The sequence below is a fragment of the Podarcis liolepis genome (genome assembly GCF_965112155.1).
Source record: "Podarcis liolepis genome assembly, chromosome: 4".
Classification (NCBI taxonomy): Eukaryota; Metazoa; Chordata; class Lepidosauria; order Squamata; family Lacertidae; genus Podarcis; species Podarcis liolepis.
The window spans coordinates 86,730,923-86,852,818 of record NC_139558.1 but is presented as its reverse complement, the minus strand read 5'-3'; the positions used below and the strand labels follow the sequence as shown (position 1 = coordinate 86,852,818).

General features: G+C 44.2%; 3 protein-coding genes across 3 annotated transcripts; all 3 read right to left on the bottom strand.

Moving 5' to 3' along the window:
- Positions 1 to 6,096: 6,096 nt before the first annotated feature.
- LOC310705811 (uncharacterized protein) lies at positions 6,097 to 31,578 on the bottom strand. The gene is made up of 11 exons (XM_083500634.1): positions 31,389 to 31,578; positions 29,581 to 29,801; positions 29,083 to 29,228; positions 27,283 to 27,408; positions 26,454 to 26,615; positions 15,296 to 15,480; positions 13,741 to 13,961; positions 13,508 to 13,653; positions 9,872 to 9,997; positions 8,590 to 8,751; positions 6,097 to 6,783 (listed from the first exon to the last, which is right to left on the bottom strand). The coding sequence occupies exons 1-11, from the start codon at positions 31,494 to 31,496 to the stop codon at positions 6,770 to 6,772; spliced, it is 1,617 nt and encodes a 538-aa protein (XP_083356760.1). The 5' UTR covers positions 31,497 to 31,578; the 3' UTR covers positions 6,097 to 6,769.
- Positions 31,579 to 47,380: 15,802 nt separating this feature from the next.
- On the bottom strand, positions 47,381 to 66,776 carry LOC310705204 (matrix metalloproteinase-20-like). Its single transcript, XM_083499765.1, has 10 exons — positions 66,640 to 66,776; positions 65,552 to 65,796; positions 60,950 to 61,098; positions 59,300 to 59,425; positions 58,985 to 59,146; positions 56,642 to 56,792; positions 53,904 to 54,040; positions 52,659 to 52,815; positions 50,804 to 50,907; positions 47,381 to 48,760 (listed from the first exon to the last, which is right to left on the bottom strand). The coding sequence occupies exons 1-10, from the start codon at positions 66,763 to 66,765 to the stop codon at positions 48,660 to 48,662; spliced, it is 1,458 nt and encodes a 485-aa protein (XP_083355891.1). The 5' UTR covers positions 66,766 to 66,776; the 3' UTR covers positions 47,381 to 48,659.
- Positions 66,777 to 80,215: 13,439 nt separating this feature from the next.
- Positions 80,216 to 112,853, bottom strand: LOC310705809 (uncharacterized protein). Its single transcript, XM_083500630.1, has 21 exons — positions 112,671 to 112,853; positions 111,297 to 111,541; positions 109,919 to 110,067; positions 109,704 to 109,832; positions 108,144 to 108,305; positions 106,467 to 106,578; positions 105,796 to 105,926; positions 104,057 to 104,216; positions 101,673 to 101,776; positions 100,854 to 100,952; positions 94,884 to 94,940; positions 92,544 to 92,773; positions 89,865 to 90,103; positions 87,728 to 87,876; positions 87,519 to 87,647; positions 86,538 to 86,699; positions 84,440 to 84,560; positions 83,372 to 83,502; positions 81,998 to 82,157; positions 81,568 to 81,671; positions 80,216 to 80,673 (listed from the first exon to the last, which is right to left on the bottom strand). The coding sequence occupies exons 1-21, from the start codon at positions 112,788 to 112,790 to the stop codon at positions 80,573 to 80,575; spliced, it is 2,994 nt and encodes a 997-aa protein (XP_083356756.1). The 5' UTR covers positions 112,791 to 112,853; the 3' UTR covers positions 80,216 to 80,572.
- Positions 112,854 to 121,896: the final 9,043 nt, after the last annotated feature.

Below are 121,896 nucleotides of genomic sequence, written 5' to 3'. Positions count from 1 at the left end.
CTGTTTTGTCTTATACACCCAGTAGATTGCTTCAACCTGTGTTATAGTTTTTCCTGTAAGTTCCAAAGATCTTCAGGGAGGTCCTCTCCACAGTAACTCGGAGCAGGGTTTTTAATGTGGCTGTCCCTGATCTCTGGAATACCTGTCAAGATGCAACAGGCATCACTTTCTGGAAACAACTGAAGACATTTTTGTTCTAGCAGGCTCCCCCCCCTGGAAACCAGGTCTTTACAAGAAGGGTCCATATATTAGGGTATTAGTTTGTTTTATATGGGTTTGCTGTTTTTGTGTTTTAGCTGTTTTTAATTATCTCGTGCAAATCACCTTGAGATAGTGGTTCAGAAGGTAATTCAATAATAATAATAATAATAATAATAATAATAATAATAATAATAATAATAATATAATAATAATAATAATAATACAGGATTTTTAAAGACTGAAAGACCTGAGAAAATACAATGATTCTCACAATGCTTTTTTTCTGGAAAAAAGGTGGTGGGGACTCATCACAAAGTTGTTGTTGTTGGCCCTGTCACAGTGCCCCTCCTCCCCACCTCAGGCAAAGTCTGAATGTAAGATGTGATTAATAAACTCAAGCAGACCACTACCACCTGCAACAGAAGGCTCACTTTTCATTTTTTAACCACACACACCCATTTTACAGCTATCACCCCTGTAGGGGCTCAGGGACTGAATGTCTAGATGTCCTCTTTGCTTTTGTTGTATGTCTTCTGTATTTCCTGTTACTTAAGTGCAGTGTGTGTGTGTGTGTGTGTGTGTGTGTGTGAAGTGACAAGCCTAATTTCATCTTGGTACACCAAGTTTCTTTTGCACAAATAGTATTCTCAGTTTTTCCCCCTGAGGCAGTGGTGCAAGGGGAATGTGCCTTGATTTACTTGTTGTTGTCATTTAGTCGTTTAGTCGTGTCCGACTCTTCGTGACTCCATGGACCAGAGCACGCCAGGCACTCCTGTCTTCCACTGCCTCTGTGGCATTTATATACCTTCCTTCATAGTATTTATCCCAGGATGTTTTAAGTACCAATGAGAACAAAGCAATAAGAAGATATACAGCAACACAATTCAAAGCAGACAACCCCCAAGCCAAATTCTGAACTTGTTCATCCGGGGGGGGGGGGGGGAACCTTTGCCCATGAATTCTGCTGATTTGTATAAAATGGCCTTCGGGTAAACGAAATGTTTTAGTCATGTAAGTAATTGGATTTGATGTAAACATCAGCTTTGCTGCCACCTAGTGCAATAGTGTTTTTATCTTTTTTTATTCTAGGGATAGATTCCAAGCATAACATTCCATCCCACTCGGTTCTTGTGGAACAGACAGACAGTTTTTATGGTGCAATTCTCCCTCCATGTAATGTGTACAAAAATGATATACTGGAGAAAAGTGTGCATATAAATGCATATATTAGTGGCGGGGGGGGGGGAGGGGAACATACAACAAGAATAAAGTTTAGGAAAGTGTAAATTAAAAAAGTTTACCTTTAAATGCAAAGTGAATTAAATTTCTTCCCAACCCCTAAGTTCAGCTGAACCCCAGATTCTTCCTTGTTTGTTTGTTCTTTGAACAAGAAGCTCCCTGCTTCAGGGCTGTGTTTTAGAACAAGGCCACTGAGCTGTATATAACCTTGAAAATAAGACAGTTTTGTTATCACCATCTGTGTGAAGGCTGAATCCAATACTGTAGTCAAGGTTTAACAGACAACACATACTATTTATGAACACAACGGTCTTAATACAAGAAATGAGGAATCATGTTCTGGTAGAAAAGGAGGTCTTTAAAGTAGTTATTGTTAAGTTGTGGGTGAACATATCAGACGACACAGCGATTCTTCAAACAGCTCCATAGGCGCCGACTCCATGGGGCCTGAGGGGGCCCGAGCCCCCTCAAAAATTCATTTGGGGGGCTCTGCCCCCCAACAATTTAAGAAAATTATTAGGCACCTTCCCAAAAACTGCACAGGGGACTCCGGCGCGCGCCTCCCCAAGTGACCGGGAGCTCCTGAGAAGGGGCGGCCAGGTCGGTCAGTCAGAGGAAGACCCCCAGCGGCGGGACTTTAGAAAGGAATGGAGCCGTGGGGCCGAGGAATGGCGTATTCGTCGCCGGCGAGGGACCGGGGTGAGGGGAGAATGGAGGGGACGGGAGTTCCCGCCGCCGGAGCGGGGCTTTTTTTCTGGGTTTGGCTAAGGTGACGTTGGTAGGAGGGGGTGGCCGCCTCCTGGCGCGAAGCCTGGGGAGGGCAGGCCGGTTCTTGCATGCAAAAGCACCACTGCCATCCTGCCGCCAGTATGGACCCCGGTATGGGCCCCCCCAATATTTTTTATAAGTCGGCGCCCCTGAACAGCTCTTGTTTATTCACAGGCCAGGACAGAACTGAACTGAAGGGTTCAGTCAGCCTGCTTATATAGAGCTCCAGTACAACGTAACTGTGACAGTTTTCTAAAACTATCCAATCACTGAACGTCACTTTAAATCCCTTATTTGCATAACTATCTACAGTATCCCCTGCTGACCCAGGGTGAGAACTTCAGTACATAACAGTTATGTCTGGTGTCTCTCAGAAATTCTCAATGGATGTGAACCACTGGTGTATTTGGTGAGAAAAAGCCCACTTAGGTGGTCCATAGAAAGGTTGTGGAGCAGCTGAGTATATCTGCATTTGGTTGATTGATTCGGACGACAAATTTTGCAGAACTTTGCTCACCCAAAGCAGGGGGATTCACTACATTAAAAATGGAAGATGTCAGAAATTAAAATATGAATTATGCACTTTGATTTGAAGAACCAAAAAGGTCTAATACGTGGTTCACAATTTTCAGGCTGTCATTGAAGAAAACGAAAGCTTGAGACTCTAGGTAAAATGCTTATGAGACAAGAACTGCATTGTCCATCAGATGGCAGACTGAGACTAAGAAATCTCTATAGTAGATTGCATAGTAGATTGCTGTTTTTCTATGTCCAGGAGGGCAGTTTTTTCCCTATGGCTTGCAGTTCAGGGCAACTATTTATGGCTCCATCTGCACTATACACTTAAAGCAGTATCATATCACTTTCCCCAAAGTATTCTGGGAACTGTGGTTTGTTAAGGGTGCTGAGAGCTGTTAGGAGATCGCTATTCCCCTTGGAGTGTTACAGTTTGCCAGAGTTCCCTGGGAAAAGCAATTGATTGTTAAACCTGTATGGGAATTGTAGTTCCGTGAGGGAACGAGGTCTCCTAACAACTCTCAACACCCTAATAAACTACAGTTCTCAGGCAAGTAAAAGAATTGGAGCTGGGGGTTATAGCAGATAGCTCAATGAAGATGTTGACTGAGCATGCGGCAGCAATGAAAAATGCAAATTTCTTGCTTAGGATCATTAGGAAAGGACTTGAAAATAAAACTGAGAATATAATGCCATTATACAAATCTTTACAAAGTGAGCAGTACCTTTCTCAGGACCAAAATTGAGCATGCAAGCTTTCGAGTCCTCCAGAATGCTTCATCAGGCAAGGTGTTTCAGGAAGGAAGAGTTTAGGGGGTGGGAGGAGGACGGGGGTAAAAATAAATAAGGCTGGATTTTGAAGGCGTGAGATTTGTGTTAGACTCAGTCTGAAGATGAAAATTACAGACTAATACTCAGACTAATAATAATAATAATAATAATAATAATAATATATTTATACCCCTCCCATCTGGCTGTGTTTCCCCAGTCACTCTGGGCGGGTCCCAACAGAGTATTAAAAACATGATAAAACATCAAACATTAAAACTTCCCTAAACAGGGCTGTCTTCAGATGTCTTCTAAATGTCAGATAGTTGTTTATTTCCTTGACATCTGATGGGAGGGCGTTCCACAGGGCGGGCGCCACTACCGAGAAGGCCCTCTGCCTGGTTCCCTGTAACTTTGCTTCTCACAGTGAAGGAACTGCCAGGAGGCCCTCAGCGCTGGACCTCAGTGTCCGGGTAGAACGGTGGGGGTGGAGACGCTCCTTCAGATATACTGGACCAAGGGCATGGCAATGCTGCCACTTGTCAGGACTAGGATGGAGCAGAGCGGTGGAGAGGGCCAAATAAGTGAGCAATGGGAATGCTCACCTTCCCCTCCCCTTGCTGCCACCCCATGCCCCACCCCATTCCAGGAAGCAGCAGGACCACCACAAATTTGCTCACCTTTCCAAGGTCAGGCCATGTTGTGGGGCGGCACCTCCTCCCAGCTGTATCTGGCAAGGGTGCAATTGTTTTGGAGTTTTCCCTGGTTGTCATGATTCCCTAGAGCAGGCATGGCCAAACTTGGCCCTCCAGATGTTTTGGGACTACAACTCCCATCGTCCCTAGCTAACAGGACCAGTGGGCCCAGGCCATTTAGGGCTTTAAAGGTCAGCACCAACACTTTGAATTGTGCCCGGAAATGTACTGGGAGCCAATGCAGGTGGCAGGTTGCATCTGGGATTCTGCAGTGGAAGAATAATGATATGGATGTGGGAAACATTTCATAGAATTATAGAGCTGGAAGGGAGTCTGAGGGTCATTGATCTAGTTCTCATTTAAAGGAAGCTCTATCTAATTCATACCTTCTGAAATAATAGGTGAATCGAAACACAGCTGATGGGAAATTCACGCCTCTGAAATTTGCACTTCTCCAGGTTTTGCAATTCAGCCAAGTAAGGTGTGCATAAAATGTATATACCAAAGTAAAGTATGCATAAAAGTGCATATATTAATGAAAATAAATCACAAACTGATGTTGAAATATAGCAGAACTGTAAGAGTTGAAAAATGAGAAACTGAAGGAAACTGAAATGGACAGATTCACTCATCCCTAATGGCTGGTTTCCATTTTTGAAAACGTAAAGCGTGGCTGCTACCTAGAATTCTATTGTTCCTGGTTCCTGGTAAGACAGACATAAAGAGAAGCAGGGCCATCTAGCCTGTGGCTATCTGAACTCCTGCATTGCATCACAGTACTGGCTTGTGAAATCCCATGATGTACAGACATGCATTGTCCTATTAGATAGTACGCCTTATGTAACAGTTTCCCATCCTGCACAAAGCAGTACAGTGCAGCAGCTTGACAAATAGAGGGAGAGACCTGCTGCCAAATGCTTAAATCCTAAAGCTCTATGTGGATCTACTAATTTCCTGGTATTTTCTGTTTGTCAGTACTGGAAGGCATCACACCAGTCCTTCCAGATGACTGAGACATTTGTAGTGGAAGCTGGGGATGTACGAGGCAGGATGTGGGAACAATGGGGAAATTTGCTGGGCATTTTCTGTTGATGCTGCTGCTGCTGTTATTCAGACCTGTTAGTTGCTTGTCATCTGAAGGTCTGCAAGTATATATAGCAATACATGCATACTATATGTATATATATGCATTGTATCATAGAAACAAAACAAACCCCCAAAGTCATGACTTCCCCCAAAGAATCTTGGGAACTATAGTTTATTACAGAATTGAATGCACTCATTGAGAGCCAGTGTGGTGTAGTGGTTAAGAGTGGTGGACTCATAATCTGGTGAACTGGGTTCGCTTCCCCGCTCCTCCACATGCAGCTGCTGGGTGACCTTGGGCCAGTCACACTTCTCTGAAGTCTCTCAGCCCCACTCACCTCACAGAGTGTTTGTTGTGGGGGAGGAAGGGAAAGGAGATTGTTAGCCGCTTTGAGACTCTTTAGGGTAGTGATAAAGCGGAGTATCAAATCCAAACTGCAACTCCTCCTTGCTGTGCTCCTTAGGCCTGTCACTCCTGAGCTGTCTTTGTGTCTTCTAATAAAGAGTTAACTTCACTTACACAGTGTGATTTATTGCTGGTCACTCCTGGCAGTAGGCAAGTCCTAGTTTGGACTGTGTGTATGTATGAGGGAAGGGCTGTAGTTCAGGGGCAGGGCACCTGTTTTGCATGCAGAAGATCTCAGGTTCAATTCCTAGCATTTTTTGGTAGGGCTAAAATCCTGGAGAGCTGCTGACATTCAGTGTAGACAATACTGACCTAGGTAGACTAATGGTCTAACTCAATATAAGGCAGTTTCCTGTTCCCCAAACATCCGGCTCCTGTGCCAGATAACAAACTAACCCTTAAAAATGCTTACAGACATTTTTTTATAAATTAAATTGCTTTATTTGAAGCTTTTTTCCGATCCCAAAAGAGCAATACATTAACCGACAGTTCCTTAGCCACTCCTTTGAAACATAACAGCAAAATTTCACTTGCACATTCTCTTTTCAGAGTTACAAGTGATTAAATTTGTTGAAAGAATCACGTAACATTCACACGTAACATTTGCATAATTTCCACCTATTTCCTTAATTTATTAAAAGAGCAAGGATGTCGATGCCAGAATCACAAGACACTGTAAATATGAAGTTGTCTATAGTTGTCTACTCAACACAGACCTACTGAAATTGTCGGGCGTGAGTAACTTAGGCACGTTCATGTCAACAAGTCTACTCTGAGTACAATTTAGTTAATCGGTTGGATTAAGTCTAGCAGAAGTCATTGGCCTTTTAGGGTAATCAGAAGCAGGAACCAATTCCCTTAGAACTTATCTTTCAAATTAGGGTAGAAAAAGGTCTGCAAATTTGCATAAATATTCTGTCTGCTGTAAGCAGTATACATACTTAACTTACAAAGCTTAAGTGATTTTTTAAAAAAGATTTCACACTTCCCCATTTTGCAGTTTTGCTTCATTAAAATAACAATTAAAAAAAAGAAATGTAAGAGCAAAATATGGACATTTTGTTTCTTCTGGAACATGTTGTGAGGGGATTCATTTTCTTTTCCCTGTGTGGAAGCAATATAAACGAAATTAAATAGAAATTCAGAAAGAGGTATTTTTAAAAATCCATATAGATCACAATGGACAAGATACTCTCAAAGGCATACATTGTGTACATTACAAAAAAGGAAGGAAATTGTTATCGTAGTTAACCAGACGTTAACCTAATAGGGTATTCATAAAAATACACAATATCTCCCCCCCCCCCCCGTTATGTTTTCTACATGGGTACTATTTCTTGTTTCTTCTTTTCTGTGTCTTATCTTACGCTGTGCACTTGCAATTTTGCACTTTTTACGGTATTTTTCAATAAAGATTATAGAATAAAAAAGGTAATCTCAAATGTAAGACGATTGATGTAATCTTACTCAGTGCTCAAAAGGAAATCTCAGTGAGTTCAGTGGGGCTTGCTCTCAGCTGAGTGGGTATAAGATTGCAGACCCTTATTCTTTTGCAAGAGCATTTCTCCCCCAATCCTAGCACTCTTGCAGCAGGACTTTCCTAGAGCAACTTTGGACAGACAAACAAACAAACAAACAAACAAATAACACAATAGAATTTATATCCTGCCCTTCTCCTCCAAGGAGCCTGTATAGGGTGCAGGCTGCCTTTAAAATCTGTCCAGAAATTTCAGTTAGTCCAGGACAGACCTGTGAGATTGCTAACTGGGAATGGGCGATATAAACACAGTGGACAGCATGTTGGGGTGGTGTCACTGACCTGACCTCCCAACAGCTGAGTTGCTACGGTTTTTGGGGAAGGAGAGGGGAAGGTTGCAGGAAGTTTGGTGCAGTTCAAGATCATTGCTGGTGTGTTTGCGCTGCGCTGACCTGCCTACCGCCTTGCTCAGCTCCCTCCTTCCTGGTAAGCAGCAGTGACTAACCCGTCGGGAGGTCAGGCGAGCACAGCTGCCCCACCATACAATCCGTTACTGACCAGTGTTTGGTCTTCTTTACTAGTTTCCAAGTCCATTTCTCCTGGAAGGTTTTTGTTCCACCAAGCCATTAGTCAAATGAACTGCTATGCGTTTTATGTATTTTGAAATTTGCAGGAAGGGTTCACATGTGCAATTTGGATGGATATTGATTGTTATATTGATGTTATTGTTCCTTTATCATTTTGGTAGCACCCCTGATTGCTGCACAGACCCACATTTGAATGAAATAAAATGCAAGCCTAATCACCAGTGTGTTCAGCTGGAAAAACTGGCTATAAATGAGTTTTTGAGCCCTCCAGGTATCATTTCACGAAACGTAGATTTCGTTTGAGTATTTCTGAACTCGGGGAGATTGGTTATTTTTTGTCCCAGGTTGTTAATTCATTTTACTGCTAGAGTGAGTAAGAACAAGTCATGAACTTCCAAAGTAAGGCCTGTTCCTGAAATAACTGCATTTCGCAAACATTCAACACTTGTGTTTGGGATCCTTCCATTTCTTTCTTTTTTAATATAATATTTGTTAATTTTTTATTTTTTATTGTAACAATATTGTAACAATATTTCTTCATCACATATATCTTTGCTCAAATTGAGCTTTGACTTCTTCCTGTCTGATCCTTCCATTTCTTGAGCAGTTCCTGTGCTCATCAATAGTTGCATTTTTTCAATGTCACATAATTAATTCATATATATATATATGTGTGTGTGTGTGTGTGTGTGTGTGTGTGTGTGTATCTATCTATCTATCTATCTATCTATCTATCTATCTATCTATCTATATATCAGGCTTCAATTTCTCTATGAAACCACACTAATTGCAGACTTCGTTATAACTAATTTAACATAGGGAAGGAACTTTAGACAGTGAATTTACCGTATAAACTCTGGATTCCGTCCCTGTCGTCATCTGGGAGACGGAAGTTATTTGGGTTCACATAGGAATAGGTAGGATACATCAAAGCGCCATAGACATTCGAATGAGCAAGCCCCAAAGAATGGCCAAATTCATGTGCAGCCACAAGGAACAGGTTGACTTCTAAAACACAGAAAACAACTCAGATGAGCAGTGTGTATTTGCAGGGCCGGTCCTATCATTAGTCAAAGTGAGGCAACTGCCTTGGGCATCTTATGCTGGGAGAGGCAGCATTCCCCTAGACTAGGGCTGTGTACACACCATACATTTAAAGCAGCCTCCCCCAAAAGAATCGTGGAAGCTGTAGTTTACCCTTCACAGAGCTACAAATCCCAGCACTCTGAACCTACTGCAATTCTCAGGACTTTTGGGGGATGGGGAAGGGATGTGCTTTAAATGTATGGCGTGACATTCCACAGAGCATTTTATAAGCACAGTGCTACTGAAGGAGACCCACGTGTGTCAAAGTTGCTGTCGGGGATTCTTTAGATGTGATTCCTGCATTGCGGGGGTGGGACTAGATGACCCCTGAGCTCACCCTGCTCCCTACAGTTGCTAGCAAGTGCTTCTGGAAAGCATACAGATAGGGAGTGTAGTCAATAAAACCCCCTTTTCCTGTTGCTCCCTGCCAACTGCTATCCAGTGATTTCTGAATCATGTCTAGAAGCCATTGATAGACTGATCCTCCATGAATTTGCCCAGTTCTCCTTTAGCTGTCTATAATAAGTGCTGTTCTAGGGATGCGGGTGGCGCTATGGGTTAAACCACAGAGCCTAGGACTTGCTGATCAGAAGGTCGGCGGTTCAAATCCCTGCGGTGGGGTGAGCTCCCGTTGCTCGGTCCCTGCTCCTGCCAACCTAACAGTTCAAAAGCATGTCAAAGTGCAAGTAGATAAATAGGTATCGCTCTGGCAGGAAGGTAAACGGCGTTTCTGTGCGCTGCTCTGGTTCGCCAGAAGCGGCTTAGTGGTGCTGGCCACATGACCTGGAAGCTGTACACCGGCTCTCTCTGCCAATAAAGCGAGATGAATGCCACAACCCCAGAGTCGGTCATGACTGGACCTAATGGTTAAGGGCCCATTTACCTATAGGTGCTGTTACCTGCGCGTGACAGCGAATTCCATGCATGAATTGTATATAAAACAGTGCAGAGTTGTTGTTTTTGAGGGGTCGTATTTGCGCACAACACATTGATGCCCCAACGGGACCCGGCTCACACATTTTGAATATATATATATATTTACCTCTGTTGGTTTCTGACCAGCGTTCGGCCTCATCGAAGTGGGCATCTCCACCAAGGCCTGGCCCAGGGGCAAAAGCATGAGCCAGAACTCCGCTCCTCCCATCGAAAGGGACGTTGTCACCATGCTCTGAGTTGGGAAGGGAAAACGAGGTATTACCAGCAGTTCAGTCTCATCCATTAGTCTTGAAGTACACAGGTTGCAAGGACAGCCTCCCCCAACAAACTCTTCCTGGCTCTGAATTCTCAGCCTTATTCCTTAGCTCAGACTCATTCAACTATGGCAACTTCCGAGTTTGTTGTTACTTCAAGATCTGTCTGCGCTATTTGTGTTCAGTTGCCCTGCCATGATGAGTTTTATAATGTAATTGTATTATTATTATTATTATTATTATTATTATTATTATTATTATTATTGTATTTTAATACTGCTTAGGTATGCTGCTCAGAGTTATTACATTAAATTGCAGTTAAGAAACAGTAAAAAGAACAACAGCAACAGCAGCAGCAGCAGCAGCAACAACAACAACTTAGACTTAGTTTTTTGGTTTTTGGGATTGCTGTGTGTGGCTTATTTGCTTGTGGAGTTATAGATGTTAAAAGCACAGCTCGTCCAGTTGGAATTTACATGATTATTATTATTTTTTAAAAAATGAAATGGAACAATAGTCCACATAGTCACAGTTTATCATGCCCATTAAGCAACTAAGCATGGGTAAAATCAGCTAGCCCCTACTATAGACTTGCCTTTCTAATAGATTACCATAGAAAAGTTGTTACTGATGGCAATTTAAACTTGGATCATATATAATGGGGGGAAGGGAAGGGTTGACATCATGTGAAGATTGGCATAAATCTATAGAAGCCGTTTTCCAAAATGGCCACCTGCCATAACCCTGCAGTTCTTTGTACTCCATTTTTGTTCCTAATACCACCCTGTATAATTTGGATACATCAGTAACCCAGGCTGCCTTATAGCTTAACCCTACCTCCAAGTCATTTATGAACAAGTTCGAAAACACCTGTCCTGTCCAGATCCTGGGATCCATTTTTTTAATATATCCAACCACTGTCCATTTACTCTTAGCCTCTACTTCCTGCCCCTGCACCAATTACTGATTTAGAAGAGGATGTGCCCTTTTATTCCACGACTGCTATGCTTGTCGGAGGTTTCGGCAAAAGCTTTTCGAAAGTCCAAGTACACGGTGTCTACAGGATCATCCCTATCCACAAGCTTGTTGACACTCTCAGGTAATTTAGAAAGCTTAGTCATGCTGTATCAACATCACGGCAGCCACTTCCCCATGCCCTTGTCCTATGTCACTCCAGTAGTGTTGACAGAGGAGAAGTGTGGGGAGAAAGAATCACATGGCTGCTTCCACTGTGAATGTCAGCAGATGGTTACATACGACCTCATCCTGCAGTCGGGAAATTGGTATGAATGAGTCTGGTGCAACTCAGTACAAAGAAGAATTGTGGCTGGCAGGTCCAGCGTTTGGGGGCAGTTGTCACGGGTGGAGTTTAGATGCCACAAGCTTTGGAGTGCCCCAGGATCTGTTACTTAGGTAGCAGCAGAGAATGGTAGTGTACAGGACCGGATTTAGGTTTGATGAGGCCCTAAGCTGCTGAAGGTAATGGGGCCCTTTATAAGTCCAGCTTATATTTTGTCAACAGCAAATCGTCGCTGTTTTTTGTGTTGAATATATGCAGGGACGCGGGTGTCGCTGTGGGTAAAACCTCAGCGCCTAGGACCTGCCGATCGCTTGGTCAGCGGTTCGAATCCCCGCGGCGGGGTGCGCTCCCGTCTTTCGGTCCCAGCGCCTGCCAACCTAGCAGTTCGAAAGCACCCCTAAGTGCAAGTAGATAAATAGGGACCGCTTACCAGCGGGAAGGTAAATGGCGTTCCGTGTGCTGCGCTGGCTCGCCAGATGCAGCTTGTCACGCTGGCCACGTGACCCGGAAGTGTCTGCGGACAGCGCTGGCTCCCGGCCTATAGAGTGAGATGAGCGCACAACCCTAGAGTCTGGCAAGACTGGCCCGTACGGGCAGGGGTACCTTTACCTTTACCTTTATATGCTATATGGTAATGTACGGACCTAATAGGTATCTAAAGCCATTTGCACATAACAAAGTATGTACATCACAGGAGCCTACACAACACAAAACACTGTTGCTGTATGTAGGTTTTATTTTATTTGTTTTTTATCTTATACAGTCAAACCTCCGTTTATGTAACCCTCTGGTTATATAAACTTCGGGATGCGTGTGCAGCAAACCTGGAAGTATTTTACCGCTTGTGCAGAAGCAGTCTGCACATTAGGGCGGTTCATAAAAAACCTTTTTTTGGAAAATGCCTGCTCCAAAGGTCTAGGAATTATATAGCTATATCTGAAATTCCATGCATATCGGTTAATATCTTGACCCTGCTCCATGAAAATAGCTGTTTACTTGGCCGTTTTCCTATGTCGGGAAGGCTGAAATTTCAATTCAGTGGAGCAGGGTCAAGGTATGCATGAAATTTCAGATATAGCTATACAATCCCTATTGTAGTAAGACAAGACCTTTGGAGCAGGCATTCCCCCCCCCCAAGTTTTTTATGAACCGCCCTACTGTGCATGCGCAGAAGTGGTCCTCAGGTTGCAGAAACCTCAGGATCTGACCGGACCTCCGGAATGGATGCCATCTTCAACCAGAGGTACCACTGTATTTTGGAAATGTACATCCAGTTTTTCCCCTTTAATTTTTTGGGGGGTCCCCAAGAGAATGGGGCCCTAAGCTATAGCTTGTTTAGCTTATATGTAAATCCGGCACTGGTAGTGTAGCTATAGGGCATCAAACAGGTGTGAATGGCTATACAATTGACCCTACCCATGTGGCTCTTCTTCGTTCATGCACCCCCCGCCCCAGCGCTGTAGGATTGCATCATGGGGGAGTGGCCTCGACCATCTTGAGGACAGATTCCTGCAATGATCCCAGGATGGGCTGTCCTTGGAGATTGTTTGGAGACTGACACCATGCTCCTTTAGGGCATGCTTCTTTGTCCCATAAAAGGCTTTAAAAGGTGAAGACTGCATAAACAAGGCATTGCCTCCTATCCATCATGGTCACTGCAATCTGCAGAGGCTTCTTGGCAGTGCTATACACAGTGCTATACACTGAAGAAGTGTGCATACATACGAAAGCTTATACCAAGAACAAACTTAGTTGGTCTCTAAGATGCTACTGCACAATTTTAAAATATATTTTGACTGTGTCAGACCAACACGGCTACCTACCTGATTCTAGTGCTTTGTGTATAGTAATGCAGAAAGGTGTTATATGAACTAAAAGTGACATGAAATTAAATGAAAGATAAATAGTGTGAACGTATATAAAGGCAAAGCTGACGGCGGCTACTTAGCTACGAAACACCTTCCTCTGAAGGTCCTTCATACCAAATTTCAGATATTTCCCCAATACATACATACATACATACATACATACATACATACATACATAGTTTCAAAGGCTTGAGCAGTTTTTAACGGTTGGGGATATTTTTTTAATTGCATTTCCGCTGTAAAAATAAATAAATATCAGGTTCTCTGAAGAGGTATGAGACATGGACATGAACAAAACACATAAGCCAAGGCAGCCTTACCATTATATGCAAAAGAAATTTCAATATCAGCAGGTCCTGTTGTTTTACTGAACTGCAGGGGGGTCACATCGCTCCACACCTTAAATGCCTTTGCTATGGCCGCGTCTACCTGGCTTCGAGTCATATCGGGGGTGTAGTTATTAATCCTTTGAGCAGTGGAGGAAAATACGATATTAGTACTTAGCCAATTTATTTATTTTTTGCATTTTTCAGAAAGGTGAAGCTCAGCTAACCTGTAAGTCAGTAAGTTTTTATTCCATCTCTCAGTTCCGAAAGTACGATACTCCAAGACATCTGGCACGCCACATCTGGGCTGATCCATTACCTGCACAGTCTCTGTGTCGATCTTTCCTGTTACCTTCAAGTGAAAGAATTCCTGCATTTGTCTGATTTGTTCTTCCAGGGTATGCTTCAATACTTTTTTCACGGCTGGGAAAAACCTGTTCAGGTAAGCCTGGAATAAAAAAGGGAGAGGGGGACCATTTAGTTTGGATCTTTAAGAACATGTGAAGAGCCTGGACTCACAGCGGCCAGCTAGATGCCTATGGGAAGCAGGCAAACAGCATTCTCCCAACTTCTCCCCATTCTGGCTCATTGCTTGCTCATTGTTTATCCTCTGAACATGCCAGTTCTCTCGCTGGCATTTATTTTTAAGTCTAATCTGCATTCCAATCACCCTCCTCCATCTATTGCCTAAAAAAAGCACCTGCAGTGATTTTCGAAAAAAGCACAGAACAGAGAGAAACCATTTGTTGCATTCTGTGTACAGAAGCCATAGAAAGAAGTCCAGTAATGAAAACGTTCCTCAAAATTAGGGATGGAAGAGAAATTCAATTCACTTTGCATTTAAAGGCGAATCTACCTAATTCACAGTTTCCCAAACAATATGCGACCCAAAACCCAGCTATGAGAGCCAGTGTAGTATAGTGGCTAGAAAGGGTGGACTAAGACATGGGAGGTTAGGGTTCAAATCTCCCCCTCGGCCATGTAGATAACTGGGTGACCTTGGTTAGTCGCTGCCTCTCAGCCTAACCAACCTCACAGGGTTGTTGTGGGGATTAAATGAGGAGGGGGAGAACAATGTATGCCACTTTGAGCTCTTTGGAGAAAAAGGTGGGATATAAATGTGATAGATTAGATGACAGGAGAGAGAGAGAGAGAGAAGATACAATTTGCTATTCTCTGAATTTTGCAATGCAGTTCTTCAGTCAAATGCAAAAATGTGTATATTAGTAAAAAGACTATGCAAAAAGACATTAAATTAGGAAAAAATTCTTTACAAATTCATGTCTAGCATGCAATACTATTACAGTGGTACCTCAGGTTAAGTACTTAATTCATTCCAAAGGTCCGTTCTTAACTTGAAACTGTTCTTAACTTGAAGCACCACTTTAGCTAATGGGGCTTCCTGCTGCCGTTGCACCGTCGGAGCACGATTTCTGTTCTCATCCTGAAGCAAAGTTCTTAACCTGAGGTACTATTTCTGGGTTAGCAGAGTCTGTAACCTGAAGCGTCTGTAACCTGAAGCGTCTGTAACCCGAGGTACCACTGTATTATTATTTTTAATGTATACATTAGGAGAAATCAGCAATAACATGCTGATGAATCTCTGTGAAGACTTGAAAATTTGCAAACCTATGTGGAAATGTGGAGAACTAGATTTAAGATAGGAAAAATGAGAAACCTAAATTGACAGATTTGCCCATCTCCCTACTCCACATAACAGTAGCAGGGCCCTTTCTCTATTGTTCTATGGCATTATCTGTTAACGCTGCGATGGCTACATACCTCAATGAATTTCAGATCCCTGATTTTCAATGCTGGATTCTGAACTGGAAAGGTGGAGCTGCAAGGCAGAAGCATCACAGCCCACAGGAGCATCACATGCCTCATAGTGGAGGTTGCTGAAAGGTTGCCTGCACCAAAAGAAGAAAGCCTTTGGTGTATCGCATCTTGGAGCCCAAATGGGCAAGCTTATATATGCCTGACCAGTGTGGCATGTTGTAAAAATCCAGGTGACTCACTTTATGGCGCTCGCCTGCTTTTTGTGTGTGAATGGCTCTGGATGGTCAAATGTCACAACTCCAAAATGATTATGAGGAAACATTAAAGCCATGTCTTTCCTCCCCTCCTCCTCATTGTTGACATTTCCACTGATGTCATTTCGCTTTGTCCCCATCCCATCTTTCCTTTCACTCTCTAAAACCACAGGACACAGGGAAGTTGGCTCTTCCAAATCCACCTAAAGCATCTACTGTACGACCCCACCCTCTTTGGCTTGCCCAATCTTCTTTGTTTGCCGCTGAGACGCGTTGCGACATTGTCTTCTGCCTTGTCTAGCTTTCCAGGTGGAGCACTGCAAAGCAGGTGACTCGTCCACAGCTTAGGCTGTGTGGTTAGAATTCTGCGCTTTCGGAAAGGTTTCTGTCGAAGGGGTTCCGTCTGAGGATCCGCTGTCAGTCGAACCGCTGGAAATCTAGAAGAGGCTGGCTGAAATGGTTGTTGTAACGTGCTTCCTCCCAGAGCACAAGAACAGGCCAAAGGCCTGTCCACTATTCTGTTCTCACAGTGGCCAGCTAGATGCCTTTGGGATGTTCACAAGAAGGACATGAGCTCAATGACACAAATTAATTAATTAATTAATTATACCCAGCCCATCTGGCTGGGTTTCCCTAGTCACTCTGGGCGTCTCCCAACAGAACATTAAAAACACGCTAAAACATTACGATCAAACATCAAAACATTAAAAACTTCTCTAAACAGGGCTGCCTTCAGATGTCTTCTAAAAGTCAGGTAGTTGTTTATTTCGTTGACATCTGGTGGGAGGGCGTTCCACAAGGCAGGCACCACTACCGAGAAGGCCCTCTGCCTGGTTCCCTGTAACCTCACTTCTCGCAGTGAGGGAACCGCCAGAAAGCCCTCGGCGCGGGACCTCGGTATCCAGGCAAAATGATGGGGGTGAAGATGCTCTTTCAGGTATACAGTGGTACCTCGGGTTAAGAACTTAATTCGTTCTGGGGGTCCGTTCTTAACCTGAAACTGTTCTTAACCTGAGGTACCACTTCAGCTAATGGGACCTCCCACTGCCACCACACAATTTCTGTTCTCATCCTGAAGCAAAGTTCTTAACCCGAGGTACTATTTCTGGGTTAGCGGAGTCTGTAACCTGAAGCGTCTGTAACCCGTAGTACCACTGTACTCTCTCCTCCTGTGGTTTTCAGAGGCCCATTGCCTCCGACAGTGGAGCCCTCATAGCTAGCAACCACTGGTAGCCTTACTGTATATGTCAGCTTTAGTGCCAAGGAGAGGGGTGTCCCTTGAGTTGTGCTACTTCCTTTTTTTGGGGGGGGGGCAAACAATTTCTATTAGTTTTCCAAATGAGTTGTGCCACTATCCATTGCACTTTCCATGCAGTGCTCACAATTAAATTGGATGCTTGTATTCTTATTGCTGCCTTTGTATCTGGGACACACTCACCGTGAAAATGGCTACATCTTCTTCTTACTATTATTGCTGCTTCTTTCATATTTGGGACGTGCTCGTCTTCTTTTCCACAACACCCCCTTTAAATATTCTTTGAGAGGGACCCAAAAGCACTGGACTTAAAGCACACAAGAGCCTCAGAAGATCCCTACTAGATCAGATCAACGATTGATCTAGCATCATGATTTCTGCAAAGACCAAGTTGATGCCTTAGTACTTCTTATGATACCTCTGGAACAGAAAAAGACAGAGAGAGCTCTTCTTATGTTCTTAATTATACATTAGAGGGGTCAATGGTTTGTCTCTATCTTCATCATTTGTCTTTCTGGAAATTAAACACAGATGCTACTGATTTCCTAATATTTTCCATGTAGACGATTTACCTTCAGCTGGTGGTTGTGAATGGTGGAATGCGCCAGTGCCACAGCCGCCATTTTTATTTTTTAAAAAAGTGAAAGAAAGAGAATTATGGAGAGCATAATGAGGCTTAATTTAGCAGAGACTTAACTTATCCCCTTGATTTCAAGGGCTCTTAAGCATTTTGAATTTTCTGGGGCCACTATAAGTTGTTCCAATGTTGCAGTTTCCCTAGTCTCAGTGGTGGACTATAGGCCTTAAAGGGTTGAAGGCAAGTGATAGAGATTAGACATTTCAGGGTTTCGTTTGGTCTGCTTCGGTGGCATTCTGACTCAAGGTAAGCTCATAATTTAGATAAAGCCAAATGGTGAGTGTCTGTATCTGGTGTCTAAACAATCTCTGAACCATCTTGTGGGAACCAGACTGTTTTAATTACCTACCGTCTGAATGAGACTTGGAAAATCCTTTCCTCACAAGGAAGTGCTGGGGATTAAGTTAGGTACTTCAAAAAGAACAACAATGTGCCCTTCAGCTTTATTTGTTTTGGGAAAGTTAAATGTTCATGCTTAAACTTTAAATTATTAACTGTTGCATTGTTTCATCCATTGATTTGTATGCTGTGGAATACCTTTCAACAATGCGAAGAAATTGACTTTTTAATTAATTTGTTTAAAAATACCACAATGACTAATTATTCTGGCATTTCATTCTAAGCAGTGATGTGATGTGCTTATGATCACTTTGGAAACGACAAGTCTGATTTACAAAGAACGCTTCTGTGTAGGAATGAGAGTAGGCAGGAACGTGTAGGTTTTCATCTTAGGGTGGTTGTAGAAGTATGCAGTTCACTCTGGGAAACAACAAGTGATCACAGGTTTACAGCTGAGTTATATATGGAGTGAATATTCATTCCTTCATTCATTCATTTATATTTTTTTTTTTTTTATAAAATTTTTATTGGTTTTACAGCATTTTTAAGAAAAACAAACAAACATTAAAAATGACAAACATACACGTATAGTTTCAAACATATTTTCATAAACCTCTTTTCTTGGACTTCCCCGTACCCCCCCTCTCTGCATCCCAATGTCCGTAGTTCAACTAGCAACTCCCAATTGTTACTTTCCAATCTCTATCCTCTTAGTCCTCTTTTATAATCTAACCTTATATCCCTGTACCCCTTTGTTTCTGGTAACCACGGCATTTTAGCATTCATTAAGTTTATAGTAGTCCTTAAGATAACTTTTAAATTTTCTCCATTCTTCTTCCACCGTCTCTTTTCGTTGGTCACGGATTCTGCCTGTCATCTCGGCCAGTGTCATATAGTCCATCACTTTCATCTGCCATTCTTCCAAAGTGGGTAAATCTTGTGTCTTCCAATATTTTGCGATAAGTATTCTTGCTGCTGTTGTGGCATACATGAAAAAAGCTCTATCTTTCTTTGTCACCAATTGGCCGACAATGCCCAAGAGAAAGGCCTCTGGTTTTTTAGAGAAGGTACATTTAAGTACCTTTTTCATTTCATTATAGATCATCTCCCAGAAGGCCTTAATCTTCGGGCATGTCCACCAAAGGTGATAAAAGGTACCTTCAGTCTCTTTACACTTCCAACATTTGTTATCAGGCAAATGATAGATTTTTGCCAGCTTGACTGGGGTCATGTACCACCTGTATACCATTTTCATAATGTTTTCCTTTAAGGCATTACATGCCGTAAATTTTATACCGGTGTTCCATAACCAATCCCAGTCAGCTGACATAATATTATGTCCAACATCCTGAGCCCACTTAATCATTGCCGATTTAACTGTTTCATCCTGTGTATTCCATTTCAACAACAAGTTGTACATTCTAGATAAATTCTTAGTATTGGGTTCTAACAGTTCAGTTTCTAATTTTGATTTTTCCACCTGGAAACCGACTTTCCTGTCCTGTTTAAAAAATTCCATTATTTGGCGGTATTGAAACCAATTTTCTACTTTATGCTTCAATTTCTCCTGACTTTGTAGTTTGAACTTATCTCCATCCTGTTCTAGGATTTCCCAATACTTCGGCCATCCGACCTCCATATTGAGTTTCTTCACTGCTTTAGCCTCCACTGGCGACACCCATCTAGGGGTTTTGTTTTCTAGTAGATCTTTATATCTTATCCAAACATTAAACAATGCTTTTCTGACAATGTGATTTTTAAAGGCACTGTTAACTTTACCATACCAAAGATATGCATGCCAACCAAAGGTGTTATTGAAACCTTCCAGATCCAAGATGTCCGTGTTCTCGAGGAGCATCCATTCTTTGAGCCAGCAAAAAGCTGCTGCCTCATAGTACAATTTTAGGTCCGGCAGGGCAAAACCCCCTCTTTCCTTAACATCTGTCAATATTTTAAATTTAATTCGGGGCTTTTTGCCCTGCCAGACAAATTTCGAGATATCTTTATGCCACCTCTTAAAACATTCCATCTTATCAATAATCTGCAAGGTCTGAAACAAAAATAACATTCTAGGCAATACATTCATTTTAATTACTGCAATTCGGCCTAACATTGACAGTTTCAAATTTGACCATATTTCTAAATCTTTTTTAATTTCTGACCAGCATTTTTCATAGTTGTCCTTATACAAATTCTGATTCTTAGATGTTAAATAAACCCCTAGGTATTTAACCTTCTTGACCACAGTCAAACCTGTTTCCTCTTGAAATTTCTCCTTTTCCATATCTGTTAGGTTTTTCCCTAAAACTTTGGTTTTTTGCTTGTTCAACTTAAATCCAGCTACCTGGCCACATTCATTCATTTATATTGTGCCTTTTTCTAAATGGCCTAGAGGCATTAGTACAGCATTAAAATGCTATAAAAAGAACAATAAGCCTAACTAAGAATGGCAGGCAAAACGGTTGCGCCAGCAAATAGCTAGGGTTGCCATATTTCAAAACAAAAAGTGAAGATCCGTACACAAGTTGTTGAGCTTTTTTGGGGGGAAATCTCAAAAGGAAGAAGTTTTTGAGCTTTTCTTAAAATGAAATTTGCCAAAATCTTCACTTCCGACATGGGTTGCCATACGTCTGGATGGCTGAATCCTGGCTATGTCTAGGAAATTCCGGATGTTTGGCAACCCTAAAATAACACACACACACACACACACACACACACACAGAGAGAGAGAGAGAGAGAGAGAGAGAGAGAGAGAACCAGCACAGTGAGAAACTAAAAGGCATTTCAAATATTAGGACAAGCATGAGAGAACAAGATGGCTACTAAAATTAGCTAAGAAAGCTAAGAAAGCATAACAAATTCTGAAGGGCAACACGTCAGTTACCTCTGTGTTTAGGCCTGGGGAACAGCATTTTGGTGAGCATGCTGAAAAACCTCTCTTCAAGATGGCTAGCACCCCCTCACCTCACAGAACAAATGTTATCAGAAACAGTTCTGGTTGCCTTACCTCGGAAAGGATATTGTAGTGATGGAAAAGATTTAGAGAAGGTGACATGACAGAAGTTTATAAAACCATGCATGTCTTGGAGAAAGTGGATAGAGAAAGGTTTTCTCACTCTCTCATAACACTGGACCTCGTGGACATCCAGCTAAGCTGATTGTTGGAAGACTCAGGACAGATTGAAAAAAGTATTCCTCCATGCAGAGCATTGTTAAATTATAGAACTTGCTCCCTCAGGAGGCAGTGATGGTCACCAACTTGATGGCTTTAAAAGTCGATTAGACAAATTCTTGGAGGATAGGGCTATTGATGGCTACTAGACATGATATCTATGTTTTGCCTCCATGGTCAGAGGCAGCAATGCTTCTGAATACAGTGGTACCTCGGGTTAAGTACTTAATTCGTTCCGGAGGTCCGTTCTTAACCTGAAACTGTTCTTAACCTGAAGCACCACTTTAGCTAATGGGACCTCCCACTGCTGCCGCACCGCCAGAGCATGATTTCTGTTCTCATCCTGAAGCAAACTTCTTAACCTGAAGCACTATTTCTGGGTTAGCGGAGTCTGTAACCTGAAGCATATGTAACCTGAAGCGTATGTAACCCGAGGTACCACTGTACCAGTTACTGGAAACTGCAGGAAGGCAGAGTGATCCAGCAGACTCTCCTTATGTTCTTGTATCATGCAGTGGTCCAGTTAGATCCTTGACAGTGATCTTAGAGGACCATGTGCATTTTATCAGTAGTGTGATTTGTGAGGAGAGGTAGGTCCTGAAAGACCTACATTGGCTCCCAGCACATTTCTGAGCACAATTCCAAGTGTTGGTGCTGACCTTTAAAGACTTAAATGACCTCGGCCCAGAATACCTGAAGGAATGTCTCCACCTCCATCGTTCAGCCCGGACACTGAGGTCCAGCGCCGAGGGCCTTCTGGTGGTTCCCTCACTGCGAGAAGTGAAGTTACAGGGAACCAGGCAGAGGGCCTTCTCGATAGTGGCACTCACCACTGTGGAACGCCCTCCCATCAGATGTCAAGGAAATAAAGAACTACCTGACTTTTAGAAGACATCTGAAGGCAGTCCTGTTTAGGGAAGCTTTTAATGTCTGATGTTTTATCATGTTTTTAATTTTCTTTTGGGACCCTCCTAGAGTGGCTGGGGAAACCCAGCCAGATGGGTGGGTTTTAAATAAATTAATTCTTCTTCTTCTTCTTCTTCTTCTTCTTCTTCTTCTTCTTCTTCTTCTTCTTCTTCTTCTTCTTCTTCTTCTGGGCCAGTGACATCCTCCTGGTCACAATGTGCTTGCCAGGACACAGATGAGGCAAGGCAGCAAGGTTCGGAGAATTCTGGACTGGTGCCACCAAAACAGGCCTTTCCTCATTGCTACCTATCAGGAGAACACCGCCGCCTCTTCTTCTGCCCCATCTCCAACCATGAGCCACTGTAGGCACCATCTTGACCCCAATCACAGCACCATCTTGACCCGAAAATTGATTGTGCTTCTGTTGCCCACATTGATTTGAGATAAAGCACCACCTTCTGATAGAAAATGATTTTATATTATCTAAGCTAAGATAATAAAGTGAGCACCTGCAACTATGAACACACCTAGCTGGCTGCCACCTGAACATAACATTTGTTTTTAAAAGAAGGATGTTGCGGCAACCAGCATTGGTGTATCTGGGTGCTGGCATGCCCAGGCTGACTCTGGTGATGATTTCTGACCTCTTTGTTGCTTCCTCCATCATTTGCTACTCTCTGGATGGTCATTCGGGATAGCTCAGTCGGCAGAGCATGAGACTCTTAATCTCAAGGGTCAATACCCACATTGGGCAAAAAGACTCCAGGATTGCAGGGGGTTGGATTAGATGACCCTCGTGGTCCCTTCCAACTCTAGAATTCTATGATTTGGGGGGAGGCCCTAGGCTATACTGCACTGGACTCTGATGCCTAGCCCCTAGTGGGATGCCCTGTGTAAATACTGATGAATCAGAAATAATAATAATAATAATGGGTCCTGCCTTGCCCTTCCTGTTTATAACCAGCACAGTCTGTATCCACCATATTTGCTCTTGCATTAACTATTAGGCATTAGCACATTTCCTTGATCTCAGATGAAAATGATCCGCACTCTTATTTCGTGCTTAATGCTTCACACCAGATCTTGGTGGCGGCCCATTGTTCTGTCTGCAAGCAAACATAAGGCTTTGAGGTTTATCCAGGAAGTTGTGGTGCCTTGCCTGAAGGAAAGAAGATGTTTGTTCTTGGTCTTGGCTGGCTCTCAGATGACCCCTTCTCTCTGGACATTGCACAACGTTACGGCAGGCGGCTATATAAGAACACAGGAAGATCTCTGCTAGCTCAGGCCAAAGGTTCTGGCCATTTAGTCCATTGGCCAACTAGATGCCCTAACCTAATGGAAAGTTCACAAGCAGTACCCACGTGCAACAAGCACTGTCCCTATTGGTCAATCTCAGCAGCGGCATGTTGCCTTTGAGGCTGGAAGTATTTGTAGTCATTGTATAATCTGTCTTTCAAAAGTAGTAAACAGGTGAAATAGAGGTGTAGGTATATTGCAATTTTCTTGCATGGATAGAAATATTCCCTGGGTGACTTTATGATCAGAATGCAGTAACAGCTCATTAATTTCATTGCATCTGAGGGTTTTGTTTTTCCAAAAAAGCAGCAGGAACCACATTAACCTTTATAACTTATAATTTAGCAGAAGTGCTAAATCATGTTTTGCGCATGCGCAGAAGGCCAAATCGCAACCTGCGCATGCGCAGACTCGCAGACGTGGGTTGTGAACGCTGCGGGTTGCGAACGAGTAACCCGCACAGATCACGTTTGCAACCCGAGCGTCCACTGTATAAAGACAAGGAAAAGTTTTTTACAGTCCTTTTTTATTTCAATCTTTACAGAGGCAGGCTATAGAACCCAGCCTCTTGGGTAATGGCGTTGTTCCGAGTGAATCGCCACCCCCCCATCTCTCCCACTTCCTCATTCATCACTTCTACGGGTGCCACTAAGTGCCCTCTGTCTTTGAGCTCTTTGCTCTCCTACTTTCAATGCTTGCCGGGTTCTGGGAGATGGAGGGTCTAGAATGCCTTCTAATGATAATGTGTCAGCTGGGTGTTGCTCTGGATCTCCCATGATTTTCCAACTTTCCCCCTCATCTGCCTCTGAGCTGCAACCTCCCTTAAACCACTGTTGTAAATCTACACTGTCTTCCTCTTCCTCCTCCTTGGAAGGGTCGGGATAGAGAGGCTGTCTCCACCATTCCTCCTCTGCCCAGTCCCTGACAGGTAGCAAAAAACACTAAGGTTTTCAGCAGAGCTCCCTCTTTGAGTCCCTTCATCTTTGAAGGTGTTGGAAGTTATTGTTAGGATTATGATGTTCCGTTCTACCTAAACAGATGTGTGGAGCTGTTGTATGTCACATGTCTGCTTACATTCCAGCATAGCTTGCTGGGAACTTCTGTTTGTGTATTGCTTTTGCTTTGTGCTTCCTGCTTTTGCTTGGACACGAAGGGGAGCAGACATGTTTTTCCTTTGTCCTGATGCTGAATAAAATGCTTGTAAATATGCTTACATATGCCTCTGTCTGCCTTTCCGTTGCAAAGAGTTCTTATCTCTGCAGGTTTGCGGGCTCAGTCTCTAAAGGTTTCTGAGGCTTGAGTCACAGTTTTGATGCTGTTCCGAGAACCGGAGTTTGCCCAGCTGCCGGCCGGTGGGCTGGAGCCAGCTGGGGCTGCCAATTGCCCCTGGCTCCCAGGACGCACCCCAACAATTATTGGTAAAAGGTCTTCACAGTGGCTGGGCAACCACTGGCCAGAGGGCAGAATGTGGGTCTCCAGGCCTCTCGGTCTGGCCTGTGAAACTTTCTCCAGTCTTTGCTCCTCATTGGGCCAAATGGTTTTATATAACTGGAATACGTCCTTAAACTCCAATGATGCCTCTTGCTTATGGAGGATAGAGTGTGATGAAACTAGCCCAATAAAGTCTACATTCATTGCTCCGCCCACTGTTAGCTCTGGCCCTGCCCACCACTGGAATGTGGCCCTTGGAAGGTTCTCCAGAAGGAACTCTGGCCCTCTGCTTTAGTTCTGTTTTGTAAGCTGTGCCACAAATTTCCTTGAATAGTGAGGTAGAAATTTCCGTAGGAAAAAAAATATGTAAATAAATAGCACAAATTTAAGATATTTTGCTTTATTATTAAAAAGGGCTTTCCTGCCCTAAAACAAATGTGAACTAAACAAGGTGGAAATAGTTCATGGTGTTGAAACACGTAATTGGTTCGTCCGTTACAACCCAGTTTCTGGATGGAACTGAACAGAGAACTTTAAAAAAACAGCCTTGCTGTGTGTGTCAAAGTTGATCAGGCCTGAGACACACAGCATAATGTTTTCTTTGCAAAAGGTAAGACAATGATATCAGGACAAGGAACCTTTGCAAGCGAATACATAGATAAATAACCAGACAGAAAATGAAAGTTCAAAGCTTCATCACCTAATTAAGTATTGCAGATTTTAGGACTTTTTCTCCCTTGTAAAGGGAAGCCTTGGAAAAGGGGAATAGAGACTAGAGTGAAGAAATTCCCCTATATGTGAATATATCGTAAACATAAATGTCTCTAAGTTGGCCCTAGTGCTACTTCTTGTTAGGGTTGCCAAAGATGTTTAAAAATACAAGATGAATTTTATCCGTGATGCTTTGAGGGTTTCACTTTGGCAGTCCTGAGGAAGAAAAATAAGGATATTTAAGAGACAATAAATAAATTATGCAATTAAGTTAAAATATCCAAGGAAATACTACCAATATCTACACAAGTATCTTCAGACAAAATTTGCTCAGTAAGGAAATATAGGTTTCCACCCTTATTTCTCATACATATCAATGGGGCTGTATAGATGTATAGGATTGCAGACTTACTATATTTTATGTTTGGTTTTAAGTCTTGTGGACACAGCCATAAGACTTCTGTACGCAGTATGAAAAATTTCCCTTTTACCCTGTATTCAGTTTTGTGGTGTGTGGTACCAGTACGTATACTACTACTACTATTTCCATTATATTAATAAATTAATTAATTTTATTAATATTCTGGGTGGCTCCCAACAGAATATTAAAAACACAATAAAACCTCAAACATTAAAAACTTCCCGAAACAGGGCTGCATTCAGATTCTTTCTAAAAGTCAGATAGTTGTTTATTTCTTTGACATCTGGTGGGAGGGCGTTCCACAAGGCGGGCGCCACTACCGAGAAGGCCCTCTGCCTGGTTCCCTGTAACCTCACTGCTCACAGGGAGGGAACTGCCAGAAGGCCCTCGGAGGAGGACCTCAGCGTCCAGACTGAATGCTGTGGGTGGAGACTAAGTGGCCCAACATGAGCAAGTGGGATTAGTGCCTCTTCCAGTGATAATGTGCTAGCCAGTCATGCTCTCCAGCCAATACATTATTGCATGGTGCGCACTATATGCAACAATGGAAAGTTAGATGATGGTCAATTTCCATGGACCAAAAAGAAGATCCGTATTCTTACATATCCTTACAGCTTTGCATAGATCTCCTTTGCTTGATGAGAGCCACTGAAATTAGCTTGAGGTTATAAGGTTGGGAGGGGAGTCTGATTAATAAGGAATTAATTGTGGGAAACAAGATTATTCACAGGGAACTTACCGTATAATCTCTGAATCCTTTGCCTGTCGTTGTTTGGGAGGTTGAAGTTATTTGGGTTCACAAAGGAATAGGAAGGGAACATCAAGGAACCACGGACATTCGAATGGCTCAGTCCCAAGGAATGGCCAAATTCATGTGCAGCAACAAGGAATAGGTTGATCTCTAAAAGACAGAAGAAGAAAAACAGGGAAGGGAGTAAGGTGAGTGTCGAGTACGTATTCCAAGGGGATATATGGTGGCATGTGTCCACCTCCAGCCCACAGACACATTCCCCATGGCACATGTTGAAAAATGAAAATACTGCACATAGAAAACTGTCATAGGGACATAATAATAGCCTGTTGGATCAACCCAAAAACCTCATTTAATCTAGTATCCTGTTCTCACGGTGGCCAACCAGGAGGGAGCCCCATTCAGTTCAATGGAACTTACTTCTGGGGTAGCTATGACTAGGATTGAGTTGTTGGTTCTGATCCTCATATCAGAATTCACAGATAATGGTTTTCTGAATCATCCCTAGGGGCACCTAGAACTTGGAACACCCTCCCTAGACGGGGGTGCCTGACCCCATCACTGCTCACTTTTGGACAAGCAGTGAAAATGGTATTATTCCAGCAGGCATTTTCAGGTTAAAACTTTTCTCAACTGACTTTTGTTGCTTCGCCTAATATTTTGCCATTGCTGTGCTTTTATCTCCATAAGGTTTATTTTATAACGATTTGATTGTTGCTTATGCTTTCAAGCTGCCTTGTTACACTGGGGGTTGGGGAAGACGGAACAGAAACGAAACCAACCAACCAACAGAAATGCTCAGCAGGAAATCGCTTACCTCTGTTGAATTCCGAAAAGCGCTCGCTGTCATCAAAATGAGCATCTCCCCCTATGCCTTGTCCAGGAAAATAGGCATGAGCCAACGTCCCTCCTCTTCCATCAAAAGGATAACGATCGCCATGGGCTGCATTTGAAAAGAAGTAACAGCTACTGTCAGTGCAAAACTTGCAGTTAGGTTAGCAGTCACAATACACTGACATTTTCCGCCTGCTCGTGTAGCCCCAATCACCCTGCGGCTATTTGGCTCTCCAAATGGCCATGTATGGACATCATATGGTTCCCCTCCTGATTGGTATTTCATTGTAGGTGTATTCTGCAGCATGTTCTTGTCACAATAACAAGGCATCAGCGGTGGATTCATTCTGCTTTATTAGTTGAAACTATACTGGACCCTGCTTAGCTTTGCAAATATGCTAGCAGTTTTATTGCTGCACCACTAGGAGGACCTGAGATGCTGCCATAGCACCTTATGGTTGTCCAGAGGGGCTCTAGCACAACAAAAGCAGATCCAAACATTTGTAGCATGAAAAGGAAGTTATGGAGTATGCCATGGCAGGAAAGAAAGCAGAACGACCAACTCAAAACTTTTCCAGGTACAAACAGTCTTGAAAGCAGACTCAGGTGTGACTACACCAATAGAATCATGAGTACATATCATCATGAGCGCACATGAAAAAGGCTGTCTGCAGGCGCTCCATATCAGTGGCAGCAGTGGCAGCAGCGATTAAACCTTTGGATGAAAGGCACTGTTCATTGTGCTTCCACAACTCATGTTTCCAAAGAATTAGGAATGCCTGAGTAAAGGGAGTAACAGGACTAGACTGGGGAGAAGTCAACATGTCCTCCAGATGTCATTGGAAAGCAACTGCTGCCATCCCTGATCACTGATACTGCTGCTGGACAGGACTGATGGGTGTTGGAGTCCCACAACATTGGGACGGTCACAGGTCTAGGTGGTGGTAGTTGCTTTTTGGGGTGGCGGTTTTGGGATATATATATTTTGCCCCTCACCAACCCACTTCCTTTTTAAACAGAACTATCCTGTCTCTAACTGAGCTAAAGGGACCCCTGACCATTAAGCCCAGTCGTGGGCGACTCTGGGGTAGCAGCGCTCATCTCGCTTTACTGGCCAAGGGAGCCGACGTTTGTCTGCAGACAGCTTCTGGGTCATGTGGCCAGCACTTCTGGAAAACCAGAGCAGCGCACGGAAATGCTGTTTACCTTCCCGCCAGAGCGGTACCTATTTATCTACTTGCACTTTGACGTGCTTTCAAACTGCTAGGTTGGCAGGAGCAGGGACCGAGCAACAGGAGCTCACCCCCTCCCTGGGATTTGAACCACCGACCTTCTGATCGGCAAGCCCTAGGCTCAGTGGTTTAGACCACAGCGCCACCCGCATCCCCCCTAACTGAGCTAGTTAGGGCTTACTTCTTTTCATAAGGACTGACAGGTCCGGACAGCACTAATGTTAAGGATAGGGCCGGCTCGACCATGCCTCAGGCTGAAACAATCAGCTCAGGTCTGAATGGTGCAGCAAGCATTTTTAAAGTATTAGCCCTAGTAGGGGCAGGGAGTACCATTGCAAAACATATTTGCCCCTGTTTATGGACAAAGAAGGCTACTTAGAATTTGATCAGTGAAAGCATCTCCCACCTACCCCTTAGTTAACCCAGAGACAATTTTCTGATGACTGTTCCCGAGTAATGCTCCAGAAAAGGCCCCACTCACTCTATGTGTTAAAAAAATTTAAAATGTTCATGTTTTATTTGGGTAGTTCATAAATATAAACATCCCTTACCACCAGTCGCAAACCAGATTTCAATATCAGCAGGTCTGTAAGTTCTCCTGAACTGCAATGGGGTCACATCGCTCCACACCTTGAATGCCTTTGCTATTGCCTCTTCCACCTTGGACTTCGGCATATCTGGGGTGTAGTTATTAATCCTGTGAGCAACAGGGAAAACCAAAATATTAGTATCCAGGAAATGTCACTTCTGATATGTTATGTACTGAAGTTCTCACCCTGGGCCAGCAGGGGGATACTGTAGATAGTTATACAAATAAGGGATCAAAAGTGATGTTCAGTGATTGGATAGTTTTAGAAAGTTGTTACAGTAACGTTGTACTGGAGCTCTATATAAGCAGGCTGACTGAACCTTGCAGTTCAGTTCTGTCCTGGCCTGTGAATAAACAAGAGCTGTTTGAAGAATCGCTGTGTCGTCTGATATGTTCATCCACAACTTAACATGATATTTCAAAGGGAGAAAAAGAGAGAGGAGACTTTAGCAGGGCTAACCTGTACGTCAGCAGTGTCTTTCCCCATCTTACTGCAGATTTTTCTGAGATATCTGAGACTCCACACCGAGGCTGCTCCATTGTCGCCATCGTTTCTTGGTTCATTTTCCCAGTGACGGTCAAATGAAAGAAACTCTGCATTTGCCTGAGCTTCTCCTCTATGCTTTGACCGCCACTTTTAAGATGTGATGATGATGATGGGAAGTACTTATCGAGATAAGCCTGTACCAGGAAGCAAGAAAGCCAAATTAAGAGTGTTTCATCATGCATTTATTGCACCTTACAAATGACATTTTACTGATGGTGTGATGGAGGCAGCTGGGCCAGACATTTGAGTTGTTTCCTTTCCTTCAGGTTTTCATCGGCAGAAAGGTGTAGGAAGTGATTTCTTTTGGCAATCTCCCTCCCTTCGCACCCTCTCTGGAAGGTCCTCTAACCCATGATGATATGCACACCAACACATAAAATCCTACCTACAATTAGAACATAAATACAGTGCAATTTTATAAAGAACATTGTATAGTGGCCTCCACCAATCATTTCAATAAACTGCGCCTTTCGAACGGTGATGGAAATATGATACTAAGGGGGACCAATGGTACCTCCAGTTGGATGGCATCCCACCATTGGGACAGCCTCGCATCACCTTGTAACAGGCAGTGCCCATCCCTGGTACCACCAGAATGCCCTTCGCCATTGATCTTAAAGCCTGAGCATTCAAGGTCCACGACATTCAGGGGTTTTGTACACCAGAGTAAAACCCTCAGATCAGGTCCAGTAGCATAAAGGCAACTGGTATTATCAGAAGGATGCTGTCCCATTAAGGCAAATGGGGAGCTGCCCACCAATCTCCAGTCTGCCCTTGGTCAATCCCCTGCCTCCTTATTTACAACCAGCTGTGGGGCTGCTCTGCCTGCCATTGGCTCTGGCTCCCCCCAGTGTTGGTCTTGTGCCCTACCAGCCTTAATGGGTACCAGTCACTGCTGGGTATTACATGGCTCCGCCTTGGGATACTGTACAGCAACCAGACTGCAGCATTATTCACCAGCTGCAGCTTCCTGGTCGCCTTTAAGAACATTGCAGCAATCCAGTTGTGATCACCATGTTTGATTAATGTGTTTGTCTCGTTTGCATATAAACTGGGGGTGGGTGGGGTGGAGAGAGGAGTCCCATTTCAACATGAAAAGGGACTTATCAGTGAGAGGAGCTGAACTTCCTTCCCCTGCTTAACTCTTCTGTGCTCTGTTGCCCCCTGCCACTTTGGTCCAAAAAGGCCTATTTGTTCGAATAATGTAATGATGATGATCATGGCAGGATCAGACCCCCACTATAAACATGCATATGTAGATGCATGGCTGCTGCAGTCACTTCTAGGTTGGCTGTAGTTTGGACAAATTAGACCACCACATCCTTTTCAATTAAAGTTTGTGGATGCAACCAATTCCATTGCAAATCTGAATTTCCGACTAGGACTGTGGATTGAGGGCAGCTGCTGTTGCTGCCTTGCAGCAGTTAAGTGGGTCTGGCCCTGGTCAGTGCCTGGATGGGACTGACAAAGTCTACTATGCATTTATTTATTGAATTTACATCCCACCCTTCCTCCCAAACGAGCAGAGCGCAGCAGCTTTATATTGGAAGAGATGATATACACCTAGAAGCAACAGGTCACGTGCTGCCCACAAATATTTACATCCATCCTTCACAGCAACATAATACATGATTAAAAATAAAGCCTTCCCTACAATATAGTAGCAGGACAGCTATTATTTACTGTATAATACAGCTGATAAAAGCTTTGGCGTCACATACCTCTACAAACTTCATATCCTCAACGCTCTGTGCTTCAGGGTCATGAGCTATTGGGACAGCCAAGCTGTAAGGCAGAAAAAGTGCCATGCAGATCAGGGCGCCGTTCATTGTGGATCTTATTGAAGGACCCGTATCAGAGGAGAAGGTCTTCAGCCTGTGATGTCTGCCAACAGCACATGGAACCTTTATATAGAGACACTGCACATCTGGTGGTAGCCCCCACTGACTCATGCCATGTTGTCACATTGTCTGTGGCTTTGTGAGTTTATGTCATACTTTTATTTTTTTTGGGGGGGAGGGGGAAACATGAAGTGGTAACGCTCTAAAGGAAAAATCCCCACCGCTCATCAAGTGTCAGTCTTACATAGGAAGCAACCTACCTTATTCCTCTTTATTGCGTTGTCAGCTGAAACCTCAGAGTAACAAGGAGACTTCCCCAAACCCATCTCCAGACAATTTGTTTTCTAGAGAGATGGTTGTTTCTCCTCCTCCTCCTCCTCCTCCCATCATCATCATCATCATTATACAACCATCTCAAAATAATGTTCTATAAAAACAGCAAAAACAAAAACAAAAAAAACAGCTGAAAACACAAATATAATCAGAAATATATTTTAAAAAACTAGAACCAAACAAAACAAACAGTTGCGGCAAAGAGCCATATAGCCAACAGAGAAAGTCCATCGGGGAAAAAATGTCTTCACTTGGTTCTGGAAAGTGCAGATTGTGGGCACCTGCCACATACCCTCCAACATTTCTGCAATGAAAATAGGGATGTCTTATTCAATAATAATAATAATAATAATAATAATAATAATAATAATAATATTTTTACTATTTATACAGTACCCATCTGACTGAGTTGCCCCAGCCACTCTGGGAGGCTTCCAACATATATAAAAACACAACAGAACATTAAACATTTAAGAAAACTTCTCTATACAGAGCTGCCCTCAGATGTCTTCTAGAGGTTGTACTTATCTCCTTGGCTTGGGGGTCAGATAACTCCATACCCTTCAATATTTCTCCCATGAAAATAGGGATGTTCTAAGGAAAAGCAGGACATTCCGGGATCAAATGAGAAACCAAAATGGCTTCTGTAAATCTGGGGCTGTCCCTGGAAAACAGGGACACTTGGAGGGTCTGCTATCATCTCTTGATATTCTACAGAACAGGGGCAACCGCACTAAAATCCGTGCTCTGAATTACTGCAGAGCAGGCTTCTGAAATCATTGGAACTTGCAAAAGAAACTCCCCTGCAGACTGCAGTGACCTACTGGGTATGTAGGGGGTAAGGCAGTCTCTCAAATAACCTGATCCTGAGCTGTATAGGGCCTTATCTGTTGCCAACACCTTGAACTTAGCCTGGTGGCATATTGGCAGCCAGTGCAAATCCGTCAAAGAGAGTGTCATGCTGGTAGTAGTTTGCCCATGCAAGCAATAGGAGCTAATGGGTGGGTGGGAGATCTTTGGTAATCTTTCCCTTACATTTGAATAAGATACCCACCAGAGCTTGTGGATGGAAATGCACCAGAACCTGCTTGTGGACTTCCTACAGGCACTCTGAGAACAGGACACTGAGCTGGGCTCCCCATTTTGTGGAAAAGAAATTTGTGAGTTGCAAATAGATCCGTGGTTCTCAAACCTTTGAGGGAGACTTTATTCACCAAGTCTGAACAACAACAGATGCAGAACTCATCTGCTGCAATTTAGATGGATACAGCCAGAATTGTTGATATTATACCTATTTTGAAAGATAAATTTTGCCTGCCTCTCTGCTTCTGAGCTCAGATTTATTTCATGGTAAACTACTTTAAAATAAAGCAATGCCTGTGTTTGCCAGTTATGTACTGTTTGCTGATTTGGTTCTGTGCTCTTTCTGTATTCCTGGATTTTGTTCAATGGGTTGGATACTGTCAACCCATTAATTTGAGCCCATATTGGATTTTTATGGGATTATGTTTGCTTTCTCCTGTTCCTGCTTTCGATCTTTGGAGAAATAGTTAACTAACTAGATAAACTGACTAAATAAACTGTAGATGCAATCTAGTATAGGCAGTTTTGCAGCGTGTAGAGCGATTATGTTACTGCAAGGCATATCGCTGCACGTACAATTGGTTGCAAAACGTTGGAAGGAAATGGTGACAAACACAGACGACTAAACTTACATTCTTGGAAAAGGCTGGGGAAATTGAAGGGGTAGACGAGTCACTTTCTTCAACCGTTTTATTATTTGTGGGACAAAAGCAAGGGTTTTTTTTGAGAGCCCAACGCAGGATAAATAATATAAGGGATAAATAATGATGATCTGCATCCTGCTCTCCTTATTTGTCCACTTCCTTTTTGGAAAAGGAGATGCCAAAGGGTGTGCTATAGTGCATTTCTGCTGATCCGTGCAATTGAAGCTTTATAATTTTCACTCTGCACATACAGCTCCAGCATCATCATTGGCAGACAGGCGACATTCCTTATTCTCAGTGCTTGGAATGAGCCAGTTCATGCAGTTCAGCGAATTAGTTCAAAAATCTCTGAACGACAGCTGGAAGTAGTTCCCATAATTGCTGGATGAACTGAACATAGATTACCGTATTTTTCGCCCTATAGGACGCACCTTTCCCCCTCCAAAAATGAAGGGGAAATGTGTGTGCGTCCTATGGGGCGAATCCAGGCTTTCGCTGAAGCCTGGAGAGCGAGAGGGGTCGATGCACACCGACCCCTCTTGCTCTCCAGGCTTCAGGAAGCTCTCTGCAAGCCTTGGGAGCCTGTGGGAGTTCCCGTCGGGCTCCCTAGGCTTGCGGATAGCAGCCTGCATCTCGGTTCCCCGACCTGGTTTGGAGGCTGGCGGCGGGGAGAAGCGTGTTTCTCCCTGCCTCCAGCCTCACAAGCTCGGGGGACAGCGGGGAGGTGGAGCGCCGCCACCCTGTTGTTCCCCGACCTGGTTTGGGCTTCAGGCAGATATCTGCAAGGCGTGGGAGCCTGGCGGGAAGTCACGCCGGTCTCCCAAGGCTTGCGGAGAGCTGCCTGTTCTGGGGGCTGGGGTCGGGGGAAGCTCGGGCTTCCGTGCCTGGGGAAAAAATAATTCCCCCCCTTTATTTCCCACCCCCCCAAAACTAGGTGCGTCCTATGGGCCGGTGCACCCTATGGGGCGAAAAATACGGTACGTTCATTTTGGCGTAGAAGTTTGAATGATGTCTACTTCACTCAACTTTGAATTCATTCAAATCCAAATTACATTTTTAAAAACTCTTTAGGAATGGGGAGCCTATGGCCCTCCAGATGTAGTTGGACTACAACTCCCATCATCCCTGACCACTGGACATGGTGGCTGGGGCTGATGGGAGTTGTAGTCCAACAACATCTGGATGGTGACAAGTTTGCTATCCTTGCTTTTTTCAGACTCTTTGGGGCTTCAGGATTAAAGATTATAATAGTTGAAACAAACAAATGGAGCAATTCACATTCCACCACACAGGAACTTTATAGGAGGATGATTACTTTCAAATTTTTCTAAGCATTGTTTGATGCGACTGTTACTTTAAATCTGTGCTGATGTTGAACAACAGATTGTTCAATGACTGCTCTTCTCGCTTTCCTGTTTTGGGTGTGATTTTATTTGACTGAAATTGCCAACTTTACCTAAGAATTTTCGGCGAGTCATCTTGGAAAGTTGGCAGGTTTATGCACTAAACCAATAAGGTCAGAAACACTTTAGATGCCAACATACCTTGATATTTGAAATGAAGAATTTCAACATGACTGAAACATCAGCCGTACGTGATCCCTTTGTGCAATGTTGAGAAACTGTAGCTATCTGTTAGCCACAAACCAGGAAAAAATAGATATGAGTTAGTCTTTTGTCCACCAAAGTCTAGAGTGGATTCCTGCCATCGGGCTCCATCGTCATCAAGAAACCACTTCATTTTATAACCATCTCAAGCCTCTCTACAGATCCTCATGACATTTCTCATTCCTTCCTTGTAGCCCCATGTAGCTAACTGAAATGGAGGAAAGACATTAAGTAGCAAAAGCATGAAAAAGTCATGATCCATCCTAACAAAAGCTCTGTGTGACTAAGCGATGGGCAGCTGAGTCTCTTTCTGAACCAAGTCAATTTCACACATGATAGTTCATAAGTCTAACCTATCCTATTCCCGCATTAAAGTCATTTAAACAAACAAACAAAAAACCTACATGAAAAGTCATATCTAATTATGAACTTAAATGCACATTTTATAACGAAATCATACTTTATTATATTATAAAGTGATTTTTGGATGTGTATTTAAACTCAATGTGCACATTTTTATAGAAGGTTTATCATGAAATAATCATTTTAACGCATTTGGCACTTTTTTGTGATGAAAAAGTCCTTCTCTTCAAGCAGTGCGTAGTTAAAACTGTGCAACTCATTCCCACAGATGTCTTCTAAAAGTCTTGTGGTTACTTCCTCCTTGACTCGGGGGGGGGGGTCGCACAACTCCATACCCTCCAACATTTCTCCAAGGAAAATAGGGATGTCCTAAGGAACTGATGTCCCATGGACTGCAAGAAGATCAAACCTATCCATTCTGAAGGAAATCAACCCTGAGTGCTCACTGGAAGGACAGATCCTGAGGCTGAGGTTCCAATACTTTGGCCACCTCATGAGAAGAGAAGACTCCTTGGAAAAGACCCTGATGTTGGGAAAGATGGAGGGCACAAGGAGAAGGGGACGACAGAGGACGAGGTGGTTGGAAAGTGTTCTCGGAGCTACCAGCATGAGTTTGACCAAACTGCGGGAGGCAGTTGAAGACAGGAGTGCCTGGCATGCTCTGGTCCATGGGGTCATGAAGAGTCGGACACGACTAAATGACTAAAGAACAACAACAAAGGAAAAGTGGGACATTCCAGGATCACATCAGAAACCGGAATGGCTTCTGTAAATCTGGGACTGTCCCTGGAAAATAGGGACCCTCCAAAGGTCCCTGGGCATCTGGTTAGCCACTGTGAGAACAGGATGATGGACTAGATGGTCCATTCGGTTGACCCAGCAGGTTCTTAGTATGTTCTTGTGAGGGCTGTATCTCAAAATTTGGAGCAGTGCAAAATCTGAAGGATCATTCTGCTCCTATCTGCCCATTAGTCTTCCAAATGGCTTACCTTCTCCAACAGGGAAGGGCTGTACCTCAGTTGAACAGCAAATGCTTGGCATGCAGAAGCTCTCAGGTGCAATCCCAGCATCTTCAGGTAGGCCTGGGAGAGAACCTTGGCTGAAACCTTGGAGAGTCACTTCCAGTTACTGTAGGCCAGTGGTTGCCAAACTTGGCCCTTCAGCAGTTTTTGGACTACAACTCCCACCATCCCTAGCTAACAGGACCAGTGGTCAGGGATGATGGGAATTGTAGTCCCAAAACAGCTGGAGGGCCAAGTTTGGCCACCGCTGCTGTAGGCCATGTGAGCTAGGCAAACCAATAGCCTAATGGCACCTGAGAATCCCATGGATTCTTCCAGCAATCACAACAGCTAAGTCCAAACGATGCAACTACTTTTTGAATCTGCTCCAGTTAAAATGGCCATGAGGCCTTCCGTCTAGGATTCTTTGAAAAGTTGCTTTTGCAGGGTTGCTTCCTAAGGTGCTTGCTGCGACTTTTCTCTAGCAAATTAGTGTTGGTTGGTGGCACAATCGTAGTTAAATTATGCAATATGATAGCACCTTAAACCACAGGACTGAGTGAGATCATACGAGAGAAATGAAGGGTGTGTTTGAGAGAGAGATGGGTCTGCCGTTTATCTTTCTTGCAATGTGAGCAAGAAGTTTGAATATGGTGCACACAATACTTGGGGCTGGTCTTTCTCTTGATGAATCACAGCTGAACTGTCTCTACTGAAAAGCATTGTGAGGTCAGATGATTCGCAAGTTATGGCTGCCATGTTCAATCTGAGCTGAACATAGCTGTGTGAATCTAGAACTGATCTGTCAACAAACCCTGCAGCTGACAGGCGGATCCATATTCTAAAGAAGTCTTCCAGCCTTCTTTACTTGAGGGGTAGCCAACGCAGGGCCCTCCAGATGTTGCTGGACTACATATTCCATCAGCCACTGCTAGCATGCCCATCGAGTGGACCACATTGGCTACCCCTCAGAGATGAGATATTGTGGCAGCAGCTTGGTTATACGCTGCATTAGAAGTAGTCAATGCAGATGTTGATGAACCGCAGCTCCCATCATCCCCAGCAATTGACCATACAGGCAAGGGATGATAGGAAATTGAGTCCAAAGACACATGGATGGTACCTGCATTGTCTACCCTTGTGCTGCATGCCTTTTATCCTAGCCTCAGGGATAAGCTGGAAACACGCGTCAGCAATTGCATTGGAGGATGCTGAAACATACAAACCCTACACTGCTGAGTCAGCCCTTGGTTCATCTAGCTCAGAACTGTCTCCAATGACTGGCGTTTTGTTCCCCAAGGTCTCAGCCAAGGGAGTCCAGGGAAAGAGCCTGGGCCTTGTGGAGGCCTCTGCATTTGCTCAGATGGCCTATCACCACAAGGTGGTTTTCCCCACCCACTTTGACAGACAGTGAACATTTAGGGCCGTAGCTCAGCGGTGAAGCACATGGCCTACTTCCCCTAGGAAGAAAGCTTGCAGGGTTTGGGACTTTTTAGTTTAGAGAAGAGGCAAGGAAGAGGAGACTTGATCAGAAGCTTATAAAATTATGCATGGCATGGAAAGAGTGTATGGCGAAAAGTCCCGTCCCCCCCTCGTTAACACTAGAATTCATGGGCATCCAAAGAAGCTGAATACAGTGGTACCTCAGATTACATACGCTTCAGGTTACAGACTCCGCTAACCCAGAAATAGTGCTTCAGGTTAAGAACTTTGCTTCAGGATGAGAATAGAAATTGTGCTCTGGTGGCGCAGCGGCAGCAGGAGGCTCCATTAGCTAAAGTGGTGCTTCAGGTTAAGAACAGTTTCAGGTTAAGAACGGACCTCCGGAACGAATTAAGTACTTAACCCGAGGTACCACTGTATTGGAAGATTCAGCAGGACGATTCGTGCAGTACATAGCTAAACTATGGAACTTGCCTGACAGAGGGCATTGATGGCCACCAACTTGGATGGCTTCCAAGGAAGTTTAGATGAATTCATGGAGGAAAAGGCTATTTATTGATGGTTACTAGCCATGACTCCAGATGCCTCCACAGCTGGAGGCAGCAATGCCTCTGAAATCACAGGAGAGGATGTGATTGTGTTAGGATCCAGCTTGTGGATTTCAGATGGGATGCTGGATTTGATAGGCCAGTGGCCTGATACAGCAATCCCTTCTTATATTCTAAAGCAGTGAACAGCATGTGCCACTCACTTGACCTCTCTAATGTGCTTCAGGATGGAGGTAGGCATGGTGTAAATGTGCCAGCTGGAGCTCTGGATGGGTTCTGCTTCTGTGTTTGCACTGCACTGCCCTCAACACCAGCCCCTCTCCATCCAGGCAGCGCTGACTTGGCGGAAGAGTGCTCAGGTCAGCGGTGCAGCCCTGTGATAACATGCGTCCGGGGTTTGAATACGGAATGCACCAATTTCAGATGCGGTTGGGAAAGACTGCTGTCTGCATCGCTGGAGAGCTGTTAACCATCACTGTCTCCCTGCCCTGTGCCATGGCCTCCCATCAGATGTCAAGGAAACAAACAACTGTTTGGTGTTTTATCGTATTTTTAATATTCTGTTGGGAGCCACCCAGAGAGGTTGGGACAACCCAGTCAGATGGGTGGCATACAAACAATTATTCTTATTCTTATTATTAATGTTACTGAGTTACATGATGCCCAACAGCATGGCTTGTAGGAGCCAGCTTCTTATTTTTGTAGTTTGATATTTCTTACATAGAGATCTGCCTTTCTTCCACTGTGGAGTGGGGCAGCCCTGCATATATTCACAGGGCAAGCAATGTAGGTATGAGGACTTTTTGTTCTTGAGGATCTGCCTCATCAATAGCAAGCAAAATGGGAAATTCTGGTTGTCAGTGAAGCTCCACATGTTGACTGGCATTTCCAAACCCTGTAAAGAACTACGGCGCACAAATTCTTCTATTTTGCAATGGATTCTCTGAGGTAAGTCCTATTTTAATGCTACTGCTACTATTATTTTCATGTCATCGCTAATGTGGGTTTGTTTCATTTTTGTTTTAAATTTACTAAGTTGTAGTGGCGATATATTGTTGGAAGCCACCTTGGCCTCACTGAACCCTAAAAAGCAGCTTTTTTTAAAAAAACAACAACAAACAAATACGGTAATCAGCTACCGCTAAGCCTCTAGCACCCAGAAGGAACTTAGCTACATGTGTCACAATTTGTCAATTTCCCATGCAGCCAAACTGTTCTGCATTTGTTACGGCTGTTAATATGACTCAGCAGTCCGTAACATATTTTTTCTGAGAAGACTCCACTTGCTCAATAAAACAGCACCCAGATGGAGATTAAGGAAGCCTTTTTTCCCCTGCAGACACGTCCTTTTTAGGACGTAACATGTTACAGTGCAGAAAAATTAATCTCAGCTTTTTTTTTTAATTAGGGATGGGGAAGAAATTCAGTTCAGGTCTCATCCAAAGCCAGATCTATCAAATTTGCACTTTCTGAAGCACACATGAACCAAAACACTGCTATCGTTTGCAATTTGCACATCTAAATTTTGCTGTGCAGTTCGGTAGACAGAACCGCACATGTCCTTTTAAATATGTTTGTTTATTGGTTTGTTCTTGTTTTTTATTATGTATTTTGTGTTTTCTTTTTGTATTTTAATGTAGTGAACAGCCCTGTGATTTTTGGATGAAGGGCGGTGTACAGATTTAATTAATAATAATACAGTACTAGCAGCTGTTTCCTTTCTAAAAGGGCCCAAGAAAAACAGCCCAGCAATGTTTTGTTTTCTTGCCAATGAAAAATAACAATTTCGTTCATTTCAGCACCTTGTCATGGCTTGTCTGAAACTCAAAGGAATGAGAAAAAAACTCAGAGTGAGGTCAGTAGACATTTTCTTGAGGTTCCGCCTGGTAAATTGCTGTTTATATGTCTCCAGCTCCAGAGAATCTGACCATTCCTGTAGGGGCAACGCCAGAGATAAGAGTTCAACTGAACATAAACATTCATAAAGGCAGCTTTTAATACCTAGGTTGAAAGATCAAACCAAGAGGGACGTTTCTCTGTACACAGTGCATTTTCATGCCCAGCACGGGCCTGTGCAGTTGGGTAGCTCTCAGGTTTTTCTGGAATTTGCACACCGAGCAAAAAAACTGAAACACTTGTCTCTAAAACGCCTTTAAGCTAGAAACGTATAATTTTTGTCTTCCAGTGCTCCATCAAAACAGAGCACACTGAAAAGAATTTTACAGAGGGCACTGGGTTTGTGGTTAAATATTCTGCAGCATGGATGAGTTAAAATCACGAGGCAGGCTTTGGGTTATGGGTCCTTTGCTTTTCTCTGGAAGGAAGCACTTTCTTCTGCCCAGTATGAGGCAGCCCATGTGATTTTCTTTCTTTCTTTTTACTATTGTTTTTAGAGCCCCTGACTAGAATATAAGATGGTCTGTGGGCACCAGGAGTTCAAAAGTCAGTATCCAAAAAATCAAAAATCTGCAGCAAAAGAAGCTGAATTTTGTGGCCCATTGAAAGTTGCACAATCATTTCCCCTAATTCTGCAATTTTTGCTATTCTGCATGATTTATTTATTTACTATATTGATTAGCCTAATAATAATAATAATAAATGTTGCTGTTGAACTTCTTCTGCGTGTGAAAAATTCAGCAGCTCAGCTCAAACTGGAAATAAATCAATCCTAAACCACAGATCCTAAATAAATCCTAAACTGTAGATAGAAGAAACCAGTTCGCATGCAGTTGAGGTCTGTGTCGAACTGTTTCCATACTTCCAGAATTTATTTTTGGAAGAATTTAGTCCCTGACCACAAAGTCAAGAAATGCAGAAATTAAATCAAAGCACATACTCAGATAAATGAGTGCACATTAATCACAGTTGTGTACTAAAGCAGTTACATTTAAGGCCTCAAGTGGCTCCTAGGATAAATGCCTATTATTCCTTAACAAGTGAGACCTGAAACAAAATGTTGCTCTTTGCTAGAGTTCTAGCAGTGGTGGGATTGTGGATACTTAAAATAACAGGTACATTCAGTAATGTTCCAGTGATGACATAAGATGGAATTTTGTAAAGCAGTCTCTGGACAAATCAGATGGCTACTTATTCATTTATCAGCCTGCAAGATAGATTTTTACCACGTCTGCAAAAGTGAAACCAGACCATGCCCTATATTCCAGTCCATTTTGCAAGAGCAAACAATGAGTTTCATAAACTGAAGAAACGTACCCAAGTAGACCCCACATCTTCTGGTGACAATTTATCTCTCTGATTGTATCTCACAGCTTTACTGCAGTTGATGTGCTGTTGCCAAGAGTGACTCAGGCATCTCTCAGGCATGTTGAAATCCATTTCTGAGCAGCTGGCTATTAGGGGAATGACAAGGAAGGGGGGGGGAAGGATCAAGAAAAAAAGGATCAAGAGATTTTAGGTAGAAAGGACTGCCAGTAGCCTCAAAAGACCTCTGTACATGCTAAAGAGATGACTTGAAGTATCACGAAACTAGCAGATGAAGAGAGATCTATGAATATAAGACAATGAGCACCAAGCAGACACCCAATTCAAGGATGGGGAACTGATGTTCTTCCAGATTTTGCTGAACTCTTAGCTCCCATCAACAACCAATGGTCAGAGATAATGGGAGAAAAAGTCCAGCAACACCTGGAGGGCAAAAGGTTGCCTCACACCTGACCTGATTCTTGCACAGTAACCTACATGTGGGTAATTTTGTCGTTTTCAGAAACAAAGGGAGCATTGCTCAGCTGCAGAGTGTACCAAACTTTGCATGCAGAAGGTCCCAGGTCAGGGATAGCCACCATAATGACCTCCAACATGGTCGATGGTCAGGGATTATAGGATCTTGTAGACCTGAAACATCTGGAGGACGCTGCTTTGGCTCCCCCAGCTATAACGGTGCTGTTGTTAGTGATGATCTGAGGCTGCTATGCTCTTTCCATTTTGTTGGCCTAGATGGATTATTTTGCTTGGACTACTGCAATGTGCCTACGTGGGGCTACCTCTGAAAGTGACCTGGGAACTATAAGTAATCCAGAATGCGGCAGCTAGACTGGTGATTGGGAGACCATATAACACCGGTCCTGAAATACCTATATTGGCTCCCAGTATGTTTCTGAGCACAATTCAAACTGTTGGTGCTGACCTTTAAAGCTCTAAATAGCCTCAGTCCTGTATACCTGAAGGAGCATCTCCACTGCCATTGTTCTGCCCGCACACTGAGGTCCAGCTCCGAGGGCCTTCTGGCTGTTCCCTCACTGTGTCAAGTGAGGTTACAGGGAACCAGGCAGAGGGCCTTTTCGGTAGTGGCGCCTGCCCTTTGGAATGCCCTCCCATCAGATGTCAAGGAAATAAACAAATTTCTGACTTTTAGAAGACATCTGAAGGCAGCCCTGTTTAGGAAAGTTTTTAATGTTTCATGTCTTATCGTGTTTTTAATATTCTGTTAGGGGCCACCCAGAGTGGCTGGGGAAACCAGCCAGATGCATGAGGTATAAATATTAAATGATTATGATTGTGGTTATTATCCAACAGGTTCTTCTTACATAGTTATGACAAACCTTTGCCTCAGACCCTGCTGCCAGTCAGAACAGTGTAAATTCTGAAAGCTATAGGGATGGTGGAAATGATTCAAAGTCTGCAAAATTACACGAGAGGGGGGAAAGAAGGAATTTGTGTTATTCCTCTTGCACAAGAGAGAGGCCGATGAGCCATTTCAGGCACCCAGAGTTGCCTAAAGAGGACGTCACTCAGTTCTCCTTGTCTACCAAGAACTGTATGAGAAGTAACAGCTCATGGAAGGGCTGATCAAGAACCCCGTTTTGACACAATTCCAAGAGTGCTGGAAAAGATTAGATAGGTGCCTCTGTGGTCTTAAGGCATCATTGCTATAATCCTATATGGGGAGACCCTCGCCTAGTGAGTGACATAAACATTACACTGAAAAGGTTCAGTCCCTGGCTTCTTCATTGTGCCCAAGATAGAAATTTCACATATTTCATTTCCAGGTGATGCAGAAGATTCTAGTGCAGTGGTTGGCAAGGTTTACCGTCCATGGGCCGGATCATTCCCATGGAGATTGTCTGTGGGCAGGACTGGCACAGCGTGACGCCGGAAATTGCGTGTACGCATGTCTGCGGTGCCTGAAATTGCTTGTGCGCATGCCCAGATGCTGGAAATCGTGCCTGTGCAGAAGCAATGTTCGGTGTCTGGACATGTGCAGATGTGATTTCTAGTAACTGCACATCCGCAGACGCAATTTCCGGCACCGCTCAGTGAGTAACTAACACTAACTGTCCTAAATTAGAATGGATGGCTACAAACCCAGCAAAAATGGATTTATACATGTCCTTCTAGGAAGCGAATTCTGAAGAACAGGCCTGGGCAATAATACGGTGGGACCTCGGGTTACATATGCTTCAGGTTACAGACTCCCCTAACCCAGAAATAGTACCTCGGCTTAAGAACTTTGCTTCAGGATGAGAACAGAAATTGTGCTCCGGCGGCAGCAGGAGGCCCCAATAGCTAAAGTGGTGCTTCAGGTTAAGAACAGTTTCAGGTTAAGAACGGACCTCTGGAATGAATTAAGTACTTAACTTGAGGTACCACTGCATTATGAAACAGGAGTGGGAAACTGCCAGTCAATGGTCGACTTTTGGTCTACCAGGGGGTCAAAATTTACTCGCAAGGCTCTTTTCCTCAACCCATGCTTGCCATAACTTGTGATGTCATCCATAATCCATCAGCTGTAATAACTTGTGGTGTCATCCAACAGGTGGGTGGGGTTAAATCCTGCACTTGTTCCCAGCAATCGAAGCAACATGGTTTAACTGTAGTTTGCTAAAGTTGCTCCAGGTCGTATCTCTGTGGGGGCAAGCTGCAGTTCCCCCTCTTGTGAGGGGAGGGAGGGCATGACTGTTAAGGTAGCTTTAAAATGTGCTTTAAATGTCTGGCGAGCATGCATGGGAAATGGCAGTAGGATGCTTTCAAAAATGAGTCACTGGCATGGCATGGAAGAGAATATCTTTCCCCCACACCTGGCCATTTCCTGGCACTCACTCTGTCCACATGCACACCAGCAAGTCGCCCACTGATTAACTGATTAAACATTCCATAACCCAAGCATTTGACTAACCAATGAGAGGCTCATACTGAATGGCTCAAGCTAAACCCCAGGATCAGGAAATACTTTTTTTTTTTAAAAAAAAAAGATTTAAATACCATTTTTTTAAAGGCATCACCTGTTCATTATGAAATGTTGCGTCATGCCCAGTTCTTCCTTCTATTTCCCTAAGAACAGAATCTTACAAACATTAAGCCCACCAAAAATGGCTTTTAAGGCTACAATCCAAAACATGCTTGCATCCGAGAAAGCCCAGGGGAGGCTAGGAATTAGGAAATATGGGGTACTGCTGCACCAACCAGAGGCGCCGAGTTGCACCCAACATTGGGGGCCCCATCGTGCGTGTGTGACATCATACGCATCGCACATGTCATGACGAACATCGTGTGTATGACTGTCACATCAAGAGGAGGCTGAGTGCGGACCCCGGTTGCACGGTATGGCGTTGCGCTCAGCTCCTGGCTTGCTGGTCTCACCACGCCTGGCCCTGTAGCGGAAGTGAGCTTGGTGGATGAAGAAGATGGGGCCGAGGCATAATGGGACTCATTGTCCCCGCTTGCCCTGCCCTAGACTGGGAGGCACAGAAGAGGCAGTGGGTGACCCATTGGGAGCCAGAGCAGTGACAGGGCTGGAAAGGGGAGCCATCCTGTCATTGCCACTTCAAGCAATCTTGTGATGCCCCCTTTTTGAATTCCTGCTCCATGAATGCAGTCACGGGATTGTTGTCTTTCACATGACGGTGTATGTTTTGACTCCACAGAGTGGGAAGTGACGGAGACAGGATGTTTGTGATACTGTGTTCCGTGTTGTGGGACTATTGTCCTTTGTTTTTTTCTCTTTGCTGTCTGATGCTTGAGAAAGAGAGAGCCATGTTGCAGTGCTCCGTGTGTGTTTATATGTTAATAAAGTAGATTAGCCAAAATGCTGAGTTGCTGAGGTCTGTCACGTGAACTGTGCAGTCTCTGTGGATCCCTAAGTGTGCCAATGTCTGTTGGCATTGGTTGCTGTGATGTTCGGGCTCTGCCAGGGTCCTACTCGAGTGTAAGACAAGTTTCTGGTGAAACACCCCCAGAACACTCCGGACAGTCCTGGCCGCCCTATCACAAGAAAGGGGCTTGGATGGAAGAGGCTGATCATCAGGAGGAGACCAAGCACAGAGCCCGACTCTGCACTCAACCTCCTCTGTCTCCTCAAGATTGAGGGGGCTCAGCCCCATCCCAACAGACTTTGCAGGGGCTGAAGATGCCTCAGTCCTATAGAATTGGTTCCTATGCCACCAACTGCCATCAGCTAGCCCTCCATTGCCTGCATACTTGCAACAATTAGAGAAGGGGGCAGCTAGTCCTGCTTGTCCTTATATTCTCAGTGCCACCCACCTACTGTTTGGGCTCCCTGAATTTTGCCCTACCGTTCTCAATGGGCCCCAGCAGTCACTAAGTGAGCCCCATTGAATTCAGTGGTCTTGCTTCTGAGTAAACATGCCTAGAACCGGGGCTGCTGTGCCTGAACATTGGTACTGTTTAGAGAGCTGCAGGCGGGGGAAATTTGTACGTCTCTGTGGCTTGGCCAAGGCTATCTAATGTAGTGTTGCGGTTTCCCCTCCTCAAGTGTTTGGGTTCTTTGTCAGGATTGCTCAACTTCCGCCATCCCTGCAGCTTAAAAAATAACACAGTAATTGAGGTTGCAATCACTGCAGAGACAGTGAGCATACTTGCCATCATCACTGTGATTCTCAGTACATATTGTGTTAGGTTACTTTTCCCGCTATAATAAACTGGAAAGCATGGAGAAATGCTTCCTTTCTTTGATGTCAGGCTATGCCCCACAGCCACGCTCACTTGTTGGTGAGTACCAAGACTTGTTTTTCTAGAAAAAAAAGCACTGAGTACAAGAATCACCACTAATGTCCACCTGCCACTGAAAGGTTGCCCGGGAGCGAATGCCACCCTTAGACTCAACACAATAAGTTCTCTACTCTGGTGTAGAGTGCAACCTGGCCTCAGGTGTGGTGTAGTGGTTAAGAGCGGTGGACTCGTAATCTGGTGAGCTGGGTTCGCTTCCCTGCTCCTCCACATGCAGCTGCTGGGTGACCTTGGGCTAGTCACACTTCTCTGAAGTCTCTCAGCCCCACTCACCTCACAGAGTGTTTGTTGTGGGGGAGGAAGGGAAAGGAGATTGTTAGCCACACTGAGACTCCTTTGGGTAGTGATAAAGCAGGATATCAAATCCAAACTCCTCCTCCTCCGCCGCCTCCTCCTCCTCCTCCTCCTCCTCTTCTTCTTCTGGAATGAATACTCACCTGTGATCTGAAACTAGAGTGGGGTGAAAATGGCCACCACAGACATGTCACCCCATTTCCAAGCAGTGAATGTGGGTCATGTGCTGATTTTCTTTTGCAGGAGGAAGTGAGGAGATTATTTTCCCGAGATGACGTATGGGGTGGCAGCAGGCTTTCATTTTTGTTACTTCTGCTGCAAGCAGCAGCTGTGACTTGGGATGGGTGACTCTGACCATTTCTCATTTCCCCCCCCCAATCCTAAGACCAGTACTCCACATTTTTTTCATCCGTTTTATGCAAATTTCTTTTATCATGAAAACTCTCCAGCATTTTAATGCACTTTTCTATGCAATTTTGCCTAATATGTATACACATTTTTGCAAGGTAGTTTCCCCAATATAATACATTTCTATATGTTTTTTTTCATCAATATATTATTTATTAATTATTAAATTTGCATACCACCCTTCATCTGAAGATCACAGGCCGGTTCACAACATAAAAATCCAAGGATTAGGCAAGTCATTAATCTATACTTTCCCTCATGAATTATTTTGCATCCATTCCTCTGGGTAACAATTTGGTTTGCTCTCCCATCTCGTTTGCCCTAGACATTTTTCTTCCTCATTTTCAAGGCAAATAAAAAGCCCCCTCACTGCATTCCAAAATTTTAGAGGGACATTCCAGCCTTACATATGCATTTGAGTGCACACTTTTGTATTATTGTATACATTTCTTGGGAGGAGAAGGGCAATGTTCCAAGGATGGCTTTAGTTACCGGTTTGTGTATTGTTTCAGAAAGCATGACTTAGGCAAATCTGTCTTTAAATATTAACTGAGGTGCCATCTGCACTATGCATTTAAAGTATTATCGTACAGCTTCAAACAACCTCAGCTTCCCTGCAGACTGTGGTGGGTGAAAGTTGTTTGGAGTTCCCCTCACAGAGCAAAAAAATCCAAGAAGAGGCATTTTACAACCATTCTGAGAATTGTAGAACCATGTGGGGAAAGGGCTCTTCTAACAGTTCTCAGCACCCATACAATTCCCAGGATTCTTTGGGGGGAAGCCATGATGGTTTAAAGTGGCACAATAATGTGTTAAATATATGGTGTAGGTGGGGCCTGAATGGAACTTCTCTCCCATCCTTAATAATAATAATAAAATTTTATTTATATCCCGCCCTCCCCAGCAGAAGCCGGGTTCAGAGCGGCTAACAACAGTAATCCTTGACTGAAACACACAACCAGTTGCCATCATTTGCACTTCAACACATCATCACACGCTTTCAGTGATGCTGTGTGGTGCTTAGTGTGGTTCCAGGGGCATTATGGGATGGAAATGGCACCCCTTCAGCGGTGGCGATCATCCCCTATCCCTATCCCCTGGCATAATGCAACCGTTGTTCTGAGGAAACATTGTTGGGGTAGAAGTGTCAGCAGAGCATTGGGGTCCATCTTTGCTTTCTATCCCTGAAGATACCAGACTTTTAAAAGATGAGTACATGGAATTTTTCCCCTAGGGATTTCCCCAAGCTATCTTGAAATGCTATTGTGTCATTTATTTCGATGCGTTCCCCCTCTTCTTTTTTTTCTGGGCTTGAGCAATAACGGCACATCCTTTTGCCATTGTGCTTCTGGAATCAAATCCACAGAATGTGATTTTGGCTGACAGGCTCCAAAGTTTCCAGTTATCTTCTAGCTCACTGTGATAATCCACTTCCCATTTCAGTTCAGCAGCCCACCCAGGAGCTGGATTTCACAATATTAACCACATCTTCCTTTTCCTTGTCGTATTTATAGGCTTTGGGGCCTGAGAAGAAGTAAATGTGACCTAAAAAGGAAAGGAAACAAAAGTAGGAACTACTAATCAGGGGGCTTAATTTTCGAGGAACCAAACAATACTATAGACTTCTTGGTACAGTTGTGAAATACGACCTCTGTATCCCCACTCACAAAGTTCCTTCTTTTCTTTGTTTAATCAGCTGATGTACCCGTTTTCCATAAAAAAATAACCAAGCAGTGTACAATAACAAAAAAGGAGAGGCAATGATAAAATCGACCTTTAAAAGAAAATTATGTAAGAACATCCATCAAAGTAACACAACAGCAGCAAGGAAATGTTCGTGCCAAAAGTGTGTCACAAGCTATGCAAAACTGTAGAGGTGCAGCTTGACAAGCCTTCAAGAGGATGGGGGTTCCACAGCTTTTTGGTGCCACCACTGAAAAGACCGGATTTCAGATGCTCTCCAGATAACTTTACACGGGTTCCCTGAGGAAAGCCGCTTGAGATGACATCAATTCTGAAGGCTTTGATGGGAGATTGTGCACCCTAAACTGGCCTCAGTAGCACTTCTGCATTGCGTACACAGCACTTAATAACTTATTTCAAATCTGAATTCTTTTTGCCTTTGAGGGAAGCAGCTCTTCAGCGTCTTAGGCTTAGGCATTATTGATCTTAAAGTTGCACGAGTGATTACATTTTTATTCCAGGGGATAGAGTACCAAATCCCCTATATGATATGCATCTAGGGACAGGCAACCCCTGATTTGCTCAAGGATTGCATTCAGGGTCATCGCATGCATCGGCAGAATGCGCAAAAGCCTGCCCCACTCTCTTCTGGATCTGTAAATGGCCCACACGTGCACATTTGTGTGTTCTTTGAACACATGCAAAATTGGGGTGTTATATATTTTTCACTGAAAATTTCCAATTCACCATTCAAATGCATTGATTCCTCCCCTCCCGCAAACCCACTCTGCCTTATCAAGCAGTAAAGGAAAGATTGTGTCTCCAGTGGGCTTGTATTACTGCACTTTACTGTGTTCAGTTCTGCTCTGCTTTACTTTGTAAATGCTTGCAAAATCTGTCCTCTGTGGCCTGATTTAAATATGAGGTAAAAGCACTTTGTTGTACAGTGGTGCCTCGCAAGATGAAATTAATCCGTTCCGCAAGTCTCTTCGTCTAGCAGTTTTTTCGTCTTGCGAAGCAACCCTATTAGTGGCTTAGCGGATTAGCGCTATTAGCGGTTTAGCGGCTATTAGCGGCTAAAAGGCTATTAGCGGCTTAGTGGCTTAGAAAAAGGGGGGGGAGCGAAAAAAAATCGGAACACTTGCAAGACGTTTTGGTCTTGCAAAGCAAGCCCATAGGGAAAATCGTCTTGTGAAGCAGCTCAAAAACGGAAAACCCTTTCGTCTAGCGGGTTTTCCGTCTTGCGAGGCATTCATCTTGCGGGGCACCACTGTATAAGAGTTTGGTGCAAATGTACTTATCCCTTGCAAACATTTATATAGGCAGAAGAAGATCCTGCTGTCCAGGATCACAGATCATGGGTGTATTGATCCTGCACCCACACCAAATGGGTAGGTGTATTGAAATTATATAAACCATATGGAATTATTACACGGCCAAACCTTGCCCCCCAATGTCACATTTTCATTGGGCCTGAGAAGGAATTGTAGGGGAAGTAAGATGGACGAGTCAGTGATGCATTAGTAGGCCAAGGGTGTATTGGTTCTTAGCCTAAAAGATAGTTCAGCCAACTATGTGATGGGTGAGCTGTGGCCTCTGGGACACCAAGGCCATGTGTCTGACACTCCTAGGAGCAGTTGGCATGCCTCCCTGCCACCTACTGGGATGGTACCTCTGCCCTACCCCTCTGCGTCCTGGTAAATGGCAGTGATGCCTTTGCCAGGAAGTCCTGCTTTTGTCTAAGATGGGGCAGCCAATGTGGTACCCTTTGCTGTTGGACTCTAGTTCCCATCAGCCCAAGCCACCTTGGCCATTGCCCAGGCATAATGTAAGCTGTCGCCCAGTCTGCAGTGCAACATTAGCTACCCTGTATTGATGATGCATCATGATGGAGTAACTACTTACCATTTACTTCTACTGCTGCATCAATCCTGCCACTGATTCCTGAGAACTCGTCCTCGATGCTCTTTGGGAAATCCTTTTCCATTTTTCTTTTGGCTTCGTCATAGCTTTTGAGAGAAAGGAATGCCATAAAAGGAGAATTTCAAACCAATTGCTCTTGTCTATCAAGATATAAATAGGTTTCAACCCACGCTATAGAAGGTTTATTTTTATACCATATGCAAGACGTTCTTGGAAAAGCAGTTTCGCTGTAATGATTGCAACGGGACAGCAAGGGCCATCGAGTCCAACCCCCTGCCAAGCAGGAAACACCATCAGAGCACTCCTGACATATGGTTGTCAAGCCTCTGCTTAAAGACCTCCAAAGAAGGAGACTCCACCACACTCCTTGGCAGCAAATTCCACTGTCGAACAGCTCTTACTGTCAGGAAGTTCTTCCTAATGTTTAGGTGGAATCTTCTTTCTTGTAGTTTGGATCCATTGCTCTGTGTCCGCTTCTCTGGAGCAGCAGAAAACAACCTTTCTCCCTCCTCTATGTGACATCCTTTTATATATTTGAACATGGCTATCATATCACCACACCTTGAGGCTTATCATTGCCTGATCACTTAGTTTGTCAAAATAGACTAAGGTCCATCTTAGCACACAGTTAATATTTCTTTGTAGAGGGGCATGGAATAAATCTGTTTATAAAAGTATGTGCAATGTCTCTCTCTCTCTCTCTCTCTCTCTCTCTCTCTCTCTCTCTCTCTTCTCCAAGTAACATTTTTTTACAGATCACTTTCATTTGTTGAGACATTAGGAAGAAGAAGGGGAAGGGGAAAGATGGGTGGGGGTGGGGTCGGGTGGCAATGTTTCTATTATACTTAATATTTGTGGGGTTTTGTGTCAGCGTCGCTTGTGCAGGTTCTGTGCTATTCACTTGTGTTCCTTTGGTGGTGAGAGAGGTTGGGGTTGGCCTGGGGTGTGGTTGTTTGTTTGTGACTGCCTGTGCTGATCTTTGTTTTCATGTGTGAGGGGGGGTGTTTTGGATCAGGTTAGCCATATTGATTTGTATGCTGTTGGTGGATTTTTGTCATTGTCTTGTTGGGCTGTGTATGTGATAAAGGGATAAAGAAGAAGGCGTCTTCTTCTATTTGAGCCCTGTGTCAGTTTCAGTTTATTGGTTAATTTTTCTAGTAAGGCTGTTTCCCATACTATTTGGTACCAAAGGTTTAATACTTAAATGGAAGCCCCAACCCTTGCAAATTATCCACTGAGAAGTGTGGATTGGGGATGACAACAGGTTGTCTGGATAATGTAATAAGTAATGCTAGAAAAGGGGAAGCCATAGTTCCATCCTGATCAAGGTATGGAAATCTGTATCTGACATTTCCACTCAGAACTAAGCCACACTGAGTTCAGTGGGGCTTGTTCCTAGATGAGTATAAGATTGCCACCTGAATGTCTGTTCAGCTGCAGCGAAACACACCCACACACAATTGAAGGTGACTAGCATAGCTGTAAACTTGTTAAAAATACAGCCCCAGGGGAGGGAATGGGCATGCAAAAGATAAACTTCCTGAGCATTTCTCCCCCTTGCTCTCTTTTTTGAAAAAAGGATGCTTACAGTTGCATTCTTCTCCATGCAATAGACCTGTTTTGCAGAGGGGCAACTGAAAAGAACCCACCAGAACTTACACTTAATTGGTTCTGAACCAATCACCTTAACTAGGTGACTCCAAGTTCAAATATTATGAGAAGGGAAAGCATGTCCTCTTCCCCCCCCCTCTTCTTTTCAGCACCAAGCGATGATGTCTGGTTTCACAAGTGACCCCCCCCCCCAAATGTTTGTATTAAGAGGCAATAATAAAGGAACCTGTAATAGTCATCTCCTACAAAGAAGAGCGTCTTCTTTTCATCCCTCAGGTAGACAGCTGCATCTATTTGTAGCACATTCCTAGGAAATCCAAAGTCTGCGATGGCCCGCGGAGAGCCCTGCATTTGGAACCCACGAGTTGTCCAGTAATGGGGGCCTGGCAAACAGGAATCAACAACAGCAACAACAACAACAACAACACAACAATATATTTGCTTCGAGGACATTTATAGCTTGAATCTCCCGACATCTAACCTTTGATTTATTTACTTGTGTACGGTACTTATAGACCACATAACCACAAAAATTTCAAAGCAGTGTATGGTAGAATACAAAAACCAGCAATGTCAGCAATATTATAAAAACAACAACAGCAAGTAGTAGTAGTAGTAGCAGTAGTAGTAGGGACACAGGTCTTTGCTGATTTATGGAGCCTGCAAACCCCCTTCTGGCTAACATATGATGTCAGGTAGTTGTGGTTTGGCTGAACTGGCCTTGTGGGGAGTCCTGAAAGACCAAATTAGGCCTGTGGTTCCCCATAGGTGAATTAGAACAAAAGGACAACTAGTATATGATTGAAATGTGGCTAGGTTGCTAACCCAGGAATGCGTGGGAATTATTATTATTATTATTATTATTATTATTATTATTATTATTAAGGGCTTTAATATGTGTTGAAAGACCAAAACTGCTGACACATGTCTGATGTCAATGCGAAGAGTATTCTACAAAGTGAGTTTGGATTTGTGCCTAATTCCATCAACAGAAGAACCCATTGAGTTCACTCACTGGAAGTGGAGAAAATCAACCCTTTCCGAAGCCTATGGAGGTGAGGGCCTAAGGCACGCCCCTGAGTGGTGACCCCGGGGAAGTTCCTAGTTGTTGTGCATCAGTAGGTCTCCCCTTACTGGTGGTTAACCCTTCCCGGTCTTCAAGCAAATGGGCTGAAGCCAGATAGTTGATTAGGACCAATACCTAAGCCAATACCGCTCATTCCTGTAACCAATAAAGTTGTGGCCATTTTTTGCCCATTAACCTAAATAATTGTGTCATGTGTCTTTATTTCCACCGGGGGGGGGGGGGGAGGCGGGAACACGCCACGCAATAATGATATTTCTCACAATGCTGTTTTCAGGGTGAATAAGAACCTTAGTAAGTGTTGTCAATATGGAAATGATGCACAATAATCCTTGGTATACTTAATATTCTGGAGCCAAAGTGCAACAGCTTTCAAGAGTCACTCACCCTTGAAAAAATAAGCAACTCCTCTGTCAGCGACTTCGTAGGCAGCGTCCACGTTTGACATGAGCTGAGGGAAAGAGCTTGTGATGGAAAGTGGCTGTACGCTTGACTTCAGCTGAGCCTGCCTTCTCCAGAAGAGCCTGTTCAGGGGGAGAAGAAGGAAGAAAAAGCAAACTGAACAGAAAATGTTTGCATCTCAAGATGCTTTTAAGTCTCAGAATTCACTGGCTTGTAAACCAGTACGAGAAGTGCGGCTACCAGCATGGACAATGCTTTTGCTTTCAGGCTGTTTGCCAGACAAATCAAGGGGGCAAGACCAGATTATGTCCTACTCATAGAATTATAGAGTTGGAAGGGCCATCTAGTTCAAACCCATGCAATGCAGGAATCTCAACTAGATCATACCTGAGAGGTGGCCACCCAACCTCTGCTAAAAACCTCAAATGAAGGAGAATCCGCCATCTTTAAAGGAAGTCTGTTCCACTGTCGAACAGTTCTTACTTTCAGAAAGTTTTTCCTGAATCTCCTTGCTGTGGGATCACATTCACCCGGTGCTATACCAGCTGCAGTGGCTCCCAGTGGAGTACAGGATCAGGTTTAAGGTGCTGGTTTTAACCTTTAAAGCCCTATACGGCCTAGGACCCTCGTACCTCTCCTGGTATGTACCACGGAGGACCTTATGGTCTTCAAACAAAAACATCTTGGAGATCCCGGGCCACAGGGAGGTTAGGCTGGCCTCAACCAGAGACAGAGATTTTTTGGCTGTGGCCCCGATCTGGTGGAATGCTCTGTTACAAGAAACTAGGGACCTGCGGGACTTGACATCTTTCCGCAGGGCCTGCAAGACAGAGCTGTTCCACCAGGCCTTTGGCACAGTTCCTTTGGTAATCCTCACAGAACTCTAGCCCAATGGTTGCCATGAATTTGATTTTGAATTGATTTTAAAATGAATTGATTTTAGAACGTTGTGTTACTTTTATTGTTGTTAGCTGCTCTGAGCATGGCTTTGGTTGGGGAGGGTGGGATATAAATAATAATATATTATTATTATTATTATTATTATTATTATTAGTAGTAGTAGTAGTAGTACCTTAAGGAGCAGGAGAAAGCAAGCTTGCTCCTTGCTCCATGTGACAGCCCTTTAGATATTTGAAGATGGCTACCATATCTCCACTCAGTCTCCTCTTGTTTTTTAAGCGAGAGACCTGAGGTGAGTAGATAGCTTTTTTTTGCTGTTAGAAACTAAAACATTTCATCCATCCCTACTTCTAGGCTTGAGCTAACAAATGTGGGAGAAGAGACTAGTCATTTTGACAACAGGAAGCAGATAAAGGGGAAGCTAACATGAGATGCATTCTTCAAAACCAAGAGCTGTATATGAAGCAATGTACAGTGGTACCTCAGGTTACAGTATGGCTACCAGTGGTTGCTAGTCACGAGGGCTCCACTGTCGGAGGCAATAGGCCTCTGAAAACCACAGGAGGAGAGAGTACAGTGGTACCTCGGGTTACAGACGCTTCCGGTTACAGACTCCACTAACCCAGAAAAAGTACCTCGGGTTAAGAACTTCAGGATGAGAACAAAAATTGTATGGCGGCAGCGCGCTGGCAGCGGGAGGCCCCATTACCTAAAGTGGTACCTCAGGTTAAGAACAGTTTCAGGTTAAGAACGGATCTCCAGAACGAATTAAGTTCTTAACCCGAGGTACCACTGTAGTTTCAGCAACAAGCCCGCTCACCCCTTTTGCATGGGGTGGCATTGTGGGACGGAGGAGGCTTCACTGGGGCCCCAACATGGGAATTCAAACTGCTGTGCCTTTCCTGCTAGGTGGAGGGGGCACAAACCCTCTCTGTCTATCAGGAACCAAATCCTAGCCTGCCCCCTGCTTTGACAAATGGGGCTGCAGGCTGGGGCTTGGGCTGTGCCGGGGGCGGAGATGGAGATGGAGCCGATGGTAGGCTTCCCTCAGATCTGCCCCTTGTTCATTTAAGCAGCCACCACCTGGGGCTCAACCTGTTTGTTCCTGCCACCAACCTACCCTCAGTTTAAGCCGATAGTCAATGACTTTGCTGTGGCTACGGTGGTCGCCATTCTTCAAGGGACCGGGTAGGAATTTGCCCACATGGCTAATTGGCACTGAATTGGTGGTTTTGCCTACCTCAAAGCAATCATCATAACTGGTTGGGCATTGGGGCAATCCTTTGTTTTGGATGGAGGGGAGGTTGTAGTCTCCACCTGCCCCTCCAAATGCTGGGGTATCCCGTTAATGGGATCCAGAGGGAGTGGCCATGTCCACATGCCCAGGAGGGCCAGGGCCGAAGGCACTCCCCCAGACGACGGTCCCTGTGGGGGTCACCCTATTGGATGTAAGTCTTAGGAACCCCTACTTGGATTGGCCATGCTTCACTTCTGGAGGCGGGCCAGAAGTATTTAGATTGCCCCATGCCCAAGCCAAACCTCTTTCATCTGTATTCAATAAAGTTGTGGCCTGTTTTGACCCAAAACCCAGTCTTATTGGTCTCTTATTATACAGGTTGGGGTATGGGAAGTCTGATGCCTAGTCCTGCAACCAAGGGATTATTTCATTTTTCTTTGCAAAGGAGGGACTTTGAACTCAATTGCCATATTTGGATAGCAGAGTTGGGAGCTTCCTTAGAAAAGCAACAGCCCCCCAAAGGCTTGGAAAACACAAGGACTGATATAGCCTCGCCTCTCACAGTTGGATCAAGCGGGAATCTCACCTATCCTTGAAAAAAAGAAGTTCTTTCCCTAGCATCGTAACAGCATCAAACGAAAACGTGGCGTCACAGTGGTCTGGATCAGCTGGAGTTGGTGGTTTGGGAAGAGGCGGATGTGGAACTTGTGGTACTTTGGATCCAGATAGCCGTGACCCTAGAATACGACACACAAACCAAGTTAAAACTGCACTTAGTACATATATTGACTTGCCTGTGGCCATGTATCCTGAGTGAGTCCCATTTTACCCCATTTAATATATTGGGTTGCATTCAACTAAAGTTTGCTCAGAGTAGACCCAATGCAATTGATGAACCTAGGTTAGTCATGTCCATTCATTTCAATGGGTATATCCTGAGTAAAACATAACTGAATACAACCCATTGATTCTACCCTCCACCTCATTTTTATATTTTCTGCAGTATGTTTAACGTAGGCCTTTGCAAACTATTCTCCTTTTTTGCTTTTTGGGGCACAAAAGAGCAATTTTGTTTCACACAGAATATTTTGTTTGGCAACTTCTATTGGCACAGACCCAAGGATTCCTCTTTAATCAATATCAACATCTTTTGTCATGTTAAGGCCTCTATCCCTGATCTGGAAAGGAAGCTTAGGCTGTATTATTTTTTTTACTTGCCTAGAATCTTCCCTTCAGTACTCCATTATTATCTAAATTCTACCATTTTACTAGTTTCTGACATTCACTAACTCCATATCTGTAACAATACAAAAACCTGCATTCTGGAATTCCTGGTGGATCGTGATATTTGAATAGTTAGGCTGTGAATTTTGTGAAACACTGCATGGAAGAAGGCTGATTCACACATGCCAACCATAACATCAAATTATAACTTGTTTGTAAGAATAGGTCATCCCAGATTAACCCAATGCTTGTCTTAAAGTGGAGATAATTCTGTACATTTAGCTGAAAGCTATTATGAGTTGTGCAATTAAGTGTTAGAAGTGTATTCATTGTACGTCTTCCTATGAGGCCCATTGAATATGGTTCTGTTGGTAGAAAATATTCAATAAATCCCAGCCGACAAGGACTAGTTGCTGGATGGAAATGAACAAAGGAAGAAGGCACCTAGGGGGTGTAAATAATTACGGGGGGACTTGCAATTCACCAGGTTGGCCGCTGCTGCTGTGCTGTCCTCCTGGTTCTGATGCAAAGGGCTGAGGCTGGTGGGAATTTATACCTGAGGAGCAGACCCAAGAGAAGTCTGTCGGCTCGGCTGGGCCTGCCCCTAGGGCGGAGCCGGCCTAGCAGCCTGCCTGCAATTGGCCCATTTGTGGGCAGGCTACAGTCTGGCTTCCCGGCTGGTGTGAGGTCCCTCTAGGGCAGGTATGGCCAAACTTGGCCATCCAGATGTTTTGGGACTACAGTTCCCATCATCCCTGACCACTGGTCCTGTTAGCTAGGGACGATGGGAGTTGTAGTCCCAAAACATCTGGAGGGCCAAGTTTGGCCATGCCTGCTCTAGGGAATCATGACAACCAGGGAAAACTCCAAAACAATTGCACCCTTGCCAGATACAGCTGGGAGGAGGTGCCGTCCCACAACATGGCCTGACCTTGGAAAGGTGAGCAAATTTGTGGTGGTCCTGCTGCTTCCTGGAATGGGGTGGGGCATGGGGTGGCAGCAAGGGGAGGGGAAGGTGAGCATTCCCACTGCTCACTTATTTGGCCCTCTCCACTGCTCTGCTCCATCCTAGTCCTGACAAGTGGCAGCATTGCCATGCCCTCGGTCCAGTATACCTGAAGGAGCGTCTCCACCCCCACCGTTCTAGCCGGACACTGAGGTCCAGGGCTGAGGGCCTCCTGGCAGTTCCTTCACTGCGAGAAGCAAAGTTACAGGGAACCAGGCAGAGGACCTTCTTGGTAGTGGCACCCACCCTGTGGAACACCCTCCCACCAGATGTCAAAGAGAACAGCAACTACCAGACTTTTAGAAGACATCTGAAGGCAGCCCTATTTAGGGAAGCTTTTAATCTTTGATGCAATATTGTATTTTAATATTTTGTTGAAAGCCGCCCAGAGTGGTTGGGGAAGCCCAGCCAGATGGGTGGGGTATAAATAATATATTATTATTATTATTATTATTATTATTATTATTATTATTATTATTATTATTATGGCCAAGAAGCTTGCGCTGCCCCGTCTCACTCTCGGTGGCTGGATTTTTAAGCAAAGGTTGGAGTTTCGCCTCAGTGCTGCTGCTTTTGTAACTGACATATGATTTTATTCTCTGTTGCTTTTAGATTGCTGTTTATACTGTACGCTGCCCTCTAGTTCGATCTGGAGAAAGAACTCTTGAAATAAATAAAAGCAAACATCTAAAGTATTACCGTAAAGGGCCTGGATCCCTTTCACGTCATCTTTCGGGAGATGGAAGCCATATGGATGTTGGTATCTATATGTTGGATACATCAGAGCTGATGGGTCGGCCGAATGGGCAAGGCCCAAGGCGTGGCCAAATTCATGAGCCGCGACAGTGAATAGATTAAACCCTACATGATGCAAAACAATATATTTCATATAAGCAATGGTGAGTTTCTCTCTGATACATATTCAGTTGTCTGTGCATTCTGCCATACTTGATTAGCTGGGGACAAATTGCTTCTTTTGGGTGCTTTCGGGTCATTGTGTGGCTTTGTACCTACCATTCATTCCCATCGTCCACTTCTCCGCGTTGTCGAAATGGGTGTCTCCGCCCAGTCCTTCCCCAGGTGCAAAAGCATGGGCTAGAGTCCCCCGTGGGCCGTCAAATGGATAGGAGTCCCCATGATCTAACACAGAGTACAAGGAACATCATGTGACTTTGCAGTCATGGCAGGTGGTGTAATGGTTAGATCAGAGAGACATAAGTTGCACAATGCGTTCCGTTGTGATCTCAGCGGCTCCCACAAACAAGAGCATTTCAATGGAATCTGACACATATTGCAAAATCCCTTCCAAATCTGCCACTGTCTGGGTACAAAGACCAAGATCTCCTATAAGCCATTATGCCTGAAATGGTCATTTTTCATATACAGTACATGCAAGGCTTTGATGCTCCTAATGCAGAGGTTTTCAACCTTTTTGAATCCATGGCTCCCTTGACCAACTACATTCTTTCTGCGGCACCCCTGTGGGGCTCAGGAGCCCACATATGTCACCCCTTGCCTGCAGAGCTGGCAGCCTCTCACCCTTTTTTGAACACCCTTTTTTTAACTCCCTCTCTTGTAGGGTGTTCCCTCAGCCTCCTCCCCTCTCCTTGGGAGTCCTCTGAGCAGCCGCAGCTGCTACCCCTGGTCTCTGAGCTGCCCCCTTGCACCAAAGAGAGGTGCCTCTTCACACTGCCCCACAGGGGCCTGGGTCTTGTCTGTCCATTCCCAACAGCAAGGGCTGGCGGACTGGGTGGCTGGACTCCCTCACCTGCTTGCTTGCTTCCTCTGAGGCCACCTCAGCTCCTGGCAAGCAGCACCCCCTGGCCAGCCCCAGATGCATCATTCCCCTGGGGAGCTTGTAGCCAGGGCTGCTGCAACAAACAGCTGTGCAAGCCTTTGGGAGGCAGAGACGTGAGAGGGCATCAGAGGAGGGAGGGAAGGAAAGAGGGACAGAGGCCAGTGCTGCCCGCTACATCGTTCAAGGCACCCCAGGGCGCCACGGCACACTGGTTACACTTCTTTCAAATGTTCCCTTGTTAAAATCTCAACAGCAACAAAATCAAGGTCAGCCGTACAGTATACACCCACATCATTCCTGTTGTACTTCTCTCTCTCTTTCACTACTCCCTGCCTCAATTCTCTTCCTAATGTCAAATTTTGGATTGTAAGCTCCTCGGGGCAGGTTCTTCTCCCTTTACTTACAAAATGCAGCTTACGTTGATAATGCTCTATGGATACGCTGCTGTTGTTGTGACTGCTGTTGCTAAGAACTGAACTCTGGCCCTAACACTGAGTGATGACTTTGGGGGGGGGGGAGAGTAGCACCGCTACAGGAATTTAGGAGTTTGTACACATGGAGGCAATTCCATGTCACACAAACAGCACTTCCATATGAGCTCTGTGGCAGCCTTCCTGAAGCACTCTCATGCAGAACTGTGCAATGTGTTTGCCCATGCTTTAAAAAATATTGAGAAATGTTCCCTTTTTGTTACGGCTGCCCTTTTATCCTCTAGCCGTTTTTCACACTTGCCACTTTCCCAGGGACGGTTCTGTGCATCTAAACCAGCATAAATAAATCGCCTTATTATTTTGCCCAGCTTAACCTCTTCACAATAGTGCAAAGGTTGAGCAGTTAGTGTCGCAGAATTTAGCGATAACAGTTACCTCCGCTTTGGAACGATATCATGATATCCGCTTCTCCCGAGGTGGCCTTTACAAAATTCAGAGGGGTAGCAGCGCTCCAGGCTTTCAACCCCATCTCCACGGCCTTGTCAACATCTGCATGACTCAGGCTTGATGTATATTTTGTTACTCTGAGGAGGGAAATGACACATTTCAGGATGCAGATATGCAACGATGGCAGGAGCGGCCAGAGGGGAAGAGTGATGCAGTAGATTGTCCCCCTCTTACCTGTTGCTGTGAACTGGGATTGCGAGTAAGGTGAGACTGGGTGGCAGTGGCGATGGGGTTGTTCAGGTGTACCGGCATAGCCAACCTGGTGCTCCTGACAGTGTGCCTGAACCATCCTGGCCTGACCACAGCCCTCCCTCACCCCTTCCTGGTTTGCCAGCAGCGATGTGGCTGCTGGCAGCCTAGGTCCACAGTGGACCTCCTACTGCCCCCTAGCTGCTCCTGAATGATGGGAATGGTAAAGCCAGGTTATCAAGATAAGGGGAAATCCAACACATACAGTAAAGAAAGAGTAATAATTTGAACTGGGAACGGAGGAACCTGCAATTTAAGTTTCTAATTTAACTCACATTTCTGCACTAGTTTGCATTTTTTTAAAAATCTCATGAAAATTCACCAGGATTTTATGCAATTTTGCCTAACATACACATTTCCTCCTAAAGTAATTCATTTTTGCATGTTGCACTTAAATGCACACTTTATCCAGATATATGCATTTTTGGTTTGGAGAACAAAATTTGGAGAAGTGTGATTTTCGATGGATAGCTGGGTTACGGCTGGTGTATTGTTTTGGGAAGTGTGAATTTTAATGCAAAATGTGAGCCAAACTAAATTTCCTAGTCTGATAGCAATATTTGGAAAGGTAGGTGAGCACTCCCATAAAACAGCTATGATAAAGGGCACTTTCCATGTAAAATGTTAGCAGACAACCAAGGTCTGTGGTGCTTGGGTGTATTTTCAATTCATTGCTGTTTAAGAACATTTGTTGAGAATACAAGGCAACCCCCAAACCTGCATCTTTGTCATGTAACAACTCTATATAGCAATCAGAATGAATGCTCTGTAAAGACTGGACATAGTCTAACTGCTGCAGAAACTTTGTGTGAGCAAATCAGGATAAACACTTGATAAATAAGTAGTCCGTCCCCATGTACCAGCTACATTCTATAGAGTGGTCTCCCACCATACAATTTGCCTCCCTAGTACTGCAAGCTGCTTCCAAGGATGTTAGGTAGGGCATGGAGCTCAAGGAAGGTCTATGCAGGATCCATACTTGAGTTGGCTGATGGTGAGGACATGTTGCATCCTTCAGGTGGGGCCATTGTCATTAATAAGAAAAGGGACCCAAGAGTAACTTTGTGGTCAGCCCTCTATCTCATTCCAAACATGACTGATGACTCTTTTGCACCGCTGTTGAAAATCCACATTTTCTAAATCTGTTTTGTTGATTGCAGCCCTCCATGGTTCCATACCAAGGCTGGTTGTTCACTGTTTTCATATTGCATTGCACTAGGACTACCCACATTTAAGAGACGCGGGTGGCGCTGTGGTCTAAACCAGTGAGGCTCTTGGGCTTGCCGATCAGATGGTCAGCAGTTCAAATCCAAGCTACAGGGTGAGCTCCCATTGCTCTGTCCCAGCTCCTGCCAACCTAGCAGTTGGAAAGCACGCCAGTGCAAGTAGATAAATAGGTACCACTGTGGCGGGAAGGTAAACAGGATTTCCGTGTGCTCTGGCACTCATCACGGTGTCCTGTTGCACCAGAAGCAGTTCATCATGCTGTCCACATGAACGGGAAAGCTGTCTGTGGACAAACGCCGGCTCCCTTGGCTTGAAAAGCAAGATGAGCACCCTCATATTCGCCTTTGACTCAACTTATCCGTCCAGGGGTCCTTTACCTTTTTACTTTACACATTCTGACAATTTCTATTCCAGATCAAGAGTCTGATGATTTCTAAAAACCCAACCATGGACCCTTCATAAGCAGCCCATCAGCACTGTTGAAACAGCCTTCTATCTGTGTTTCCAGACAAAATAAGGAAAACACACGCACCCTGTTTGCTCCTTTCTCTCCCCATCACCACATATTTTTTGAGGCATTGTTAGGTTGCTTCTACGCTCTGACTTTCATCCCTGCAACTCCCTAACAATGTGTTTCAGCAGTCAGAATTGCTATCTCACCCTGCTATCAGCTCAATATTTGCTCCGAGTACATGAATAGGGGAATAGCATATCATTTTTATTTCTGGGTGTGGGGGAGATGTGTGTCTCACAACAGCTGCCACCCAGTAAATAAAGGAAAATCCAGCCTGCGTTCTTTATTGACTAACACAACTCACAGCACAATCTCAGGCACTCCTACTCAGACGTAGATAGGTAGCCGTGTTGGTCTGCCATAGTCAAAATAAAAAAATTCCTTCCAGTAGCACCTTAAAGACCAACTAAGTTAGTTCTTGGTATGAGCTTTCGTGTGCATGCACACTTCTTCAGATACACTGAAACAGAAGTTGCCAGATCCTTCTATATAGTGAGAAGGTGGGGAGGGGTGTTACTCAGAAGGGTGGTGGGAATGGGAGATAGGCAGATAGCTGGGAGAGCCTGTTGACGACTCTTAACGACTGTAATAGGTCTTACAGGAAAAGGCAAGGGGTGAGAAGGTGAGAAATGGTATAGTCATGTATAGTGAGATAAGAATCCAATGTCTTTGTTCAGCCCAGGTTTTTCCATTGTTTTAAGTTTGGTAATGAGTTGTAATTCAGCAGCTTCTCTTTCCAGTCTGTTTCTGAAATTCCTTTGTAGTAAAACAGCTACTTTGAGATCTTGTATAGAATGTCCTGGGAGATTGAAGTGTTCTCCTACAGAGAAACAGAGAAACCAGTAGGAGAACACTTCAATCTCCCAGGACATTCTATACAAGATCTCAAAGTAGCTGTTTTACTACAAAGGAATTTCAGAAACAGACTGGAAAGAGAAGCTGCTGAATTACAACTCATTACCAAACTTAAAACAATGGAAAAACCTGGGCTGAACAAAGACATTGGATTCTTATCTCACTATACATGACTATACCATTTCTCACCTTCTCATCCCTTGCCTTTTCCTGTAAGACCTATTGCAGTCGTTAAGAGTCATCAACAGGCTCATCTCAGCTATCTGCCAATCTCCCATTCCCACCACCCTTCTGAGTAACACCCCTCCCCACCTTCTCACTATATAGAAGGATCTGGCAACTTCTGTTTCAGTGTATCTGAAGAAGTGTGCATGCACACGAAAGCTCATACCAAGAACTAACTTAGTTGGTCTTTAAGGTGCTACTGGAAGGAATTTTTTTATTTATTCCTACTCAGACGTGAGCCCTATTCAGTGCAAAGGAACTTACTCTCAGGTAAATACACCCAGAAAAGAGAGGAATGTGCACCCAGAAAAGAACTGCAGCAACAGTGAAAAAGAAACAAGGCAGGAGGGTGTGTGTGAGAGAGGACTGCATGACGTGGTTATGGGCACCAACGAGGAGGCAGGGTCTGAAAGCAGACAAACCCAATGTAATCCAAAAACCGCAATATGCCAAATGCATGAATGTAATTGTTTTAGAAAACCTTTTTGCACTGCAATTGGTTAGGCAAAATGTGGGTTTTAGTTGCAGGAAAGCTGACATGCCACCTGGTTAGTGTCATGTAGTTCATACCCCCCAAAAAGCACAAACAGGCAACCCACAAGGCGAATTCTGATAAGATAAGCCCAGAGTCAGTTGCATAATTTTGCCAGTAGAAAATGCATGGTGTATACAGGTGGCAAGCATTTTGTGCGGGGATCTGGTTTGTGGCCGACACGTGTGTCAGTGGAGCGTGCCCTGCCCCATCTCGCCCCAGTTTTGCTTTCTTCCAGGTCCCAAAGGACCCGTGCATTGGCGATCGCACATAAATTGGATATGCCAGGAAGAACCTAAAGGTGGAGCTATCCTGCCCTTGACCCTCCCATTCTGCCCTGCCTCTGCAGGAAATAAATCTCCTATTTTGGCTTCTTGACCACTTGTTGTGGTTGTTTCATTAGCCTTTTGCCTCTTTACCTCTTCCTTATTCGTTTTTCCATGTCATTCCCCCCCTCCCTTCTTCCTTTGTTGAAACAAACCAACCACAAAAAAAGGCCCTGGGTGCACACCCTAATGAAATATGCTACACACTACATAATCACCATCGTCTTTCAAAGCCGACCAAGTTGGTGGCCATTGCTGCATCTTCTGCAGATTGCCAGACAACGAGAAGAAAACTCCTGGGGAGAGGGGACAATCTAAAACATTTCAAGTACAGCCATACCTCAGGTTACAGACGCTTCAGGTTGCATGTTTTTGGGTTGCGCACTGTGCCAAACCCAGAAGTACTGGAATAGGTTACTTCCAGGTTTCAGCGCTCGTGCATGCGCAGAAGCGCTAAATCGTGCTTTGCGCATGCACAGAAGGACCAAATTGTGACTCGTGCGTGCGCAGATGTGGCGCTGTGGGTTGCGAACGTGCCTCCTGCATGGATCACATTCGCAACCTGTACACTGTCCACTGTACACTTGATGTCCGCCTGTTACCTGTATGTCAATGTGCTCTTTTTCCACTTCGGTTCCCCTGGGAAAAGGCGATAGTTTGCTACGTCAGGGACGCCACACCGAGGCCTCTTCATGACTCCCATGGTGCTGTAGTCCAGTTTCCCTGTGACACGCAAGCCAAAGAACGCCTGCATCTGCTGGACCTTCCTGGTCATGGAATTGCTACCACTGGTCATTTCTCCAACGTGATGTTCTCCTTTCGGTGTGTAATATTTGTCCAGGTATTCCTACAGGCAGAGAGAGAGAGAGAAAGGGGTAAGGAAGATATTTTATCCCTCCTTTTTTTTTTTTTTGCTTTGATATCCATACTTATGAAAGGCAGGGCAGGGCTGAGATGTTTTGGCTCCTGAGAAGGAAAGTCCATATTTTGGCTTCTCCGCCTCAGGTCAAAAGGAAAGCAACACCAACTTTGGGCAGCATTCAACTAACTCAATGCACAAATGAATCGACTTCTGCTTGCACGATGGGACTCCCCACCCCCCAGCCATAGTATAACTCTGCTTTGTGAAGAAGGACCATTGTCTGTCTGTACCAAATCTTTGGCGTTCAGTTTCACTGGGTGCCCATGAATTCCATGACATTGGGGAATGGGGATACCTTTCTCCATCTACGCATAAAAAGTGAGGGGCGATATTCCACTCAGTGTAGTGCAGAAAATAAAAATCCCACCATTCCTAGCATTTCTACTCCTCCCGGAATAGCTCAGCTGGTTAGAGTGTGGTGCTGATCACGGCAAGGCTGCAGGTTCCATCCCCGCATGGGACAGCTGTATATTCCTGCATTGCAGTAAGTTGGAGAAAATACTCCTCAGCGTCCCTTCCAACTCTACTGTGATTCTACTTGCCTTTTCTCTAAACAAAAAAGCATCTGGCGTTGCAACCTTTCCTCACGAGGAGATGCTCTCCAGGAGTGTGGTCCATGAGCTGGACTAACTGATGCACCAGATCTAGGCTAATGCAGTGGTTTGCCTGTGTACCCCAACCCTGGCTGCTGCTCTGCAAAGCCTTGCTGTGCTAGAAGGGACTTAGCATCACTCCCCAAGCCATTAAGATGTGCAAAGCACCACCAACCTGGGCCAGGTAGAAGTCCTTCCAACCGGCTGTCCGCGGCAGTGCAAAAAGAGCAGGGGCGGCAGCTGAATACGTCAACGAAAGCACGAGAAACCAAAGTGGGCAGAGCATCCAACAGAGCTCCATTTCTTCCTAAATGTGCAACGGGTGGCTTGAGAAGAGCAGGTAGAGAGACCCTGCAGCCCCTTTTATAGAGGGAAGCAGCTCTGGGCTGCTCAGAGCCAAGGTGACTCATGTCTCAGAAGGTAATTACACAGCTCAGTGTTTTGATGAAGGGGTAACACAATAGCACTTAAACAGGGGGAAAAGCTGGATTCCTCTCGAACTTATCAAGAGGACCAGCAAGAAAGAAACATTGTATAGTAGCCAGGGGAGATGCAGCTGGAGTCAAGAGCAGCGCTTCCACAATGGGGCTTTTCCACCTCTCTGTCCCTGAAACTGCCACTTTGGCCCCTCCCAAATAGCTGCTCCTGAGGGTCTTCCTGAACTACAGGTGTGGTGAACCACAGGCCCTGGTCTTTTGAACTCGTCCCAGTCACACCTGCTTTCTGTAGGCCACTCCCTCCATGAATGTTTTCCCTGGAATGTGCCCTGGAACTCTGGTATTGATGGATACAAAAACTTACGGAGTATGCAGAAATGGCAAAACTTACCGGAAGAATAAGAAATCGAGATAACAAACTTTTTATAAAAGTATGGAAAAGTATGGTTTATTGAATATTTACAGATAAATTACAAACAGATAAAAACATTGGCAGGATTATTGCAATAACCTGCAGTTTCACAAGAGTATATATTTAAAGTAGATAATTAAATGAATTTGGATATGCAGAAGATATTAAAAAAAATAAATTAAGGAACAGCAGAAAGAGGGGGAAGGAAGTCAAACTTTGAAATCTTAAATTGATTGTAAAACTAATGAAATGCATAAACTAGAAAAGTATAAATAAAAACTTTTTTAAAAAAAGAAACTTTGATGTTGACTTTTTCCTGCCTGCATGGAGGCAAATGAAATTAAATGTAGGTGGTTGAAGGTTCAGCCTCTAGTATATCCATGTAAGGCTGGTGAAGAGCTCCGTGTGAAACTCTGGCAAGCCACTATTTTGGAAAGGCAGCTTCCTATATTCTTCAGATAATGCACCTGCCAAATGGGAAGAAGCAACTATCTGTTGTTATAGGTGTCTTGCCTAAAATACACCATTTTGCAAAGCAGTTTTCCCAAATAGATTCTGTACAGTCATACCTTGGAAGCCGAACAGAATCTGTTCGACTTCCAAAACATTTGGCAACCAAGGCGCGGCTTCCGATTGGCTGCAAGAGCTTCCTGCACACAATTGGAAGCTGCAGAAGCCGCACCGGACGTTCGGCTTCCAAAGAACAGTCACAAACCGGAACACTCACTTCCAGGTTTGCGGTGTTTGGGAGCCAAAGCGTACGAGTGCCAAGGCGTTCAGCTTCCAAGGTACAACTGTATATTTTTGCTAATATATGCACTTTAATAAACACTTTACCCCAATATATGCATTTTTGTAACTATTACATTACTGCAGAATTGCATTTCAAAAATTCATAGAAAAGCAGATTTTGAAAGATGATTGTGTTCTGGTTTGCATGTTGTTCTGGAAAGTGTATATTAGTAGCTCTGTTTTAAAATATGAACTGAATCAAGTCCCTCCCCCATCCCTAATGGGTAAACAGATGACCTTTGTGTGTGGCATTCTGCAAGCATTTCACCCAAAATGGAGACATCGGTGTTGGGCAGAGTGATCTGCACATGACACATGACTGAAAAACACTTCACAATCACAACACATAAACAAGTTTGGTGAAATAAAAGATTGCCTTCACTGCATGACATTGCATCTACACATGTCTGCTGCGTTGGAATTTCAGCTATCAGTTACTCAACAATATTCCAAATAGCACTTGCCTTTGCGTAGAAGGGTGGTAAAGTGTGTTTGCTCTTTAAGAAATCTGAAGTCTGTTAAACTCCCGTTACTGTTAATTATCCTAAATGTAAGTTTACTGGGTTATATTCTGAAAGATGCCCATGAACAACCATTACAATTATAGCCGGGTTTGGGTGTGCTATGAAAGAAATCACATACTGGATGCATTGGCAAGCTGTTGGTTCATTGCACCGTTACCAGTCTCCTAAATTATAGGGTACTTTGGCATATAAATCAGCATTTTCTCTAAGTGAAGTTGACATCTCTTCAGCATCCTGCTGGAAGAAACTATTTTGCAATAGCTCTTTGTGGGGTCTCGAAAGCCCTGCATGGCCACATTTACAATCCCCACTCTCTCAGGCTGGGGTTTCTTGTTTAAGCACTTTTCTTCTGAGTACCTCAGAAACAAAGAAATCCTGTTGTAGGAATATAATAACACCAGGGCACCACCGTAGGGGGTTGTTTTAAGAATTACAGTCATACCTCAGGTTACAGATGCTTCAGGTTGCCTTTTTTCGGGTTACACACTGCCGAAACCCAGAAGTACCGGTATGGGTTACTTCCGGGTTTCGGAGGTTGCGCATGCGCAGAAATGCTAAATTGTGCTTTGTGCATGTGCAGAAGCAACCCACATGTGCGCAGATGCGCCGCATGTGCAGAAGCAACCCACATGTGCGCAGATGCGCTGCTGCAGGTTGTGAATGTGCATCCTGCACAGATCATGTTCGCAACCCGAGCATCCACTGTACTGAGATAATGTTTGTCAAGCAGGTTGTATTTAGGACACAATTCAGTGCCTAGCTGATTCCTTCCCTCTCCTGTTACTCTCTAGTCATCGACTTCTGTCCTGTTGTTGTTGTTTAGTCGTTTAGTCATGTCCGACTCTTCGTGACCCCATGGACCAGAGCATGCCAGGCACTCCTGTCTTTCACTGTCCTCCCGCAGTTTGGTCAAACTCATGCTGGTAGCTTTGAGAACACTGTCCAACCATCTCGTCCTCTGTCGCCCCCTTGTGCCCTCCATCTTTCCCAACATCAGGGTCTTTCCCAGGGAGTCTTCTCTTCTCTTGAGGTGGCCAAAGTATTGGAGCCTCAGCTTCAGGATCTGTCCTTCCAGTGAGCACTCAGGGCTGATTTCCTTAAGAATGGATAGGTTTGATCTTCTTGCAGTCCATGGGACTCCAGCACCATAATTCAAATAATTCATAATTCTCCTCCAGCACCATAATTCAAAAGCATCAATTCTTTGGTGATCAGCCTTCTTTATGGTCCAGCTCTCACTTCCATACATCACTACTGGGAAAACCATAGCTTTAACTATACGGACCTTTGTTGGCAAGGTGATGTCTCTGCTTTTTAAGATGCTGTCTAGGTTTGTCATTGCTTTTCTCCCAAGAAGCAGGCGTCTTTTAATTTCGTGACTGCTGTCACCATCTGCAGTGATCATGGAGCCCAAGAAAGTCCTGTTAGGTTTCCCCATTCTCCTATTGGCACCTCACACAGAGAGAGATACACAAATGGAAGAACTGGAGTAAAGGGATAGCCTGAATTGTGCCCTAAAAGTACTATGATGGATCGGGCATACTTGTATGATGGTGATATTGCCACTGGGGAAGGAATCTGAATATTCTTCCAACCACAATTTCACTCGCCATGGACTTGTAGCTCAGTGATAGAAGATTTTCTTGGCACGCAGAAGGTTCAATACCTGGCGTCTCTAGGTATGGCTGGGAATGTTCCTGCACCAAACCCTGGAGAATCACTGTCAGCCAGTTTACGCTATACTGAACTAAACAGGCCAAAGAGAAGTCAGTCATACAGGTCTCTCTCACCCCATCAGTACCCTGCTCCTGTGACAGACTCCAGAGGTAAATGTTACTCCAGAATGACATCAATTTCCCTTCTTTCATCAACTGTGCAGCAATAGGTCCAGCGCCGAGGGCCTCCTGGCGGTTCCCTTGCTGCGAGAAGCCAAGTTACAGGGAACCAGGCAGAGGGCCTTCTCGGTAGTGGCATCCGCCCTGTGGAATGCCCTCCCACCAGATGTCAAAGAGAAAAACAACTACCAGACTTTTAGAAGACATCTGAAGGCATCCCTGTTTAGGGAAGCTTTTAATGTTTAACAGACCACTGTATTTTAATACTCTGTTGGAAGCCGCCCAGAGTGGCTGGGGAAACCCAGCCAGATGGGCGGGGTATAAATATTCTATTCTATTCTATTCTATTCTATTCTATTCTATTCTATTCTATTCTATTCTATTCTATTCTATTCTATTCAGTGGAGCATTTCCAGAGGCCATTTGTGCAGAGCTGTCGTTAGCACACCTGCTTGAATTCGTGAAGGATCGTGCATGCATTTTCTCCTTGGGTTATTTGCATCCAATTCAGAGACTGCAGCTCCCCGCCCCCAAAATAGATATTTTTCCTCTGTTTGGAATATTCCAACTGGTTCAGGATCTATGAGAAGAACCCACAGCATCAAGATGCACTTGTTGCTTATAACCTGAAACTCTCTTGATGACACCCAAGGGCATATTTTGACATTCCAGATGCGGGTATCATTCTTTCATCCGCATCCTAGCACTTAATGTACCATCTCAGCTGTTTTCTGGTAGTGCGTCTAAAAAAGCAAACAAATTGACAGGCTATCCTTTGCAGCGGTCCATTTTAGGCCTTGTAATTATACCTTGGGGCATGTTTGCGTTTCTGAACCACAGGTTTAGTCATGGTCACGTGCCCTTCCAGAAATGCAGGCATAGATCAAAATGATTCAGTGATGTGCTTTCCCCCCTTTATGCTACACGCTTTTCATTAGATCAGATACCTTTATATTAGAGAGAATAAACGACACAGGCACAAGGCCATTGTTTATTTATTTACTTCGAACGCTTGAATCCTAGTCTTCATCCCCTGGACTTTCAGAGGCGCTCACATAAAATGGAGGAGCAAAAAACCACAAGAAAAACAACATATTGAAACTGCAGAGTAGCATAAAATGAAATCCGATGCACAGCCATCATAGGCACCAACCCTCACCCCCCCCCATGGGACAGGGCTGAGGCTCCCCCCCAAAAAACTTTGAGGGGACGGGCCTCGCTGCAGCTGCCGTGGGCCTTTGCCAGGCCTTGCTAGTACCTTGGACCCTAGGACCTTGGACCCGGCTTGGAGCTGCAGAAACTTCACTGCTGCCACCTGCTGCCTGGAGTTCTTTATTGCAATGCGTCCCGGCAGCCTCTCAAATTGCAACGCTCTCGAATTTTGCATCGACTCCTCGGTTGCATCACCAAACTGACTGTGCCCCCTAAGAACACAGATTTGCTTTGGCACAGCTGGGCCTTGGGAGACTCAAATATGTTTTTGTACTGTTCTCTATGTAGCTAATCTCTTGTTGAACCCCTGTTGCTTGCTAGTTGAATAAAGTCATCGCTTGCACATAGCTTAAGGAATGTGTGTGCTGTGAGGGAAGGCTGCTCCTCTGACATCCATATTGGAGTCTGAAGTTTCCTGGGTGGGGCTTGAGTCAGAAATTAATATAAAAGAATGCCCTCTAGAGCCAGCGGTTCTCAACCTGTGGGTCCCCATATGTTGTTGGACTACAACTCCCATCATCCCTGAGCTCTGGCCTTGCTAGCTAGGGGTGATGGGAGTTGTAGTCCAACAACATCTTGGGACCCAAGGTTGAGAAAGGCTGTTCTAGACACTGACCCCAGACCTGGGGGCTGACTCAAGGGTTACATAGTCCTCCATGAAACTATATGCAGAGCAGGGACAAGAGATTTAAATAATGCCCATTCTCAGCATATAGGGGCAAAGATGGGGGAAAACAATATGCCATCTGTCTGGCCACTTGCTCTTGAATGTGCAAAAAGTTCTTTATTTTGCAAAATAAAGAAAATGTTTGCCTATGTTCCCTTAAAAGCACTTGACATGAAAACATTCACAGCAGAGAACCTCATCCCCATAACTTAATTGCAGTGTTGGATTTTTGCTATCTCTTCTCTGTTTTCCCTGTTGGCATGTTTACTTAGAAAGAATGCTGATACCCGTACCTTCATTTCCCTTGACATGGACTTTTCCCACATAATAAAACATCTGTAATAGTTGTTTGATAACATGTGATTTTAAATTGTTATGTGGTTTTTATTGTACAGATATAACAGTTGTAAACGGATTTGATCCTTTTTTAATGAAATTGCAGCGGGCAAGTCTTTTTTAAAAAACAAAATAAATAGAAGTAAATGATTGATATTCACCCTGGGACCTTATGGTGAAGGATGGGCAAGAAATCTGAAGAAGACAAAGTCATAATACAATGTCCCTATTCATTGCAGGGGGTTGGACAGTTCTACAGTTTTATGATTTTCCATTTGTTTGTTTCTATTCCTATGCAACAACATGTCTGATCAACCCTAAGTCAACATTTGCAATCAGAATGCATTAGCAAAATTATATATTTGCAAATACACCCAGACTGCATTCTTTTTTCTGATCACAGAGTGCAGGCTGTAAGAATCAAAGGTCAAGAAAAGGGAGATTCAGAAGTATCAACTTCCTGCTTCTGTATGGAACACATTTCAGTGGCTTAGACTGGCCAAATGGTGAAAGAATTTTGGAACAAACAAGCCCACTAGGTGGCAGAGGAAGATCTTCATATAACACACAGAACCGGAGGAAGTTCTTGTTGGCACTGACAATGTCCAGGGTGCTTTCTGAAAATCAACCTGTTTATTCTTTTGCATGCTAAAATGCTCAGCGATGACACCATCCCCTTCTAATATTTTTGCATGCTATATTTTTGCAGGGATTGTCTAGTCAGGCATTTATGTCCAAAAAAGAACATGGCTTTCCATCAAGACCAAGAAAGGCATTTGTTGCGCAGGTTTCCTGTACTTTTAACAATTTTTATTTACTCATTAAAAAACCCCCGAAAACATTGATCTAGTGATCAGCATCACTGAAAACAACACACCACATATAACGGATGCAGCAGTAGTTAAATATTTCCCCTAGTCATGTAGATGATGGATAGGGAATCTGGTGCTTTCCAGAAGCTGTTGGTTTCCAAAAATTCCTGGATACTGGGAATGCTAGCTAGGGCTGATGACAATTTGAGTTGAACAATGCATGGAAGACTTTATCACTGGTATAGCTTATATAACTTTTTTTGCAACTTTCTTCAGTTTTGTCATCCATTCAGCTAGGATGGCTAAATGTAAAGGGAGGCAGAGCAACTGTAAAAGGTAAAGGTAAAGGGACCCCTGATCATTAGGTCCAGTCGTGGCTGACTCTGGGGTTGCGGCACTCATCTCGCTTTATTGGCTGAGGGAGCCGGCGTACAGCTTCCGGGTCATGTGGCCAGCATGACTAAGCCACTTCTGGTGAACCAGAGCAGCACATGGAAACGCCGTTTACCTTCCCGCCGGAGCGGTACCTATTTATCTACTTGCACTTTGACGTGCTTTCAAACTGCTAGGTTGGCAGGAGCAGGAACCGAGCAACGGGAGCTCACCCCATCGCAGGGATTTGAACCGCTGACCTTCTGATTGGCAAGTCCTAGGCTCTGTGGTTTAACCCACAGCGCCACCCCCCACGTCCCATCTGTACTCCCCATTAAAAATCTTTATGTTGTTGTTGTTGTTTTTGATGATGATGATGATATTGCATCCTTTCCCCCCAAAGAGCCCAAATTTATGACACTGGCAGTTATGAAAAGCATGAGAACTGACTCCCCCCAACCCCCAGTGTGGTGATATGGCCATTTGCACCTTCTGAAATTCCACCTGCTGCAACCCTTCACTGTTATGGAAGCACCTTTTCTCTCTTAGTTATGAAGTTCACTGGACAGGGCCATTCAGTGAGAATTTGGAGTGTGCATCAGCAGACCCTCCAAGTGTCCCAATTTTCCAGGGATGTCCCTGATTTGGATAAGCCACCCTGGTTTCTTATTTGATCCCTAGAATGTCCCACTTTTCCTTAGGATGTCGCTATTTTCACTGGATAAATGTTGGAGGGTATGGAGTTATCCAACCCTTGAGCTGTCCGAAGGCAATCCTATTTGGTGAAGTTTTTTTTAAAAAATAATGTTTAATGTTTTATTATGTTTTAATATATGTTGGAAGCTCCTCAGAGTGGCTGTAGCAACCCAAATAAGATGTGTGGGGTATAAATAGTAAAATGGTCATTATGGAATGGGACGTCCCTATTTTCATCCGAGAAATGTTGGAGGGTACGCATCAGCTCGGCATGTTATCTTGAACAGTGTGGTGAATCAGGGTTGGCTCTCATGTTCCTGAGTTGGATCGTACCATTAACAAGGTGTGTCAAGGTGGATCATGGAACCCCCAACCTTCAAAGTAGCTGGGTTGCCTCTGTTTTTGCAAGCAAGCAAGCAAAGCAAACAAAACACACCTTTCCCCAACAATTGTTGCTTGTTGTTTAGTCATTCAGTCGTGTCCAACTCTTCATGACCCCATGGACCAGAGCACGCCAGGCACTGCTATCTTCCACTGCCTCCCGCAGTTTGGTCAAACTCATGCTGGTAACTTCGAGAACACTGTCCAACCATCTCGTCCTCTGTCGTCCCCTTCTCCTTGTGCCCTCCATCTTTCCCAACATCAGGGTCTTTTCCAGGGAGTCTTCTCTTCTCATGTGGTGGCCAAAGTACTGGAGCCTCGGCTTCAGGATCTGTCCTTCCAGTGAGCACTCAGGCTTGATTTCCTTAAGAAGATAGGTTTGATCTTCTTGCAGTCCATGGGACTCTCAAGAGTCTCCTCCAGCACCATAATTCAAAAGCATAAATTCTTTGGCGATCAGCCTTCTTTATGGTCCAGCTCTCACTTTCATACATCACCACTGGGAAAACCATGGCTTTAACTATACGGACCTTTGTTGGCCAATATATGGAGGGCTAAAGGTTCCTCATCCCTGGGCCTGATCCAGCAGGGCTCTTAAATTTTTCAAGGCTTGGTGGCTCATAATACAGTGGCTTCAGGCGGCTGCAAAGTGCATTGTTTGGGTTTGAAATACTTTATTTCCTTGGCCCATCTCTGACTTACATAGCAGACCAGGCCACACATGCTAAGCTCTGTAGAAGCAGCTGCGGCACAACCAGTTGGGGGCTTGGAGGGCAGCCGGGTGCAATGATACTGCATCCGGCTCCCTGTTCCCTCTCCCAGACAGCTAATCAGTACATAAGAACACAATAAGAGTCTGCTGGACCAGGCCAACAGCCCATCTAGTCCAGCATCCTATTTTCACACGGGGCCACCAGATGCCTTAGGTAACCCTCAAGCAAGACCTGAGCACAAGAGAACTCTCAAGCCTGGATAGCTCAGTTGGTTAGAGAGGGGTGCTGAAAACGCCAAGGTTGCAAGTTTGATCCCTGTATGGGACAGCTGCATTTTCCTGCATTGCAGGGGGCTGGACCAAAGTGATCCTCAGGGTCCCTTCCAGCTCTATGATTTTAGGATCCTATTATTCCTGAGGTTTCCAGCAACTGGTATTCAAGAGTAGAGGCAGAGCAAAGCCATCATGCCTAGTGGCCTTTGATAGTCGTCTCCTCCATGAATCGGTCTATTCCTCTTTTAAAGCCATCTAAAGCTGGTGACACGGGTGGCACTGTGGGTTAAACCACAGAGCCTAGGGCTTGCCAATCAGAAGGCTGGCAGTTCGAATCCCCACGACAGGGTGAGCTCCCGTTGCTCGGTCTCTGCTCCTGCCAACCTAGCAGTTCGAAAGCACGTCAAAGTGCAAGTAGATAAATAGGTACTGCTCCGACGGGAAGGTAAACGGCTTTTCTGTGCACTGCTCTGGTTCGCCAGAAGCGGCTTAGTCATGCTGGCCACATGACCTGGAAGCTGTACGCCGGCTCCCTCGGCCAATAAAGTGAGGTGAGCACCACAACCCCAGAGTCGGTCACGACTGGACCTAATGGTCAGGGGTCCCTTTACCTTTAAAGCTGGTGACCATCACTGCCTCCTTGTGGAAGGCAGTTCCATCGTTTAACTGCACGTACTTGCAGTTTCATTGGGCCCCAACAGACGGATTGGAATTTGTCGTGCAAGTTCCTCATCCACCTGAGCGCAAAGTTGGCTTCAATATGCACATGAAACACGTCTTTCCTAGCCCGGAGCAGTCAAAGTGACGACTGACTCCTGCATCTTGTCGGTTGCTTCACTCTTTTGACATCAACCTACATGTTTGGTCACGAATAGAAGCGAGCCATTTGCAGAGTGAGAGGGTTGTTTAAATAGCAATTGCTTACAATGCTATTTAATCTCCCACTCCGAGTTGCTCCTAAACACACTTTTTTCCTTTAGAAAATAGCAATAGCCGTGACTCATAAAAAGCCATGACTGAGCTGTAATTGTATAGGTAATTGTTCTTTTTTAAGAGGATATGTCTGGCTAATCAAACACGATGTTTCATCTGGGAGTAGGCAGAATTACACCTTAAATTTATGTAAGATTACAATGACAGGGCATGGCTGCAGAGGACATGATGCCAGGGGGTGTGGGAGGCTAACAACTGAAGAGGGCTAAAGATTAGCCCAGCTCTCTAAGCTCTGTCTTAATAATAATAATAATAATAATAATAATAATAATAATAATAATAATTTTTATGTATATCCCGCCCTCCCCAGCCGAAGCCGGGCTCAGGGCAGCTAACAACAATAAAATAGTGCAACATTCTAAAAACATTTCATTATAAAAATTAATTAAAATCAAATTGATGGCAACCATTAAGCTAAAGTTCTGTGAAGATTGCCAAAGGAGGGAGTCAGGCTGTGCCCTGGCCAAAGGCCTGGTGGAACAGCTCTGTCTTGCAGGCCCTGCGGAAAGATGTCAAGTCCCGCAGGGCCCTTGTCTCTTGTGACAGAGCGTTCCACCAGGTTGGAGCCGCAGCCGAAAAAGCCCTGGCTCTAGTTGAGGCCAGCCTAACCTCTCTGTGGCCTGGGACCTTCAGGATGTTTTTATTTGAAGACCGTAAGTTCCTCTGTGGGACATACCAGGAGAGGCAGATGCTGTTAAGATAATTCAGTGAAGGTGACAAGAAACACAGCACCTTCCACTATCTCAAACCCAGTAAGTGGGTAGCTTGCCTATTATCATAGAATTGTGGACTTGGAAGGGATCCCAAGGGTCATCTAGTCCAACCCCCTGCAATGCAGGAATCTCGGCTAAAGCATCCATGGCAAATAGCCATCCAACCTTTGCTTAAAAACCTCCAAGGAAGGAGAGTCCACAACCTCCCGAGGGAGACCATTCCACTGTAGAGCAGCTCTTACCATCAGAAAGTTCTTCCTGAAGTTATGATATATAATGAGTTGAAGAAAATGTCTAAATTAACATTTGTAAAAAAAACCAAACAGAAGCATTTTTGTTATGGATTGTAGGAAAAGACCTGCCAAGGAAAATAAAGAATTTATTCATGTATGCGACAACGGCAGCAAGAGTCTTAATAGCACAAGGATGGAAGAATGAGGAAACCCCGGCAAAGGAACAGTGGCAAGAGAAATTGATGGATTATGCAGAACTGGCGAAATTGACATACAAACTGCGAGACAAGGACAACTGTGACTTTAAAGAAGAATGGGAACTTTTTATAAACTACTTAAAAAAACAACAAAATGAATTGAACTCCTTGGCAGGTTTTGAATAAACATACACAAATTTATTGATTGTTAACATAATAGACAGATAATTTAAGGATCTTTACAATTTTACAATATGCAGAGAATAACAAGTGCTGAAAAATCAGAGAGAGGAGCTGAGGGAAGTCTTGGGAAGGATTTTTCTTGGGGGGGAGGGAAAAATGGGGGGGATGAAAATGATATCTTTTGATAATTTGTTATGTTGAAATTCTTAATAAAAATTATTTTTTAAAAAAGAAAGTTCTTCCTGAAGTTAAGTCAGAATCACCTTGTAACTTGAAGCCATTGGTTTGAGCTCTAACCTCTCTGAAGCAGAAGAAAACAAGCTTGCTCCATCTTCTATTGAGATATTTGAAGATGGCTATCGTATCTTCTCCCAGTCTCCTCTTTTCCAATCTCATCCTACCCAGCTCCTCCAACCATTCCTCGTCACTTGTAGCTTCCTTATAACTACCAGTCCCAGCCCAGCTACAATTGGTTATGACAAAGTGCCTTTGAAACTTATTTTATGATTTATTATTACCCAACACATTTTTCAGAAGTACACAGGCAAAAGGGCAGAGGTCCTTCCCTTTGAGGAGCTTACAGACCATGATGAAAACAATAGATGGAGGGATAAATGAGCAAATGCAGCCACAGCTACTTAACTGGGAATGTTGACACTATGGGAAGGAATGAGATCCAGCTGCTCAGCCACACTCCCTTACCCCAGATGAATTGTTACCTGCCAGCTGTCAGCAACAGAAGCTGCTTCCATCATGGGCTGAGCAGGATCCAGCTGCTTAGCCTTATCCCCTTGCCTCAGAGGACCCCAGAGGGATGTGTTGATTGGCAACCATCAATTGCCAGCAAGGCAGTTCCATCGCAGGCTGAGAGAGATCCAGCTGACTCAAAAGACTTTGGTAGGCGCCTGAAGAATCCCAATTCCATATGGACACCATGCAGCTTCTGCTCCTGATTTGAGTGCAGTTTTAGCCTGGGAGTCTTTTGTAAGCTGCTTTGAGAACCTCTCGGGGCCATTCTAACATAGGAATAATGCAGGAAAGCTAACTTTTGTTCCATTGGTTCCAGGGGGAATAAGGCTCTAATCCCATACCCCATTGAACTCAATGGGGATTGGTTCTGGGTAGACGTGGGCAGGACTGAGGAAGGGAAGGGCCATAGCTCAGTGACAGAGTCCCTGCTTGGGATGCACAAGGTCCCAGGTTCAATCCCAGCCATCCCCAAGTAGATAGAGATAGAGGGACCAATGGTCTAACTAGGGATAAGGCAGCATCCCTATGTTCCCATGAGTTGCTGCAAGTTTAGCTGGATTGGGACCTTGTTCCAAACTGTTGCACAAAGCACAGCTGTTAACCACATGATATTTGGTTTACCATGGGGATTAGGTAATTTTCGCTATAGCAACCAATTTTCAGGTGTTGAAAGTTTCCTAACGTATGCAAACACCTCACTGCTTTGCAATATCTGCCACTTAGAATAGCTTCTGCTTGTGGCAGCCACTGATCCACAGTCAATAAATGTGAATGGGTGTACTTGCCTTAGTGAAACTTGATGATAAAGGCACCCTTGTTCATCCGATCCAGCCATAAGCCCCTGAAAATTGTTCCTTGAAGCATATGAAAGCGATTAGAGGATCGTTCTACACCATGCACATTTCAGATACACACGCAGTATTTGTTCTGAACTGTCTTTTCATCTTTCCCTTGTGTGTCTTCTCTCCTAAGCTTTCGCAGTACAAACTGAATCACTTATGACCAAAAGCTGCCCCAAACTCTAATTTCCTATAACCTTTCCTTTCTTCCCTTGGAACAGTTGCATTTCTCATTATGCAATGCGAGGATTCTGTGCTTTATCTGAAAATGTTGTGTAATATGTCAGAGCAGTTTCGTAAATTGCTTTTCATTTTTTTAACCCCCCCTCAGAATTTAGTATTTTAGATTTCCTCTTATTCAAAAAACATTAAACGTAGACTGTAACAGTGAACCGGTTTTATTGAAAGCCCATTCAGAATGCAAACACATTAAAGTTGCAAGCCTAAACGCACTGATTTTAAAGGAAGTCTCATTGAAATCAGTGGGGTTTACTCCTGTGCAAATATGTAAAGGATTGCACAGCACACCTCAGGAAGATACATAAGCACAGTTATAAAAAGGCAGTTAAAGTCTTGCCACTGTTTTATATGTATAGTGATTAAATACAGACTGTTGAAAAAGGCATTTTGTTTTGAAGACAGAATTGAAGATTGCATAGTTCTCGATGTACTCGACTCTTGATGTCCTGGCAGAAATGTTAATGTTTTCTTCCCTTATAGGAAATGGTTTTTTAAAATGCTAACAGCTAAACCAGCTGTTGCTGTTCATGACGCAAATCACTCTTTTCGCATTCAGATCAAACTGCCACTGCTTCGACCCGCGGAACAAATAGAAGGATCCTAGAACCAAAAGGAGATTGTATTATTATAGCAGATTTATATTAAGGAGAGTTGGTGTCAAGACAGCAGAGGCAATGTTCCAAAACACTTTTGGGGACCATGACAGAAGAAAGGTGGGGTTTAAAATGCAAGAAAATAGAATTTTGAATTCCTTGCAAATTGCTCCTGTGGCTGTAACTGTGGACTCAGCTGCATTAGTAAAGAAAAAGTGCTTTATATGTGTTATAACACTGGGACACCAGATGGCGCTGTGGAGTCCTGGCTTTCACCAACGTTATTTCCCATAATAAAGTTTACAATGCATTTTATTTTCTTGATGTGTCTAGATCCAGCCTTTGTTTGTCTTCAGAATTTCCCAGTACAGTAGTACCTCGGGTTAAGTACTTAATTCGTTCCGGAGGTCTGTTCTTAACCTGAAAGTATTCTTAACCTGAAGCACCACTTTAGCTAATGGGGCCTCCCACTGCCGTGTGCCGCCAAAGCACAATTTCTGTTCTCATCCTGAAGCAAAGTTCTTAACCCGAGGTACTATTTCTGGGTTAGCAGAGTCTGTAACCTGAAGCGTATGTAACTTGAAGTCTATGTAACCCGAGGTACCACTGTACTGGAGAAGGTTGATGGATTTAGCAAACCAGGCTTCCTCTCCACTGCGTGATTATGTTTGCGATGCAATTATCCCATGAAGGTGTCTGAAAACGTTCAAGGCTGATGGGCTTTGATGCCACCCACTGTCTGAATCAGCAAACCTGGTGTCATTAGCTTTTTTACTGATGACTTGAATGTCACTACTTTCTCTCTCTCCCTATGAGGTCTCTCTCTCCCTATGAAATTATCAACCAGCTCCATGATTCTACGCACGAACCTGTGTTAAGTTATGCAGAAAAGTCTCCTTACCATTGTGCTGAAAGGCAGCATCAACCTTCTGGCCAATTGCAGGAAAATCTTCTCTTATTTTTCTTGGGTAGCCCTTGTCCATGGATCGATTGTTTTCATCATATCTGAAGAAGACAATTTGATAAAATGAGTTCGTTCACATCAGGCAGGGAACCTGACCAAGGTGAGTTCAGCACATCATCCTAAAAAATTTGAATGAAAGGCATATATTATGTAAAAATATAGCATTTTCATCATTTCTGTTTTGGCCGCTATTTCCCCCCACTCCCCTTTCCTAAAATCCTTCTTAGCACAAGTACAGAAAACATGGTGAGAACACTGATATATTCTGAGCTATCCTCTGTTAGGACTTTGGAGAACATTCCCTGTGAGAGCCCAATGCAACATCTGTCCATGCACTGTTGCAAAATACATTCCCCAGAGATCTTACCTCCAGTACTTGTTCCCAACGAAGAAATAGGTTTTCCCAGTATTTTTATCCAAAGCAGCTGCATCAATTTTCTTAATGCGTTGTGGGAAGCCCAAATGGTCGATGGTTTGGGGGTAGCCAGGCTGCATCTGTGATCCGCTAAAGACCCAGAAGTGATTATCTGTTCAAACAGGAAGAAAATGTCGTGTGAAAGAGTTTCTGGTTTCATTTAACAAAGCTCACATAGATGTCAATGTCCTCGTTGCAAAACAGTGTAAATCAGTTCCAGAAGGTTTACATCTTCTAGAGAGCAAGGCTTATTCTATCTCTTTTTCCTGGGGATGTCGTATGCACCAGTTGGTCTACTGAGGAAAAAGCAAAGTTCTCCTGAGCAAGGCCTGGAGAACTTACAGTACATGGGAGCTGGGAAAGCCCATCTCAAAGCTTGTCATCTCCAAAAAAGAGCAGGAGACCTCAGGAGAACTCCCTGTCCCAGAATCCTACCAATCACATTGCTAATAAGATGGACGGAGGGGACATAGGAGAATAAAACCTCCATCTCTTGCTTTCCTCCTTCATTAGCTGGTCCAGCTACTGTGAAAATAAGAGAGACTGGCATAACTCTCTAGGTTTCAGGCAGAAAATGTTAGTTTCTGTTTGCCACTGAGCAGCTGCTTAGAGTCACAAGGCTCTGTTTACATTCCAGAGACAGTCCAGGCTATTGGAAGTCTCACGGGAGAAGGGAGACGGATGTGACGTACTGGTTTCTCTGTTCCTTTATTCCTTTGTTCAGTTGCTCTCTGCTCTCACAGGGAGAGGATGTATTTTTCTTTGCTCTCTGCGTAGCTTAGTAATAAAGCATAGCATGTAGCCCTAAACCTCATCACTTCTGCTGCTTTGGAAACTCTGCTGAATGGGGGAACGTGCCTGAGACCTTATCAAAGGCCCAGGTCGTTAATTATTCGTCAGAGGGCGATTCTGAAGGACTCGGCCGGAAGATGAGCTTTATCAGCTTGGCCGAGTGGAGATTCTGACAGAAAATCCTTTCCCAACTCAACCTGGAGATGATGGAGGTTGAAGCTGGAATCTTCTGCACACTAAACAGATGCTTTGCTGCTTAGCTACAGTCCTTACCGGTACTCCAGAGTAGAATAGTTCTCCCAATCAATGGCTGTATACCACTCCCAAGTTCAAGGGCAGCATGTGTCCAAATGGGCATCACAAGTAAGGAAAGGGCTATTGCCCACATGCCCTGCACCCTGTTGGTGCAGATCTCCCATAGGCATCTGATTGGCCATTGTGGGAAACAGTGGCCAACACCTTAGAGGCTTCTGAATGCCAGTTGCTGAAACTACTTTCAACAAGACAAATGAGGATAATTTCAGGGTGGCTTACCTTTAAAAAAGAGGAGCTGATCTTTCATATTTTCATAAGCACCTTGGATGTTAGATGGTAAAGAAGGCCAAAAGGTAGAAATAGATTCAAAATCAACTTCTGAATGACTGGGATACACTCTCCAGAGGTGCCTGAAATGAATAGGATTGTTTTGTGTTTGTCTTGTAAATAATAAATTAAAAAATAGTCCCGTAGCACCTTAGAGACCAACCAAGTTTGTTCTAGGTATGAGCTTTCGTGTGCATGCTTATACCTAGAACAAACTTAGTTTGTCTCTAAGGTGCTACTGGACTATTTTTTAATTCATTATTTCGACTGTTAGACCAACACGGCTACCTATCTAATTGTAAGTAATAATACTAATACTAATACTACTACTAATAATATTTTCTTTGTGAGGAGTACAGATGTTTGGTGCTTCTGCAGCCCATCTGGCTGGTTCCTTTTTAAGGATCCCTCTTAGCAATGGAATGTTGCATCATTGCACCTTTTCCTGCAGTCCATTCTAGAATGTGTGCCAGCGCTTTGAATCTGGTCCTTTGAGGTTGAGTGGGGGACATGGAATTATCAACTATTTCAGCAAGTCCAGCTTCCACATGAAGCCTTTGAGACACCAAAAATGCATTCTGTGAATGCTAAGTAGCTGTCAAGATTAGCTGTCAACTTCCTATCCCAAGTCCTTGCTCTAGTGTCATCAAGGGCAAGGAGGGGGTCTAGTCCCCACTCAGCTCTTATGAATGAATGAATGAATGGATACAATTTATTCCTAAAGGGAAAGGGAAAGTACTTGGGGACATAGTTGCAGTGAGACTACCAGCTCATCCCTCACAGACAAGGTTCCTGCTGAGTTGCATCTTCCGGGTGTGTGTGTGTGTGTCATTTATAAGTGCTTTTTCTTCATACGCACATACTCCATTCAACATAATTACATGCATTTCTATAATGATGATTTTAATTAATTAGAAGAATCTCTACAGCTGTCCATCCATACACTTGTCTACATATTCAGGCCGCGGGGCAAATGCAAACTTCAGTTTTTAAACAGATATTAAGGGTGTTTGTACTTACTTGCCCCGTAGGAAAATGATTTCTCTTCGCATCGTAGTGACGGCATCAAACGTCATTTTCGGATCACAAGCCTTAGGGATTGAGGGCTTCACTGGCTTTTTGGGTGGATTTCGCGAAGGTCCTAAAAACAAGGAGGAGCATTTCAACCCCTTGCCGACAATACTTACCTCTCCTCCCCAAAGTTCAAGGTAATAGATGTGGTCCTCCTTCATTTTATCTGTGCAACAACCCTGCGAAGTAGGTTATGCTGAGAGATTGTACCTGGCCCGAGGCTCTCCAGGGAGCTTCGTCATGGGGATTTGAAGTTGGGCTTATCCTATCACCTCTCAAGCAGGCAAATAAGTGCAGGAGGCTGGACAGTTCCAGTATCGTGACCAACAGAATTTGAGGTTTTGCACAAGGTGTTTCTAGCTCACATGCCGGACCACCAGCAGCTCCTCCTCTAAGATGGATTGTGGCTACGTGCATACTTCCGGGTTAGCGCCATCGGCAATGGCGGTGTTCCTCTGACTGAGAGGAGCCCGCTCCGTGGAATTCCGTGGAATATTTTTTTTATATATATATAATTTTTTATTAGTTTTTTTAACATATCATTTTCAACCGTAATTAAACATACTTTTACATCTTGTTCAAATTTTTGACTTCCATCAATCCTGTCTGGAAATTTTCCAATCTAATCTCTCAGTATGCATTTCTTATCTTCCCTATTACATTTCAAACTCATAACCAATATCTCTATCTTTTTCTACTTTGTAACACTTCGTATATTTCTCCTTACAAAACTTACTACTAGCGTAATTTGTTGATTACAGTTGCTCTTCAAATAATTCATAGGCTACACACATACTTTAAAGCACATTTTCTAGCTCAAAGAATTCTGGGTGCTGTAGTTTATACCTCAGAGAGTTGCGATTCCCAGGAACCCTTAACAAACTGCCGCACCCAGAATTCTCTGAGGGAAAGAATGTGCTTCATAGAACCATAGAGATGGAAGGGACCTCAAGGGTCTAGCCCCCTGCGATGCAGAAATCTCAGCTAAAGCATCCATGACAGATGACCATCCAACCTCTGCTTAAAAATCTCCACAAAAGGAGAGTCCACAACCTCCTGACGGAGACTGTTCGAACTGTGCTGTAAAGTTACCGTGTGCATGTGGCCATGTGACTCAGCCTCACATTGCAAGTTGGCATTGCACCATTTACAGATGCAGATTTAGGGCATTGCGGCCAGTTCTGCCACACTGGGCTCTGAGCCTAGGGGGCGCCACAGAACACCACAACCATGGCATAGTGAATTGAGAAGAATGGGAGGGTGGGGGCACTGAATTCTGGTCTTGCACAGGATGCCGCTAAAATTTGAAAGATCGAAGTCTGCCCCTGACCATTTGGCTCAAACAGGCTACTTGCTACAACAGTGACTGCATAAGCCATCCACCTTAACCCACAAGTTTTCTTCCAATAGTGGAAGCAGGCTGCACAGAGCTTATATGAGGCCCAGGGTGGGAGTCTTGTTCTTGACATGACAGCGTAAATCCGGCAGGCCCCTGGGAGGGTGCCCAGGATTGTTTAGCCCTCAAAGAGCTAAAGCAGGGAGCCAGTGTGGTGTAGTGGTTAAGAGCGGGGGACTCGTAATCTGGGGAACCGGGTTTGCGTCTCCGCTCCTCCACATGCAGCTGCTGTGTGACCTTGGGCTAGTCACCCTTCTCTGAAGTCTCGCAGCCCCACTCACCTCACAGAGTGTTTGTTGTGAAGGAAGAAGGGAAAGGAGATTGTTAGCCGCTTTGAGACTCCTTCGGGTAGTGATAAAGCGGGATATCAAATCCTAACTCTTCTTCTTCTTCCAAGACCTGGGCTAGTGTACCCATATGTCCTCCCCTCTGCATGGGCCTGAGTGGAAGTTTGTGTGTTTGTGTGTACACCGACACACAAGCACATACATACAAATATATACACACACACACACGACTGTCCTTTTCAACTCACTGAAGAAAACACATTTGTACACACAATTTAGGATTCTAAGCATGCATTCTAACTTTAGAGATGTAGATTTTTTACTCTTGTTTTGCACATGTTTTGGACATCTTCTCTTGTCTTACCATAGATGGCCTGAATGCCATCAATATCATCTTGGGTGAGCGGGAAATCGATGGGCTCCATGAGTTTGTAATTGGGGAACATCAGTGCTCTTGGGTCGCCAGAATGCGCAAGGCCGAGGGCGTGGCCAATCTCATGAGCAGCAACAAGCATCAGGTTGAATTCTAAATGACAAAACAAGTGTGCAAAGACGAGTTACATGTGCAGCCTGATGTGTGTTCTGACTCCCGCTGAATTTCATGGGTCTTACTCTCAAGTAAGTGTGTCCACAATTACTTGGATGAAGATGGAGAAAATAGTAAATATTTAAAATGTATTTATAATGCATAACTTGCTATGGATTTGCATTCCAGTATAACCTTTAACAGGGACACGGGTGGCACTGTGGGTTAAACCACAGAGCCTAGGACTTGCCGATCAGAAGGTCGGCGGTTCGAATCCCTGCAACAGGGTGAGCTCCCGTTGCTCGGTCCCTGCTCCTGCCAACCCAGCAGTTCAAAAGCACGTCAAAGTGCAAGTAGATAAATAGGTACTGCTCCGGTAGGAAGGTAAACGGCTTTTCCGTGCACTGCTCTGGTTCGCCAGAGCGGCTTTGTCACACTGGCCATATGACCTGGAAGCTGTTCACCGGCTCCCTCGGCCAATAAAGCAAGATGTGCGCCGCAACCCCAGAGTCAGCCACGACTGGACCTAATGGTCAGGGGTCCCTTTACCTTTTATAACCTTTAACCTGAACTAAGGAGGGAATGAAAATTCTAAAGGTTCCTATTTGAAGGGTGTGCTTGGCTGCCCAACAAAATTTCCACTTTTCTCATTTAAGTTTCACTTTATGTTTTCTCTCAAGGATTGAAGAAAGAGCCCCGTGGTATAGACAGAGAGGCATGGAAGGCTACACTGGGCCTCCAGACCTGAGGTTCCCCACCTCACCCCAATCAACCCTACGTGGAGCCATCATTTCTGCAAGGGACCCTTGTTCAACTTACGGACTAAGCTGGCAGTCCAATTTTCGTCGTCATCCAAGTGAACGTTTCCACGAAAGGGGTCACTGGGGGGGAACGCATGACCGAGGACTCCCAGAGGACCGTCAAAACGACGAGGACAGTTGCCATGTGCTGATCGAAAACATAGGGAGGAGTCATTATTCATGTACTGCTATAGCATTGCAAAGAGTTCAACGAATCTCATATACTACCTCCAGTTACAAACACAATATAGAAGTCTGCTGTCTCTTCGTAAACCCTGCTGAAAGTCAGAGGAGTCACTGCACTCCAAATTTCAAACGCCTTTTGGATAGATGTGTCCACATCAGCTTGTTTCATATCAGGGGTGTAATTCACAATCCTAAAGGAATAAAATGCAATAAATGGTTTCACCCTCATCTTTATCGTTGCTGTCACAATCCACAACGAGCTTTTAAGAACTGAAGATTTTAATTAAGTTCAGAGATGGGCTGGAGAAGTTGCCAAGCAGCTTTTGATTTCTGCCAGATTTCACTTTTGATCAGTTCCAGAATATGGGCCCAATTCACATGACTTGCTGTTGTTGTTGTTGTTGTTGTTGTTGAATCAAATGTGATGAATTTAAGCTGATCTCCATCACCCCCCCCAACATTTTGTTGCAATTAACTGGTTTTGTACACGTTCCAGCTTTCTGTTGACTGATATAGCCAGCAGGATTAACCATCTGTTTCTATGCATTTTTAATCAGATGAAAGTCCACATACGCAAGTAAATGTGTTTAATTATTGCAGTCTTACTAATCAATCTTATGCATTTTTTTTAAAAAAGGTAAAGGACCCCTGATAGTTAAGTCCAGTCGCGAACGACTCTGGGGTTGTGTCGCTCATCTTGCTTTACTGGCCAAGGGAGCCAACGTTTGTCCGCAGACAGTTTTTCCGGGTCATGTGGCCAGCATGACTAAGCCGCTACTGGCAAAACTAGAGCATCGCACGGAAATGCTGTTTACCTTCTCACCGGAGTGGTACCTATTTATCTACTTGCACTTTGACGTGCTTTCGAACTGCTAGGTTGGCAGGAGCAGGGACCAAGCAACGGGAGCTCACCCTGTCGTGGGGATTCGAACTGCCAACCTTCCAATCAGCAAGCCCTAGGCTACCCAAGCAGTTGTGTGCTTAGGATTTTAGCTTTGTAACAGGGCTGACCTACCAGGAGGCAAAGTCAGGCAACCACAGGGCAGCAGATCTCAGTATAGATCTTTATTCCATCCTTGTTGCCAATGTGGATCTCCGCTCATCCCTTCTTCACTGGTGGGGAGGAAGGGGAGCCCTTTCGTAGTTTGTCTCAGATGCCAAAATGTCTTGGGCCAACCCTGCTTCATAAACACACTTACTGGAGAGTAAAACTCATCAAATTCAGCAGAAGTTACTTCTAACTAATAGGAACAGGTAGTTAATTAGTCTTTGCAGGTGTATTCACAAGACCAGGTTAGCATGTCAAAATCCACTGAAGCCGGGCCCTTCTCCTGGGTTGATTCCACTATGGAAGCAATGGTCATGGAAAGCAAGTCTAAGACTAAGGACAAGTTGTCTAAAAACCATTCCAAAGCAGTTTAAGAAGGGCACTGAAGGGCATCTTAAATACACAGGCCGGGTAAGGGCTGTGGCTCAGTGATAGAGCATTTGCCTTGCATACAAAATTCACAGGTTCAACCCCCAACATCTCCATATAGGACTGTAGATATAACATTCTTATAACGTTTAATGCAATTTCCCTTTGCTGGTGGCTTGCTGCTCTGCAACACCCTCTGGTGTCCCATTTTAATAACACATTTTTAACGTTCTAAACCACAAGTGTAGATGCACCCCTGGAAACCAGGAAAGCCACTGCCAACCAGTGTGGATGATCTTGAACTAGATGGGTTGATGGTCTGACTCAGTATAAGTCAACTCCCCATATTCCTTTGGCTATTGTTCTTTACTCTGGACTCAGCTACATTCGTAAGATAAAGCCCTTTATATGTATTATAACACCATGACACCAGATGGCGCTGTGGAGTCCCGTCTTTCACCAATGGGATTTCCCTGTATGAAGTTTACAATGCATTTAACTGAATCACTTTTTTGATGTTTCTAGATCAGGCACCCCCAAACTCAGCCCTCCAGATGTTTTGGAACTACAATTCCCATCATCCCTGACCACTGGTCCTGTTAGCTAGGGATGATGGGAGTTGTAGTCCCAAAACAGCTGGAGGGCCAAGTTTGGGGATGCCTGGTCTTGATCCACCCTAGGTGTGCATGTTACCATTCAGAATAAGGAATCTCCCACACCTCCCATGATTCATCCTAACTGCCACCCCAAATTGTTTGTTACCTGTACGTAAGCTTGGTTTTCTCCCACCCAGGAAGGGCCAGGACGTACTGTCCAATATCAGGTACGCCACATCTGGGTTGCTCCATCACTTTCATGGTGTCAGTGTCTATCATTCCAGTTACGTTCAGTCCAAAAAATTCTTGCATTTGTTGGATTTTCTCCACAAAGGAAGATTTATTGCTTTTCCAGCCTCGTTGTTGTGGCTCATTTTCCTGCTCATAAAACTGATTTAGATATTCCTGATAAAAAGAGATAATAGTAAATTTGCTACAGGATTGGGAAGAGGCCTTCTAAAAACAACCACCACCACCTGTTGTGATTTCTGCTTTAGAATACGAAGAGTTTTGCATTTTCCAAGGAACAAATGACAATTTCTTAGGAATATTAAATAAATAAATGAAATCCTCTCTAGTTATTATTTGATCACCTCTGCTGATTTTACAGTATTATTATTATTATTATTATTATTATTATTATTATTATTATTATTATAAAGAACCATGAGTGTATATCATTTATTTAACTGAAAAACTTTTCTGTACTGCTAATGTTAAGAAAAAAATACAGCATACAACCAACAATGACCACATGGCTGTTTAGGATCCATTTATTATTTATAAACATATTTATATATTTCATTTCATTTATTTTTTAAAAAAATTCAAAGTGGTTTACAGCAATGGTACATAAAACTCTACAATAAAAACTGTGTAAAAAAGTTTGCTTTTTGGTCTATTATACCAGCCTTGCAAATGGGTACAAAAAATGGTTATAGCCTAAACGGTGAAGAGTCTGTCTTTCCATGATCACAGAGGGTGGGTGACAGAAGACACCAGCAAAGTGATTAATGGCTTACATCAGTCATTTATTCAATCACCTGCCTGGTCGCTATAGGTGACTAGGAATTCTTTGCAGGTGAGTGAGCAGGATTGCCAAAAAGAGGGATTTAATATACAGCAACTATTTCATTTTTAACCTTTCCTATCTCCAAAGTCTCAGGGTAAGTAATAATACCAGAAAGGGTCCTGAGGCCAAGAATAATCACCCCCCAAGTTGCATTTTATTTAGGCATTCCTACCCCCCCCCAATCATTTAATCTAGGCGCAACATTGAGAAAATCTGAAATACGGAGAACAAAAGTAAAGCACAGTAGTGATCAGGAAAGTGAGACTGGTTTTTTGAACGGTGTTCAAAGAACTTACGTGTGCACCAAAATAATAGCTCCAACTCACATTCACAGACACTTCAAGTTGAATCTAGCCCTCATCGTCCCCAGACAAAAACCACAAAGAAGGGAAAGAACAAGGAAAGGAGAGGGGGTGAAAATAATGGCTCTACTTAGAAGTGGTTGTAGCAGTGGCGTAGCGTGGGTTGTCAGCACCCGGGGCAAGGCAAGTAATTTGCGCCCCCTAACCTGTGGATTTGTGCCCCCTAACCCGTGGATTTGCGCCCCCTAACCCTAACCCCCAGATGTTGCGCCCAGTGCGGCCGGCCCCCCCTGCACCCCCCACGCTACGCCACTGGGTTGTAGTATAGATAATCATCTAGCACAAAAGAAGGGTGGAGATTACAGTGGACTGATCGTCGGCTGGATAGCTGAGTTGGTAGAGCATGAGACTCTTAATATCAGGGTTGCGGGTTTGAACCCCACGTCGCGTGAAAAATTCCTTCATTGCAGGAGGTTGGATGAGTTGACCCTTGTGGTCCCTTTCAACTCAATGATTCCATGATCTACCGAGATCACGAGGCTCAGGTGACATTTGTTGTTTTCCCCCCAATTTTTTTTTTTTAATTTTCCAAATTTATAACAAATGGATAGGAAAAAGAAAATAAAACAAACAAACCAACAAACATTTATCCTGATTATAATAATTCCACTTTTATTAACTTTGTTAGGTGACTTCCTCGAATCCCCCTGGCTGAGTTTCCGTATAAATCATTGTAACAGTTTTCCAAAACTATTTCCTCATAAAATTTACTTGGTCAATTAACATCTTACTTTCTTTTCATTTTTAACTTAACACAATATTTTACACATCATATTTTCAAACCCTAGGCCTATTTGGTGCTCGCAAGTATTTCTAATTATATTATCTTAAGAGATTTAGCTAAAGAGAATCAGGTGACATTTGAACCTGCCCACGCATCACCTTTCAGCACTTAGGCGCAAGTAAAGAAAGTCCTTCAATAATTTCTTCAAATCAACATCAACAGATTACAATGCTGAGCACTTTCAAGGACTCACAGTGCTTCCAGTACAATCTCTTACAACAACTCTGCAACAAATTAATCCAATATAATTGTCGTATTGCAGATGTAGGGAGTGAGATTGGGTGATAGTGGGGTTCAAACCCGCAACCCTGATATTAAGAGTCTCATGCTCTACCAACTCAGCTATCCAGCCAACGATCAGTCCACTGTAATCTCCATCCTTCTTTTGGTGAGGTTTGAAGCAGCGACCTCCTTATTCGCAGCTCCGTTTCTTAGACACTATGCTACCTAAGAAGAACTGCCGTTCCTGATCAGCCACACAAGTCTTAACCCTTGCCCCAAAAGACCTGCTAGAAGTATCCTTAGGCTCAAGCCTTGCCTCTGCAGGAAGGGCCCTGGAATTAGAATGGGAAAGGCATGCACTAGCCATGACCTCCAAGTTTCTCAGGGGCTGATCACGTTTGTTACCTGTGCAAGCTGTCTTTTTTGTTCTTCACTTTGCTTCCCTGAAAAAATGGGCAATCCGTACGAAAATGTGGCCGACAGTAGGACAAGCAGGAGACTCGTCATCTTAAAGCTGGGTGGTCTTGCTTTGTGAGAAGGGTCGGTGGCATATTCTGCTCCTGCAGTAATTCTGACTTTCAGGCTCCTTTCTGCTTTAGGTTTCATAAAGCCAGCTGTGGACTGACTCACAGTTTATCATGCCCTGATTAGCAACAGAAAACATAAGGCTCACTAGAGGGTGTCACAATGCAAGTAAACTCAAAAAGCTGATTTTGTAACCCTTTGTTGCAGCTAATAAATGATGTTCTGCAAACCCTCCCACCCCCCCACAAAACCCCAACACACACACACAAAACAACCGACTTGCTGATAAGCTTCTTTAGCAGCCTGACACCATATTGGCAAGCATATTTGCAATGAAAGAACAGAGTCCAGCTTTTGTGACACTTGCTAACAAGAAGGTATCCTTGGGATGAAGATGTAAAACAGGAAATGTTTTTGCAACTCTTGAGTGGCTGTTTTAACAGCAAAGCAATCTAAGCACACTTTGTCCTCCTCCTGTTCCTATGTCATCATCGTGAAATGCCCCCCCCCCAAATGTCACAATTAAAACAAGTACAATTTAAATCAAAGTCATAAAATAAAACCACAAAATGACCAAGCAAGCAAGCCTCTTTGTCCTGAAGCTGAGACTAGATGCTGCCATAAACGCAAATGTTTTCCCCCACTTGAAGATCTACTCTGAGTACAGATCTCATGACTGATACCAAGGTCAGACAATCAGCATTGCATACAGACTTGCTGTGAGAATGTTAAGTGGTTTCATGATTGACAGATTGGCTGTCCGATCAGCGCTCTGCACAAATGTCTTCTGAAGCAAACCAGGAAAAAACAGGTTTCTGGTGAAGTTGATATGGGGAAGAAGATAGTATGTGTGTCTAAAATAAGGTGAATTTCTGCTGCAGACTCACTTCTGAAACAATGTACTCTCTCTCTCACACACGAAAACTTGCACCTTGTATTCAAGGCCAGCCAATAGAAGGGCATACAAAATAGCATAGCACCCAAGAATGAGTCTTCATCCCAGCTTTTCCTCACCCATTGCTTGTTCCTGTGCCCTACCATGTATCCTGTTCACCAGAGGTGGTCAACCTGGGGCCCCAGTTCAGCTTAATTTCCTATAGGTGGCAAGGAAAGGGAAAACAGTTGGAAGGGACTGGTAGAAGAGGGAGAGAGAGAGAGAGAGAGAGAGAGAGAGAGAGAGGAGGCGTGCACCATATCCACTGTGAGCATGTGTCTGGAGGCAGTTGGATGGCCGATGGATGGCGGCTAACAGATTGAGGTTGAATCCTGACAAGACAGAAGTACTGTTTTTGGGGGAGAGGGAGCGGGTGGGTGTGAAGCACTCCCTGGTCCTGAATGGGGTAACTGTGCCCCTGAAGGACCAGGTGCGCAGCCTGGGAGTCATTTTGGACTCACAGCTGTCCATGGAGGCACAGGTCAATTCTGTGTCCAGGGCAGCTGTTTATCAGCTCCATCTGGTACGCAGGCTGAGACCTTATCTGCCTGCGGACTGTCTCACTTAATATTCTCACAGCGAGTCTGTATGCAATGTGCTGCATGCTCTGGTTATCTCTCGCTTGGACTACTGCAATGCGCTCTGTGTGGGGCTACCTTTGAAGGTGACCCGGAAACTACAACTAATTCAGAATGCGGCAGCTAGACTGGGGACTGGGAGCAGCCGCCGAGACCACATAACACCAGACTTGAAAGACCTACACTGGCTCCCAGTACGTTTCCGAGCACAATTCAAAGTGTTGGTGCTGACCTTTAAAGCCTTAAACGGCCTTGGTCCAGTATACCTGAAGGAGCGTCTCTACCTCCATCGTTCTGCCCGGACACTGAGGTCCAGTGCCGAGGGCCTTCTGGCGGTTCCCTCGCTGCGAGAAGCCAAGTAACAGGGAAGCAGGCAGAGGGCCTTCTCGGTAGTGGCGCCTGCCCTGTGGAACGCCCTCCCACCAGATGTCAAAGAGAAAAATAACTACCAAACTTTTAGAAGACATCTGAAGGCAGCCCTGTTTAGGGAAGCTTTTAATGTTTAATAGGTTATTGTATTTTAGTGTTTTGTTGGAAGCTGCCCAGAGTGGCTGGGGAAACAAAGCCAGATGGGCGGGGTGTAAATAAATTATTATTATTATTATTATTATTATTATTATTATTATTATTATTTGTCCTTTAAAGGATTATCGCCTGAGAATATCCCTGTGCACCATAAGAAAAAGGTCCCTGACTGCTGTTCCACACCCAGGCTGTATGTGGTCTGAGACCAAAAGAGGGAGGGAAGGAATATGACAAAGGTAGCTAATTTTACATAGGAGACATGTTGGATTAGACCAGAAATCCATCTAATCCCACAGAAGCTAACTAGGTGTCCCCTTGGAGGAGAAGACCTTTGTCCAGCTCACCTCCCACTCCAGGAGCTGGTACTAATCTTCTGGAAATCCTCCATCAACCACACATTGCTGACATTTCCTCTGTTGAGTAAGTTTGCAAAACATGTTTCAAAACTCATATATTCCATAACAAGTTGTTGTCAGCAGGAGGTTGTCTGTTCCTGTACATCAGGGATGGGGAACCTGAGGCCCTCCAAATGATCATAGAATTTCAGAGTTGGAAGGGACCCCAAGGGTCATCTAGTCCAGCCCCCTGCAATGCAGGAATCTCAACCCAAGCACCCATGACAGATGGCTGTCCAACCTCTGCTTCAAAACCTCTGAGGAAGGAGAGTCCACCACCTTCCCAAGGGAGATCGTTCCACTGTTAAACAGCTCTGATTGTCAGAAAGTTTATCCGAATTTTTAGTCGGAATTTGCATTCTTGCAACTTGAACCCATCGGTTCGGAAATCTGATTTCATTGAAAGTAGCTAGGTGTTCCCTTACTACCTCTTTTCCTATCTTGGGCTGCAGCTCCCTCCTTGCATCATTTATTCTTTTATCACCAGGTTGGACATCACTTTTCTTTTGGGTGAACACAAAGGCAAAGTAGCTGTTGAGTAGTCCTGCCTTTTCTCTGTCACCCAATAGCATTTCTCCATCTTCCCCACGCAGAGGACCTACCACTTGATGTTAGACTACAATTCCCATCAGACCAGACAATTTGCAATGCTGACTGGGGCTGATGGGAGGTGTAATCCAACAACTTCTAGTGGGCCATACGTTCCCCATCCCTGCCTCCTATAGGTACTAGGAGGAGATGAAGTTCTCAGAACCTCCAAAGGATGAGGAGGTTCACCATCGTCTGCAAAATTGCCTGTTACTAAATTCCCTTGCTGCAACTTTCATCACCGTGAGGCAACATCTGTGCTCTGTTTTAAGCTTCTTGCTTCACCACCATCCTGTTCCCATGGAGTAGAACACAAATTTATCAGCAGAATGTGACTTGTTGTTTATATGCAGTAACGTATTTTGGGAACTGGTTTCTCCATTTGTTCTCCATAGCTTTGGACATCTCTTGAGATATCATTGCCAAACTCAGCACAAGGGGTCCTGAGGTTGGGGTGGCAGACTTCCTCACCCTTTGGATTGCCAGCGCCATTTTGAATCAAGATGGCGCAATGAGAAAGTCACTTTGGTGTGACTTTTGTTTTGTTTTATTTATTAAATTTGCATGCAGGCCTTCGTCCGAAGACCACAGGGCTGTTCACAACATAAAAATGCAAAATGAAAACACAAAATACGTAACAAAACAAAGCAATAACTCCCCTCCCAGAGACACATTTAAAGTGCCGTAGAATTTTAATCAGCCCAATGGCTGGTTGAAGAGAAACATTTTTGCCTGATGCCTGAAGATATGTAATGAAGGCGCCAGGTGCGCTTCCTCAGGGAGAACATTCCACAAATGGAAAGCCACAGCTTAAAATGCCCGTTCCCATGTTGCCACCCTGCAGACCTCTTGTTGGAAAGGCCCCTCTAGAACATTACAAAATGTACCTCTTATTATATCATATTATACCGGCCTTTAAGTGCATAAGAGCATTGTGTTTGCCCATGAACATTTTCAGACTAAAAGTGCTCTGAAATATATGTGTGTGTTCCCTGATCCTATGGTGGCCCTTGTTCCCCCTAGCTCTTGCTACAGTGACATCATATTTTGTTAGGGTTTCTGGGCTTGGCCCTGGCCAATCTTTCATTCTCCACTGGTTCTTCCATAAGAGCATAAGGAGAACCTGCCAGATCAGGCCCATGGTCCATCCAGTCTAGCATCCTGTTCTCACAATGGCCAACCAGATGCTTGTTGCAGAAAATGAGCACAACAGCACTGTGTTCCCTTGCAACTGGTGCCGAGAAGCATTACTGCCTCCAGCCACAGAGGCAGAGCATAGCCACCATGACTTGTAGCGATTGATAGCTTTCTCTTCCATGAAGACTCCTCCTCTACTTTTCCCTTCTCAAGGTAGGCTCTTGCAATTTTTCATTAGTTTCAGGTCACCAAAGAGGCATGCCAGACACATGTTGAAAAACACATAGCCTCAAGAGGAGGTGTGCACTCCATACTGATGTTTATCCCACAGTGGAAACTGGAAAGAATGTAAACTACTGACATGGAGCGATGTCATAATTGCTGCTTGTAAACGAGATAAGATTACACATCAGTGCTTCGTGTTGTGACATCGCCTTCCTACTGAAATGCAGAAAGACACAATTTACGTTACCAAATTCCCTTCCGCACTGTTCTTCCTTCTGATTCTCTCCCTCTGCCCGCAGGTTCTTTTCTAAGAAGCTGAGTCAGTCTCCAAATCTGCCTGGAAATGAACCTAACTGGGAGATCCGGGTCCTGGAAGAGCATTTGCAAAGTAGATCTAGTGGATATAGGAGATGTGAGGCCTCCCTTGCCCGCCTTTAAATGGTCCCCTGTAAGCATCTCCTATGCCCCACATTTCCATTATTTTAAGAATTGCTGGACTGGAACTGAGCAATGTCTTCATTCCCCCCCCCACCCTGGGCTGTTTGGTCAAACATATGAAGTCCTTTGTGGGTGTGGGTGAATTTTTAGTGCTCAGTTGGAACACCTGAAATTCATGATTTGCCCACGGTTTCCTCTTCTCCTTCCCCCTTTCCTTTCCAATGCAATCCAGCTACAAATTATGTTCTGCTTGTTATCTGCAGCTGAGAAAAGATCCCTCAGGAGAGCCAGTGTGGTATAGTAGCTAAGAGCGGTGGACTCGTAATCTGGTGAACCGGGTTTGCTTCCCCGCTCCTCCACATGCAGCTGCTGAGTGACCTTGGGCTAGTCACACTTCTCTGAGGTCTCTCAGCCCCACTCACCTCACAGAGTGTTTGTTGTGGGGGAGGAAGGGAGAAGGAGAATGTTAGCCGCTTTGAGACTCCTTTGGGTAGTGATAAAGCGGGATATCAAATCCAAACTCCTCCTCCTCCTCCTCTTCTTCTTCTTCTTCTCCAGACAGGGTGAGAGCACTCTGTCACCTCTTACCTTCCTCTTTAAGCTAATAATTTTTAACACACCCCCCGCCCTGAGACGGTGGAAGCAAAGTGAGAACCTCAATTTGAATCTGGTTATGTACGAAGGGAGCTTTGCTAGATCTGAATTGGATCCACCGTATTCTAGGGCTGCCATACAATTGGAATCTCCTGGACATAGCTGGGATTCGTCCACCAAAAATGGCGTTCGGGTGGAATTTTCGGAGATCGGTTTAAATGTGCGGAAAACCTGGGTGTATGGCAGACCATATTGGAAGCGTTGATTTTGGGGGGCAAATTTCCATTGCAAATAGCTTAAAAGCTTCGTTTTGGGAGGAGATTTTCACTTTTTGAAATATACCCCATTCCTGAGAGGTGAATTCATATTCCGGCTTTCCCCTGTCAAATGTTTGTCCCTCTACCCTGAACTTCAAAACAATGTTGTTGTTTGTTATAGTAATTTCATATGCATATATATATATATATATATATATATATATATATATATATATATACTGATTTGGCGGGTAATTTTTTAAAAAAAGAGTTATCAGGATCTGAACACACACACACACACATATGGCTCAATGTGTGCTGTCTGGGATTACCAAGTGCTGTCCCGGGTTGAATGGCATGCGCCATACACAACCATGGTGCGCTTTGGGGAAACCAATCCTTTGTACCCCATTGCTCCTTCTGGCCGCCCAGTGAGATAGAGCAGCTAAACTGGGGAGTGTTGTATGACTGGTTCATCTCCCTTCTCCCAGGGCCTCTGGGTCTGTAGAAAATGGGTATATGAAATACTACTTTGATAATAGGGAGAGTTCAGCCCACAATTCATGAAGGCCCCTGCAGAAGAAAACTATGTGTGTGGGGATGACCATGTGTTAATTTGTGCCAGTTAACCATGCTGTCTTTTTCAGTATGAGCAATCAACCCTGAAGATCACATAGTGCTCTTCAGCCCAAACTTTTTTTTCAAAGAGGGCCAGATTTGTTTAGCACTGAAGTTTAGGATTGAAGTTGTCGAACTTTTTTTTACCATTTTACCCCAAAGTTGAGCTTTTTTTAGGATTGAAGTTTACTCCGAGGTTGTTGAACTTTTTAAAGGATTTAACCCCAAAGTTGTTGAGCTTTCTTTACCCCAGGACATATACTGCCATGGGGGCAGGATTGAATCGACATGCCTGACATAGAACAAAAAAAACGGCAGGGCAGTTGCACGGGGAGTCTCCCTCACCAGCAAATATTCACAGGGTGTCCTCAAACTGTAGGGCTTAAGGAGAAAGGCTTCCAGAAGGAGATGGCCTTGATCAAACTGCAGAAAAATGTGGGTCTCACTCCATTGCTGTCCCAGATTTCTCCACCTTTATATGTAGGGTTGTTGGTTTTTGATTCTGCAACTCTGGATTCTGGACTCTGCAAGAATGGAGAAACCCCACATTTAAAGGAGGAAACAATCGGATGAAGAGAAAGTCATATGGATACTTCTGCATCAATGGGGAGACAGGCAGGTATGAATCCACATTTTGCTCAGTTGTGGAGAAGCCTGATGTATCCTGCAGTCGCACAAGTTTCTCCTAATAAGCATGTTTTTGTATGCAGTTTGGACAAACATGCACATTTCCACCTGTATGCGAATTCTTTTTTTGCACACTTTACCCCAGTGTATGCATTTTTGTACACATTACTTGGTTGGAGAACTGTGTTGCAAAATCCAGTGAACTGTGAGTTTCACGAAGTGCAAATTAGGTAGGTTCCTCTTTAAATGTGAACTGAATTGAATTTATCCCCCATCCCTATGACCACATAACACTGGTCTTGAAAGACCTACACTGGCTCCCAGTATGTTTCCAAGCACAATTCAAAGTGTTGGTGCTGACCTTTAAAGCACTAAACAGCCTTCGTCCAGTATGCCTGAAGGAGCGTCTCCACCCCCATCATTCTGCCCAGATGCTGAGGTCCAGTGCCAAGGGCCTTCTAGCGGTTCCCTCACTGCGAGAAGCCAAGTTACAGGGAACCAGGCAGAGGGCCTTCTCGGTAGTGGCACCCGCCCTGTGGAACGCCTTCCCACCAGATGTCAAAGAGAAAAACAACTACCAGACTTTTAGAAGACATCTGAAGGCAGCCCTGTTTAGGAAAGCTTTTAATGTTTAATAGGTTATTGTATTTTAATATTCTGTTGGAAGCTGCCCAGAGTGGCTGGGGAAACCCAGCCAGATGGGTGGGGTATAAATTGTTGTTGTTGTTGTTGTTGTTGTTGTTGTTGTTGTTGTTGTTGTTGTTGTTGTTATTTCACCAGTGAATGAGCCATCAAAGAGATTACACTACAGATGGCAATTCCATATTGAGTTATCCAGTGATGATCAAGTGGTGACCAATCCAGTGAGGCACATAAATGTGTGAATCAGGCCAAAGAGTTACAAAAGGGTGAACTTCTTCCTCTCTGACTTCAGAGAGTTAGCACTGGTTTTAGTAGGTTGGTTGTGAATCTATATGTGGTGTTTGGTTCAGAAAATCACAAAGGAAACACACACAGTGATGTTCCTCATAACAAGTCTTTTATAGAGGAAGCAAAGTCAAATCTGTTACAACACAGTGGATTGCATAAGCACATTTAGGGCACGTTTTCCTCAGCCAAAATTTCTGTACGTTTGGGTGAGAAGATAATTCCACGTGCCATTGTTGATTCATCAGTTGACAGTAGATAAAGGAGGAATTGCTGTTTATAAATTAAGGTTAGGCACAACAGGAGTGCTAACTATTAATTAGAAAGCACTCGTTAAATGTTTTAACAGTTCAGCCAGCTGTTGCTCTTTTGAATGGGCGGAACAACGCTTTTACTCCGAGGATCAAACTGAGTCACCCGTCTTCCCCGGAAGAAATAGATGTACCCTAAAAAAGGAGAAAAGAGATAGGGATAAATGAAAAAGCGGGATAACAAATCTCTTTCAGAAGAAGTGAGCTGTGCTTGCAAAGGAAAGAAAAAAAAGAAAGTTATGATTTCATGACTGTATCGAAGTTCAGGCAAAATTGTAAAATTGGAGAAAGTCCAGTCTTAGGGTATGTCTACAATGGTTCCTGCTGTTATTAATTTAATAAATCGGCAGCTGAGTAAGTATGAGGTTGCCAAAGTAGAAATCACTAAAAATGTCCGGGAAAATCTGGACGCCGGCAGTGATTTTACCCAAAAAAGCTCAACCAACTTTAAAATATGCATCAAAACAAATCCATTAAAACAACACAGCAATTAATACATTTTAATAACACAATATATGAGATCCTAGAGAGCCAGTGTGGTGTAGTGGTTAAGAGCGGTAGACCCGTAATCTGGTGAACCGGGCTTGTGTCTCAACTCCTCCACATGCAGCTGCTGGGTGACCTTGGGCCAGTCACACTTCTTTGAAGTCTCTCAGCCCCACTCACCTCACAGAGTGTTTGTTGTGGGGGAGGAAGGGAAAGGAGAATGTTAGCCGCTTTGAGACTCCTTCGGGTAGTGATAAAGCGGGATATCAAATCCAAACTCTTCTTCTTCTATTCTTTAAGCCATGCTGAGTTCCAGGTAAATTTTATTTTTACAATTAAAAAAAGGCACCAATTAATTCCTTTACTTACCATTTTGCTGTATAGCAGCATCAATCTTTTTGCCAACTCCTTTGAAATCTTGGGCTATCAGCCTTGGGTAACCTGTTTCCATGGTTTGTCTAATTTCATCATACCTGATCAAAGACAAGCATTGTTACTTGAAGCTAAAACAACCTTTAGCATAGGTTTTATTCACAATTCACGGAAATATGAAGCTAATGAAATTTCTCATTTCTATAAACAAGGCCATCAACTGGATTGACAGAAAGAACCATAAAAAAATGGGACAACATACGAAAATAATGTATCGGAAAACATCGTGACTATGAAAATGGGCTATGATTCCCAGCACCCTTAGCAAACTATAGTTCCTGGGATTCTTTGGGGGAATCAAACTCAGCAGTGGCCAGAGGATTGGAGAAGATCAGTCTACATCCCAATCCCAAAGAAGGGCAGTGCCAAAGAATGCTCCAAGTACCGCACAATTGCACTCATTTCACACGCTAGGAAGGTTATGCTTAAAATTCTACAAGGCAGGCTTAAGCAGTATGTGGACCAAGAACTCCCATAAGTGCAAGCTGGATTTCGAAGGGGCAGAGGAACCAGAGACCAAATTGCAAACATGCGCTGGATTATGGAGAAAGCTAGAGAGTTCCAGAAAAACATCTACTTTTGTTTCATTGACTACACAAAAGCATTTGACTGTGTTGACCACAGCAAACTATGGCAAGTTCTTAAAGAAATGGGAGTGCCTGATCACCTCATCTGTCTCCTGAGTAATCTCTATGTGGGACAAGAAGCTACAGTTAGAACTGGATATGGAACAACTGATTGGTTCAAAATTGGGAAAGGAGTACGACAAGGCTGTATATTGTTTCCCTGCTTATTTAACTTATATGCAGAATTCATCATGTGAAAGGCTGGACTGGATGAATCCCAAGACGGAATTAAGATTGCCGGAAGAAATATCAGCAACCTCAGATATGCAGATGACACAACCTTGATGGCAGAAAGTGAGGAGGAATTAAAGAAACTTTTAATGAGGGTGAAAGAGGAGGCACAAAATTTGGTCTGAAGCTCAACATAAAAAAAACTTAGATCATGGCCACTGGGTCCATCACCTCCTGGCAAATAGAAGGGGAAGAAATGGAGGCAGTGAGAGATTTTACTGTCTTGGGTTCCATGATCACTGCAGATGGTGACAGCAGTCACAAAATTAAAAGATGCTGCTGCTTGGGAGAAAAGCAATGACAAACCTAGACAGCATCTTAAAAAGCAGAGACATCACCTTGCCAACAAAGGTCTGTATAGTTAAAGCTATGGTTTTCCCAGCAGTGATGTATGGAAGTGAGAGCTGGACCATAAAGAAGGCTGATCACTGAAGAATTGATGCTTTTGAATTATGGTGCTGGAGGAGACTTGAGAGTCCCATGGACTGCAAGACCATCAAACCTATCTATTCTTAAGGAAATCAGCCCTGGGTGCTCACTGGAAGGACAGATCCTGAAGCTGAGGCTCCAATACTTTGGCCACCTCATGAGAAGAAAAAACTCCCTGGAAAAGACCCTGATGTTGGGAAAGATTGAGGGCACAAGGAGAAGGGGATGACAGAGGATGAGATGGTTGGACAGTGTTCTGAAAGCCACAAACATGAGTTTGATCAAACTGCAGGAGGCAGTGGAAGATAGGAGTGCCTGGCATGCTCTGGTCCATGGGGTCATGAAGAGTCAGACACGACTAAACTACTAAACAACAAACAACATGTGTTTTACATGTGTTTTAAATATATGCATGTATGCAGCCTCTATTGGTTCCTCCTGACTACTAGGATATGTTCTCACAGATCAAACCTGCAACCTTGGGTTTCCTCAATGAAAGCAAGAAAAAATATAAATGCAAGTAAATTAATATATAGTGGCCACACTTTAAGAGTGAGGCATTAGGAAAAGAGAGTTTTCCGTTTGTATTTTTAAGCAGTCCCCAACCTAATTTGTACATCCTGGACTGATATACAGATCTGAATATTGTTATCCTTCATATTTCACGCTTCTCCAAATTTTTCAAAAAAAAAAGTATGAAAATGCATAAAAATGCATGTTTTAGGACAAAATGGGGTTAGAAAAGTGTACACTGCAATTCCCATTCCTACAATTTGTTTTAAATCCATATATAAATATGTGTGTTATTATCAAATACTTATTTAAATTTGCATTTAATAGGCATTTTGCGATAAAATACATATTTTAGTTTGCAGTTGAATGTATTTTTGTATCTATGCATTTTTTAAAAAAAAATCACAGATAGATGTGGAAATGGGACAGGACAGACTTATGAATAAATGCTGGCAAAATTGACCAGACTGAAAATAGACTGTTCCATCCCTCATTTGGAACTTCAGAATAGTCAAGACATACCTCCAATACTTCTCATTTACAAAGAAATATGTCTTCCCAGATTCTGGATCGCTAAACGCGGCATCAATTCTCTTCACAGTATTTGGGAAGCCCAGCTGGTAGATGCTCTTAGGGTAGCCAGATTCAATGGTATATCCATTTAGAGCCCAATATTTGTTTCCTGGGGGGGGGGGAGAGAGGGGTTAACATTCCATGTAATTCAAGGGAAACAGTTTTGTTTAAATATTTTTTTTTATAGGGAAACTGTTTTATATTAGATGCTTCAGGAAAGTTTGATAGAGAGTTAGGGTATATAAATATTTTAAGAATGAATTAATTAATGAATTAATGGTTACTGCTGGCTATGCTCATGTGATTGTATCCAAAGTGGCTTGGAATTAAAAGGTGATCTGAAGATCGAGTGCTAAATTATTGCTTTCTCCCTGTGTGAGAGAGATTGCATGGACTCTTCTGTCCTACTAAGCAGATGTGGCAAATATTAGAGGTTACCACCCCCATACTTCTGTTGTGCTTTTCTGCTTGTGTGGTGGCACCTCGGTAAAACCACTTCTTACTGTTTGTAGCAGAGTTTTCCCTGGAGACAGAGGACAAGAACAGGAGGCACACTCAAATTCACAGTCACAAGCATTTTCTGTTACTCTTACAGTGATACCTCGGGTTAAGTACTTAATTCGTTCCGGAGGTCCGTTCTTAACCTGAAACTGTTCTTAACTTGAAGCACCACTTTAGCTAATGGGGCCTCCCACTGCTGCCACGCCGCCGGAGCATGATTTTTGTTCTCATCCTGAAGCAAAGTTCTTAACCCGAGGTACTATTTCTGGGTTAGCGGAGTCTGTAACCTGAAGCTTATGTAACCTGTATATACAAGCTATTTACATTCCTTCTTTATCTCTCCAGCACGGTATAATCTCAATCCAGTAATTAACAATCCTGACACAGCAAAACTCACAGTATCAGCAGCACACATTGTCTTACTTTCAAACTTGTTGTCTGTGCTGACAGCATGTGTGTGTGTGTGTGTGTGTGTGTGTGTGTGTGTGCTTTCCTTGTGCGGAAATTGCAGCCTGCAACTTCCTCCCTTTATCTGCACCTCCGGCTGACACCAATCAAGCCTAGAGCGCCATTCCTACACGCTAAAGAAAATTCTGGAACCCTCTTTAAAGCTTCCAGGAACTTTTATCTGTTTCTTAAATAATGTTTTCCTAACAACAAGACATTCCAACCCCCTGCCTTACACTGGGCTTGGAGAGGGCATTCCTGACTGGAATGTGCAATGGTTCACCCCCCCCCCCAAAAAGTATTGTACTGTTCGAAAAGGTTTTTGGGAATGCTAGCTTTGATAGATGGAAGAAGCTAGTATTACAAAAACTATGGCCTTCCTAGCTTCCATTCTGCGATGTCGCTGAGAGTGTGTGAAGCCTTTGCTAAGCCTTGGCTAAGTCTGAAGGACAGCAACGTGGCAGAACTTAGAACATGAAGGCCAAATTATACGAGCAAATTTCACTTGGTCAGGCTGCAATATTACTTGGGGTTCAGTTCCACAGAACCCAACAGAACTTACTTCATGGTAAGTATACAGTACGTAGGATAAGGCAGCCGATTAAATAAATACTGCCTACATACCCTAGGCTTTCACATAGCACCCTGAAGAGGCCATGCTGGCTGAGGAACACTGACCAAATGCATTTCAGTACTTATTCTGCAGCAATTTTGCAAGGAAATCGAAGTTCACCACTCACCTTTAAACACAATGAAGTTATCAGTTTCAAAATTTTCATAGGCGGCTTGTATTCCAGATGGCAGATCCGGCCAGAAGGTACCGATGAATTCGAGCTGAACACCTGACTGGAAGTGTTTGCGCCAGAAATACCTAATTTGAAAACGTCGATGGAAACATGTAAGTGGCATCTCCAGAGAGAAAGACTCCAGTCTCAAACCCCAGAGAGCTAGTTAATGTGGACAATACTGAACTACATGGTCCAGGGCTCTGACTTTGGTCTGATGCTTTTCTCTGCATTTTATGATTGCATAATTCTATGATTCTGTTTTTGTGACAAAATGGCAGAATAAATCCAGACTATTAGCCAGATTTTGTGAGTTGTGGGGTGAAGCCACCATAGAGTGATCTGTTGTCTGTCTGTCTGTGTAAGAGAGAGTCACATAACACTGAATTGATCCATCATGACAAATACAATTGAACCGATAGGTATGTGGTGTTGCTGCTTTTATTGTCATTTGTTTATGGCTTCTTATGGCTCATTTTGTTGTTACATCGCCTCAAAATGCAGGGCCAAGAGTCTGAGCGCATGCTTTGGTACAGGTGGGGTGCTGGAGCAAGGCATTAGAGATGCAAGTCCTGTTTGGAGATGGAAATTTTGTTCAAATTGGTGTTTTTAAGAAAGCAACTTACCTGCCCTTAAAGAACAACATTTCTCCACGTAAGGTGGTGACAGCATCAAAAGTGGTGCTGGGGGCACAAGCTTCCGGTGTTTTGGGTCCTTTTACTGGGATATCAGGTTTTCCTAAATGGAAAGAAAAATAAAGGCTCATGTCAAGTGGATAATTTAAGCAATCTTAAACATATGGAAGTACAGTAAGTAAGTAGTTAAGTTATTAAGCAAACAAGCAAGCAAGCAAGGTGATGTTCAGAGCAGCAGCATTCAGTGAAGGTTAAACTAAAAAAAAAAAAGCCTTTTGCTACAATGTAAGTAATTTTTTTTTGGGGGGGGGCAAAGCAAGTCACATTTTGATGCAACAAGGCATAATTCAGATGTGGGCCCAATCTATGCAAACCCTATTGAAATGAAGAGGGCCTATGGCAAAACACCTCTGAATTGCATTCCATTTCCCTTGAAAGGTGCATCCATATTCCAGTAGGCTGTGGTCCACCCATCAGCTTTATTTATTTATTTAAAATAGGTTCAACCACCCTTCATCAAAACATCCCAGGGGCGATCTACGGAAGGGTGAATGAAATTAACTCGTGCAACATATAGATCCAATTTTAAACCATCACTGACCCCCAAAATGGCAAAATTCAAGGGTTTTCTTTAACCCATCACAAAAAACTATTTAAAAAAACAGAGCACAATTCCAAAACTCAAAAGTCTATGTGCCTACAAAAATCTTCATGCAGCACTGAGAAACTTGAGGTGTTGGCAGCAAATGTGCCCCCATGCCAGAAGTCATTCCAAAACAGGAGTGGAAAAGGCCTTCTCCTTTGTAGAAGCACAACATCAAGACAGATGGATGACCACCTGTCATGGATGCTTTCCCTGAGATTCCTGCATTGCGAAGGGTTGGATTAGATGGCCCTTGGGTCCCTTCCAGTGTGGTGTCGTGGTTAAGAGCGGAAGACTCGTAATCTGGTGAACCGGGTTCGCGTCTCCGCTCTTCCACATGCAGCTGCTGGGTGACCTTGGGCCAGTCACACTTCTTTGAAGTCTCTCAGCCCCACTCATCTCACAGAGTGTTTATTGTGGGGGAGGAAGGGAAAGGAGAATGTTAGCTGCTTTGAGACTCCTTAGGGTAGTGATAAAGCAGGATATCAAATCCAAACTCTTCTTCTTCTTCTTCCAACTGTACAGTTTTATGATTCTATTGTTCTTCCCTCTTTTGCAGAGAGAATTATGTCACACTTTCACAAAGGAGAGCAGCAGTGCCTCTCCAGAAGACTGGCAGACAGGAATGGGGAACCTCAGTCCTGAAGGCCAAACACAGCCTTCCAGCCCACTCTTGGGACTCCCCCCCCCCACAAGCTACACCCCTTCCAAGCCACCTCCTCTCTCCCTAGACCAGAACCTCCTCTGAGATTGCGTCACATCCTCCTTGAACAACAGGGACTCATGCTTGCCAAGATGAGAAGATAGAGAGGACCAATTCTACTTCGCCAAGTGAAAATTTACATTATTTCACCTCTGGCCACCCGGGCCATGCTGCCCCCCCTCAAAGCTTGCCAAGAAGGAAATGTCGTCCTTGGAGTGGCAAATGTTCCCCACTCCCATCTTAAGGTATGGGCAGGCAAAACCAATTCCTTCGTTTAAGAACACACACGTTTCAACTTTATGGTGATTTCTCTTAGCCTTACCATAGAGGCTTTGGATGCCATCAATATCGTCCTGGTTGAGCTGAAATGTGCGGGGGTCCGAGTATGTGTAGGAGGGGTACATCAGTGCCCCCTGGTCGGTGGAGTGAGACAGACCCAGAGCATGTCCGATCTCATGGGCCGCGACGATGAACAAGTTGTGGCCTGAAAAGGAGGTCATGGTTCCATTAGGGGGGAAACTGGGAAAAAAAGGGTCAGAATATAGACTCCAGGCATGCTTTCACTAGGGGCTGCTGCTCAGAGGATGAGCACAGGCTCTGCATATCAGGGTTGCAGAATGTGACCCAGCCACTGTGGTCTAGTGGCTTCCCAACCCTGGGGTCTCCAGCTTTTTCCAGACTACAATTCCCATCATCTCTGACCACTGGTCCTGCTAGCTAGGGATGATGGGAGTTGTAGTCCAAAACAGCTGGAGACCCAAGGTTGGGAAACTTCTGGGCTGGTGTCGGACCAGGACCTGGGAGACCAGGGTTCAAATGCCCGCTTGGCCAGGAAGCTCACTGATAGGCTGATGGGAGTTGGAGTGCTTGGGCCAGTCACTGCCTCTCACCCCAACCCAGGGTCACTTTGGGCATTACCGGTAAATGAGGAGGGGGAGATTCACGTAAAGCACCTTGAGCTCCTTGGAGAAAAATAAAGGAAGGAAGGAAGGAAGGGAGGGAGGGAGGGAGGGAAGGAAGGAAGGAAGGAAGGAAGGAAGGAAGGAAGGAAGGAAGGAAGGAAGGAAGGAAGGAAGGCCAAGCTACATTTAACATATCTGTCTTCCCCAGTGAGGGGGGCACTGCTCAGGATTGGGACCACGATGCATAGAGATGCTTTTTGACCCTTTCCCTGCTCCACAGTCCTGATGAAAATCACCCCCACCCCCCTGCTATTTGGCAGAAGAGGGAATCTCCTGCTGCGAACTGCCCTATGATCTTCGGAGGAAGGGCGGTAGATGCATTTAATAAATCAAATCAAAAATATTGTGTTTGGTCCAAAGGAAAATTTGATTGTAGGGCAGTTAACAGGGAGGAAATATTCATCAGAATGCCGGGGGTTGGATGGGGCAAGTGGGAAACTTTAATTTCCAGCATGTCCTAGCGCTAATCCTGATATCCTCCTGGGGGGTTGTTTTTAGGCAGAAGAGAAAGCCAAGTCCTGCACACGTTACATTCACGAATGCATTTAACATTGTGTGTAATTTAGCCTTAAGTCCTATTGGGATGTGAATTAGTGTGACTAAGTCCCTTTTGCATTGCTTTCAATGGGGCTCTCACTGCTGCGGATAGGTAAGCTGCATAGGAGGGAAAGGGCTGGTCTAGAGCCTCCCCGAATCTCCTCAATGGTCACACTCTCATTCATAGAAATGCTTTATGTAGTGAAGAGTTCAGAATGAGGACACACTGTGCTCTGGAAGGATATAATCTGTTCCACCAATCACCTTTGCCTGCCTTCGGGGACCTAGCATAAACCAGCTGCTTATATCCTTGCATCACCTATGCGCTGCGTTGTCTTTTTATACAGTTCAGTGCTGAGAAAGGAAGTGTTGTAAAATGGTACCTTGTGGGCCCCCGGCGGTCCAGGTTTCATCCTCATCAAAATGGACATCTCCTCCAATGTTGCTCCCTGGCTGAAAGGCGTGTGCCAGTGTCCCACCAGGCCCATCGAAAGGAGAATTATCATAGTGGTCTGAATATAAAACAATTCATCATCATCATCATCATCATTATTAAAATTGGACATATGGTGACTTTGTTCTTGCACTGTAGGGTTACCTCCACGTTGAAAAGAGAGCTCTATATCTGCCACTTTATCCGTGACTCTTTTGAATTCCAAGGGTGCTGCCTTGCTCCAAACTTTAAATGCTGCCTCGATTGCCTTCTCCACATAGAATCCGTGCATATCTGGAGTATAGCTTACAATCCTTTCAAAACAAACAAACAAACAAAGGCCCAAGGTCATTCCTTTAGGCCAGTGTTTCCCAAATGTGGGTCTCCAGCTGCTAGCTAGGGGTGATGGGAGTTGTAGTCCAAAAACAGCTGGAGACCCAAGTTTGGGAAGCACTGCTTAGGCAACCAGAACATAGAATGAAACGGTATGTGGGACAGACAGACCACAATCCCCAGCGGTGGAGGCTTTCCCCAACCAGGTGCCATCCAGTGGTTTCAGATTACAACTCCCATCACCCCTGATCATGCTGTCTGGTACTGATGGGAATTGGAGTCCAGCCACATCCGGAGGGCATCAGATTGGGGAAGGCTGGTGTAGAGACACATTTGAATATGTCTTTCCATTTGACTTGTACATCAAAAGAAAGCAAAGCAAATACAAATAGCAGCCTAGTGGATGAGTCAAGCGAGTGGAGTCTGGTTACACACACACACACACACACAGTGCAAAGACATGCCTGTCTACTTTGGCCCTAAGACAGGCGTGTCTTTGCACCTAATGTGCGCACTTTAAAGAAAAAAGAAAAGATTTATCACCTGAGTCTGCTAATTGCATATACTAGGGACATGCAGTGAACACAAGAGCCACCTTGTATCTATACCTGTAGCCTTTGGAAGCATCCCAATCTTTTTTCAAATCCACTCTGTGTCATTTAGATTTGACTCATTATTTGGAACCTAACTCGATCTGTTAATCTGAAGGAGTTTTGTCCCCACTGACTGCAGTGATGCATCTAAGAATGGCTGTAACCTTCCCTCGCTTTTCACACAAGTGGATGAAATCTGCAGGCAGCAGAGTCCAAATCTCCCTGATTTGCTGTGTGAGGGAGGGTACATGCACATCCCTAACACACACACCCCGCTCTCAATTGCAGTGGTAGTGTGAGTGAGTGTGTACTTTCATGTATTCACACTGTTTTTGCGGGGTGTGTGTGTGTGTGTGTGTGTGTGTGTGTATGTAAGCCTCGTTGCACAGCTCTCACAACCATGGCCATAGGCTATCATCCTAATACATGTACTGCAATGGTTCTATGAAAAATCAGGTCTTGCTGAGCCCAGTGAAATCTATAACCTTAGGCATGCTGAGCTCTGCATAGAACAGTAGGCAGGAAGTCCTAAGTTTACTCCTGAGCAAGTACATTGAGGACTGGAGCATTTCCTTATTGAAGCCGCCCACTCCTAAGGGAAACTCACAAACCTTTACCTGTATGTGATGTTCTTCCTGTCCCATTTGGGCTCCCCTGGGTTGAGGGTGAATTGCTCCACATCAGGGACACCACACCTGTCCCTTTTCATCACTGCTATTGTTTCGGCATCAACCTTCCCGGTCACTCGTAGCCCGTGAAATTTCTGCATTTTCTTGAGCTTTTCTGTTACAGCGACATCATCATCCATATTGATTGTGGCCACGGCCTCACCTTCAGGGCTGTAGAATTTACTCAAATAGGACTGGCGGGGGGACACAGAGAAAAGGAGGGAGGGAAGGAGGGAGGGAGGGAGGGAGGGAGGGGCTTTTAGACCCTTTGTGTTTTCAATGTGAGATAAAAATGTGAGATAAACAGAGTGGAAGTAATATTCAGCAGCCAATTCAGTCAGGTTCTAGATGTGGAATGGGAGTGCTGCACAATCTTGGCCTTTTATGCAGACAACAGAATATTTCCTGATATCACAGGCACATTGTCCTACCTTTTAAGCCCAGAGATTTATTTTTTAAATGCACAGTGAAAATCCAAGCCAGCTAAATAGGTATGACTCTTAGAATCAACCAATACCTGACTTTTCCAAGTAGTATGTCAATGATGGGAGTGTCAGATGCTGTGTAGTGTGTGTGTGTGTGTGTGCGCACACACACACACACACACACACACACACACACACACACTCTACTATTGTGGGTGCTGCAGACCCACCCAAGTAGGTGACTAATCATTGCCAGTGGTCCTTCTGCTGGTGCAACCAATGACAAGGCCCCCAAATCCCTGATGTCTATCATAAGCATTAGGGGAGGGTTGGATGTAAGGGTAAAATGCCCCCATCACTGGAGGAATGTGAGCTGGCAATCTGTCAGGGATGCTGTTGTTGCATCTGGCACTCCAGATTGAGCAGCGGGTGGTCTAGATGACTGTCAAGACCCCCTTCCAGCTCTATGATTCCATGCACAGAGAGGAAACCATATGCATATTGTCCTGAAAGTCTAGGGCTAGATTCGAACATAAGAAGAGTTTGGATTTGATATCCCGCTTTACCACTACCCGAAGGAGTCTCAAAGCGGCTAACATTCTCCTTTCCCTTCCTCCCCCACAACAAACACTCTGTGAGGTGAGTGGGGCTGAGAGACTTCAAAGAAGTGTGACTGGCCCAAGGTCACCCAGCAGCTGCATGTGGAGGAGCGGAGAAGCGAACCCGGTTCACCAGATTACGAGTCTATCGCTCTTAACCACTACACCACACTGGCCCTCAATAAAATAGGAGCGCCAAAGAGCCCTCCTTTTTTTAATTAGTCCTGGCACGACAACAAGAAGCAATAGCACAGAAAAGTGTGTTTTTGCTCAATGAAACTTTCGTATTGAATATTTACCTTAACAAGCCTGGTGTTCTCATCTTCGTTGCCTTGACCCAGTAAAGCAGCAAAAGTGGAAGATATAATGATGAGCAGCAGGAATGGAAGAACAAGTAGATTCTTCATCCTTACAGCCATGATGGTGTCTTCCTTGCCTGTAGAGTAAATGGTTTCCCTTTGTTTGTTTGTATTATCAGCGGGATCTCCCCGATTTATATAGCAGTTCACAACTTCCCTCTGCTCTGACTCATCGTCTGCTACAACATCCTCTGATTAGCAACCGGAGAAGGGCTCATCATTGAGCAATGGTACCATCATGGCTGTTTTCACAATGCCTTAGACTGGGTAATTTAAAAAAGAAGAAAAAAAAAGAAAAGGGAAGATGTTTTGCTCAGTGTCAGAACATGCTGTGATGATCAGATATTTCTGTTGCATTTTACTCCTCATTTTTCCGGCCAAGGCCATTTCGTCTCTTTCTGCATCAGTTTGCATTAAAAAAAAAGAGAGGTCACCACAGATATTTGACTGCATTTTAACCAACATTTTTCCTAATATGGTTCCTAACATAATGCACGTTTGCCCATTATGTTCATTGCTGGTGCATATCACACTTTGACAATGCATTTTTGTGTAGGTTTTCATTGTTGGAGAAACTGCATTGAAGAATTCGGACGAGTGCAGATTTTTAAAAACCCAGTTGCATTTAAGTTTCAGGAGGCATGAATTAGATACGTTCGCATTAAATTCCCCATCCCCCATAGGAAAGTTTAATGACAGGAATTGGCATGCCTCATCTCTCATCTTTGACATAGGGCCGGCACATCCGTGAGGCAAGGTGAAGCAGCTGCCTCAGGCGGCAGGCTCCACAGCGGTAGCCAATCCAGCCTCCAAGGAATGCTTTGCCTGGTGCTCCTGCTGCCGCTGTGGTAGCAGCGATGGCTTTGGTGCACCCTTTGGAGGTTGGATATGCTGCCTGCTCAGCAGTCCCACCAATGCAGTGGCGTAGCGTCGGTTGTCAGCACCCGGGGCAAGGCAAGTAATTTGCGCCCCCTAACCCGTGGATTTGTGCCCCCTAACCCTAACCCCCAGATGTTGCGCCCGGTGCGGCCGCCCCCCTGCACCCCCCACGCTACGCCACTGCACCAATGCCATGTCTACAGAGGCCTCGTGGTGAATGGGAGATGCTGCTGGTCTAATCCCATCCCAAGGGAGGAAGTGGGGGGGGACTGACTGACCTCTGGAGTCTCGTGGGGTCTGTATCCATACGTTATGATCCAGAGTGGGGCTCTTTCCCCTCCACAGCAGCCTTTGATTCCCACTGCAACCATCTGGTCACTGGCGGAGGAAGAGGAGTGGGAGCACACCACTCCCGGCAGCGCAATCCCAGTGGGGTGCCATCGCAGCATGACACGTCCACGGGATGCATGACACGCCCCTGAAGGCGGTGCGCCCCACCCTGGGATGCGCACCAGCCCCACCCCGCCTGCTCTCCGCCCCCTGGTGCCGAAGCATGATGCTCCACCACTGCATCTGGTAAAGTTGATTTGATTCCACCCCTTGTTCCTGATGTGGATCTTTCCTGGGGAACCCACACCATTTTGTGGGTAGCCTCAGGTGTCAAAATGTCCTGGGCCAGCTCTGCTTTAACATGCTTGCTTTCTATGTGCAGAGAAAGCAAGAAGCATTAATGCATATGATCTGGCTGCAACTGCGGCCTGCAACAAAACGCTGCTGTGCCGAGGCGTCCTTCATGATATTCCCTTATTCCTTATGACTGTTATACAGTGGTACCTCAGGTTAAGTACTTAATTCATTCCGGAGGTCCGTTCTTAACCTGAAACTGTTCTTAACCCGAAGCACCATTTTAGCTAGTGGGGCTTCCCGCTGCCGCTGCGCCGCCGGAGCACGATTTCTGTTCTCATCCTGTAGCAAAGTTCTTAACCCGAGGTACTATTTCTGGGTTAGCGGAGTCTGTAACCTGAAGCGCCTGTAACCCGAGGTACCACTGTATTCAGTAAGCATGCTCAGTCCGCAGTGGGCTATTTTGAAGTTTTCCCCACCAGTTTTCTTTTCCTTAAAAAAAACTTTGTAAATATATACAAGATGCCTGGCATTCTCCTAAGTCTTCAGAAGCCTCCTTTGTGTGGGGTTGTGCAATTTTGCCCACGTAAGCAACACCACCCATGCCAGAAGAGCAGAACTAAAGGGGATGTTTAACTAGATAGGGACAAGCAGTGGAATGCGGCTGTAGGGAGATATTCTAAGAGGCACTTAAGGACATGACTTATTACTGTTCCGTTTTTCATTCTAGTATAAAAATATACGTATGAGAGAAGATAAGAACACCACCCCCTTTAAAATATTGGGCTGTAGCCAATGCTAATCCTACTTGGAGTACATAGAAACAGAAAGAACTCTACAAACAAAGGAAGAAATGTACAGTGGTACCTCGGGTTAAGTACTTAATTCGTTCCGGAGGTCCGTTCTTAACCTGAAACTGTTCTTAACCTGAAGCACCACCGCTGCCACTGCGCTGCCAGAGCACGATTTCTGTTCTCATCCTGAAGCAAAGTTCTTAACCTGAAGCACTATTTTTGGGTTAGCGGAGTCTGTAACCTGTAGTGTATGTAACCCAGTAGCGTAGCATGGGGGGTGCAGGGAGGGTCGGCTGCACCGGGCACAACATCTGGGGGGGGGGTGCGCTCACACTCGCAGCTCTCTGCCCCTAGGGCAGAGGGGGCGCAAATTACTTGCTTTGCCCCGGGTGCTGACAACCCATGCTACGCCACTGATGTAACCTGAAGCGTATGTAACCCGAGGTACCACTGTCCTGGCAAAATGAGTGGCAAAAGATGGATGTTTTTCATTCTTTCAGCACATCCAAGGTGAATGTGATTAGCCTCGCTCTGGGTGCTACTTAGGTGTGGGGTGACTTGGTCTGGCAGAGTGGGGCCCAGAGAGTTGTGAGGAGGCTCAGTTGTACCTCCTCTGTTGGCTTCTCTTGTGGGGTGGCATTTTCTGCAAGATCTTGTGAGAGGAGGGAGGCGTGAGGCCTCTAAGATGCCTCATCCATGTGGCATCCCAACCATTCCCCCTTAGTGTTAGAGCCTCACTGGGCTATTCGTAGTCAGAGCTGGAAAATATTTTTCTCTCCAAACCTTACTTGGTCCCTTAGTCCCAATTGGTTGAGCTTCTTTTGGGCAAAGTTCTTGAGCTTTTTTTTGCAGAACTGCTTCCAACACTGCCTTCACACTGCCAGCTATATCCAGGAAATTCCTTTAGGCGGGTTTGTAAAGGCTGCCCCCCAAGGGACCTGACGGAAGGATTGACCATAGCATGCCCTCAGCTTGAATCTCTCACCCTGATCACCCAGTGAGACCCTGGACACCTGACTTGCACCATACCAATACTCAGCACTGGCTGATTTCCATGAAAGGGGTTTGGGGCACTTCTGAACCCTAGCAGAGGGCCATTCCATCAGCAAGGGTGGGTGGATTGTGAAACAGGATCCTTGCCCCATTGCCATGCCAGCCCTGCTTTCCAATGAAGACAATAAAGATTTCCCTGAGTCTTAGCCAACACAGGGCCACAGATTGCACCTGCCTGGGCAATGGAGCCTGGTGCAAAAGTAATAATAAAAGAAGCAGACACTATCCTGTCACCAGTAATTTTAAAAAGTATTTTCTTGAACAGGCAGATCTGAACTAGTTTCAACACAGAAAATTACGAATGCATGTTTTAGCACTTGGGTGCTATTCCGCCGAAATGTCTGAAAACGTGGGTGAGCAAACAATGTCATGTGTCATCTTTGAACACCCAAGAAAACTATTAATTGGAAGTTTTATCCGTCCAGACAGTTGCACCACCCCAAACAATTGTTTCATTACAAGAGTCACAGTGGATCAGCCTTGCTCAGTGGGAGAAATAAGATGTAACCTTGTAATAGAAAGAGACTTAAATGAAAGGAAGTGGGGAGAGTTTTCTTCCAACAAATCGTATTTGGACAGCCAAGCCAAGCCACCGCTGTGCAGATGTAGCTGTTAGGAAGATTATGATGATGAAAAGTTACCTCACCAGTACATTTACCAATTAAAGGTGAAGCTGCAGAAACACGTTTGGTTTTAAACTGGTTTGTTCTTAGGATATATATTTGTTATTCCACCCCATTCATTTCAGTGCAAGATGGCAGGGAGAGTTCCCAGATTTGTTTTGGGTCCAAATCTGGTGATTTGGAGCTGCCTTGACCTAGGAGCAGGGCCATTTTCAACCGGAACTTGCCAGAGCCCAGTTCTAGCACATCTCAGGTGGGCGCCATTGCCATTCTAAGAGAATGGGGGAGTTGTTTATGGTGAGTTCTGGCACCTCCCCCCCCCTAGAAAAATAGCATTGCCCAGGAGTGACACAACCTGGATCTGGGCCCCAAATTGAACCAGGGACCTTCCACAGTGTCTAATTAAGATTTTAAATTACAGATAGGTAGCTTTGTTGGTCTGCCATAGTCAAAATAAAAAAATTCCTTCCAGTAGCACCTTAAAGACCAACTAAGTTAGTTCTTGGTATGAGCTTTCGTGTGCATGCACACTTCTTCAGATACACTGAAACAGAAGTTGCCAGATCCTTCTATATAGTGAGAAGGTGGGGAGGGGTATTACTCAGAAGGGTGGTGGGAATGGGTGATTGGCTGATAGCTGAGATGAGCCTGTTGACGACTCGTAATGACTGCAATAGGTCTTACAGGAAAAGGCAAGGGGTAAAGAGGTGAAAAATGGCTTAGTCGTGTATAATGAGATAAGAATCCAATGTCTTTGTTCAGACCAGGTCTCTCCATGGTTTTAAGTTTGGTAATGAGTTGCAATTCAGCAGCTTCTCTTTCCAGTCTATTTCTGAAATTCCTTTGCAGTAAAACAGCTACTTTGAGATCTTGTATAGAATGTCCTGGGAGATCGAAGTGTTCTCCTACTGGTTTCTCTGTTTTGTGATTCTTGATGTCAGATTTATGTCCGTTTATTCTTTGGCGTAAGGTTTGGCCTGTTTGTCCAATATAGAGAGCTGAAGGACACTGTTGGCATTTGATGGCATATACAATGTTAGACAATGAGCAATTAAATAGTCCCGAGATGGTATGTGTGATGTTGTTGGGGCCAGTAATGGTGTTGTCCGGGTGTATGTGGCAGCAAAGTTGGCATCTGGGTTTATTGCAGGCTCTGGTGCCAGTGTCCGTGTTAAGTCTGGTTGTAGTATTATTGTGGGTTAGGAGTTGTTTAAGATTGGGTGGCCACAGCATGTTGGCTTCCTCCCTGTTTTATTTTAAGGACTCTTCTCCTGTGTCTGCCCTGAAGAGCACCAGCTGCAACGCAGGCATGTGTCCACAAGCGAAGGTGGGAGGGAATTTCAATTCAGTTCTCACTTAAAAGAGCACTCATCCAGTGACCTGTGAAGTGGACCTTTTAACTAGAGTAGGCAAGAATATATGAAGAGTTACAGGAGGCCTTGCATAGCCATCTATCCCAGCCCCCTGAATGATGAAGGGAATCCAGATCTAGAGCATCTTCTAGTTCAGTTTCTCCTTGAAAATTTGTAATGAGGGACAGTCCATCAGCCTTCTGGGTAGGAGTGGGGAAGAACTTCGATTCAGTCTATCAAATTTGCACTTTCCAAAACAACACACAAACTGAAACACAGCCATCCTTTGAACTTTGCACTTATCTGAATTTTGCAATGTAGTTCTCCAGCCAAATAGCTTCTACAGTGGTACCTCGGGTTACATATGCTTCAGGTTACATACGCTTCAGGTTACAGGCTCCGCTCACCCAGAAATATTACCTCAGGTTAAGAACTTTGCTTCAGGATGAGAACTTAATCGTGCAGCAGCAGCGCAGCGGTAGCGGGAGGCCCCATTAGCTAAAGTGGTGCTTCAGGTTAAGCACAGTTTCAGGTTAAGAATGGACCTCTGGAACGAATTAAATACTTAACCTGAGGTACTACTGTACAACTGTGCTAGGGTGCATAAAAATTAAGGTATTAGTGGAAATAACATCTAAAATGCACTGTACTAGATGAAATTGCTTGTGAAACTGTGTATATATATTTTTCCCCAAAACTGTGTATAAATATGTGTTTATTAGGTAAAATTGGTACTAAGATGCTGATTAATTTTTACAAGGATTTTTGTTTAAAAAGCAGATTGCTGCTGGAATGTGGATAACTGAATTTAAGACTGGAAAAAATAAGAAGAAAACTGAGAGAACTGGAATTGACAGATCCTTCCATTCCTATCACCAATTACTCTTCTTTTACCAGTTAAAACTATGGAAATTATTGTATTGCTGTTATTCCCTCCATTTAAAAAGCCCCTCTGTGGAAGCAACAATCGCTGATCTTGAAATCAAGAGGCATGGTTGTTAGAGTATAATGAGACAGTTGAAATGTTGCTTGATGCAGGAAATTAGACAGTTGGAAAACTAATGAAAGACAGATACTTTGGCAAAGACAGCTTTCAGGATTTGGGGAGCATTCAAGCAACATTTGCCTTTTACAAAATAGCACCATCTTTTTGAAGAAAAGAAAAAATCACACCCAGAAATTATATCCCCACAGATTGATGTCTCCTTTATTTAGAAAACTGTTTGCGTGGCTGTTTTTCCAGACAACATTTTGCTCCGTTCCAAGAGCCCAACTTTCCTCCAAGTTAGAGAATGAAAAGTTAGGCTCCAAACCCATGCCTCTGCAGTAACTCAAGGATAAAACAACATTTCTTGGTGAGCAGCTAAAATATAATTGATCACACCATCCAATATATTATTTCTGTCTTTTTCCTAGGCTAGCATGGCTTTCTTTAAAAAGCTTTGATTTCTGCTATCAGACTTGGAAAAGCTTGTCACCCATAAAGATAGTTTGTAGAAATACGTATGTAAATTTAATTGCTTTCCTATGTCATGAAGACCATTCAACATATGTGGGGATCTTCATTGGTCTTCTGCTGAAATTATAGTGCATTTTACCTAATAGGTAATTGGGGGAAATGATCTCAGAATACTTAGAGATTACACTTTATCTATGCTGTTGAGTACTTAGTGCCCTCTAAATGATGTGATCTATAAGAAGAGTTTGGATTTGATATCCCGCTTTATCACTACCCGAAGGAGTCTCAAAGCCGCTAACATTCTCCTTTCCCTTTCTCCCCCACAACAAACACTCTGTGAGGTGAGTGGGGCTGAGAGACTTGAAAGAAGTGTGACTGGCCCAAGGGCACCCAGCAGCTGCATGTGGAGGAGCGGAGACGCAAACCCGGTTCCCCAGATTACGAGTCTACCGCTCTTAACCACTACACCACACTGGCTCTCACTTAACATCCTTGTTAATCCTTGATTTAGGAACTGACCTGGACCCTGCAATCATCATTAGAGGCCCTTCTTTGCTCTGGAGGTGGCAACATGGGAATGGGCCTTTTCTGCAGTGGCTCCCTGTTTGTGGAATGCCCTCCCCAGGGAGGCTCGCCTGGCACGTTCATTACATATTTTTAGGCACTAGGCAAAAACATTCCTCTTCTCCCAAGCCTTTTTGCTGATTAAGCAATTTATGGCTTTTTAAAGTTGCAGGGGGATATTGTTTTGGTGTTATGTATTTTTGTGTTTTTATATTGTAAACTGCTCTGTGATCCTCAGGTGAAGGGTGGTAAAGAAATTGAATAAATAGTAATTAATTACCATCTAGTCTAATGCAGAAATCACAGCTAAGGATAAGTCAAGCCACCAGCAATCTCTCTCCTCCAAATGTTTTATCAGATCTGATCTATGGCAAATAATGTATCTATATATTTTGGTATACTGCTTAGAAGTTGTTGGTTGATTTTTTTAAAAAAAACAACCCAATCAAGCGTTGTATAAATTTTGTATAAATAAATATTCATATTTTAACTCTGCCTTTCTGCTAGTGAGTTCAGGATCTGCCCTGTTTATCCTCAAAACCACCCTGTGGAGTAGGTCAGGCTGAAAGATAGTGACAGGTCCCAAATCAGCAGTAAACTTTGGGTAGTGGTACCTCAGGTTACAGACACTTCAGGTTACAAATACTTCAGGTTACAGACTCCGCTAACCCAGAAATAGTACCTCAGGTTAAGAACTTTGCTTCAGGATGAGAACAGAAATTGCGTGGCGGCAGCGGGAGGCCCCATTAGCTAAAGTGGTACCTCAGGTTAAGAACAGTTTCAGGTTAAGAACGGACTTCCGGAATGAACTAAGTTCTTAACCTGAGGTACCACTGTACATCTAAACTGTTGGTGTTTAGCGGGATTCAGGCACATACAGTACTAGGAAATGTTGGTTTGTATCAAGACATTCTGTGCCATCACAAATCCACTTTTTTAAAAAAGCAACAGACATTTTGTGGTTAGGCAAGAGATGGGGCAATGCATTGAAAAGTGTGGGAAGAAGCAGTGATTAACAGGAAATGTACCAACACCCTCAAGTAATTCAGGATGCATGTTCATTGCCACATAATGTCCCTGCAAAAGCAATCAGAGCAAATGCTCAATGAAGTCTGAATATAATCTTACCTCTGCACAAGTTTTGTGTAAGCAAATCAGGGTGAATGTTCAATTGATTGGTTATCTGCAGGAGCCCTTTGTGGCTGAAGGGAGATTTGAACCCAGGTCACCCTGGGTACAGCATCCCCATTACTGGACCAGACAAGGACTATATAAACTCAGCTTCCTCCAGACATTAAAAACCATAAATGTCAGTCATCAGTCATTAAAACCATAAATGAGGGTGACAAATTTCTGCGAGTATCCTAATTTATTTCATCACTTTTCCTCTGAGCAATAACGAGAGGAACGGATGCCTAGGAGCAGCCATGACAACCTTGTGTTTAAATTTCCGGGACCAAGCAGAAGCAGATGATTATGTATGTTCACATCATGGCCTTGAATACCCTCCATTTCCCCAAAAAGCTCTTTAAATCCCCTCTTCATTCAGTGACACTTTATGAATCAATAAAAATAGGTCTACGTGCACTAGAACACACCCCGCTGTTGCTCTCTGACTCAACAAAAAATCCCCCCCCCCCAACTATATGCAAGGGGCGGGGAGAGAACTTTGTAAAAGCCAGGGGCCAATTTTCCTTCTGTGCAACCTTCTTGGGGCCACCTGCCAGTAGAGCAGGGTTTCCCAAAAGTGGGTCTCCAGTGGGTTTTGGACTACAACTCCCATAATCCCTGACCCCTGGTCCTGCTAGCTAAGGATTA

Coding starts and splice junctions, on each gene's coding strand:
- LOC310705204 (XM_083499765.1), bottom strand. CDS start 66,765: ATGGAGCTCTGTTGGATGCTCTGCCCACTTTGGTTTCTCGTGCTTTCG. Junction 59,426..60,949: donor GATATCGTTCCAAAGCGGAG/GTAACTGTTATC, acceptor ACTCTGTGTTAG/ATCATGGGGACTCCTATCCA. Junction 48,761..50,803: donor TGCAGCAGTAGAAGTAAATG/GTAAGTAGTTAC, acceptor TTTCCTTTTTAG/GTCACATTTACTTCTTCTCA.
- LOC310705811 (XM_083500634.1), bottom strand. CDS start 31,496: ATGAACGGCGCCCTGATCTGCATGGCACTTTTTCTGCCTTACAGCTTG. Junction 29,802..31,388: donor AGGATATGAAGTTTGTAGAG/GTATGTGACGCC, acceptor TTCCTGGTACAG/GCTTATCTCGATAAGTACTT. Junction 26,616..27,282: donor CTTTTCGGAATTCAACAGAG/GTAAGCGATTTC, acceptor TCTGTCTTTTAG/AGATCAACCTATTCCTTGTT.
- LOC310705809 (XM_083500630.1), bottom strand. CDS start 112,790: ATGGCTGTAAGGATGAAGAATCTACTTGTTCTTCCATTCCTGCTGCTC. Junction 94,941..100,853: donor GAGCAACAGCTGGCTGAACT/GTTAAAACATTT, acceptor ATGTAAAATTAG/CTACCTTTGTCATATTCCTT. Junction 86,700..87,518: donor TTGGACTGCCAGCTTAGTCC/GTAAGTTGAACA, acceptor TTTGTCATTTAG/AATTCAACCTGATGCTTGTT.